Genomic DNA, 144,179 nt, shown 5'->3' with positions numbered 1-144,179 from the left:
GACCAGCTCCTCCTGGAAACTCTCCAGTATTTAAATTTGACAGTGAAAGACAGGTGATGTTAGGATACAGTTTTGTCAGAACATGAAACATACCAGATTGAAATTATTTTCATAATCCTGTACAATTCATATCATATAAGAAGATGGTTTAGTTCAAATATTGTCAAATAAATCTTTTTGTAATTAAGTATTTGTTTTATTCTGCTCTTCACAAATGACAGTGAAATGAGGTGTTGGTTTTAGACTTGTCCCCTAGCATGTAAGGCAGCCCCTCAGTACAATATCTGAGTATTTTTAATCTCGGATTTATTTCTCTTTGATAAAAGTTTCTGTGATAACCATAAATTAGTGCCCAGTCATAGAACTGAGATATAAATAATAGAGCTATGGCAAGTCTTATTCTCCACTTCTAATTTAAAATCTACACATATTAGCAGACCTACCATTTCTAACAAAAGTATGCATGACAGGCTTGTAGCTCCATGTACCAATTGCAGTTCAGTGTTTCTGATGAGATCTGTGAAATAAAAACTCACATATCCTCTTAGCTGAATGTCTAACAGCAGTGAACCACAGGATATATGTGATTTTCCATTCTTTATTTTGAAAATTGTCTCTTCTGGTTCTCCCTTTTTCTCACCCTTCCCTTTATCTTTCATGGTGTTTTCTTGGAGATGGAAACATCGGAATGCAAACCACTTTGATGTCATTCATGAAATTATTGTATTCTGCTACAGCTCCAGAATAATGTTACAATATTGTATCTTGGGAGACTCAGGCAAGCAAAAAAATCTTCAAAGTTCCGATCACCAGAAATGGCTGTAACCATTATCTTACAAAAAATATTTGTAAAATACCTTTCTATTTATTCTATTTATTCCTCAGTGGATTGTACATCTCCATAACTGTTTAAGTCCTTTGCTTTGATATCACAAATTCATCCATAAGGGGTTAACTGAGCAGTGGGTGCCTTACTTCTGATGTCACAGCTGTACCATTGGACACAAAGCTTTACCTAAAGCAGCAGCAGAAGGAATGGAGCCAGCAGTGGTGGAGGAGAGGAAAAGAAATTCACTTCTGTGCCAAAGTTCCACCATATGTCTATGCTTCCTAGCCAAAGTTTGTTTAAATTGTTACCAAATCGTTTTTGTTTGATTGGAATATCAAATACCACATTTTCCAGCATGTCTTAAGGATAAAGAAAGCTAAAATATTAGCTGGGAAATCAGTTTTGCTCACTGTACAAAATAATACTCACTGTACATTACTGGAGTAGAAAAGGCTTGGTAATTCATGGCCATCAGATTGATGAGGAGAATTTTATTGAATTACTGAAGCTTCACAGCAATGACAATGAGACCCTGGGAAGCTAGCTGAAGAGAAAACAAGATTACACAAGTCCAACAATTCAGAATGAAATCATCAGTCTAATGAGCCGTGAAGTTATCCCCACTATTGTAAAGGAAATTAATTGTGGTTGACAATACCATTCTGTCATAGCTGATAGAACTCAGGATTACATAGATATAGTATGCAGAAGAAAAGTGTCCATCTTCACCACACTGACCCTAGCAGGCAAACCAACAAAAAACTTGGTTATAATTTCCTATACACCAAACAATTCCATGGACTTAATTGGAAAAATTGCTTACTGACATTGTGTACTCGTTTGTAATGTGCAACACTCATGAATAAATCAAAAACATTCTTGGGAAAATGTCCAGAAGTGCACAGACTTTCAAGTGAAGATATATTTTGAAGTAGAGATAGGTTTCATAGATCATCTAGCCTTCTTCTCCTCTGTAAAAGAAGAGATTCAAAACAATCTACTATCCAGCCTTATGAGATATTCAGAGGAAGTCAGGAGTGGACATATAAAAACTGAGGCCAGCAGGGTCTCAATGAGAGGATGACACTGTAAATGTGCTTGCTTTAATGTCCCACACTCATAAAACCCGTGATGAGTCTGAAATAAAAGTTTATAAGAGGGACAAAGCACAACACTAAGCAGAATATGTCAAGTAAATTTTGTCAAAGGAAGGTTAATGAGGCAAAGAACTGATTCAACTGTGTCTATTACTAAATAAGCAGAAGAAATTGTCCAAACATCAGACTTGGTTCCAACAGCACCTCCACAGCCCAAAGCTTCCTCTGCTATTTAGCTGTGAGAGGAGACAATTTTATGTAACCAAAGGAAAAGAATTTTTCAGACTGTAGTACTTCAAAGAAATTTAAGTGTGTTTTTTCCAGCTGAAGACCACATTTCTGTAGGCTGATCTGAATGAATATCCACCATGGGAAGGCATGTTTCATGTCAACGTGAATGAGGAATTTGCTGGCTGTGAACTTGAGGGGGGAAGAAAACATGATTAAGAAATATCCCCCACTCAGAATCTGACCATAGGAAATACAACTAGAGACATTTCACAGACTAGAACAACTCCTGTAGGGAGCTTGCAGTCTGGTAAGTGTCTCAGCACAGCTGCAGTCCCTTCAGTGTGACAACTTCACCATCAGCTGCCACAGAGAGGCTGTGCCTGCAGAGCTCCACAGCTGAGCCACCTCCAGACAAGGCTGAGGACAGATTAATTTATTTTCCTATTCTACCAACTTTGCCTGCAGTGTTTGTTATTATACTTACCAGCCCAAAGATTCACAGCACATGCTGTTTCCTCAAATGTCTGCTTTGTTCAGAACTGTCTACTCTGAATGCTCTGCAAGCATCATGTCATCATTTCAGGTCACTCCAGGCTTTACTGGAGCCTTACCCTTTAGACAAAGCTGTGCCTTTACCCAAAAGAAAACACATGTTTAGGCAAAAGGCCTAACACAGACAGCTTTGGAAAAGGAGCAAAGGAAGGATCTCAGGTGACCCCTGCTAAAATTTCCCTATTGCACTGAAAAGGTTCTTTGGCTGTTACTGCTTATGCCCACTCTCACTACTAGTGAAGCATCCTTTCTGGGTGACACTCCTGTAGCTCTTAAAAACAGACCTAAAGACAAATTTAGTGACTTTGAGAACATGTTGGGCAGCAATTTAATCATTCCTTTTCACCCAAAAAATTCAAGGCAAAGAGGGGATGAAATGTCTGGACCACAAGCTACCACGAGATCAGAGGAAGTAATTCAGAGGTAGAAACAGTTATCAAGTACACAGAGAAGCTGCTGACAAAATCCCTCATTTTTTAAGCAGGTGATGTATTTGATAGACATCCTAAGTACAGCTACGAGTTGGAAACCTGAATTTTCAAGGTAAGTGTAAAAGTGGTTAAAGAGGGTAGAATAGTATAAGAAACCATCAGTTCACCTGAAAACTAAAGTATTTGGGCCTACTACAAGGATTTTTGTTTTGGAGAGTCTTTATTTGGGAGAAAATATTTGAAACTGTGAGAATATTCTGACCTTCGTGTATCAGCCAAAGGTTGTATTTAATGAGGGGAATCAGACAATTGCCAATTAGAGGTGCTTCTCTCCATGTCACATTATAAAATATACGTGGAGATATTAAGAATTTCAGAATAATTTTATGAATAATTTGCCTATTCTGATTTCTTTGGCTCTAAAAAGCATTACTTTAAAAACTTATTTTATTCAGTGAAGAGACTTTAGAGTATTTTGTCTCTAAGTCGTGTACAGAGATATCCACGCATCTCACTGCATCACAGTTTATCCATTATGAAGGGAAACAGGACATTTTGATTTTTTAAAATGATTTTTGAAAAACTGATGTTGCACAGTAGGAAGTGTAGTGAATCAGGTCCAGAATCCTGATTCTAAAACCAAAAGATGATAAATGTTTTGAAGGAAAAGCTATAATAGCTATGATCATATACCATTGTAGACTTTAGAGCAAAATTCCAGCATCCTGAGGATGCTTCCTTTACCTGCTTTTGTTCTACTAAATAAAAGCCCAGTGCATGCATGATTAATCTCTGCATTCAACTGCAATAACTTGACTAATTTTGAAGTGAGGTTCCTCAGTGCAGTCTGTCCACCTGCTCATTACTCTTCTTTTTCATTTTCATGCCTGACTAGTTCCTTACAAATATTCATGCTGCCAATTTCTTTACTAGTCTCATCTTGCTATCTGTGGCTGCTCTTGAACAATCCTGGTCCCCACTGAGTGCATGGGAAGGGTACCTGAAGGTGTAAAACACTTCATGGCAGCAAGAGTGAGTGTGCACCTCTCAGCACTGCGCTCAGCCAAAGTTGGGCATAAACCAATGCGGAAAGCCAAACCAAACTGGTCATGAGCATGAATTGCTTGCACAGTACACACATAGATATTCTTCCACACCCACCACTGAGGAGACCTGGGTTGTTTGTGTAGGTTGGTGCTTCCTGCTACCCAGTAACCAAATACATTTGTTAAGTAAGGTCACTTTAAAGTTAAGAGCTCCACAAAATAGCAAACTACTCAGCTGCAGGTCAGTGCACAATCCTCTCTTGTCCTGTGGGTCAGAGTCATGTTCTGGCTTGCAACAAGCAATAGCAATATCTCCTAGTTTGAAAATGCAGATATTCCTTATAATTTCAAAATTATAGGGACAAGGAAAGAAGGCAGACCTGGAGGCATTTCCAAGAACACCCAGTGATGGAGGGAATTCCAAAGGCACTGACTTAGAGAACAGCTCATCAGTGATAGCAGTTGTGTGGTGAGTAACTGTCAGCAGAGCTGCATCACTTTTAAAATAATCAAATTTTCCCTCTCAAGAAAATCCAAGGACAGAGAAACTCCTTGAGTAAAATTCAGCTACCATGGCTGGAGTTTACACCCCATAAAAGGGCAAGAAGTTCTGTTCTCTCCAGCCATACTCCATGAAATGGACCCTCTCCTTGGATTCTGTTACCTCTCTTACAGCCCATATATCCCCACTCACATCCTGGCCACAGCAGCCATAACTCCACCCATAAGTGTAACACACCAAAGCACTTTGGCAAGTTCCAATTCTGTAACTTCCTCATAAAAAAATAACAAAGTGTAGAAAAAAATCAGTTAATCACAGATCAGCTACGGAGACATTTTCATGAATATTGGAGAAATACAACTTGCAGCTACCTTTTTTCACTGTATCTCACTTTCTTCAACATCCCAACAGAAAACCACACACAGAATTGCTTAAAGTGTAATTCATGAAAGCTACACCAACCCTAGAGTAATCATTGTAATGTAGGAACTTACAACCTATAAATGTTGTTTAAAGTACAAGGCTGCATGGTGGTGGCTCTGAGCTGAGGTGGGCGTGTGGGGCTTGTGGGTGACAGAAGGGAAGTAGTTGGGGTTGACAATTAAAAATGATCAGTGACTGTAAATGGGGTGAGGAATGATTTAACTGCTAGTTTGATCTCATTTGTGGCCTGTGAAATTAGGAGCCTTCTCTCACACTTTATGAAGATCTGGTGCACTTGTCTGTAGCATGAGTGTGGGTGTCAAGTAAAATTAAATATATATTGCCTTTTATCAGCTTTCTTGTAGAGGAAATTGAAGAGATTATTGTGCACCAAAGCAAAACCAGTGTCATTCAGTGGAGAAGTTATGAGATGACACTGGTAGGAACTCAGTAAGAATGAGTCAAAAGCCAGAAGTACATGACTCATGGCCAGTGTTTTACACAGAGGTTATAGAGCAGCAGTTAAAGAACAGACACAACATCATCTAAACGCCCCCTCTTGTGTTTGTTCTGAAAACGGCACATTTTGCTCGGCAGTGGGAGAGGAGAAATCTGCTTTTTAGTTGACAAGTCCCTTACAGCAATGCTTAGTGACACTTTAAAGACTTTAAGACATATCCCAATTCTAAATGTAAAGACAGACTCAAATACCATGTAAAGATTTTTGTAAAAAATCAACTTTCAATGTGCAAAAATGTTTTGCTGTTATAAAGTCATCTCACCTACCACAAAGGTAGAAGGAATCCTGAGGTTCTAAAACTGCTTTTCCTTGCAGAGAAAAATCAGCTGCTCTTTGGAGACACAAAACCCTTGCATTTTCAAGTGTATTCTATATTTTACAAAAAGTTATTGTAGAAGCCCAAAGTAGACAAATGTGAAAGGATATTTTGTTGGACAGCAAGCATAGATTACAGGATTTAAGAGTAGCGTTCATAGAAAATCACATGGGCTAGTGAAGTTTCACTAAAGAAAAGGAGTATATGTAGCAGGTTCTGTAGCTGTTTCAACCTCAGCCTAGAAATTTCGTATGAATAGTGTCAACTTTACATTTTGCCTGGAAATCTGACTACTCAGAAAGTGCAGTATATTCTGTTAAAGGTTTACTGCCTGTGGCTTGAAAGCATTAATATTAAGTACAAGAATTTTAAAGCAAAAGTAAGAGGTGCTTTGGCACAGGTTTTTATAGCTTGCATATTTGAGGTCTATTTAAAATCTGACCCACAAACTACTCTGATGCAAACTTGCCCATTTAGATGCTGGTGGCACTATTGGTCATACACTAGTCTCATTTGACAAAGTGGGTGCAACTGTTTTTTGCAATAAAAAAACATTTTCTGTCACAGAAGTTACTCAATCCTTTACTTCATCATGGAAGTACCTGACAGAAATAGGAGATTGGTTGGAACAAATAAGGGACAACCACATATTGGGAGACTCATTACTGGACAGACAAATCTAAACTTAAACCAACAAACTGCTCCATGTTATCTGTTGCAAGATGTCATTTCATTTTTCAGCTTCTAACTTCTACATCTGCTTGTGATGAAATTCTGAGAAAATGAATACAAGGGCAGACATATTTTAGGCAATTCTATCAGGCCTTGGCAGTTTTTTCATTAATTCTCCATTCATTTCAATGACTATTTCAAGAAAGGACAAATAAGACATATTTCTGCCTTTTGTCAAGATTCTCAGACCAGTATTAGTTCTTAGAAATCCTCACTCATATGAATTCCTCTGCAAATGTGGTCTGTCCCACTGTATTAATAGAAAAAAAAAAAAAAAAAGGAGGGGGGAAGCCCTACTACTAATAGTGGAGTTTTGAAGGACTTGGACCTGAGTTTTCCCTGTTGAGGTACATGGTCACTTATGTGATTCTTCTTATCCAGAATATTGGTAACAGTTTTAATGCAACTTGAAAGCTCCAGCATCATTTTGCTATTTATACTGTTGTAGGAAATGACCCCTCTCTGTCTCTACATGAAATCCCCTTCCTGCATCATTCCTAACACTCATGGAAGAGTTCATGGCTCTGAATAGAGAACCACCAGCCATTTTATTACTGTCTTCCTTAAAACTTACTTTAAGAAAATTCTTTGAGAAGTTCCAGCAAGAGTGAAGGCAATCATTTCTCTGTGAATTCATTCCAGAGCTAAAGATGGGAGAAATCACATGAAATAACCTAGAATCTGTGTGCTATTATCCCTCAGCTCTGTGGACCCAAGAATGTCTGGCGGATTTTCTCCTACCTCATGTAGCCAAATCCATATTTCTGCCTTTGATGGTGATTCATATTACGAGCAATTAGGTCTTACTCAATATTATCTTTCCACGTTCTTCATTGGCTTGAGGATTGAAACTCCTAATGATGGCTATCCAAAATAAGCCTCTCTGTCTTCCATCATCCTAACCACATACTCTGCCCACTCAGGTCACTGGGATTTCACTCCATTCACTGCATTTGGCTCTTCTCAGACCTCCCACAGTTCCTTGTTCAATAGTTCTCTCAACACATCTCTCTCTCTCTCTAACTGCTCCAAACATTTATCACAGGGATTTCTTCTCAAAGATCTGTGATTTTTTTTTCTTTTTTAGTAGATTGCCTCGTTTTCTGTCCACATCTCCCAGCAGTTCCATGCATTGGCAGCCTGGTCCTTCTCCACAATCGCCTCAAGCTAAACATTATCTTCAGAGAAAAGCAACAACTGTTTAACTCTGTACTGACTGAACATTTTCCATCATCAAAATGTTGCTGAGTATTCTTGGAATTTGTAGGTGAAATGCTTGATTTGGTAACTCTCTTTAGAAATTATGAGTTCAGTGGTTTTTATTAAACCACTGTATTTATGAGATTTTGCTAATGTCTCATTAATATCTATTAAATGTTTTTATGACTGTTTTATTTTTCTCTGTCACCTAAACAATAAAGTTTCAAAATGTAATTTCTGACTTTGTTCCAAGTATCTAGCATGAATTACATATGCATTACCATGTGTACTTATCTTCCCACAGCTATTGTTGTTTTTCCTGTTGCTGACCACCAAGTTACACAATTCTAATATTGCATATTTATTGCAGATTAGCATGGAGTTTTCCCATACAAACAATAATTTTATTACATTTTACCCATATTTACATTTTTTGAAAATCAAATCCTCTAGTATTTGATTCCATGGCAGAGAGGGAACATAATATGCTATAAAATTAGCCTTAAATCATGTAAATATCCCCTAATTCCTTTACCTCCAGGCAAAAGATGGTATCTCTGAGAGAAGAGATTTTTAAAGCTTAAGGACTCCTATTTTGCATCCAAGCAATAAAAGCCCCTGAAGTATTGCTGTTACCTTTGTATCACTATTTGTAAAGAACAAAGGCCTTTTTAAGCAGTGAAAAGCATATTGGTGCAATTAAAGTCTGCTAATAACAACTGAAATTATTTTCATAAGTCAGTGCAAACTGGGGTTTTAATCTTCGGTGAAAAGTTTAAATCAGGAATTTCTATAACACTGTAATTACTGTAAAAACTGCCAACTGGTAAGGAGTTAGAAAGAGATTTTATCTTGTGTTCCTCTGTTCATATTTTTTCCATTTTATATTGCCTTGTAAGCTCCCTCTTTATCCATAGCTTTAATTTCATTCTCACACTGCTTTTAGTCTTTGGCAGAATGGAGTACGAGCACAACTTCTGTCAAGTTTTAAAACTAATTGGGCTATAAGGAAATGCTGTTTGGGAGTGCATTGCATTTTAAATGAAAGTGCAAAACAAAAGCATGAATCCAGAAAGAAACAAAATGAGATACAGAGTATAACACAATGAGAGCGCAGGGAGGCTGGATATCACTTCAGCAGGGTTTTGTGGAAGCTGACTGGGGAGGAAGTTATTCTCTCTGCTATACATTTTGCCAATGGAACAGTCCCTGGCATTTGGGAAAGAGCCAGCAGCATGCAATAATGCCAACAGACTCAGTTAAAATAATTTATAAATACTGGTATTAAGGAACTGCTTTTCTTGCAGATGTTTGAATGGCTGCAAAGCCCTCATATTGCAGCTTGCTGGGGAGGTATCACACAGACTTCTTTCTTTACATAGGCAGCCAGAGGCTTGCCCACAGAAAGCTTGGTCTTGCAGAAAGTGCTTCCCGTGCCATTCTGGCCTAGTTTAATGTTGCTAAACTGCCCTTCACACCAGCAGCCATGCTGAATTCATATAGGCCATGAAGCCAAAGGACACTGGGAAGCACTGGGGCAGGGGAATCCTGGAGGCTTCCCTGCATGAAGGGCTGATGGGAATTGAAATAAATAGGGCAAGAGATCTTTCTCCTTTTTAATGCCTTTATTAAAAATCAGCTCAGGTGGGAAGAACCAACGGGTCGTGCTCATGCCACCACTGCTGCCGGGAGTGGCTCAGAGGAGGAGGAAGGGTGAAGCTTTGTCCACTGGTCTGTGAGCAGAACTGGGGGTTCTGTCATCAGGAGAGCATCAGGAGATCCCCAGTTTATCAGTTTGACATTCGGGGTCCTCTGTCCACCCGACATGTTTTAGGTTAGGGTGAGGGGTAAAAAGGGTCTTAGTGGATACTGGATCCTGTTCCTCATGTCTAGACATCACTTTGATCCCTTAATCCATGTTGGCTTGTTGTTTTTAGGGGTTTTTGCTAGGTTTGGTGAGGGGTTTCCTTGTTGTCCCCTTCTCTTCACCGTGTGGGTGCCATCCTCCAGGAAGCAGCAGGGTGTTACTCGACAAAAAGGGGAATTTCTAACCATCAACAACAGGTAGTTAAGGAAAAACTATTAACAACAGGTGATTACAACAACAAACAGTTAGAACTCCACCCTGGCAGCAGCCAGCCCGTGAACTCTTCAATCTTTTAAAAAATGGGCAACTTTTCTACTCATAACAGGAATCCTCCCTTTACCGTGCATTTTTTTAGTTATTCTGTGTAGAACATATGACCTCTAGACAAGGGAGTGTCTCTGCTCACAGGCCTAGCCTAGAGTCCTGAAGCAGGCAGAGACATTTTGGTGATCCTCAGCTCCCTGCATTCCCCCTGTGTGTGTCCATGTGCAGGAGCTCGGGCAGGCTGGTGCTGTTTCCCCTGCAGAGGAGTTACCTGTGCCTCTGCCACAAGGGCTCGGTTACTGTGAGCACAAAGCAGAGAGTGGATTATCCAGCAAATCCACCCTGTACTTACAGAACAATTCTGGAGCACAGGGTCAGACTTTTTAAGTCTCCTGGTGAATCCATTTTCTTAATTTAGACGTAATTTGTTTAAAACTGGTTGGTCCTACGAGAAATTTAGTATCGGTGTCAGTGTTTTCTTTGAGTCTGGTTACACATAATGGTAATCCAAACATATTAAGATTAGGGCAGTCTGGCACCTAACTTTAACTCTGCCCTTCCCTGATACCACAAGTAGTAAAAACATAGGATTGGAGAATCTCATCTCCTTTTAAAAATTAATTATAAATATTAAACACTTTCATTATATTAATGTAATTACCACAGAGTTAAAAATGTGTGAGAGCCTTAATCTCTGTCGAGCACCTTAATGAGTGTATATCTTTTAAGTTTAATCATGCTTTCCAACTTTGAATTTGATGCAATTGAAACAAATCTGAAAAATATTTTTCCTTGAATTAATTGTTTTCTTGGGTCTAATGCCATCTTAATTTAGTTTTTTATGAGGGTATACCAAGTAATTAATTTATAAAATTAGTAGCTATCAGCCTACATCAATGGAAAAACTCATTTATCAAGAGATTTATACAGCATGTCGAAAAATACTTTGCTTTAATTGAATTTAATACACTGGCAGTAGGAAACACAAGGAAATTTATTAACTTTATAGCTCAGTAGTTATATCTTCATGTATTATATGAATATTTGCTTTTAAATAAAAATCTCAACAGTTTTTCACATTATTTAATTTTTGTACACGTCTCCTAGTATTGCAATGTTATTGGAATTTGATACCAGGGTGTATTTCACTAGGCACAGTTCTTAAAGCAGAACACAAAAATGTTATAGCAGAACACAAAAAGTAAGTTCTAGCAGGCAACATTGCACTTTATATGTCTTTATCTTGGAATTACCTTGTCTCTGGTGTAAATAGGTTCGTTTTCCATATGTTGCTACAAATTGGTCTGTCAATAAATGCCTTTGATCAATATCTAGGGAGAAGCACCACCCTTTGATTGTGATATCTATTTCTTCAAGCCACTCAGTAGTAAATGCTGATAAGAACAGAGATAAAAGGTTACCAACAGCCTGAGGTTTGGAATGTGGTTGAAAGCTAAGATACCCACAAATCAGTGGGGTCCTGTTTAAAGAATGGGATCACCCACAAGAAACACTGAGTGTTTTGCATGTTACAATCATGAAAGCTATCCTTGCTTGCTATTGATGCTGAATGACCAAGCACTGCACTTTGAAAAGGCAGAAATTAAAGCTGGAAATTTTAGGACAAATCATTTATGCATAAAACTGTTGTAGAAAAACTTTTGTCTTTGTACCAAAACCTGGCAATCTAGACATGTTGGGCAGTGGCAATACCTGCATTTGTGGGGTCACAGTTAATGCAGGAAAATATGAAAACCTAAGGTTTAACTCGCTCAGTGCCCCAGGTCATGCTGCAGCCAAGAGGGGTGATGGCAGCCCTGCAGTCAGACCTGCAAGGTGAGCTGTGGTAGCAGTTGATACAACAGAACACTGCCTCCCTTTGAAGAAAATGAAGATGAAAATGACAGCCACTAGCAAGAACATTTATACAGATCTCCTTTTTGTCATAATCTCTTTCAATGCAGTTGGCAATGCAGTATGGTTCAGTCTGTGCCACCAGGTGACAATGGCACCTTACTCTCTGTGCTCCCATTGCTTGGAAAGGTGAAATTCAACCTCAATCCATTGAAATTTAGACAAATGGCACCATCTACATCCTGATATGAAGTTGATTGTGATGCCTGCTTTAATGCTTTGCTGAATGAGGACTAAACAAAAAAGAAAGCCAAGCAGGATCTCAACATTATAGGGGGGATGGGAAAAATCAGTCAAGCTCTAAATAAGGAAACACAGTTCACTGCACTATATAGGAAATGCCTAATTTTGGCAGAAGCATGTTACAAGCAATTGCATAATATGAAGAGCAATGACTATATGAATAACAATCTGCTCTGTTCGTGGTGCTCATTTTCTCTTCCCTTCAGCTCTTTTTGACAAATAAAAAATATTTGAAACCTTTCTTTTCTGATTATGTAAACATAGTTTACATAAACTAGGATATGATCTACACCTAAAGTTTCTGCGAGAGTCTTCCATGATGTGTTTATTGCTTCCTCTGACAGGACACTGGGCATCAGTTTTTGGGGCATTTTTTATTGAATGCCCACAGAGGCACACAATATGGTTGAAAAAGTGATTATACCCAAAACCTGAGCCTACTCAATACTCTATGCTGCAACAAAGCCCTGTCTGAGACCAAGATTGGCCCTGCCTTCTGGCAGTTTCTAGTCCATTCAGGATAATTATTCAGACATTCACAAAAGAGTACTAAAATTAATACTTTGTTTATAAATACATATTTTCCATGAAGCTCACAATTACTTCTAGTCACTGGGAAAGCTCTCAGAGTGACAGTAAAGCTTAAAATATATCCCTAGAAGGCAAGAATATGCATATTAAAGTTAAGCTAAGAAGCAGACAGTAATACAATAACTTTTCTGAAGTGGTGGCTGAGCTTGTTTTACTTACTAGCTACATAGTTCTTAGCTATTTTACACATATAACTATCATTTAGTTACTATGCAGTACAGACTGGAGTAGTCATTGAATAATTATGTTTGTTTTATTTAGTTGAAGCTCATGGACTCAGCAGCTTTTCTTCTCACTTCAAAAGGGCTGAGTTTACCCCCAGCTTAGCAACCTCACTCAGCTCCCTGGAGGAAGTGAGGAACTGCAGATGGGATTTATCTTACCTAAATATAGCTGCCTTAAGGTGAGGAGTCTAGTCTGCCCCAATTACCCAGACTTCCTGCATGGCCAGAGAAAAACTACAGTCATTTTATGCAATACATTCCATCTGCCTTGGATGCTTTATTACAGTTCCAGCTGCACCACTGTGAATCCATAGCTATGCTCTCCTAACACACCATGGAGGATGGGCAGTTCCTTCCAGCTTCTCTCAGCCTGCAGAACACTTCACTCCAGGGCGCTCCTGTGTCTGTGAGGTCAGCTCTGCATGGCCTGTCCTACCTGGCTTTTCTTTTCAACAAATGCTCTGGCTTCAAAGCAACCCTGTTGATGTTCTTTGCTACCAGATGCAGGCTATGAGATGATTAAGCTAGAGACACAGAAAATGCTGAGGTGGGCAAGGACAGGCTGCAGGCAGAATGCTGATCTCATGAGGCTGCAGCAGCTCCAGTAGCAGTGGAGCAGAGCCATGGCCCAGGCATTTGGGAGCTGAGATTTTGTGTAAGACCAAACTGCTGAGAGGTCACACACAAGAGTTTCCTACTTCATCTCTCCACTGTAGCTAAGACTGTATGGATAATTTATCCTATTTCAAATAACAAATGGGTAAGTTTAAAGCTTCCTCCTTAGCAGAGACTTCAACTGGCCTCTTGATTTGATTTTGTCTTAAACAGCCTGGTAGACACCACAGAACATGCTAAATTTCTCAGCTGAGCAGCTACTATCTGAAAATTGGCATCTCTTAAACCATTTTTTGTATGAAGATTGTGTTTTCAAAGCCAAGTCAAACTTGACAGGTTAAATTACTCTTAGAACTTAAGGTAATATCAGGTTAAGCAACTACTTTAAGAATATATTCCTTTCTGCTTTCAGTAGTGAATTACCACTTCTCAGATAAGACTGACCAACCAATACATATGTATATGAGGACTTACCTGGTGAACACCAAATGGGAAAATCAATGTGACAGATTAGCATAATCCAGTTTGGGGATTAGAATATAGTTGATTTTTTTAATACTAATTAAAACCTTTCTCTTTATAAAGACATTATCCGTGATTGACTGAAGCTCTTCTGCAGAAAAATTCTTCCACAGAAAACTTTTCTTCCCCAAAGCATGCTGTTTTCATCTTCTGTTCCTTGTAGATTAGTAAATGGTTTTGTAGTCTCTCTACCTCATGTAATGAGGACTCACAGCTTTTGCAAACATGTTTTGAGAAGAAGAAAAGACTTGAAAGACTGCAATCTTAAGGGACCATATAATCTGCTGTTTTACTCAATCTTATCTTCATGGTAAACTCCATAAACTGCCTACTCATGCAGCATCTAGCCTGTTTTCTTGATTGGAGTTTCCAATTGCTGTTGTAAAGAAAAGAAATCAGGAATTCTCAGTGGTAACAACTCTCATATTTAACAGTAATTACTGCAATATAAACCTAGGGATGGGTGGTAGAATCATCAGGGATTTATTTGAATGTGTTCTACTATTTCAACATTATCTAGAAGAAATAATTTGAGTAAGATGTTTGTCTAAATTGGCAGGAAGCAACTACATAAGGCTGAAATTAAAGGACATGTACTTATTCACTGTGAGTTGAAAGAGAGTTTGATTATTCTTGTGTAGTTTGAAGTTACATCTAATGTCATGAAATTGCACTTACAACCCTCAAATGGGGTTGGTTGTTCTAATCTTGCAGTGGTTCATTCATATGCTCCCTGCTGTGCCACTTGCTTGGACCTAACAACCAAGTGACCTATGTGTGAGTTAGCAGAGTGTTAGTTAAAATGCTGTTCCAGTGGAGAAGTAACCCACCAAAAGAAAAAAAAAAATTCTCTTGTGTCAGTTCACTGGACCATTTTGTGCTCTGCTAGAGCTGTCACAAAGAAGGGGAAAAAAGCAAACATTCAGGAAGGCAGTGTAACCAGTCATTCCAGAGGATGCAGAGCTTTGAGTACAACAAACCTCAGATCTCAGTCTTGTAAATGCTTTCATTTCATCTGATAGGAGATGCTGCCAAAAAGCCCAGTAGCAATCTCCACGCTGCTGATAATATGTTCTCACATGGTCCCCTGTGCTGACATTGCATTTAAGTATACCTGGGCCAGGCATCTCATGTACAGCAAAAGGGCTTTGCAGCACCAGCAAAGCCAGCCACTGGACTACACCACTTCACTTTTTGGAATTCTTATAAGTAAATTGAAATTCAGGTGTGTCAGTTCCCTGGTCTAGATCATTGGGTAGTTATCTAATTGCTGGACCTGGCACAGGAGGAAATGTCAAGTTCTGAGCAGAAAAAGTTCCCTTTGGTAGTTTATTCCTACATCTTCTCAAAGCAAACATGAGATGTGAGACTACACCCAGGCCACAATGGATATCAGGTGTGTTTCTGAAACACAAAGGATGAAACACCATCTGTACATGCAATACCGTCTGCTGTAATTTTGTTACATCTTTTTGGGAATGTTGCCTGTTTTATGCTTTTAGGGTTCATCCTCTCTGCAGCAGCTGCTGTGGCTGCCCCATCCCTGGCAGTGTTCAAATCCAGGCTGGATGGGGCTCTGAGCAACCTGGGAAAGTGGGAACTCTCCCTGCCCATGGCAGAAGGTTGGAACTATTTGATATTAAAGTCTTTTCCAACCCAAACGATTTTACAATTCTAGGATTCTGTTTTTCTAAGACCATTTTCAGCAAATGTTTTCTATACTGCTATAGTCATTATTCTGAATATCAATAAATATTACACAACATTCTGAATATGATTTCTGGTTTTGATCTGTTGATTCAAATAAAATGTGTCTTTAATTAACTTCTGAAAGGAAATATTATATGTGTTGGGTAAAAAAAATGCCATTTTTATCAGCCTAGACAGACTCTGCTCTGCTAAAAAAATGCTGTGCATAAATCTAAGTATAACATAAATACTCAAGGGACTCAGCTGTACACAAAATATGGATTACAGGCCAACAGCTCCATTATATATTTTTGTGTTTATTTTGTATAATTGATTTTTACACCATGTATTTCTTCCTTCTTTCGTGAGGCATCGGTATGGGAGCCCCTTAGTGTAAAAGTTTTATTTTTTCTTATTTTGCGCCTTCTCAGGACTTTCCTGCTAGTCATCTATGTCATATCTTGCAACTTCCACCTCTCCAGGGGACAGAGAGACTTCACCTTCCAGTCTGTTGCACCTTCCTCACTTCTGGTTGTTGCTTGCAGATAAAACAGATCTCTAATTTCCAGCCAAATATCTGCCTTCCACAACCTGAAAATTAAGTCCATCTAGTAAATATAATAATCATCATTTGGCATTTAAAAGGGGATCCTTGCACACAGTTCTCTTAATACTTCTTTCTTTTTGCTTCCTGTGACAACCTGTTGTGAAAAAAAGCATATGGCAGTACTGAAAAAAACCTGCATTTTTTAAAAATATGAAAATGCTTTCCAAGGGTGAAGATAACAAGTACAGTAGTTGTTTCATTATATAATTGTTCAGAAAATAGAGCAGGAAATCATTAAATGTTGTGAACCAAAAAATAAGATAAAGAAATGTCTTAGTGGAAAAAAAAGTCTAAGATGAAATCCTGACTCCTAAAGCATGTGTTTCCCATTGATTCCTACAAGGTGAGGATTTTATCACTAGCATTTTTACTAATTGTGCTTACTATTAACTCCTTCATCTTCCCCATGAGACAGAAAATTCTGATTTTCTTTTTTCTGTCTTAGAGCAACCTGGGATGTGCAGTGTTCACTCTCACAGCTTTCAGCAGAATCCAGGCCAGGGGTCAGCATCATGTGAGTGATGTGGTCACATTCTAAAAAATGCTTGGTCTCAAGTTATTCTGTCTATTTTCTACAGCAGCTGGAGAGAAGGGTAAGATACAACACTTGGAGTTTGCCTGCAGATTCTCTACTGCATAAGCCATGGAAAGTTACTTTTAGCTTCAAGTAGCTGAGCTTCCCATTTTTTACAAATGAAACAACAATGTTGAGGGTCTTTCATCTTCATGAGCTTTCATGGTTTTCATTGTGAAACAGTTCTTGTGAAAACATGGAGCTTGAAAGTGGTTAACGAGGTTGCCCTGGTGCCATTAATTTAACAGAGAAGCACAGAAGATGACTGTCCATAGTAACCACAGAAAAGATGCAAGATACTACTCAGCCTCTTTCATCTTCTGAGAAAACACCCTAAAATAGCTCTCAAATACAAAATGTGGAGAAAAATTAGGAGCAACTTGGGTATTCATACCTCTTCATCTGCAGTGCAATGTAACACCCAGAGAATTAACATTATATTTCTTAATTTTTACATAGTTATATTACTACTCTCCATTGACTCTGCTGAGTCCTCAGAGCACAGAAGATTGACAAATATTTGAGTATCCATTCTTTTTACAACGAAAACTACAGAATTATAGCTGTGTTGGTGAACCAAACACAAGCCCAGGCTGCAGATCTATGTGATCATCCATGATGTTAAACTTTTAGCACAATCCCTAGGACAATTTTAGTCTGTGCCAAAAAAAAACCCTAATCTCCCAAACTGCATCTGGGGCAATGAAAATTATCAACACAGAGCCTGGATTTGGCTTCCTGATACCAAGAAACTTCAACTATGAAGATGTGAGCTGTGTTGCAACACTTAATTATGGGGCCTGTTTTATTTATTGCTATAGATATAATCTAAGTGTGTCAAAGAAGAGGAACTATATTTTCTGATGCAGCTAAAGAAACCAAGAAGACTGATACTACCACATTCTTACACGTTGCAGCTACAATTACACACCATTCCATAAAAATTGTCATGTAAAAATACACTTTAATATATCTTAATGTCATGTTGACATGTTTTATTATTTTCATTGTTAAAATCTCATCATAATATCATTGTTTTTGATAAAAATATATGCTGGATGTAGCTTTAAGAGCTAAAAATTTCATCTTCTGACTTGCATAATCAATAGAATCTTGTCTAGTATGTTCATCACACTCATCAAAAATTTAAATGTAGTTTATTTAAAAATGTTTGTGATCAGCAAATTCTTGCCCTTGAGCATTAGCAGCATCCTACCTCAATAGAAATAAGAAGTCTGTGTAGATGTTCAGAAGGAGAACAAACCAGAGGATTCTGGTATTCACATCACTTGTCATTTGGTATGATGTAAAAGCTACAGGTTATTCCAACACCAAAGTGGGAAGAAAATAAATCAAAAGTTATAAATTAGCCAAGATTTAATAGCACTATAGAGAAATCAATGCAGTTACCAGACACTGTGTGTTTTACATGAATTCCAGCATGTTAAAACTAATGTAATTTGCTTTTTTTAAATAAATAATAACATCCAAGCATGCATGTTTATCTCTTTTGAAAAGATAAGTGTTCCATCTGCCAGTAGTCTCTGCCTACAAGGCTGGGGTTTATCTTAATGTATATTTTCCATATCTAATGATCAAAAGTGATCTCTGCCATGTGGAACTGCTTTGGCATTTGATCATTTTAATCTTATTTTCATTTAGCACTTTAACATATGATTCATAAAAAGCAAAATTACGTTGCCAGTGCCTGGGTCTTAACCATCATTTTTGTTATGTCTGCTTTCCTGCTTTCTAATAGTGCATATAAATCACTGGAATTTAATACCAGTAATTGCCTGAGCATTTCCCTCTTTTTACCCTTCAGCTCTCATGATGGTGAGAATTATGCTGCATTCTTCATTGCAGAAGGTGAGAGAAATCTGGCAGTAAGTTTATGCAGTTATAATGCTGCTCAGACTGGAAGCACCAATGCATGATGTGCATATGTGATAACCCTTCTGAGAAGAAATATGATCAGAAAAATCATTATACAAGCTGTGGTTTCATTTAACCTTTTTAGTCCATGAACATGTTTGATGTTTTCTTAGAGCAAATTTAATTATTTCAAACATCCTTAGACTTTCTGGCCACCACTGTCCTTTGCTGGCATGTAGATCTCTGAAACTTGAATAGCTGGAGGTAACTTACACAGTCTGTTCATGCTACCTTTGCTACTTACACTTTAATCCAGTATAAAGCAAATAAACTTTCATCTTCTAAGCACTTAAGCTAATTACATTTAGACAGAATCTCAAGTACTGGAATCAGTTCTATATACAGCCATTAAAAAGACAAACATCATAAAATCCAGATGCAAAAAACATGGCAACTTAGTCTAACAAATTTTCTTTGGCGTGAAATATAAACAAAATTGTATCAGCCACTGTGGGTCTTCAGATGTTCAACTGTTAATCAGTGTTTTCAAATAAAAACTTCTTTTACTATGATGGTTATACACATGTACATTATTACTAAAATGTACTTTGATTCAAATACCAGTGGATGTTAACTTAATTTGTAGAATCTTTGAAAGTATTTTTGAAGAATAGTAATCCTGAGTTAAATTTAATTTTAATTTGATACTGTCCATTATTTTTTCCATTTAAGCCCCAATTATTCTATGAAATTTATAGGTTCTATAGTGTACCATTTAAGATAGCTTGGGAATTTTATATTTTATTAATTCACAGAAGCTTGTTTACCACTGGGTTAATTTAGTAGAAGGTACACTGTGAATGAGTGTGAAGTCCAGCTCCTTTTATGTTACAAAAGTAATTAAAAAAATTATCATCTGGCAACATCCTGAAGGCAGCCTATGAGCTAGTCTGCTTTTGAGTCATGAATCCTCAGTGCCTCTGAAGTAAAGGTGACAACTACAGTTCATCAGGGATTTCCTGTCATGTAATTTTCATCAATGTCAATCAAAATGAAAACTTCTCAGTGGGATATTCACACCAGTTCTAATGAAGGTGTGATTCTTGTCCACAATAAGGAGGAGAGTAACCCACATCAGATTAGTCAGTATCAGGGATATGAGAGAAAAAAGTTCAGGATTTATATCTAGTAACTTTATTTTTAAAAGCAGCTCCTATAAAAAGGCTGAGAAGATGTACCTCAAAAGAAGCAGATGGAGCCATTCATGTGGGATTCAGGAGCCTGAGGCAGGCACAGTTACAGCAGGACACCCTGAACTCTTACTACTTCTTTTTGGCTGGAAATTACTTCCGCAGAGCTCTGCTGGAGGAAAGAATCATGTTCCTTTTACTTCAGAAAGAGTTAAGTTAAATTAAACTGTGAGTGTGGGTGTTTTGGTGTAGTTTGGTACAGGCTAAAGAGTGCTTTTGTTATTCTTCCCCCATCTTGCTGCTGGCAAAGAGAGATGAGATAATGCACAGTAGGTGTGGCTTGAGCTGGAGGAACCATCTCCACTGCCTCAGATTCCAGTCCTCTGCCTCTCACACAGTCCATGATGAAGGTTTCTCCTAACACAGGTTTAGATCCTAACTGCTGTTTGTCTCATTTTCTTCTGCTGTGAGATAGGAAATGTTGTTCCTTATTGCTCTTCCTGGGAACCATTACATCCCAGAAGCTGGCAGTGAAAGGCTTGAAGAGCAGAAAGGTGCAATATTCCAGGCTTCAATCCTTCCCATGGCTGCTGCACTGCAAAATGCTTAAAATTTGACTAAAATCTGCCTAAGTAAAACTTCTAAGTATATTCCATTATTTGGGCACCAAATACCAAACTAAGTGACAAGCCTAACTTGGTCAATCCTCTAAGCTCAATAAATTTCTGGAGCTCATTAAACTAACTAACTTTCACTGTAACACATTTGTTTACACCTTTAAAAAGGGACTGATCAGGATTTGTCATTGTTGCTGTTGTTATGTTACTGCTGGCATCCCCAGCAGTAAAAAACTGAAACATGATCATTTCAAAGGACAAAACCCTTTAAAAACAGAACAATAATTCTTGTGCTTTGAAAGGGCCAGTACTACACAGGTCACACTCCAACTTCTTCACAGGGGACTGCCAAATTTTTTTTTAGTGCTTAGGGGCACTCCTTCCTTCACCTAAATAAGCAATAAACCAGCAATACAATGTTTATAACTCCGTTCTAACAACTCATGTTATTCCTTTTCCCCAGGAATGCTACAGCCCCTGAGCTTCCTCACAACCTTCCTGTGAGATCAACTTAAGGCATTTTGCACAGGGAAATGCTAAATATGCTTCATTTACACTGCCTTGTTAGCACATCTCACACATTAGTATACATTAAATCAAAATATTTTATTTTTTGACTCTCCTTATGCTCTAATTCATACACTGTGCCTCCACAGGGGTTATACTTACAGGGAAGCTGTCCATATTATCCACATCAGAGTAAGCATGATTTATAAGCTTCTTCAGATATACCACCTATTTGTGTCTGACGAAATCCCAATTTAAGTGGATTTGAGTAAGGTTAATGCCTTACCTATATCAGAAATTAACTAAATATTTTTTAATTAATTACAATATTTAAACATTTATGTAGTTGCATTGGTGCAAACCTTTACTAGAATAAGCTTATTTATCATAAATAATTTAGGAGAGCAGGTCTGACATTTCTCAGGTCAATACAGACTTTTGCACAGTGAGGGTTAGAATTAGATTAAGTATGTAGGGCAATCTCAGAGCAAATTTTAATAACTGATGACACCATAGATCTTCAAATGCATGGGTAGTGGGTAGCACTGGATTACTTTCCACCAAAAGCCAACATCAGTTGGATGAATAGTTTCCATGGAGTTCTCTTCCTGTGCAATTTATTTCTCATAGCCATTGTATTTACAAATACATTTTAAAGCAAAATAAAAGTCATTTTTCTTTCGCACACTGCTCATAGACTTACAGCTTGATTTCCCCCATGGAGAAAAGTGGTCTACACAGAAAGATAAGGCCAGTGACCAGTGTGCAATCACTGTAGAATTAAGAATCTGGTCTAATCTAAGTATTTGATCATATCTGAAGTACAATGAGCCATTCAATGTTTTTATACAAAATGCTATTGGAGCAATATACAGACACCTAGAAGGCTCTTTCTAGCCCTATATTTTATTTTGGGATCAATTTGATGCTAGCATACATTTGCCATAATGCTTCAGTAGGGTTAAAATTCAGAGGCCTTTTTCTCCTGTGAAGTTGGATCCCTGATGTAGCAAGGTCACATCTCCTTTCTGGCTGCTGTGCAAGAGGGACTGTCTGACACAGGGCATTCAAGGACATTTATAATGGATGTTCAGCCAGTGAAGGAGTACCAGGCTTCAGTCACTCAAGCTACAATTCCCATGAGGCAGCTGAAGGACTCCTAGGGCAGCATGCCAAGGCTGGGCACTTGGGCTTGTGTCTGTAAAAATGCCTCAGCTTTAATTTTCTTGGCATTAGTGACATTGCATTCCAAAGAAAGACCTATTTCTTCAGATGCCTGCCCTAATAAATGTGTTACTTGCAAATACATTTTCCAATACAAAGCTAAAGAGCAAAATTCTTAATGTACTAATGAGCCAGCCATGTGCTTTGCTTCTTTAACCAGAATGACAGGAAAAGTAACTGTCAGCATTTTCTTAGACACTCACACATTCAGCTTTTCCAAATGACATGGATATCCCATTGCAATATTTGAACTCTGGTAAGAACAGCAGTTTCTTCTAAGGATGGGGGTGAACTTTCGTAACTACTTTTCCTTTTCTTTGTTTTTCCCCCCAAAATACATAGTTTTAGTGAGGGTCCAGTGGGCCGTTAAGGACTGTCTTTATTTTGGCTTTCCTTTTGACTGAGCCCTTTATAAGAGATGTTGTGTGGTTTCCCTTTAGAAGAAGAGGAGTTTTGTGAGTAGTTAAGGGCAAAAAATTGAATTTGTTAGTGGTGCATTCCACACTTTTATGACTAAGCCCATAGCACATGTCTGTGTAACTGGTACATAACATGATACTAAATCAGCCTGCATAACTAAATTGCAACATACCATTGATTTTAGTCACTAATAAAACACATACATGTGTTTCAAGTGGTTTTAATTATCTGTTTATTATTAAAGCATGTTTGCTTTGCTGTGCTTTTATAAAGTTTTGATGTAAGAAAGAATTTTTCTTCCAAATTTAAGCTCGACTATAATACTTGATACATTTTTGGACCAGGCAAACAGTGTCAAATGGCCGTTTACCAAACTATTGTTCTTTAACTTTGACCTCCTAAGGGTGGCACAGAAATCATGCCTGGGACTTGGTGTTCAGGGAAAGATAATTAAAGGTCTGATGGATTGCATTGATAGGACTTTGTCATTAGCTGCACAGAAATAAACCATTTCTTGAGCTGAGGCCAGAACAATTTGTAAACCTGATTAGCAAACTCACAGCTCCCTGCTCACAGTTTGATCCCTTCTCTCTCTGATCTGATAACTCCTGCCTCTGTTATTCCCTGTCTTCCACTCTTCATTTTGTTTTTATCCCTTCCCTGACAGCAGAGCTCTAACTCACTCTCACTGCTCTTTCCCTCTCTTCCTGATCTTGCACAGCCCAGTGTGACTTGGGGCTTTGGAAGCTTTCCTGTGTCATAGATGTGTTTTCTCTCCCAGTTTTGCCTTTTTCCTAAGTAACACTGTTCAGAGCAAATCTACTTAATTACAGCAATTTTTCCACATCTCTGACTTACTCCTTAAGCTCCCCATCTTCCTGTATCCACTTATCTCTCCACTCAGGTGGCATCTCATTAAAATCTTTGGAGAGGAAATCAGCAAAGGCTTCTGCTTTGTCTTGCTTTCTCTTCTCCACAACTTCCCTTTACTTTGAGGCAGAGATGCTGTAGCACTTCTCAGAGCTCTGCTTTCCTCAGCAGTCCCACCCCTTCATTTCACTCTTCCATTTTATCCTTTACTCTTCTTATGGCTTTTGGCACTTTCCCCTTTCTGTACAATCCTGCTTCACTTTATCCCACAGTCACCTCCCTGCCCTTGTCTCTGCAGCCAGTGCCCTATTTACCTCCTGCTTTACAGGTTCACTGAATGAAAAATTGAGCTTCTCTCCTCTGGTTCCAGCCAAGGCCAAATTCTACCAAAACATTGATCGGCAAGGTATTTTTAAACTTTTGGATGATATATCCTCATCCTGCTTAGTATGTCTCCCTCAGTTTCCATTATTGGCTCACAAATATTAACAGAAACATAATGGTGCTCTCAGCAGCTTATACTCACCAATTCTAAAACAAGGATCTACATTCCTCTTCCAGCTTTGTTTGTTGTGTTTGGGAGGAGCTATTGACAAACATTGACAGGATGTTGTTTCTTTACAGTCAGAATCCTCTTTCCTTGATCTCTGGGGATGATTAGGCAAATGCTAAATTACTGGCCTGCAGAGACCTTTATCACCACTTTTGATAAAATAATTTGATATTGCCTAGTTTCCCTGAACTCATTTGTCTGTATCTGCTCCTTTGTCTTATCCTTAGATGATTTTTGAGGCAGGACTGTGGGGTTTATCCAAAATTCACAGAACTCTTCCCACAGTGGAGTTTGAGTCCATGACTAAGGCACCACTTGATTTTGTTAGTAACAGCCATCCTTTAAAGGCTTAACTGAATTTCAGCTGTACCTAAAAGCACATAATTGTCAATAAACCAGCTCTTATTTTTATTGGAATTGTTTAAATTTAAGGCCTTTTTCAGTAATTTAGTCTTCTTTGTAATTAGCAATAGTGAGAAACATATGGTTACTCTTTTTGATCTGAGCAACTAACTATATTTTGAGATCTCATAGGTTAGTCCCAGGGGATTGAGAAATTGATGGGGTAAATATTCTTTGATGTTTATTTTTCTTTATTTCTGAAAAGGTTTATTTCTGAGAAATAAATTACTTTTTTCTTGAAAATATCAGGATTTAAGCTGCTAGAAATAATGCATTTCCAAGTCAGTACCCAAGCAATAATACACTCTGTGGACTTTTCCTAAGGCATACATGAGCATTAATTCTTTTTATGTCTTCAGTTATTACTGAGCTTTGCTCCACTTCTTAATTTGAAGTCTCTTCTATATCCACATATTTTCATGCATGTTCCAAGCTAGGCAAAACTGCTTCACTATTTTTATTTGGATTTCTGTTTTGAATCTGGAAACTCCTGCTTGCCTGCATGGAGGGCTTGAATAACCTCTTACAAATATTATAAATAAGCAGCAAGTTCATCTCTGTGAAAATAATGCATCAATTAAACTGAGGTTTCTTTCAATAATTACATGCAGATGCTTTTACGATGGATTTTTGCTTCATGGTCTGCAAAATCCCAACATATAATAAAACTAGGTTTGTATTTTGGCTTTGTAAATATCTGGAAAAACTGTTTCACTCAAAAACATAAAGGATTTTTCACAGATGACTCGAAATGCAACATTTACACTGAGACATTGAGCTATCTTCATTTTAAAGCTGTAAGAGAAATATTTTTTATGTAGTAAGAGAAGCAAAAGTAGTAGAAGTCTTTTACTAGCACTCACTGAGCTCCATTTCAGAACCTGTCAGGAACCCAGGCAGAACCTTTGCATGTAGCTTTAGGCTTTGCTGTTTGTGTGCATTTGGAAGAATCACTTGTGGCTATCTGGTTATGTCATGTGATTTTGTGGTGTTGTGAATAAAAGGCACGCCACAGAATTTATTATAAACTGTGAATAATGTAGCACAGCCCTTGCCAAACCATGTGTAAGAGCTCTGTTAGTTTCACTCACACATCCCATAATAGTATTTTGCTGTCACTTTTTTATTAGCACATTTTAACTAAAAGCTATCTTGTAAAGTCTAATATATTGTGATATGCTAAAGAATGCATAATGTATTTCTGTCAGGAAGAATCCTCTTCCATTGCCTTAGTTATTCCTTTGTCCTTTCAATTCTAAATTTGTTTGTATAATCTTCTGTACATACCCTGCATGCAATTACTGTCTCCCAGTAGCTGTGGGGTAAAAAAGCTAATTTGGGATTTGTATCAATACTTTGTGTAATTTCCTTAGATCTTAGTTCATGTTGAGACACCCTTTGCTGCGTTAAGAACCCTAATTAGTGCTGTAATTTTGGCTTTTTTATTCATCTATAAGTTTTACACCTCTGCTAGCTCTGACAAATAAGGGTCAGTTCTACCAATGCTGAGTTCCTCTGGTACAGGAAGATAGGAATTTGCCTTCACAGACCCAACAGACAGGAGTGTGCCCTGCCCTGCTTCAGGGATGGGCTCCTCCAGGCCTGCTCTAGTCAGAGATGGTTTGTGTCAGTGCCTCGTGGTGTCTCAGCAGTCACAAGAGAGTTTTGGAGCAGGGCTCCCTAATGCAGTGGTGTGGCTCCCACTGGATTGTGCCCACCAAGCTCATGGCAGCTTGTCTAGGCAGAATCACAGTTAACATGTTGTGGTTTTTATTCTGTGTTCCTCACCTGGCAGTGTTCAGATCACTGGGGCATTGTCTCCATCCAGCCTTACACAGGGGCAAATACAGAAAGTTGGGTGACACCTGCTACAGCTCTATATATGCGTCCTCAAATTATATGTGCAAGCTTCTGCAGGCCCATGAAAAAGTTCTTTTTCAGCCTTATTTATAGTATAACAAAGTAGTTGTTATAAACTGTAACCTTTCAACACTGATCTTGATGAGTATGCAACAAAAAGATAAGGGTTTTGAGAAAAGCAATTGCAATGATCTAACTCTAATAATACCTAGCTCTTGTACTGTCCTTTTCATCAACTGATCTCAGAGCACATTAGAAAGGAGATCAGTATCATTATCCCCATTTTACTCATTGGCTTCATTTTCTTACAGTGCATTGTCCTGATTTGCAAAATGTATACAAAACTCTTTATATCCATCTTTCAGATCCAATGTGAAGTGGGAGTTATACTCACTCTGGCATGAGAGGGTGCTTTTTGCCTTTCACATCCTCCAACCCCTACGCACAGAGACCCTTCTATTTTTTCCTGAGCGGTTTTGCAGAGCAGAGATCAAAAGGAAATTTATCAGTATCTGTCTCCCTTCAGGCCATTGAAGCCAGACTTCTGACAACGGTGTAGCAGCCTTAAAGCTGAAAGAAGCATCAAGAACAGGGAAAGAAAAGAAAGAAAAAGTCCCATGGCTACACTGTCATTGTCAGATTATGGAGGAGGAAATTGCAGTGTGAGAGCACCACAGATGCTTTGAAGGTAGGGAGGCAGGGAATGGGGGACTCTGGCCTCCCTAGATTGTTGGCTCGTCCAACCCAAAAAACTCCAGACCCCCCAGTCCCCAAAGACTCCTGAGCCCTGAAGTTGAAACAGCATCCTTGTGCATTATACAGTTGTGGTTAAAGGTGATCTAAACTGCTTCAAACACATAAAGTTCATCAGAAAGTACCAAGTGTGTCATTTAAACATAGTCCTTCCTTCATCTAGCTCCTAAAACTGGAGCAATAGGATTCAGAATTTCCTTTGCTAGAAAAACTCTTGTGTATAAATGCTGAAGCCTGGGGGAAAAACTTACTAGCCTGAACTTTTCAAGACTCCAAGGGATTCAGACTAGGGATTGTCTGAAGCTCCTTGCCTAAATACTTGGCCAAGACTGCTGAAGTGATATTAGACAGCACACATTGTTCAGCTAAACCAGAGGAAAAGCCAGTGGCTCCTTTTATGTCAGATGTGCTCAGAACCCCTTTAACAGTATCCTCTATCCACTGTATTCCAAGTGACTTCACTGAAGCACTGGGGAGTGTTCTGCTTCTGCATAGCTTGAAATAATCATGTTAGTTATGTGATTCACTGATGAAAGAGGAGCAGATAAATCCCTGAGCTCTGAACTTGGATAGCAGAAAGAAATGATGGATGAACCTTCTGCATTGGCAATTCAATTGGGTTCAGATAATGAATCAAATGTTTAGCTGCTTACCCAGACCGTATCCCCCCCAAACTCTCCAAACAGCTCTATCTGACACTGGGATTTGGTCCAGCTCCCTTTGAAATCAATTAGCAGACTCTCATGACTTCAGCTGGGAGGCCACCAGGCCCTGGGGCTCAAACAGGTTTGCTCTCTCTCGCGTGACTTACAGATTGTTTGGCATTGTGGCTGAGATGGGGACAGGGTTGACAGAACACTAGTCAAAAGACAAATCTCCAGTCAGGGAGAAATGGGACAAGTGAAAATTCAAAGGACTTTAAAAGTCCTCTAAGAAAACCTCTGGTGGCAAACCATTATCATGTATTTACTTTCTTTAGAAAATAGTTGATTCAGTTTGGCTTTGTGGAAAAAGAAAACCAAAATCTACACCAGACATTCTTATTTGGACTATTCTGGTTCACCCACATCAGTAAAATGCATTACATTTTATTGTTAATAGATAATTATTTGGAACTTTATGACTGAGAGATGCAATTTAGTAATGAGTAGGACCTGAAAGAACCTTTTCAAAAAATATTCAGAATTACATTTGAATTAAATAACAGGAGCATATCTAGCAAATTCTCCACTCATGGTCAGGCAAGAGTTTAGATGTTCCATACAGCAACCTGCACCCAACAAAGGGAACCTGGCCAAAGAGGTAAAATAATTGGGACACATTGTCTCAAAGTTTTGCACAGTGTCATTACTACCCAGAGATACTGAACAGGATGTGGTTGCATTTCATCTTCTTGGCATTTTAAAAATGTGTCAGAGCCTGCATTGTTGAACTCTTTTCAGATTTAAGAGCTCTCAGTCCCAATACTTTTGTGTGACAGTGTAAATAAGAGAAGGATAAATGTTTATAGGGAGGTTGTCAACACAGTATTCATGTATTTACAGAGGAGAAAAATCTATACATTACTAGGCACTAGCAACAGAATTGTTTTTTCAAGAAATAACACTGGGTTTAATTTTTTTTTCCTAAAGAATATGGAAAACATTTCTAATTGAAATATAAAAAACTTTAAATCAACTATTTTCTCATTAAAAAATACCAGACTGATCAAAAAATGTCACTTTCTGATAAGAAGAAACTTTGTGGTAAGAAAATGAGCCAGTTCTATTAATAAATCCTTGTATCTTCATAACTATTTGACACATATTTCTAGACTCCATGGTTTTCCTTCCAAATTAACCTTCTTAATTTGGAGGGGAAAACACAGATGTGTTTTGTCTCTGTGCAGCCGTTGGGTCACAGTTGCAGATCCTTTTTATCAATCTCTTTGTCTGTAGACACCCAAAAAGGAGTTTGAAAGGCCTCAAAGAATTGAGGTTCCAGGTGTAAATGTGCTGGTACCATTTTAGGCCACCTCTGTGAGAGCACTGAGCTCACAGGAGCAGCTGTAGGGACAACCTTCACCCAGTGTGGCCATGCACACTAACATGGAAAGATTCTAATGTAAAAGACTCTAATATAAAACATGTAGAAGACTCTAATATAAAAAGGTTACATAGATCTGAGACAAACAGACCATACACACCCTAAAGTGAATATTTCTGACCCTAGTCTGCTGCCTGAGAATTGTTTCATGAGCTTCTGTAGGGCGACTGTGGTCCGTGAAGATTTTGAGGAAGCTACAATTTAGTGTATGCCTGTACAAGGAGCCCAAATGCCAAAAGTGAGACCAAAATGTTTTTTAATCCAATTTTCTTATTATTATCTTCCACTTGAGTTAAAGGAAAGTAGAAAACAGACACATCCACATTACTTTTTTTTATAGCTGTTCTCTGGCTGGTTCATAGTCTGGTTCTCAGGAACTCACAGAGGGTTAGCTGGGCTCACAGCACTGAAAGAGAATGTTCAAATGCAAAACATTTCCCTTTATAGTGAGCAGAGGTCATGGCAATATTTCTATTCCTATTGTCTTTCAAAAACCAACTTCATGAAATGTAATTTGAGGCCTCAAACTGCTTGACATAGTCCTGATAGAGGTAAAAAAATAATCTAAAAAAAAAAAAAAAGCTGTTTTGCCTACATGTTACTATTTCTGAAAGTTATCCCATATTTTTAATTTCCATTCAGTTGTGGATAATGAAAGCTCTTTTCTTGAAGAAAAAGACCTTACACTGGTTCTGATAAGCTGGCTTCACTGCAACTGATGCAGGAAAAAAAAATTAATCAGGACTTGAAATATGTTTCTTGTGACTCTTCTTCTGTCTTCTCTGAAAGTAATTTAATACTGGTCTTATCAGTAGCAGGTTACCTCTCCTGTCTGGATCTGTCACTTGTGGTACAATGTACACAGGGCTGTAGAAGACAAATCATGCCTGATGCATCACAACAAGACCACAGGAATGTCATAAGATTTCCTCCTTAGTCTACCTCTGTCTGAAGGAATTGCCCATGAATCCCAGTGCCCTGAGTGTGCTCATCCAAACATGGGCACTGTGAGGTGCAGGCTGGCAGATTCTGTATCACACTGGTGTCCAAAGGCTGTTCCAGAAACATCTCCCAAAAGTGGGCACAAAGATTAAATGTTTTCTTCAGGGAGATAAACAGTGAGAATCTGAGGAAAGGAATCCTGATTCACAGGAAAGACTGAGTTGTTTGCACTGTCAGTAACATAACACAAGGCAAAGATGATAGTCTGTTTAGAACAGTATATTATGAATGTCCAGATTCAAAAATCACCAAAAAATTCTTCATTCTCTAGTGGTGTTTGTTGCAACATAATGAAAGTCTCTTTAAAACTGTTTTGGGCAAGATGTGCTCGTAGAAAACCCTTTTGTGTTGTGGGTAAACTCACAACAGAATATGTTCTTCCACTGAAAGTATTGGAAAAGTAACTTCAGATATACATCATCCTGCTGGAGATCAGGTTATTTGGGAAGACTGTGTGGACATTGTACTTTCAAACCTGAAGTCACCAATTCTCAGAAACATTTACTTTTTTTTTGTCTAATATATGTATATGAACAAATGACAGTGCAATTTTGCTGATGGAGATTGCTTTCTGAACTTCTCACACATGTATTTCAGAAGAAATTCAAATGTAGCATAGAAACTCTGTTCTTTAGAGCAATTAATTAATTTGATATAGAAAAATGTTGTTTTACAAGACAGTAACTAGAACCACTGGGACATTTCTTTGTCCTGAATGTCTCAAGTGATATAATTCCTAATAGGTCAAATCACACATTTGTAAGTTTAACTGCTACCTGAAAATGCATCCATGACTGAGTAGCAATTGAATTGAAAACTGGAAAAGCAAAACTGGATAGAAGAATGGCAAAATTATGTATAAGGCTCTTCTATGTACTGCCTTTAGCAAGCCAAATGCTGAAGTCCTTACTCAATCCTTACTATCTAGCTAAGCAAAAATGTCATTCAAGTCAAAAAGTAATAATTAAATGATTAACCAGCAAAGGAGGTGGATTTGGGGATGGAGGGAATAAATAGTAAGATTGATATTTTCACTATTGCATGCATTAGAACTGCCACATTTTTAAGGACATGACAAAGCAGACCAAATTTTTGAAAACTGGAATCCACACAGGAAATCATCTTTTCTCAGTTGGAAAAATTCTTTTTTCTTTTCTCTTATTGTCTCCAGAACTCTTCTCTCTTCTCCTTTCTTCTTTGGCATTCTTTGCTTATTACTATATTCATCATGATTGTGGTGCATTTGAAGAAAGAGTATGTGTTGATAAACCTCCTCATTCATTATGGACCCAAAATACAATTACAGCAATTACATATAATAGTGGCAATATATTTTTTAAAAGCCGTGCTGAGACTGCTTTGAGACAATAATGAACACCCGTGATTTAAATCACTTGTGCCTGAGATTAGCTCTTTTGCCTTTCTTATTTCCTAGAAATGTTATGGAAAGTACTTAAAACAGAGCAGAGTTGTCATTAAAGTTTTGTGGTAAAACATGCAAAAAGAATACCTAAAAACAGAGATGACAGTCACTGACTGCATTGCTCTAATTTCTTAAGAGCTATTCCCTTATGCAGAATTGAGGCTCTTAGGAAGTGTTCTAGGAAGACATGAATTCTTTCTGTGCCAAAATAAGTGCTTGATCTTCAAGAATTCAGCACCACTTAACAGAAAATCCCTCCCCATAAGCTCTACTCTGGGATCTGCTGTGTGCCAAGAACATTTGAAATGTAAGTCTCACCTACCTGGTAGGTAAACATTCCTTCTAGGTGGGTGCTGAGTTTATCTGAAATGCTGGGTCACTGCTATTCCAGTGATGAACTCCAGGAAAATGAAAAAGTTACAAATGTCTGTTTCCTGTGGTTTAGACTACAGCATACTTTCAGGAAAAAATCCTGGTGCTTATCTCCTAAAAACACATTTAACTCTTACTTGGGCTAAAGAACTATCTGCTCACTCCTTACTGTCCATCAGTCAAATATGTTTTCATCTTCATTTATGTCAATTGATGGACATTTTATCAGACAGATTTTTCTGCAGAGAGGGAGTATACAATCAGCATAGAGACATAGTCTCTGCATTTCTGTGGGCTCATATTGCCTGACTCACTATATTTTTAGTGATCATCACCTTATATTTTTAGAAATTTTATAATTAGCACTTTACAATGCCTGGAGAAGTCTGGAAAACTTGGATGATACTAGGCTATCACAATCTGACAAAGTTTGCACATCCTTTACTCTGCCCAACCCAGTGTCATGGCAGAAGGCATGTGCTCTAGGTATGTATTGATTTGTGGATTGATTTGTGGATTGATTTGTGTACAGTTACAATGACTGCAGCATATGCTGATGGGGAGGTTTTCTCCATAAATAGGGAATTTTACTCCATAAGTGGCACTCAGGTAGAATTAGCAACATTCTATCTCACCCATTCTTAACGTGTAATCACCAGATAATAAACTGCATCTTTCTTCCCCTCTCATTGTGTTTTTCTCTTTTAAACCCCATTTTAAGTTATTTAACTTCTGCATTGCACTGGAAGCTTTGCAGTATTAAGTTCTCCAGGTTATTTCAGAAGACAGATAACAAAATGTTAGCAGTACTTAGCATTATGACTACAGTTCTTGCGAGACACAGCTCCTGAAGTTTGGTAGGGGAAGCTTTCAGAGGAAGAGCAGGTAAAGCCAGATAAAAGAACACAGTTGAACAGTAGTGTTTAAACCACAAAATTTTAGTCATGAAAAATACATTAGCATGTAACAGGTGATTTATATTCCCATGTAATTCAAATGCATTTGCACATGAGGAGGAGGGCATTGGAGATCAAGCTGGGATCAGTAAGTATCTTGCAAGATTAGACTCATGTGATGTTTTCCTTAGGATTACTTTTTTACTCACCACTAATCACATCTACTGCCTTTTCTTTCCTAGTCACTTTATTTGTTTCAAGGGGACTGGTAAGGCCCTTAAGGCAGTCCCATAATGATACTAATTAATTAATAATTGGTAGCAATTTGGGTGTGTTGAAGAGCTGACCTCAGATAATTCATGCATTGTGACATGATGTACTTGACAGTGCCAGCAGCAGAAACAGCAGGAGTGCCATCCTCCAGCTGCCAGAACTAATTATAAGCAGTTTGTCTTTTCCCTTAATGGCAGATTCTGTTTGTTTCACAACAGCCAATTTAAAAGTCACTTTTAATATCATCATCAACAAAAGAATACCTGGAAAAAAATGTGTTCACTTTTGACCGAGAAACTGCAGAATGAGTTGGATTTCTATGGTCACTTTTGCTAATTCAAACACTGAACAGAAGATAAAAAGCAGATGGAAAGTTTCTCACAGGAAAACATAAGAAGTGCTCTTTCTTTTGCGTAGTTGATGTGGTGTTGATGAGTTAATACAGCAACTTAAACAACATGGAGCCGCCTCCTGAAGCTCTTATATTATGTGATCAAGCTTATGACAAAGGACCAATGGTTACATTTTCCATGAAAACTAATTCTGTGCAAGTCTTAGCAGGGATAAGGTGCTGAGAAAGTCATGTAGTCTTATAGATCTATCCCACTGTCAGCTGAAGGTAATTCACTGTTATGAATTCTCATCCTTCCTATTACTTTGTAGGCTCACACCATTAAAATCCTGTCTTAAAATTTCATCCTTCTTCTATAGTAAGGTGAAAAGGTTAATTCCCAAGGGACTAATCCTGTGAGGTGCTGGGCTCTCTCAGCTCCCACTGACTTCAAAGCTAAATATTTGCTTCACATGAAAGCCTCTTTAATTCCCCATTACTGTAAGGTATACTTGTATACAACAGTGGGAGCAGTTGTCATTATAAATCAGACAGTTTATCAGGGGAGCTATTCTCCAGGGCAGAGCAGATTCTAACACACCACGACATACTTTATTTGTTAGCCTTAGTTCCACAGGAATTTTATTCAGGCAGACACCTCAAGGCATGCATCTTTTCAAAGTGTTTAGGCAGGAAGCGAGATTCAAATTAGATACACTTACGATGCAAATGCATTATTATTTAGCTCAAAACGACTGAGGCTGGGGGTTGTAAATCCTGCCATAAAGAGATCTTTCAATTACCTTCTGTTCAGTGAATCAGAGAAGAGGAACCCTTTCCCTGGCTTTTTCATGCAGAACAAATTTGACTCCCAAACAAATATCAATCACCATAATACTCTATATTTTAGCCTATATAGAGATCTAACTCCTAGCTGTTTTATATGGGCTTTTCTTTTAAGATGATATCAAACCAAAACCTTGTATCTTTAGTGTGACTGAATCTGAATCCAGTCTTTAATGGCTCCGCCCTTTGTAAGCTCAGCAAAACTCCAGAGGATGTGTGAAACCTGGAGCCAGATCTAGATCTGATTTAGGAATTTTTTCTTTCCTTTGGAATTTCATTTCTTCCTCAGCTCATCCCTGTCCTTTGTTCCAAAATTCCAAACTACAGATAAGATATATTACTGCTTGCCCTGTAATATTTCCACAGTGTGACTTTTTCTGATGGCTCAGATTTCCTTTCACCTCCTCCTTATGTTTGACTTTTCTAACTTTCAGTTGATTCTCTTTCTCTTCCTTTCCTGTCCTCATCTTTTAAACCTGCCTGTTTTAAACATGGCTGTTATAGTCTTTACCTTACATGGAATTTATTTATTAGATTCTCTCATTCCACTGCACCACATTCACACCTTATTCCCCTCAGAATACCTTAAACTTTTCCTTGCCTCTCTGCTTTTGTGTTATATTGATATAACACAATTTATTGATATAACACAATTTGTCTGCTGCTCCCCAGCAGCCAAATTTCACCTTTCCATCCTTGAGTTTTGTGGCACAAAACATTGGGAAAGTTTTACTTTTGCTTCTGCTTTGATCTTCTGAGGAGGCAAAAGAGCAGACAAGCACAACATCACTTTTCATGGATCTTTAAATACCGTGTGAACACCTGTGTCCACACACAGTGCCTTGCCACAGACTGTTCACTGGCAGGCAGCATAAGGCTTCAATAGTTCTAGGCATGTATACCCTCTCTTTAGATTGTCTGTAGGTAAATTCAGCTTTCTCATTGCACAGTGATAATTGCAGAAGTGGTGGTTTAAAGCTTCTGTATGACACAAACTAAAGGAAAGAAACAATTCCTCAGATACACAAAGCCATCCCAATAAAACTTTACAAAAAGCCTATTTCTCTGATGTGAAGAACCTGCAGGCTCAAGTTTGAAGTTGCTCATATTTTTCAAAAAAAAATCCTTAGATCCATATTTAAATATCATTTGAGGACATATTTATAACAAAACTATATTCCAGCAACACTTTTTGCAAATACATATTGTATATATGTTAGAACAACATTCAAATACATCTTAGCAAAACCTGCTAGTGAAGTTCATATTCAGCAAACTAAATATTTGTTTCTTTCATCTAGTTAAATATTTGGTTGTATTCTAACTGTATATATGTATTGTCTCACAGAATAAATGAATAATTACAGTTTTCAATGTATTTTAAATGAGACCATGGTTTCCCAAAGCAAGACTGTATGACTGCAGTGCTGGCGAAAAGTGCCAAAGAAATGTCTGCAGAGCCTGCAGTTTTCTGTGGGTTTCATCTGGAGACTATTGCTTGCCATGACAATTGCAGAAGGTACAGGTCCTGTGCTTAGGGCATAGAGGCTGTGTCAGGAGGTCAGGGCTCCATTGCCCACCCTGCAGGACCTGCTGCTTCACCTCAGGCCACTCACTTGAGCTCTTTGGAACTCAGTTTGCCCATCCATGAGGGGAGTTTAATCTTTCCTGCCTACTCCACAGGGCAGTTATGAAGCTTATTTTGCTAATGTTCATGAAGTGCTTTGAAATATTTGATTCGAAAGAAAGTAAAGCTTTTTTCCTATGGTGTTGTTTTTTTTCCATAGAATTGCTACTACATTTATAGTCATAGCACCAGGTTTCCAACACCACTAATAAAACTGAGTCCCAATGAGAAGAGTGGTTTTTATACTGTAACGTTTTGGGGGATTTTTTCTTTCTGTTTCCTCTTGTCCTGTCAGTTTAGGTGACGATTTCTATGGTTCTTTGGGGGGGGCAAGGGGGCCAGGCATTGGTCCTTTTGCTTTGCTTTTTCCAAACTAAAGCCACAAAGACTCAAAAGCAAATAATAAATCTTTTTCTCTCTACCAAAAGAAAAAGTTTGGACTGTGTACCTTTCCAATTATTTTTAAATTAGCCTTCATGAGCAAGTAAGTGCAACCACAGTGCCACAGCTTCAAAGATAATATCACTGCTTCTTGAGTTTATGCAGGCCTGCTTAGGTCTTTATCTGTGATCCCACTATCTAAACAAAAGCTTAGCTTTCTTTTTCTGTCCTTATCTTGTTCGTCAGTTGATTGTTTGCTAAGTATCTCAGTGAACAAGACCCGAATGAAAATGACTGTTCGTGTATAATTTGTTTGGATCAGATTAAATTGGAAAGAAGGTAAAAGTGAGAGAGAAAGTAGAACGCACTAACAAATGAGTAGTGAAGGTCAAAATGAATTGCCAAACATCGTGCTTGAAGCTTTCTCTTCCTCTTGTCTGATTTTTCTGTGCACTTTGTGGAAAAGGGTAGCTAAAACAGCATGTCCAAAGGAAATTCCTTAGATTATGTGAATTTGAAATGTCTCAGTATTGTAATAAGAAAATATCTTGTGAAGAATAAAATAATCTAACACAATTAAAGCTAACATAGTCAGTTCCTTTGTCACACTGTTGCCTGCTGACAATTCTTCTGCCTGCTATTACTTTCAGTTCTACTCTGCATTTCTCAGCTGATTAATTTTAATTGCTGTAGCAGTGCAAGTCTTTCAAATTGATCCTAAATTTTTTGCAAGAAGACTCAGAAACGTGACTGGCATGTGATTTGGAAGTGAGACACTAACCACGTTAAAGTTCTCTGGATTTGTTCTCTTTTTGTATTGCAATAAAACCTGCTTGTGAGAGTTCAAATGTTTTTTTCAGAAGCAGCACTCTTACGACTTCATTTCAAGTAGATAAGATAATCACAGGATGCCTGGGGAATTAAAATCCTTGCAAGACATCATGACTTGCCAAAGGCACAGCAGGCCAGCAGCATCAGGGCCAGGATTCCAGAGATCTGTCGTGCTTCAGCAGAATCTGCAAGCTGCTATAAATGCATCTTTCCACTTCTCCCTCCCTCCTCAGCTCCTCTTTACTTCATTCACATAAAAAATAAATGCTGAGGGGAAAACACAGTTATCTAGTCAATGTCCCTTCATCATCCTACAAGCTGGATAATTTTATAGTGGCACCCTTCTACCATTCCCTCTGGCCTATTTCTTAATTATTACAGACTTGTTGATTTAAAACCAAAACCCAAGACACATCACCCCTATGTAACCTTGCACTCTTGTGCAATGTCTTTCAATGGTACATTTTTTAAAATGTATGATTTTTTTTTTCTGGATTTGGACGCTTTCAGTTTCCAGATGTTGATTCTTGTTAAGTATTTGTCTGAGATATTAAAATATCTCAACTAAATTGATGACTTTGAATGGTATTAAGCTTCTTTTAGATAAATAATTAGGATTTTTTGTCATTCACACATCTTTATAGTTGTTTTGTATAGCTGGCTACCAGCTATTTTCCTTTGGCAAAGTGAGAATCCAAACTTAGTACAATATTCTCTTTCTGCAGCAGTTTCAGAAAGACCATGTACAGTTGCAATATTTTGCTTGTGTTTGCCTAATCCTCTGCTGACACATCTAGAGATTTTCCAGCCATACCATATTCAGCTCATTATTTACCATGATGACAAAAAGTAGATAACCTGTACATGCCTCTGTCCACACAGATTGCTTGTCTCCCACTGCCACAAGTTACAGATGGTGCTGGAAGATTTGACCACCCCATTTAACTGAATCCTCCATCAAGTTACCTTGCCTCCCATGCCCAACCTCCCTATGTCCTAATCCTTTCCTTGCCTGGGCCTTCCCTGAACCCTACAAACTCCACAGATATTTTTTCTTCCCTGTTGTGAGCATGTCCAACTAGATGTGATCAGTGCTATCTTTTGGGAAATCATTCACATCAGACACAGCCCAAATGACAAGCCCTGGCTATCATTGCTATGTGTCCCCAAAGCCTTACTCTGTAGAAAGGAAAGGTCAATGGGAAGTTAACAGAAGACAAGAGGAAAGAAAAACATGTAGCAGTGTTCTTTCAACAAGCTACTTCATCTTCATTTATACGCTGTATATGCATATACCTTTTAAAATCTGCAGGGCTGTCATGTTTCCTTTTTTTTGCCCATCTCATGGAGACATTCTTAGGCTTATTTAGTCTGACATATCCTTTGTGGTTCTCAGTTGACAAAAAACCATAAAGCATTACTTATGCATTGACAATTTATACAGTATTAAAACAGAAGTCCCCATACTCGCAGGGTGATGAAATCACAAGTAATATTGCATAGCCTTCAGTCCAAAAATTGCCACCCTAAAGACTGAAAGGATCTACTCTGGCATTTCCAACACCATGATCGTCTCTTTAGGACTTCAATACCTACCACAGGGCTCGTTTCAGTAATTGCTCTCTCCTTAACACCTCCAGGCGGAAAACGACAGAGTATATCCTTTTCCAAAACAATATGGGTCAAACTCAAACATAAATTGGACATTTTCTTCCTTGTTTACTGTGATCCTCATGCAGAAGATTTCAAAATGATGCCAGAACATTGCATGGTGGGAGAGTGAATTCATGGAGAATAGTTTATTGTGTTGCACCAGAGGACCAATGATTCAGACACTAGATTGCCTTGGTGGTAATCAACAGAAGGCTTGTTCTGACAGGTTTGTGCCACTGTGTAAACAGGACTGTTTATAACTGTGCTGGAAAAGTGAAGAGTTTGTTAGTGGGACAACATGACACATGAATGCCAGCCAGGGTGAATCAAGTTTTGCCAATACAATTCTTCATGCAGTCCAGGCTCTGGCCCTTTTGTGCCAGTCTGACTTTCCCAGCAGTGGTTTCGTTAATCTGATTTATGTCCCACAGCCCCAGCAGCACTGAGCCCAGCCCCGGCCCCAGTTCCATCCCCAGCCCCATCCCCAGCTCCATCCCCAGCCCCGGCCCCAGTTCCATCCCCAGCCCCATCCCCAGCTCCATCCCCAGCTCCATCCCCAGCTCCAGCCCCAGCTCCAGCCCCATCCCCAGCTCCATCCCCAGTTCCATCCCCAGCTCCAGCCCCAGCTCCAGCCCCATCCCCAGCTCCATCCCCAGCTCCAGCCCCATCCCCAGCCCCATCCCCAGTTCCATCCCCAGCCCCATCCCCAGCCCCATCCCCAGCCCCATCCCCAGCTCCATCCCCAGCTCCATCCCCAGCTCCATCCCCAGCTCCAGCCCCAGCTCCAGCCCCAGCCCCAGCTCCAGCCCCTCCTCAGCCCCAGCTCCATCCCCAGCTCCAGCCCCAGCTCCATCCCCAGCTCCATCCCCAGCTCCATCCCCAGTTCCATCCCCAGCTCCATCCCCAGCTCCAGCCCCTCCTCAGCCCCAGCTCCATCCCCAGCTCCAGCCCCAGCTCCATCCCCAGCTCCATCCCCAGTTCCATCCCCAGCTCCATCCCCAGCTCCAGCCCCAGCTCCAGCCCCAGCTCCAGCCCCAGCTCCATCCCCAGCCCCAGCTCCAGCCCCTCCTCAGCCCCAGCTCCATCCCCAGCTCCATCCCCAGCTCCAGCCCCAGTTCCAGCCCCAGCTCCAGCCCCAGCTCCATCCCCAGCTCAGTCCCAGCTCCACCTCCAGCCCCAGCCCCGCGCACTGGCCCCGGGAACCTGGAGATCCAAAACGGCAAAGCTTCCCCTGACCCCTAAACCGATCATTATTCACTTGAAAGGCAGGCTTGCACAAACAAATATTTTGTGTAGCTGTTATGATTATTGTCAGTATCTGTCCCCATTGTTCGGGCGCAGGAATTCCTTTGGTCTCATAAATACTGAGCCCGGCCCTCCCCTCCCCCCTTTAACTGTCAGATAATTACACAGTTGGCTTTAGAGTTTAACTTGTCAAAGGAGTTTCATTACTTTGTTCCTTTTGGGCAGCTTCCACTATTGTGCTTTCTGAACACTAAACAGAACCTATATTAACTGTCAGTTAATTACACACCGTTTTTCTTCAGTATTTACCAGTCAAAGGGGCAGGTAGGCTGCAATCCTATCATCTCAATCACTGTCTCTGCTCACAAAAGAATCAATAAAGATGAGTCACTTAGTGTCACCCAGTGTCTGATACTCAAAGCCACCCATTCCTAATTGCCTTTAGAGATGGATGATAATACAAACTTTGAAGTGATAATCAGCCTAATGAGTGGCCTTGCTGAGAGGGTAGATCATGTGTCAGAACAGTTTGCAGATGCTTACAGGCAAACAAAGCCAGCTTTCCTTTTAGACCTGAGAGGACCATGGCGAGTCTGGTACCCAGAGCCCCGCACAATGGCAGAGACTGGAGCACAGCAGGACGCTGCAGCCTGCTGATCACAACTGACTCCATCCATCTTGCTCTTTGCCTTTAATCAGCGCAGTCAGAACAAGTCCTCCAGATCTCTGCATGTTTATGCTGGATGTTTAGGCAATAACTGTGTAAAAGATAAATTCTCTGATTCTGAGTCATTGGATTTAAATAATAGCGATTGGACTTGATAGGTAATGGCCGGGGATCCCGGCTAAAACTACTGAGTAAATGTAATTAAATACAATCGGGTGCAGTCAGCCAGGCAGAGCCAGAGACCATAAAAGGCTCATTCAGACAGCAATGAAAACAAACAACGTCAGCAACAAAAACAAAACCAGTGTTTGGTTTGCTAATAAGAGCATGATCTGAGGCCTGATCTACAGCATTTTTTGCACCCAACAATTTGACCAAATCAATAATTTGTAAAAGGCCAGCAACAAACAAATAAACAAACAAAAAGACAAATTAAATTGCTATAATCCCTTAATCTGGATGCCGTTATGTTATCATAAAGACATTTTCTTTTTAAAATAGTTCAGCTGTCATAAATTCAGTCAAGTGTTAACAAACAGTCTATGGCCATGTTTGTGCTAATATGACTGTCTCGATGTTAAAGGGTTGCGTTGATTTGACAATCCTTTAGGAATTTAGCTAAATTTTGACAAGAGCTGACCAATGACATTGCTTCAAAATCAACTCACAAAGACTGGGAATCTGCAGGATTACACCAATTTGGCTTCTAAGTATAAAGGAAATATATGTGAAAACACATGTATGAATGGGTTAGCATGCTTAACAATTTGGATGTGACAATCTAAAATTCTCTTGGGGGCAAATCTGTAGTCACTTGGGGAAAGGTGGTGAAAAAGCTGAACAAGTGGGTTCAAGATTTACACTGTTTTAATTAGAAGCTGTCGAGTTTTAATATTTTGTAGTCAACAATTTCACTTGTAAAACCTGTCATGCAAATAAGGAAGTAAGGCAGTAAAGCAAATGAGAAACAGAAATTTTCATAAAAGTAAACGTACCCTTTGAAACTAAGAGCAAGATTATTGCTGTCATTTCAAAAACTACAGGACGAGGCATCTTTCAGATAAAACCAATCATATTTTTGTATTTTTTCTAGGTTTGTATCTGCCTGGCACCCTTTCTTCAAGTCAGTGAGAAAAGTGCAATCTTTTGGATCTGAAAGTACAGAAAAAAACAGTATTTTATTTTGTGTAGTTTGTGTATGAATATAATACACGTGCCTGTGGAAAGGCTTTAGAGTTTTCTGATTTGAAGTTTTGTTTAGAGACAGCATTCTCCAGTAAGTGATGTCTGGTAATACTTGCTGCATGCTGACATGAAAACCTATGCCTTTAAGCTCTCTGCTATAACTAATATCAGCAATTAGCCCAACCTAACACTATTTGAAACTGAATGCACCTGAAGAATTTAATTTCTTTTACTAGAGAGCATGAGAAAGAAAATACTTCATGGAATTAGTAAGTGGGCTTTAGAGGCATGTGTCCATCAGCACTCACAAGTTGCCCATGTTCACACAGGTTATCTAAAGTTCCTGAATTCACAAAGCTGGAAACACACATGAGTGTCTGCCAGTGCCCTGCTCTCACTCCTGGGGCAGTAAAACAAACTCAGCTCTGCTCAGCTTCCTCAGCGGCAGCTGTGAATAACACAAGAGTTTTCCATGCATTGAAGCTGCGGGCTCGTTCCCTACAGCCCCTTCATCTCTGCTCACAAAGCACCACAGAGAACCAGACTTCTCTAACAATGCTACATCAGAACTTTGGGGAAGTGGTTTTGAGGTTCTGTGTGAGGAACTTCATGTTCCTTCTCACCTGGTGAATCAGCCAGGAAAGACCAACCTGTCCATGCTTAAGTAATATCCTTCTCCACAGTTATATTTCTCCTACAGGAAATACTCCTTTTAAATTCTCTTCACTTACATATTTATAGTTCATATGATTCAAGTTAATAGTTAAGCAATAAATTTGCTAAAAATGTTTTTTAAAATCACTGTACAATTACATAGTCATATGCATTGGACTATATGTACACCATATATGGTTTCATAGTAATTTAGTTCTCCACAAATGCATTCACAAGCATGGAAGGCTAAAAATACCCTTTCCAGCACAAAATATTGCTATCATTACATATCTTATCACTTGTAACCACATTCAAAATCTCAATTTGAGCTCTAAAGTGTGTTGGACTAAAAGAAAACTTACCAGTAGTCAGACCTATAGAACTGAAGCTGATAATTTGTGATTAGTTAATGGAAATGTGTTGACAAATGAATTACAGTTGCAAGTTTAAACATGTATGTTGGAAGCAATTATGAATTGGAAAGGAGACAATGAATTGAATAAATGGGTTTGGTGATGCGTGATGGCTGATACCCACTCAACCTCGATTCGAAATTTGGATTATAGACAGAGATGTTGAAATTCACATGACATGGTACACTGCAAGGTATATCTTTCTAAATATTCTTCTCTAACTTTTCTTTTAAAACTTTTCTAACTTTTAGAAAAGTTTCTAAATTTTTTTTTTTTGGGACAAAACAAATGGGACTTTTAATGTATCTTTAAAATCCACTCATTTGATACTAACCTTAGCATATGAATTTAGTGTTATTTTGTTATCTCATATTTGTATTATAGCATCACATAGTCATAAAGAAGAGGGTTTTGATGCTCAGCTCCATACAGGTAACAACCAAATAATCCATGTCTGAAAGATTTCCCGAGAGATAAAGCCCTAAGAAAAATAATTGTAACCAAGATTTTGAGAAATTGTGTGTGTATGTATGTGAGCTAAATTTGAGAACCATAAAGGTATCTGATTATCAGAGGGTTTTTAACTTCACATGCTCTAAACATATTTTAAATTAGACACCCAGAAACAAGGGCAGCCATAATCAGCAGTCATTCCACAGGTTTGGTTTCTCGGTTCCCTTGCATGGGGTCACTGCTGGAAAAGGGAGTCCCAACCTCCCGGTCGCCTCTGGTTATGCACCCTCGCTGCATTAAATATGCTGGCACTCGTGAGCAAGCCAATCCGATGGAAACATGAACCTCCAGGAGATGCAAGGCGATCCGCCCTGGGTCTGGGCAGCCTCACAGAGGCAATGGGAGCCCGGGGCACCGGCGGCGGGGCCGGCTCTGTCCGCGCCCGCCCCGGAGCCGACGGAACCGCATCCCGCGCCCCGCTCCTCCCGCCCTGTCAGCAATCTGCTGGGGCTCTGCCAAAGAAATAGAAACAGCACGATAAATAGTAATGTAATAAAGCAGAGTGAGGGCAAATGTGAAAAAAGAAACTGTGTTTTTGCTCTAATCTTTTGATTTACATATTGGGATTTCCAGTGATTATGAATTTAAACTAGCATCTCCAAGGTCTTTTTCAAACATGCAGCTCTAAGTGTTTCACAGATACGTACAAAATTCCAGAAATCTTTCCATGAGGCAGCAAAACATACCAGGAGCCAGTCACCTGTTAGTGGAAGGCAAGTACATTTTGAGGAAAATGCAGTACATAGTAAAATCTAGCACCACTATAAATAATGGAAACCACAGGATGAAATGAAGGTAGTTAAACAGCTACTGGAGATGAAGTTTAGCCAAGACTTGATGGTCTACAATCCTTTTCCCAGTCTCAATCCTGTTAAAAACAGCCATGAAACTGGTAATGACAAAAAGGAATGGCGCACTTCTTTTGTCTCATCGGAGATGTATCTCTGGAGTAAGAAGCTTGCTTTTAAAATTGTTTGCTTTGTATTTATTCCCTCTGAGCCAGTGTCAGCTTTACCCATTATTTTAATTGGACCAGATTCTTAACGTGTTACCGAATAAATTACCAAACCCACTTCCTACTTTTCTTGGAAATGTCTCCATACCCCATATTCATTCAGTTCAGCTCTTCCCTGAGCTGCAACTCTGTCCAATCTTACAAACTACTAGGACAGAAAAGAACTGTAACTCTGGAACTCTGCAACACATTTTGAACATTTTTATTGAACACATGCTGCATGGCAGTATGGCAGGATTTTGAGCCGATAAACTCTATAGCAAAAGTCATGCACAGAAAACCAAACGCGGCTTTTGCAAAGTATTTTCTTATTTTCTAAAAACCCCACTATATGATTGCTGTTATGCTAAAATGCAGCCTGATTCAGCACTGGGCTGTATTGCCCTCCCTCCCATTGACTTCAAAATGAATAAGCTCAGCCTGGGTATTTGAGAATTCATTGCTGTGAAGACATATTCTGGCAGGTCAACACAAGCATTATTCATAGGCCTCAATTCAGTCTGTCATCTGAAATGAAAGAGAGCCTTTCTTTAAAAAGCTAAAATCCATCTTTAATTTGTTATCCTAGGAACTGTATCAAAAACTGTTATAAAACAAATATTAAAAATGAGACCAAGCTGATGAGCAATTGAAACACAGTAAAATAGATCTGGAAGTGCTACAGAGCCGCCAAATCCTTGCTCCAGCTATTTCAGACAACCACTTTATATAACTTTTTTCATTAATATATCAAGATCTCTCTTAAAACCAGCTAGTTTTATTTCTTAATTTACTGCTATGGTACAGTTATTTGTAGTTCTTACAGTTTGAGTTACAGATTCATAGATTATATGCCAGAGTGGACCACTGTGATCATCATATTTGACCTCCATAATTTGCAAGATTGCCCTGAATTCATTTAGGAAGCCAGTGATTTTGTAACCAGGAGTCTATTAGGGAAAGGGCACAAGAGCCGTGGTATCAGTGTTGACTGATGGGATTAATCAGCTCATGTTAACACACTGATTATCATATAGTAAAGGGAAATGTTTCAAAAGAATACTCCAGTCTGAAACATAAAGCAAAATCATTTGGACTTCCAGAGAGGTCATGGTTGAAATATCACAAAACTCTCTTTACTCAAAGCAGATGTTTAATAAGATTAATTTAGTGTGAAAAATGAACCAGAATGCATATAAAAGACAATGCCTCCTCAATTATGTAATAGGACACCTCCTCATTATATTGTGTTCACTGAAGATGATGGTATTTTCCTAGGGGATGTATAACTACAGTCTGCCAAAGTCGCTCTCCCTCATTTTAGATTAAAACTCAGACTGCAGAGCATGAAGCCAAGTGAACAGAAACAAGAGAACTCAAATAAACATAATTTAAATGAAAAAGAAAAGGTCTCTTAAGCATGTTTTCTGAGTAAATGTGTTCAAAATAGAAAGTTACAATGATGCCAGGGTACAAATACAGAGAAAAATCACCAGAATTTAATATAAACAAAAATACCTCTTTCCTACATTTGTACATGTATTGAAATGAAATGCAGTCTGTAAGTGTAAATATTGACTGAACTTTTCACAGAACTGAAACAACTTCTCTTTCTTGCCACCTTTTCTCTTTTTCTTTCCTGTCTCTTTCTGTGAGCTCCCTCCAGTGTTCTCAAGGAAGTATTGAATCATTTCATTTTGGTATGTTATATTTTTATCACAGGAATCATCATTACACGAAAAATTATACTAATCTAATCTCCAAGGATGCCCAGTCTGGGCTAAAGGTCTGATCTAAATCTGTTTGTGAAAACAGGCACTGGAAGAATACGATTCCTCTCACCCACCACAGATGTCCCTTAGAATGAATGGCACATGTACCAAAAGGGCTGCTGGCTGCAGAGGTCACTAGACAATGAGCTGAGACTGTGTACCAACTCTGAGATTGTTTAGAGTTAAGGAATATAAATTACTTCCTTACTTTCCTCTAGGGACTAGCAAAAATTATTTCTCCTCTAAACAGAAGGTTCATCAGCTGGAAAAGACAAAATGACCAGGAAAACCAGGTCACTGACTCAGTCATCAACATGAAAAGACCCTGTCAGGTAAGGTACATTCCATATTGCAATAATAATGCCTTTGTATAAATCTAAGCTGAAAAGGGATATGATTACACTTTGGCAGAAGCCAGCCAGGGCACTGAATCCAGTATGCTGTGGACATGCCAGTCTGCTTGGAGCCAGCTCAGGATCTCTATACAGAGCTGTTATGCAGGCTACAAACCTGCCAAAAGTGCTCTAACACATATTTACATCCAGTTCAACTCCTGCTTCTACCAAGATAAACAAAAATAGAGTCAAACACTTTATATCTATGCCTCTTCCACTGGCTTTGTGGAGTTACTAAACAAACGAGAATAAAATTATTCTCTGTAAGGCTACTGTGCCTGGTCTATTTTTGCTGGTTTGTGTTTTAATGTTTGTTCACTGACAGAATAAACCAGTCTGAGCTGAAGCTGTTGCAGAGCCTTCCTACACTTTCTTCCACAAGCTATTTGTTCCCATCCCTTCCCTTGTACTACCCACAGCAGTGCTTTGGGCAACTGAGCCATGAAAAGGGTCAGGGAGCTTTGTTGTAACAAAACCAGGGAAATATCTGGAGAACATACAGAAGCTTAAAATTATAAGTAATAGAACTAAGGATAACTTAATTCTGAGTACTGCAATGTCAATTAATTTGGTGTCTTTACTGGTGTAAAGTGGTGCTGCCTTCAGCTACTCTAAAGGTGACTGTGACAAGCCACTCCTGCTAATCTGCACGATATCCAGCAGATAGTGAGCCATTGCCTAACCTCAGAAATGTCCAAATGGAGCTATGGAATCACTCCAGTCCTTTGTGGGTTTGGCAAAGACCTTGTAGGATTTCTAGTGACGTATGCTGGGCCTGACTCAAATCCCAGCACTGGAAATTTCTTTGATTTGGCTTATTGTTATTTCTGACCCTGTAAATGTGGGAAGCACTCAGGCATTAAGGCATTGTTTCCCTGACATATCAGTTGGTCACTGCTGTTTACATCAATTGAAACAGAATTAAAATTCCGATTTGATTTTTCCTCTTTCAAAGCACATAAAATAACATCAATTCAATGCCCATCCAACCATCATGTTGGATGGTTTGTTATGTACACAGCAGGATTTGAGTTTCTTATGAGAAAATTGAAAAAAAAATGGTCCAGATCTCATAACATCCTTTCCCCTATCATTGTCTGTAAATAACTTCAGAGAAGCTTTCCATTTTCTCCCCTGTTCTCCTTTAAAAGAATTCTTTAAATAGGTTCTTTCTACATTTTAATTTTTCTACCCTTTTTGCATTTTTGTTTTACCCATCCTTTGGTAAGGGCCACCCTACCTCACTTTTGCATGTTGTTAACATGGAATCAATGGAAGATCACTCTCCTGCCAGTTGAACTGGTTTCTAGCAGCCAATATTTGTGGCCACAGACAGCACAAGTTGCAGCCCATATCCATTCTTTCCACAAAATTTTGTTTCAATGAAGTGATCATACTTCCCTTGTACATGTTGTACTGTCTTCCAGCCCCACTTTTAAACACTGAAGAAGATTTCTCTGCACATCCACAAAGTTGTATTTACTTTGAGTGTAAGCCAGTAAGTATGCACACTACTGGCTCAAAAGTTCAGACTGTCATCAAATGGAGTTTCTCCCTTTCTGATTTGTTTGGTTACAAATGTGCACTGTGAACAAATTGCCTTCCTCTTGATATTCTCTTCAGTTTGCAACACTGCCATCTAAAAAAGAAAGTTACTGGGTTTATGCCAGAAAAAAAAATAAATAAAATGGACCACATGTAGTTTTCTATTGCCTGTGCCAAATTAGGACCTTTGTAACATTGGGAGGAAGTTCAGGAGCTTTTGTCTGTTTTTCACACCAAAGGAAATTACAATTTGATGGAGTTACCCATCTCTGAGACAACCCCACCAGCCCCTCTTTAATGGGCACATTGATTGATAATCACAGGGAAACATGAACTCCTTTTCACTGGCAGATTTTCCTAGGACTGCCTATTAAGCAGGCAGGTACACCAAGACCTGATAATCAGTTTGCTGTCCTCACACTGAACACCAAACTGTTGTAGTTTGCAATGTCCTCATTTCTTCTCTTCCAGACATGCTCCTGCTGGGGCACAACAGAGTGCACAGTGCATGTGGTCTCACCAATTTACCTGCATTGCTCCAGGTGGGACTGTAGTGCTTTGTGAGTGTTTCTGGAATTTTACTCCAACCTTAAAATCTTAAATTTCAAGGTGAGTGTTTTTAGCAATTACAGGAAGCTCCAGCATGTACTATTGAAACATATCTGCTCCAAAGTAAGCTCTAAGCTTTTCAAAGAAGGTGGCTGTGGAAGTGCAGATGACTAGTGAGGAGATGCAGTTACTGTATACAGGAAGCTGGGATCAAGTTCAAATGAAAGCTCTGGGCACCAGTTCTTACCAGCTGATTTTAAAGCAGTTGTAATCTCCAAACCTATCTATCTCTACAGCAGAGGCCCTGGGTATTATATACCTAATGAGTTAGACCATTTGAGCAACCTTCTTTCACATTAAAAAGGCACTTAAAGTTTTTCTTTTGCCAGATTAACTGTTCAGTCTATTTCTGACAGATGAGATCAGCTATATGGAATTTTAATACTGTGTTTCTTCTAAAATGTGTCTCTGTTTCTTTCCTTGGGCTGGAATGGAAGTTTGAAGACTGTTGAGGTTCAAAATTAGTTGTGTAATATTACTCTTACTGTTTTGGGGTGTTTTTCAGTAACTACTGGTCGCATGCATAAAGCATAAATAAATAAGTAAAAGTAGAAATAAAGACATGATTTTGTTCCCAAAGAATTTCCAGCTAGGGTCCTGATCTAGTAAAAGAGTTATGTGTGTGCTTTGTGAGGTTCCACTGACCTCAGTGGAAGTATTCAAAGTAGTTTAATATGTGTATAAACCTTTGCAAAATTAGGAGGTAAAATATAGTATGTCTGTTAAAATTTACTCTGCTTTAATGAACTGTAGATTCTTTTTTTTGGTAAAAAATATCTATAGAGTATTCCAGTTATTTTAAAGAATCTAAATCTCATTAGAAAATAATTAAATTATTGCTTGACACGGGCACCAACACATTGGTTTTTTTCTAAAAGCAGGAAAGGAACGTGAAGTTCAAAATTTCAAAATAGCTTTCATATTTCTACAGTTTAAATGTAATAAAAACAGCACTCTAATAGAAAAACTCTGCAGATTCTTATCCAATGGCCACTTCAATAAGAATACCTTAAGGGAGTATAATGAATCTTTGCTTCATTAAATATTGGAACAAACCATATAGTTGAATGTGCACAAAACCACTGGTTAATGTTATCACCTACACTTTCAGCAGCATACTACCATGGGCCCTTCTTATTTCTACTGACAAAACCTGACCTGTGCAAGTGTCTGTAAAAGAATGTGCACGTGGAATGAGTTATTAATTATGATAAGGATGGCAGAACCACAGCACATGAAAATTACTTTAACAGGTAGCTTTCACGAACATGTCTCAGAAGTGTTTTCAAGAAGTTGAAGACTGAGGATGTCAGCATGATCAAGTCATTCCTGAAAGTTTATTAAATGTGACTGCTCAGGTTTTGGCAATGCAAGGAAAAGAAAATCCAACAATATTGGGAACATACCTGAAAGGATCTGATTTACTACGTGTGTGTTTCACATAGCTTTATTAAACATATCCTTTGCTGAAGTATCATTATACTGAATTTCTTAATCTTAAAAGAGAAAGCATTTGGCTCAGGGTTCAATCAAGTACTGCTGGCATTCCTGGAATGACAACTTTAATCTCCTTCATTGTCCACTTATTTAATGCTTTAAATATATTCTCATGGTAAATCCAGCACCGAGGACAGAGACTGAAAACATTTATTCCTTTAATTAGAAATATGTATCCATACCACAATAAAAACACAATTGAAAATAGAACAATAATAACAAAGTATGCATGAATGCTAATTACAATATAACTGTGAGGGAGCCACTAATATGCAGCTAAGGCTGAATTGATGGGAACTGAACTGAAAGCAGAGTAGTAATCAACATGAGAAGAAAGCCTGATACCCTGGAGTAGATGGGAAAAATAGTTCTGGTTGATTAAGTTTCAGTCTGATGGGGTGAGGCAGGATTTTGAAATTCTGCTCTTTGGAGACTGTGTCAGGGAATAAATGTGCTTCTGGTCAGTGAAACGACAGTTAAAAACTACATGGTGTCTGCTGGATCCCAGAGCATTGGGTGGCACATATGTATGCAGAAGCACATTTATGTAAACACCAGCACTAGTTATTTGATCAAAAGCTTTCCCCATGGTGCCACGTAGCTAGGGCATGTACAGAACAATATAATAAGTTATAGCATCTATAACAAAGCTTATTTCACAAAGTTTATTCTGGAATCAGATCGTCAACATTGTGCTACATCTTGCAGGTACTGATGTGACACTGTCCCAGTGCAGGATGGCAGCAGATCGGGGCACCTGGGAAGTCAGCTTTCTCTTCTGCAGAAGGGTGTCTGATCACACCGATGGCATTGCCTAGGGGAGTCTCACACCAGCGCCTACCCCAGATCGCAGTGCAGATCTCGTTAATATGTATTAATCAGCTCTAATTAACCTGCCTTGCACCAGCACTGCTCGGCTACACCTGGCAGGGCGTCCTGGAGGGGAGTCGTTACACAGTACATGTTCCATTTTCCGTACAGCGCTGGTTACACGTGCAGGCTGTGTCGGGACACGGCTCCGGTCCCATCCCGTTCTCTCCCGTCCCTCACAGGGCGCTGTTATCCCGGGCGGACCCCGGCCTGGCGCGGCCGGAGCCGCTCCCGCGCCGCCGCGGCCTCCCCGCCCCTCAGCCGGAACGCGCCGCGCGGGGCCGCGTTGCGCGGGGAAGGGCGCGCGGCGGCACCGGCGGCCGCCATGGCGGTGGACATCACCCTGCTCTTCAAGGCCAGCGTGAAGACCGTGAAGACCCGCAACAAGGCGCTGGGGGTGGCGGCGGCGGGGGACAGCGCCAGGGACGAGCTGCTCAAGCGGGGCACCGCCCGCTCCAAAAGCGACTTCACCAGCAGGGCGCGGGAGGTGGTGAGTACGGCCCCGGGGGGAGGGCGAGGGGCGGCCGGGGCCGCCGGCAGCGGCTCCTCCCGGGCGGGCAGCCCGGCCCTCACCGCCGCCTCGGAGCGTCCAGCGCTCCCCGGGGACAGTGAGCGGGCCCCGGAGTCGCCCGCAAAGAGCCGCGGGGCGGCACTTTCCCACACGGGTGTGGGCTGGGAGCGCGGCGTGAGAGCGGGGGCCCGGCGCTGCCGGGGCCGGCTCCGAGCCCGCCTGTCGCCCGCGTTCCCCGCGGCGCGGCCCCTCCCGGGGCCTCCTGCCGGGGCTGCGGCTGTGTCCGTGCGGATCCGCCGCCCCTCCGGCCCGTGCCTACGGGCTGAGCACGGCTGATTCCTCCTGCCTGCTGCCACGTAACAGCGCGCTGCCATGGCACACGCGTTCGTCTGCGTCTGCAGGGCTGCTCCCTTTACTGCCTTTGGCGTGCTGGCTTCCGCTGTCACCCAGTGAGGCACTTAAGTGCCAGCCCTAGGCAGATTACATGTACAAAGGTCATCGGAAAGTTTTAAGACTTGCAAAGACAAACACTGAAAAGTTAGGGAGTAAAAGAGGTGAAAGATGATCGGCATTAACAGCAGTCCTCAGTCCATAGTCTTTCTGTAAAAACAGTTTTGTTGCATATTGTTTTCCTCCATTCTGAGTCAAAGGCAGGGTTTGAATAACATGTCTTTGATAAAGCACTGGACTGTATTTTGGAAAACTAAGGAACTCTGAGGAGACAGACTTACAGAATGGATTTGCAAGTTTGGGACTAAATGAGAAATGCACAAGTGGTTTATGGTAGCAGAGGAAGCACAAAGAAATATGAGGTTTTTAGGTTTCCATTCTAGACACTTATAGCCACAGATTTGTTTGTTACCTCTATTGAACAAGCCTTTTGTCCCATTGCCACTAGTATTTTTTTTCTGTCTGCATTTTGATTCTTCCTGCTCAGTTTCTGTGTCTGTATTTCAAAGTATTTACAGTCTCAGACTAGGTTCATGCCAACCTCTTCCTCCCCTCTAGTCTTTGCTCCCCCTTACCTTCCTGCTACCAGGGCTTCTTTGCTTTTGCCTATTCCCAAGTTTGGTTTTGTTTTTTAAAGTTCTATTCATACTTAAGCCTACCTTCACCTCCGTCTTCTCCTTCCCCTGCTGTGGTCCTGTGCAGTGATAGCATGCTATAGCCATGGCCTTTTTTTCTGCCCTGGTTCTTTGGCTTACCCCTGTTCACAGCTGCTGTTTCCTGATGATCCCAGTTTTTTCTCTGAACTCCTCACCCTTTCTGAGTTTCCTCAGTGCACTGTCCAGACAACAGAAAGAAGGACAAAGGCATGGAGAAGAATGTCTTGTTTAATTTGTAAGAGCATCAGATGAAGTAAACAGCTAGTGCCAAGGGGGATGAGCTGAACTGTCTGAGGGAGGCAATGGTTTTAATTAATGGTATTTATATAAACATGACTTTGGAGGAGAAGCAAAAGCTGCAGTGTGTTGCTGTGTGAACATGTGGTGCCTCTTGACAGCTGGTCAGTGAGAAGGAGCAAGGTGGGCTGGCCTTGCTCTCTAAGTCCTGTACCTTTGTGGCAGTGAGCCAACAGCCCACCAGACCACAGAACGTCATTTTAATGTGTGAATAAAACATTGAAATGTAACTTGAAATTAAGATTTATAGTAAAATAAATGATGATTTCATCTTTTTATTTCAGCCAAATACAGTTCAGTTTGATCATGTATGTGTCAAATTCTCTAACAGTAAAGACCCTGAATAAGCTACACTTAGTCACCAGTTTCTTTATGCCTTACTTGGTTGCAGAATAGAATATTTCAGTTGGAAAGGACCTACAACCATCATCTACTCCAACTCCCTGACCCCTTCAGGGATGAGCAAAAGTTAAAGCAAGTTATTAAGGGAATTGTCCAAATGCTCCTTGAACACTGACAGGCTTTGGGCACCAACCACCTCCCTGGGAAGCCTCTTCTGATGTTTAACCACCTGCTCATTATAAAATGCTTCCTAATGTCCAGTCTAGGCCTCCCCTGGCACAGCTTTGAACCATTCCCAGTCATCCTGACTCTGGATACCAGAGGGAAAAGATTGGCACTTCCTTCTTCATGTCCTCTCCTCAGGAAAATGTAGCAATGAGGTTTCCACTCAGCCTCCTTTCTTCCAAACTAGCGAAGCCCAAAGTCCTTAGTGCAAGTTTTCCATCTGACATGCAAATGTGGAAGTAGTGAAATAATAGAGTCTACACAAGGAACTACTCCTTTCAACATTCTATTCTGTGTGGGTTTGCATAGCATCTTGCAGGTAGAGCTCTGCTGATGCTGCTTGTGCTCCAAGCTCCAGGAGGAGCAGCCAGTTGCTCACAGCTGCAACACAGCTGGAGTGTGGCATTCAGCTGTAGGATCAGAGATCTCTCTAGCCCATCCCACAGAGCTTTTGTATCACGTAATTAAGGTGTTTGAGCACTTTGCTGAGCTGTATTGAGTGATATAACTCTCATACATTGAATGTTCTTTCTCCTTTCTGCCCCTGAAGGACTGTGACTTTTGCTGTAGGATCCAAGGACTGTGGAAACTGCTTTGGGTTTTAACTTCTTTTTATAGAGTCTCTAAGTGATGTTTAGGAGGGAAGATTGAAGGTGCTTAGTGTTTGGAGGAGAAGCTGTAACAAATTGTAACCAGTAATTGTAACTAGTAATCCTACAATATTGTAACCAGTAATCCTTCACAGCTTCTGTGTGTGTGATAAAGGTTCATTGCACCTGGGAGATAAAGTTACAGATTCCTATTTTACGTTCTCAAACTTAACGTGATTTTTTTAGGTGGATTGAAGGAGGCACAGAGAATGTAGAATATAAGAGTTTTGACTTGAATTGATATTGTGTGGGGAAACTGGTTTAGAGACGTGTGCTCTTGGTGTTTTGTGTTGCTCACAAGAAAATATTTCAGCATTCTGTATTAATTAGTATTTTTTTGAAGCTGGCTATTTTATGCTCAGGTATACTGTATTGCTGCAGTCTCTGGGGAGCTGATGAAGGTTTTTGTATTTGAGACTTAAGTTCTTAACACAAGGATATTACGAGCTCATCTATAACCATGGTAAAGTTAGTTGCAGAGACTGGTGTTGTTGGTGATGTTATTAAATTGTGGTAAAATAGTTCCATTCATATAAATCAAAGATGACTGTTATGGCTCTGAGATGTTGAAAGGATTTTCTTTGCCCTGGCATTGACCTGTCACTGTTTATTTGGTTTGGGTTTTTTTTGGTCTGTCAGCTGCCATTGTACAACCATTGGGCTGTCTGATATGTAATGTGACTTATGTTTTTTGTGGTGAAAATTTTTGACGCCTCCCAATCTCTTCACCATAATGTCTAGGACCATTAGGTAAGAAATTATTGTTAAGGATCAACAGGATCCTGTAGCTACAGGAAAGCTACAGTTCCAGTGACAGACTTTCCATTACTTGCAATTTATAAAAGACTTATAATTCGTTATGTGTATGTTAGTGCTTTTTAGTGAATGAAAACAAAACATTTTCTTTCTCTTAGACTTTATGGTGACATGGCTGTTTAAAATGCAGTATCCAGGGTTACTAAAGTTTGCATTTCTTCATACTTTTATATAGGCTTATGTAGTTGTTTGATCCTGACTGGATGCCAGGTACCCACAAGAGCTGCTCTATCACTGCCCTCCTCATCTGGGCAGGAGAGAGGAAATAGAATGAAAGGCTCATGGGTCGAGGTAAGGACAGGGAGTGATCTCTCAGCAACTGGGTCATGGGCAAGACCAGCTTCAGTTGGGGAAAATGAGTTTAATTTATTACTAGTCAAATCAGAGGAGGATAATAAGAAATAAACCAAAATCTTAATAACATTTTTCCCCCACTCCTCCCATCTTCCCAGGCTGAGCTTCATTCCCAGTCCTCTACTTTGTTCCCACCAGTGGCACAGGGGGACAGGGAGTGGAGGCTGAGGTCAGTTCCTCACACATTGTCTCTGCTGCTCCTTCCTGTGCAAGGGAGGACTGCTCACACTGTTCCCCTGACCCAGAGAAGGGTCTCTTCCACAGGAGACAGTCCCCCATGAGCTGCCCCAGTGTGGGTCCCCCCTGGGGTCCTGCCAGCAAAACTGCTCCAGTGTGGGCTCCTCCCTCCACAGGTCCTGCCAGGAGGCTGTGCAAGCTTCCCATGGGGTCCCAGCTGCCTGTGGGCATCCACCTGCTCCACTGTGGAGTCTCCATGGGCTGCAGGGACACAGCTGCCTTTGCCATGGTTTGCACCAGGGGCTGCAGGGGAGCCTCTGCTCTGGCACCTGAAGCACCTCCTGCCCCTTCTTCTGCACTGACCTTGGTGTGTGCAGAGCTGTTCCTCTCACATGTTCTCTTTCCTCTCTCCTGCTGCAGCTCCTGATGTGCAGTAGCACTTCCTCACCCCTTTGTTAACTCTGTTATCCCAGAGGCACAGCCACTGTTGCTGCTGGGCCCATCCTTGCCCAGTCTGTCCTGGAGCCAGCTGGCATTGCCTCTACTGGACCTGGGGGAAGATTCTGGCAGCTTCTCACAGAAACCACCCCTGTAGCCCCCCACTACCAAAACTTTGCCACACGAATCCAATACATTTTTTCCTTGGTATGGTGTCAGGTTTGGGATTAAGCTAAGTGATAGAAGAATTTTAAAGATTCAAGCAGAAATATTTTAGTTAAAAAAATGGGCTCACAGTAAGTGCTCAGTGACAAACATAAGCAGTTCACAGCCCAGTTTATGTGACATTGGTTCACAGCTTTACAATGCCTTAAATCTGTTGTTTTGTATGTTTTAAAAGATTGTCAGTTTTGCAAAATATTTGTCATTTGAGCTGCTGTTTTAAGACAGTATTAGGAAATGTGACTCCTAAAGGCCTTCCCTTTTACTTTTTTATGGCACATGAGAGCAATTGGGAATATCCTCTGTCAAATATACTTAGATATTTGAAAACATAGAAGGAACAAGAACTTCTTATGATTGGTGACTGTTCAATTTGTGTTGGAGAAATGGAATCAAGGCTGATACAGCCAATAAACAGAAATAAATATAAATGAACAATCAAGCAGGATTTCATGGTGGATTTAATTGCAGTCTTGAATAAAATCTGTTTTGCTTTGGGAAATCATCTTATTTAAGGTTTTGTGAAAAGCTAAAAACTGCAGAGTTGGAACACTAATTATTCAAAAACAATATCAGGCATATGTGAATAAATATCCTTGAGAATGGAAAATTTGAACGGTTAAATGCTTCTAAATCTTTAAGTGCAAAATTTCAAAATGATCAAATATCCATGTTTGAAGCTGTTGAACACATAAGGATGCCAGATTCATGAGGCTTCAACATCTGTTATTCATATAAGTTCTGTGTATGGATTCTGTAGGATGATTAACCGATTCTTCAAAAAAAGCATGGTACAATAGGCCAATACTCACACAAAAATTATGTTCAGCTGCTCTGTACAAATGTGTAATGAGGGGGAAAAATCCCCACATAAAACTTGTCTCCAAAACTAGTTCTTGTGAAAGTCAGAACAAATGACATTGAATATAAATTTTGAGCAAACCTTTTAATTCCAAGGCCTTGACTTCTGTAATACATTGCTTTGGCTACACATAGGGCAGTGGTGACTTGATAATTTTATTTTTTTATTTTTTATTTTTATATGTAAAACAGCTATTCATGTGTACCTGTGAAAGTCCAACTTATTTCATTGTTTGGAGTGCAACCTATGGGATAATTTAAAATAGCAGTGCAATTAGAAGAAATGGAGAGCTGGTTTTTTGTCCTTGGTGCTAGATTTGAGATATTCCTGCAGATCTTTGTACAGACTGGTATTTAGAGCATTCTCCTAGGACAGAAAAAGGTAGGAGTGTTTGTGTATGAAGTTCCAGTTTATTCTTTGCCACTGTCACTGCATTAAATAAAGCCTAAAAAAGGCAAGGGGAATGCCCAAACCAGGAGCTGGTCCCTCAGACTGACTATAGAGGAGCACCTTGAATAGCATGATGTCATTGCTGACATAGGACAACTAAAAGGGAGTGGTTTTAAACATATATACTTTCTGATCCCTTTCAGAGTGTTCAGGATTGTTTGAAGAGGTACCTAGAATAAAATTGAGCCACTGAAATAGTTTAATGTACACAGTGCTAGTAGGGAAAGACAAGACACTCACTGGAAAATTTCTAGGTGTTTACAAATAGAAAGTTTGAAAAATATTAGTAGATCAAATCTAGAGATCTAGATTTCAGAGGATTCCTTGTGCTTAATACAATTCTAATATGATAAGGAAAAAGTTGACTTTCAGACTGGGAGGTCCACAGGCTTTTCCACTGCCTACTGGTTTCAGAAATATCATGACTTCAGTGAGTGGCAGGTACCAATGTACTGATGCTGGAAGTAACACCATCCCTGTTCTAAAAATGAAAGGTATAGAAAAATAAAAAAGCCAAATATTAAATGTTTTATTGGCATATACTGTAATTATTATGATGCTGGTTCTGAGTCAAGTTCAGGTTGGTGACTCCAGAACAAGTGAGGTTATATGTGAGCTTTAAAAAAAACTGGGGAATATCCAAAATAATGAAATAGTCAGTTTGCTGTAACTTTTACGAGATGGGACATGTATTCTCCAGGTCTAAAACAGAACTGAAAGGGACTTAATCCTTAAAACTTCCATATCCAAGAGTGAATTTAGCATTGTGGGCTAACACAGGCAGAGCACCAAAGACTGCATGGTCATGTACTGAACTGCTTCTATTGTAATTGGATAGCTGATACTTACCAGTGCTATGAAGGAAATGGCCAAAAATGGCTGAAGTTGTGTGCTTTAATGGTTTTGGTTTTATACTCCAACTAAAAAATTATAACCTGATTTAATAAGGCTGTTTAATAAGATTTTTTTAAACTCTGCTGATTGCATAAGAATAACTCCCATGAGAGAATATTTGAATGCAGGGGAAATATATACTGTTTGTGGTGTAGCCAAATTAGAGTCTTTATTAGAAATGAATGACTGTGCCAAATTTTGGACAGTGAGTGATTTCAGTTCACTTGACTTTTAATGAGAGTTAAGTTCTATTAAATTTGGCCCATTGCTGAGGTCATTAGGATTAATTCCTCCTTCTCTCATGAACAGTTAATGAACAGTTGCTCTTTCCCCCAAAGTTCACCGATGATGTTGCATTTTGTACTTATTTACGTGCACATGGGTTTCCCTCCCCCATGTTGTAGGCAGAAAATATATTTTGAAATTGTACTTTTTCAAATAGGGAGTTACAGCATACTGCTGCCTAGTATCTCAGATTTATCTCTTCCCCTGTGCAAATTACAGTTAATGTTAGTTTTTTATTATGAGCATTTATTGGTTTTACTTCTCATTTCCTTCATCCTTGTTAGAGAAGTTTAGTCTGAGAGACGGAAGGGAAAGACGATAATTTTAATTAGTAGATGAGAAACATATAAAAAGCTGGTTAAGGAAATAGCAAAATAAAGATTGGGAAAAAACCCAACAAACTGGGAGAAGGATGAAATGCTGACCTTGTTCAGTACATTAGGACTAAATGCCAAATCACTAATGTTCCCCATGTGATGCTTCTGGTTTTAGCAAAAGTCACTTCAAAAACAGTGAGGAGGGTATTGGCTGGCCTTGGGGAAAAGTTACGAACTCCTGCATTTTGGGAAATGTCTGTGCAAATGTCTGTCATTGTTTCCCCCTGCTTTGTTTGTTTGTTTTAAAGTACATTCTCAACTCCATGGGAATTATTTTTTGAATTTAACAGAACAGCAGGATTGAAAGTTGGCTCAGGAAACAACTTTCCTTAGTTGCCTGTCAATTTTGTTTTGACTAACTGGACCTCATGTGGTGCTGAGGAGTCCAAAAGCATCTAACACTGCAGTTTCCATTTTGAGGATGTTGCCTTTGTCCTCACCTCACCTCCTTCCAGGCTGCTTGTGGGAGGTTCTTTTCTGGCTTCCAGTTGGAGGAATTGTATCCTGCAGCTGGTAACTATGAACTCTTTCCTGATTGTGGTGTTCTGTTAAGCTGACACCTTTTGCAAGTTCTTGCTTTTTCATCCTCCCACAAATAAGGATAACATTTGTGGAAGTGGAAGAAAGCTGAGGTTTATCATGGGTAGCCTCCTTCTTTTCTTAAACATAATTTACATTAGCATAACCTCTGCAAGAGAAAGATGGGCTAGGGGCAAGGTGGTGGGCCTTGAGGTGTCTGAAAAGCTGGAGAGGAAAAGAGAGACAACAGAAAATGTGCAGGCATAGCTGGAAGAAAATGGAATAGTCAAGGTTGTAGAAGATACAGTCTAATATTAGAGGTAGAAATATGAGGAAAAAAAAGAATGAATATCAGGAAGTTATATGTGGTTGTGATATAGTTCATCTAAACAGGGAAGAGAGGAAGGGAAGAAGGGAGAAAAAAGCTGAAACTTAATATTTTCAGGTTACTGAATTTAACTGACTCATTTATACATTTTGTTGTTTCACTGAGTTCTTTATCAAAGATTTTGGAGCAAGAACAGCTCATTATTTTGAGTACTTTGATGCACTGCCATTGCTACAAGCCTTGGGCTCTATATTTATGTATGTTGAAATATAATCTCTTGTTTGGGACAGAAATGAACATAAAATAAGCAAACACAAAAGAATATCAGCGTGATTTGTTAAGTGATGCCACTGTGGGGTTTATTTTTCCAGCTATTAATACTGAGGCCAAAATAAAGCTAATTTCCTTGTAAGTTGGTAACTTTAAGGTGTCTGATTATTCTCCTCCTCTTCTTTTTTGAGAATAGTTTGGTGGATAGCAGTCCAGAGAAGGTCTTAGCTGTGACACTTCCAGCATCCTGCAGTTCTTTCTGTGCATGCTGCATCCTGCTTCTTCACTTAGGTAGAGAAGATGTTCTTGGACACTGGAAAAGTAACTTCTTTTGTTATCTTCTGCTAAACCGAGGCTAAGGAGTTTTCTCATCTGTGACAATTATCAAACAGAATTTCTGAGTCATCACATATGTTAATTGGTTTAAACTCTGAAATACTAATAAAATGGGGAGATACTGTTATTTAGGATGCAAATTACGCTTCACAAAAGAAGTTTAATCTCAGAGAACAGCTATTTCAAAACATAAGGGTGTTTGAACTTCTCACAAAAATTGGTTACATATCATTGCTTTCAATGAGTAGTACTCAGATTTGTGTTTTTGCTAATTGAGACTCATTTTGGTCATCAGGTTTAGTTATTGCTGTAATGCTGAGCTGATAGCTTGTGATTTTTTGGTAATGAGTCGATTAAGTTTTTGTGTGTTTCACCACAGATAAAAGGATACAATTTTTCAGTGAAAGGTTATGTAATTATATTCTCTGTCTTTGAAACTTCAGTCCATTGTACTTGAAAATATTTTTCAGACTGGCAGATATTAAAACCTGGCATGATAGTTTCAGCAGTGAGAGCAATTAAGGGGTGAAAATTGGAGGTATGAATAATTTCCAGTAATTCGAGGAAAATGTTCTTTAGTGTTAAAATATTACACCGTGGTATAATTGCATAGAATGTTAAATGATGGATACTTTTTTGAAAATGCAAGTTTCCTGGCTTCAGGGTGGTTTGTCAAAACTTTCTGTCTGGCAAAAAATTACATTTTATAGTGATCAGGTGTTTGCTGTCCCTTTTTACCCTTTCATTCTGACTCTGCCTTCTCTTTTGATGGAGGTTGGTGGGACCTGTAGAAAAGTGCATGTGCTGCATCGACTCAAATTTGCATCTATTCAATTTCTGCAGGTATTGTCCAGCATTTGAAAAGCAAACAAAACAAAAAACAGATACAATTTATTGTAATCCAGCTTTCTTTCACTCTTTGATTTTCCACTATTAATGGATTGCTTGTCATTTCACACCAGATATTTTTTTTGTGGACTTTTAAGCAGTTTTGAATATGGAGGTAATCTCACCAGTTCTAAATTGAATATTTCATTTCTGAATAGAAATTTCTGTAGATGCAACTGACTGGTGTTACCCACCTCTCCAATTTTTCATCTGTGTAGGAAGAGTGAAGTGGGTTTCAACTGAATGTTGATGGAGGTTCTGTGGGGATATCCATAAACTCTCAAATGTTATGTTGATTAATGATGGAAAATAAGAGAAGGGGTCTTGGTTTTACTCCTAAATTTATTTGACCTCTAATATGAAGAATTATTTTAATATTCTAACTAGAATAACTATAATTTTAATAAGGTAATTTTGTAATTTTTAAAATTTTTCATATAAAAAAAACCTAAGGCCTCCAGTGTTTAGTCAAGGTGAAAATAAAATATCACCTTATTTAGAAGACCAGAAATAATCTTGCTGCAGGACTTGTGGGGATTCCTGGAATAAAATACACACCTGAGGCATGTCAGGTAGAAGAGGAGGTGTGAAGGGAGCCTCAGGTTGTAGGGGAGCCCCCCATGGGTGCCCTGGGGGCTCCTCCCTGTCTCTGTGGCAGCAGCGTGCCTGTGAGTGCCAGAGTCACCAGCCTCCAGAAAAGGGGTGAGTTGATTGATGGGTAGGAAAACAGGAGTTTGTCAGTTATGGGTTGAAACCAAGATGTTTGGTGTTTTGGGGAGGGGAACAGACTCTTGGAGTTTTGAGTTGTAAAAGTCTTGTCTCATCTGCTGGTTTTCAGACTGATGCGTAAAATCTGGACGTAATTGCATGATGGAATTTTTTTCTTGACTATTTTCAGATGATTTGGATGTTTTGAAAAACAAATTTGAATTCCCAGGACTTCTGAGATTTCGCTCTCTTAAAAATTTCTAGCCTTCCTTTGAGAGTTTTTGGGTGAGGTAGTGGTCTCACTTTTCCCCCATCTCCAATTTAACAAGTTTTGTTTCCTGCTTTTACTCTAGTTCTTTCCTGGAAAAGAAGGAAAACATTGTGTGAGCTGTAGAAGAACATTCTGCCCTTAGGACACTTTGTGTGTAACATGCAGCATGTTATACATGGTATCTGCCTTTTTTTATGACTTGTTCACTTACATTAAAATAAACACTGATAGCAAGCAGGCGTGAAAGACAAACATGTAGTGGTGATGAAAACCATTTAATGATTAGTAGAGAAACATATTTATTGAAAATAAAAACCATGTCTAATGGTGACTTCTTGAAACACTACCATATTGTGGTATTTGCAGTGCTGTATGTCCTGTACAATAGATATTGTTTAAAATTGCTTGGGAACTGGAGCTTGCAATAGTGAGCTTGGAATGTCCTGCAGATAATTAAGTTGTGGTCAGGCCTTACAAAAATAAAAAGTTCTCGAACTATGATTTTATAAACATGCTACAATAACATTTCTTTATATTTAACAGTTTCTTATAGAAAGCTGATACTCTCACAAGGCATTGACTAAAGGTAAAACATCAAGAAAGAAAAAATATTAAATTAAAACTTCAGTTAGGATGTTGACAGTTGGCTTGTAATATTAAACAGATGTGTGTGTTCTTGGGATATTCTTCTTTCAGAACCTTGTTGCATCCTAGTTTTCAAGTGACAGCTACAAATTTTTGATTAATTCAAAATTCTTCTTTCTTCAGTTATCTTTGTTTATGTTATTTTCTTTGGGTCTGTTCAGCTGGACAGTGGTGCCAGCTGCAGTTTCTGCTGTGATATTCAAGGGAAAGTGTTCCTTTATCTAGGCTTAAATTGAGGCATTCCTCAATCAACTATATAGAAAAATTAATACATATATGCAAATGTATTATACATCTATGTATTTCTTGGGCATGATACTACCTTTGCATGTGTAAGGCTGGCAATTATTGGTTCTGGTTGTGGCTGTGGTAGGGCAGAATTTGGCAGTTTTGGCTCTAGTAAATATTGCACATAGAAGCCAATATCAAAATAATGGAACTTAAGTTTTTATAAGATGTAAGTTTAATGAAACATAGTGGGAATGGTCACTTAAAGGGAAAGCGTATAGCGCTATTAAAATGGCAACATGTTGTGTCCAGTTCTGATGTCAACCTTTTTCAGAAGTGTGGTAGTGGTGGGATGTTGCTTTGTTGTGTTTTGGGCTTTTCTTTCAACAGAAAGAGCCACAAGAATGATATAAAGTCTGAAAAATCTACCTTGTAGTGAGAAATCCTTTAACCTTATTTTGTTAAGACACATCATCACAAGTTAAAAAGTCTGATTTCTTCATGGATCCTCTGAGCAGCAAAATAAGATACAGTGCTGCAAGTAGGATGCATTATTTGAGGTGTGATTCAGCTGATCCTTGATTTGGTAAGTTCTGCATCACTTGAAATCTCTTAAGTCCAGTGCATGTATTTCAAAATACACGTGGTACTCTACAAGTGATGCAGCAGTTAATGCACAGAGATGGCTCTGGAATTCCTTATGGGACACTGCCTCATACCAAAGCAAGGAATTAGATACTGGTTTTCCAGATCCCAGACTGCTGCTCCAGTGACCTGTGACTCTGATAAGTCTAACCTTGGACTGTGCAACTGTATGAATGTTCTCTCTTCATTTTTAATAATTAATGAACTTAGAGGAAACAAATTGTGCTAGAGTATTTCTAAAATAGAACAGCTGTATTTGACTTCACAGGGTGCTTAATCTACCACAGAAATTTGTTGCTGTGAAGTAAACAATCACTTTTTAATGCTTGGGGTTTTTTTATGGTCAGATTTCTTCCCCACAGATTTCAGGAGATGAGTGATGTACAAAGATGGTTAAATTATATAGCTATAGATATAGATATGTAGATATATATATAGATATATAGATGTAGATATAATTTTTTTTTAGGACTGAAGGAATCAATATGAGGTGATTGTTGATTAAATAGTGCCACATTGCTGTAGTCTGCATACTGACTGTTTAATATGCATGAATAGGATATCTTTTTTTTTTTAAGGATTGTCTAAAGACACAATTATACAACATAATGTGAGTTGAGACTAGCTTGTAAGAATACACTTTATTTTTCTTGATGATGTTGCTTTCAGTTCACAAAATTTTTAGCTCATTGTGGAATCTGTTTAAGTATAGATGGGAAATGCTTATGAGAGCTCAGATACAGTTTCTTATGGGTTTTAATATGATGTAAAGGACTGTACAGCAAATACTTTCTACAGATAGTGAAAATGTGAAGGAGAAGAAAAAGAAAAAAAATATCAGAGCTAATTAGTTGGTCTAAAATGTGACCCGGTGTAACTTCTTATATTCGATTTATTTTCTGACATGTTACAGCTTACAGAATGTGTGGTGCTATGGCATGGCCATTTCACTTACTTGACCATTTCTTCACAATTTATTGTCTAAAAAATTACAGTAGTTTCAGGAATAGTATGTAGATTTCCACAATACACTTGAAATACTTACAGGGGTTTTTTTTAGGGGAATTAAGGCATGTGTATTTTTTGAAGGAAACTTTGTTGCTTACAAGGAAGGAGAAGAAGCCTTTTCTATATAGCTCTTAAGATTGAGACTTAACTGAATTATGCACCTCGTGCAAATTCTATATATGAGTATTATTTAAATTTTAAAGAAATACTTTCAAAACATCCATTAGAGATGTTGAGGAAGAAGATAATACAAATATTAATGGATTTTACCTTTTGAGTGAAATTGCATGCTCATTTCAAGGACTGCTTTTATTTGCTTATAACATGGTTGCTACTGATGCTCTTACATTTAAAAAAGAGCTACCACTGCAGAAACCCATAGTCTGCTTGCAGGCATTTTATAGATTGAAATGTTTTGAACAAACTGACTTGTGTCAATCAGTTCTTAAAATGCAGCAGAACAAGTTTCTTTTTTCGGTGAGACTTGTAAGTTGTGGTGGGAATTCTGTGCAGCCTGATGATGATGGACAGGATCTTCTGTCTGAGCAGGCACACAGATAATTCAGCTATTAGAATGTGTCTTTCTGCTGGGGCTTTGTGGTGGTTGGGTCTGCCTTCAGGTTTTGTCCCTCTTGTGGACGATTTTGAAATAATAGGAATAAAATATTAATAATGGAAATTACATGAGATAACATATTTTTTCATTAGCCCACTCAGAGACAAAGGATATTATATTAACATAGCTCCAATTATCCTTATTGCCAGTGCTTGAATACTAAGGCTCTGGCAGAACAACTCTATAGATATATGCCTTTATATAGATCCTACAAAGATAACTTGTTTGACTCAGACTGTTGTCAGTGAGATATTGTTGTTTTAAACACAAATGTATGTTTTAACAAAAAATATTTTCTTATTGGAATTTTATAAGGAAGAAGATTGTTGTAATACAAAGAAACTGAAACTCTTGAATAGTAAGTTTGGAATTAAGTTTCCTACCTCTTTTAAGACTATGAACTGAACTATTATGTTGCCTTCTGATTGCATGGTGTGTTTTCTGCTTTAAATTGCTATTACAGTAGCTCTGAGAGTCCCTAACTGAGAGCAGAGCTAGATTCTCTTTGCAGAGCGTTTGAACTGTTAACTGAGCAAGACATTGAATGATGCAAGATGAAATCCTGGTTGTACTGGAACAGGCTGCAGAGTTATGGTTGATTTAATTGAAGAAAATACTGCAAAAAATTCTTAGCTGAGTGAAAGTTCAATGCTTACATATTGTTTGTTCCACATTTTATCTTGACTAAGAATGAGGATGAAGGCTCAAATAAGAGATTGTGGAAAAAGAAGTCTTCTCAAGTGTTTTTAAGTATTTTTTATTAAGATATATTTATCTTTTTTTTTATTTTTTTGCAATAAATGCACTCATTTAGTTGAGACTATTCAAATATTGCTCACTTTGGTCCTAAGAGAGCATTCCCCAAATGGGGAGGCATTATGAGTACGGACATTTCTAATTTGTGTCACTTATTTGTATTTTCAAAGATATGCTGTATCCTAAATCAAAATAATTCTGAAAATATTTATTCATAACAGTTGTTGGGTGAAACTAGCAATTTTCTGAAAAAATGTAGTTTTGAAACTCTCTCTGAGTTGTAGCAATTAACCTACATGCACATTTATAATTCTAGAAAATGGACAGCGTATTACATTCAAAGACTGGATCTGATAGACTCAAATTGCTTAAAACATCAGTTATTGAAGATGTCCCCCTGGGACTTTGAGAAACTATTTAACAGATGAAAGTACATTTTGAAAAGTCTGACCTTACAGGCAATCATAAAATGAATCAAAACAGTTCTTTCCTCCCCTGAAATGTACAGAGCCCATCTGTATCTAATCCAGTAATTATAGACTGAGTTCAATTACCTTTTCAAACTTGGAGCAGACTGGAGACTAGGCAGTGAACAAACATAGGGTTTTGTCTAGACCTCAATTGACCACAGTCTAAAACTTGAATTTATATCTAATTTTATTTTTAGTGTAGCTTGATAGTTTTTAAAGGATTTATTTTGCTACCTAGTTGCTAGATCATGAAGGTTTTTATTGTTGACTTAGTGTTTATGGTGACATTTTTTGTTCCAGTGAAGTTAATAAAATGGCACGAAGTCCTAAAAGTTTACTGTATAAATAATTTTAAATTTTAAAAAAGTAGATTTAACAGCTCTTTTGAGTCTTTAATATTGCCACAATCAAATTATGAAAGAATCTGAACAAAATAATGTAATTTAATGTCTGTACTCATATGCATGTATTTAATATTCAGATTGAAACATCCGCCTGTGATGTTTTTGGCTCTTTTAGAAATATGGACCCCAACTACCTGACTGCAATATTACCAGTAGTTGACACAGATTAGAAACGGTGCTGAAAATAAATTTTCAACTATTTTTTAAAACTTATTTCAGTTAAAGCAAGTAAACTATCTGTTCAGCCGCAGGCATTGTTAGAGAATACATACACAGCTACAAGTTGTAGCAGTTAATGTAAGTTATCACTTTGAGCCCCAAGTTGAAGCCTAGGCATCTTTTGATATTATCCCACAAGCAGAACAAACCACACAATATATAATATAATATACATCTTCATGAGAGGAATCTGATGCTGCATTCACTGTCTGACATAATGTTTACAACATGGTGTTGTTACTCCACATAGGGCATCTCTGAGCAGCCTTCTCTTGGCAGGCATTCTTCACAACAAAGCTGTGTAGTTCCCAGAACCCAGTGCAGTGCACAGGACTGGGGTGGTTACAGGAGAACGTTTCCTATCTCTGGGGTAGCAGTGGAGAGCAATGATTAAGGACAGAATAAATGCTTTATTTTTAACTTTTAATTGTGCAGTGTGCTTTTGACAGAATGGTGTTTCTTGGCAAGTGAAGCCTATGATAATTAGTGCATTTAGTTTAACTTACTTATTCTTAATAATAATCAGTATTTGTAGCAGTTGCTGTAATTAGTTAAGAATGTGGCTCATGGTGACTTCCAAGTCAACACGTATTTGATGAATAAGGCACTCTGTTCCAGTAAGTAGTAAATTTGACATGACAAGCCGGAGTCTTTTGATGTTTAATTGGCTTTCCTTGTAACACTTGAGGAAAAAAATGATCTAATGAATGTTGCATTGACCATAAAGCTGAAGCCCAAGAGATTGCATGGAATGTATTTTGTCTCCATATTTTGTAAGCATGGGAAAAGCTTTCTAATATTTCTGTTTTGGCATGGTTTTTTGGGTGGGAGGTGTTTGGTTGGTTTGTTTGGTTGGTTTGGTTTTTTACTGTATAGTAGTTTTCTGGATGAACAATACTGTTCTGAAGAGGTAATATGGAAATATATAAAATTATATTCATAATCATAATCTTAAAGCAAAATTTGAAGTAGTATATTATTAGGAAATGTAATAGTATATAACATCAGTCTGGTTTGTTGTTTTAGTTTTTTCCCCTCTCAAAAAGGAAGGACTGTCATGCACTCAGAAGTCACGAAATCCAATTTAAAATTTCAGTCCTTCATCAAAATCCGATTTACAAAACCATGGGAAGTTATTTATTTCTCTCTGCCTTAACTCCACATCAGGAGCCAAGAAGGCCTTTCAGCTGTTGCTAGTAGCAAATGTCATCATCTGTTGCACAATCATATTTGTATTACTAGATTTATCATAGAAGATATGACCATAATCTGCTTCCAGTAAGTTCCCTAGCACTCTCTTTTCTTCCTCCTTACCATTATGACCATAAGAAATAAAATTCACCTAGAAATTCTATTTAAGTTTATGCTGCCATAGAATGTGCCACCAGCCTGCAATGCAAAGTAGGGATGGTTGATGTAAGTTTCTGAATTTTTAATAATTCCGTGTTACAGCTTCATAGGAAAAATCTGCTATGACCAGGATGCTATAGCCTGTAGCCTGCAGGTTACCTGAAATGAGAAGTCTAGATTTAGCACTGTGTTTATTTGGATCTGGATAATTTTAATTCTAAGGGGTAGTGATACTACTGACCCCAAATTCTAAGGCTGCTAACAGTAACTTAAGAATTAGGCTGGCTGCAATAGACAGAATTTGTGTTACAGGAAAAAAGACTATTTCGTAGTCTCAAGATATTTCATGACCACATCAAGTGTTTTTCCCAAGTAATGGTTGGTTGGTTCAGTTGCATCTCTTTGCTCATTAGAAAAGGGACTTTGTTTTGTGACTGTTGCAAGAGACTGCTGTTGATTTTCAGTTGCATTCTGAAGACTGCCTGGTAGATTTTCTGTTGTATGTATTGCATACATTATACTTGCAGTGTAAGATTAAAACAGTGTTAAAAAAACAGTTGTGTTTTTAGTTTAATGGAAAGAGAAATTTGAAAAGTGAAAGCATTTCTCCTTTGTGCTTCAGTGGCTATTTGTATGTTGGCTGTTTTCAAACTGGATCGCTTGAGTCAGCTCCTGTAATTGTGCAGCAACCTCGGAGCAGGCACCCCGAACCCGCAGAGAGCACGCATCTCTTAGCTGCCTCTGTTCAAGGAAATGCATTGAATTTGCCTTGTAAGATCATTTTTAAATCTGAAGGGAATATTAACTTTATTTTAATCCCTGGTATTGACTTTGAAGAAAAATTGAGGTTCTTCAGGAGTCACCCTATTTTCTCCTGTTTCGCTTATTTAAAAGAAGTAACTTTCTTTTGCCATCATTTGTTCCTTCCAACTCTTTCATTTTTGATGTGTGTTTTTCTTTCTGGTTCTCTGGATTGTATTTTGTTAGGTTTCTGTTGAAATCTCTCACAATTTTAGTGTCATTGTTTTCTTATTGTTGGTATTCTTAATTTGCACTCCATTTTATTCCTTTGTTACTATATTTATTTTCTGATTTTTTGGTTGATTTTCTATACATTACAGAATTAGTAGATGCTTGTTTATTTAAGTGGCAAGGAACTGTTGTTAACTACAAGAAGGAAAATTTGGTTGCCCACGAATACCTAGTCAGTTGTTTCACTTTCTGCAGTAGAAGGGAGGCTTTTTCCTCTTGTTGCTATCTGATTTGTTGTATAAGACAAAGGAATTCAAAGTGCCTTCCACGTGAAGCTTAATCTTTATAAGTAATTTTTCCTTTGTCTTTTTTTTCCTGTCTTGTCCAGCAATTGCTTTTTGGACTTTTTTCTTTTCTTGACTCCATTTGTCACATTAATTAGTATTAATAATGGCTACTGATGAAGCAATAAAAAGATGCTTGCAGTCATTAAAGTTATGCTTTTAAAAAAATTTCTGAAGTGGAAAGTACTCAAATCATTTTAAATAAAAGAAAAATTATGTTGTGTTACTTAAGCTATGTAAGAAGTCACAGTACAGCTAATTTGATACAGTGCAATGAGATAGAACGAAACAAAGTTGTGTGAGTAAAACTTTCTACTTCAACGTGGGTTTATTTTCCTTCTCTTTATTTTTCTATCCTTACTCATTTTGGTCTCTTCCATGCTTATTGATGCTATAGTCAGACAGACACTTGAGTTGCCTATGCAGGAACCACATTTGAATTGCTCTGTAGGGGACTGAAGAATATTCAGGACAAAAAAGAAGAAATATCTTCAAACTAGTTTAGATATCCTGACTTTAGGTATACACTGCTGCTATACACTGTGTTCAACAAAATGCTTTTCCATTGGTATGACATTAGACCTACAGGCATTTGAAATTGTTTTGTGTTTCTGTGGGGAAAATTGTAGTTTTGGAATGCTCTGGTTCTAATGCTAATGTGCCAAGGAGTAGAACATGTTATTAAAATATGAGGTCAGGTTAACTCTCTCCTTGCTAGCACATATGTAGCATAAAGTGTTTTGTCTAGGCTATTTTGAACACTTTCAAGAACAATATTTACATCCTAGGAGATTTAATAATTGATTTGGGAGTTTGTTTCTTTCCCCTTTAAGTGTGGAGTTTGGGATTTTTTGCTTTTGTTTTGGTTTATTATCCTAAATAAATGTCCTGATCTTCTATTCTAATACGTGCTAGGCTCCTGTGCTCTGATATCCATCTCTCATTTGCATTGTAATTATATTTACTGCTTTAGCGTGGGTGTACCTTACTTCTCATGTTTTTTCACTCTTTACTTCAAACCATGACCTTCTGCTTCTGTTTCTTTTCCCCCTTCTGTCTGCAATTCTTCCCTTCCTTCACTTCTCAGTGTTTCTCTTATTTTTCCACATTTGTGCCACAATGAGCTTTACCAGCTCCTGTTGCATTTATTCATACAGTCAGATATCTGCTTGACATTTACCACTTACTCTTGACCAATCTCTGTATGATAAATTCTCTTTCTAGTATTAAGTTCTCCTGTTCTAATTGTGATTCATAGCCATAACATTTTCATCTTAAACTTTTTAGTGAGATGGGTCCTCAGCAGGGAGGTACTTCATGTTTACCTTTCTCTCTTCCTAAGATCATGCCAGTGCATGAGCAGACTACTGAAATACTGATGAAACGTATTTCAGTAATACTGACTCATCTGTAATGCAGAGCAGAGCTGTGGAGCAGTGGCATGACATTAGTTAAATCAGATGTTCATAACCCAAATAGAAATGAAAATGTAGGATCATTTCTGTCCTTGACCTGAGAGACTGTTCACTAATTCATGTAAGAGCTGTGAAATATTTTGGCAAATTGCAGTAGCATTTTAGCCTAACCTTGAGTGAAAACTGTACACAAACCAGTATCCATCTTACAAGAGATACTCCAATTTCTCCCTATGCTTGTCTGCTGAAATACAAGTATTTTTCATCCAGTTGTTCTGTTATTTGCCCACACAATGCAATAGCATTTAGCTACTGCAACCCAACCTGGGAAATCTGTTTATTATGGCAAAAGACAGAGGTAACACTGATTTTTTCACTATGTATGGGTTGTGAGATACAGTGAAACTGTTTGATAGACACTGAATATTAACAAAGCATCTTAGAAAGTTTTACAGCTTGGTCTGTAAGCTCCTGGACACTTTGTGTGTGTTTACTTCTTGACATGGTGGTGGTTTAGTTACCTGATGGTTCCTTCCTGCTCTAGATGCTACAGCAATGGCCTTATGAATATCAGCAGAAGGTTGTGAAAGGAAGGTCTCTATGAAAATGGTATCATCACTGAAATGTGTGTGTCCCACACTGTTGAAAAACAATGATGTTGCCTATGAAATAAAAAGTCAGACAAGGGAAAGTGGTCCCTGTTTTAGTCTCTCTAATGGAGTGTTTCAAGTAAAATAAGAACTCAAATTCATTTTGCAGAGTAAATATTTTAATAGATTTTTGTCTTCTGAAGCTCTTCTGATTCATCAGAGTTTACAAAGTAAGCACCATCTTTTTCATTGCACTGGTGGTTTCTGTGATCTTATCTCAGTGTACTTCTCAGTGCTGGATAGCCAATGCAGCTCTCACTGCAAAGTCCTTGTGAACAGGAATCTGTCAATAAATACATGTCAGTGTCTCTGCCACCATCTTGTTTCCTAAGATTGTCTCACAGCTGGCTGGGCACTTAGGAATTTCAGAATGGAGATCGTGTTCCTTTCCTGAGCAGCCATGGGGATAATGTTTACAGCTTTCTCTTCTTGGAGACCCTTTGGAGTTGACTTCTGGTTGGAACCTCAGACTTAATGCAGCAGTATACAGTGGTGGTATGTCTCAGTACAGAGGCTATTTCACTTTATTTCAGCCAGCCCTTTTGTTTCCTTTTCTTGTGTGTCTTGGTTTTGCCTTAGTTTTTGTTTGTTTGTTTCTGTTTCTCTCCCTACTTATGTACTCTGTGTTTTCTTTTCTGTGGATGTGTACTATCAAAAATCTGCCTGTTATGTGAAGTTATGGGTTCCTATGAATTTGAGACTTTCTAGAGATAGATAAAACGCTTTCAGAAATTAGTAAAATGTTGCAGGGAATGGTAGCCAGTTACAGGATACAGGTCAGTTAACTCAGAGACAGGAACAGATTGTTGTATTTTGAGGTGTCTTGCATGATCTTGCAAAGTTCACTTCAGTGAGTCTCTTCTGGCATTTATATTACAAGCCAAGCTTTTTTATACCCACGTGAGCCTTGGTTTGGCTGAGTCTCCAAAATCAGTCTCTCCTACAGACTGAATTAAGAGAAGGAGACCAGAAGCTCATATCTCTTAAGGTTTTCGGAGTTTGTACTCTGGCTTATGAATAGTTACTAGACACTTTATGAATAGTTACTAGAAACTCTCTCAGTGTTTAAGCAGCCTAATTTTCTTTCTCTTGTTTGGTTAAGTGTTTGTCATTGTATAACAGATAGAATAATTGAGTTCACAGTTTAGTTGTAAATAAGGCTGAACTTTATTCGTTTTTTCATTACTTTCCTGATATGATCTGATTATTTCCAATTGATATGGTCAAGGAGGGCTTACGTGGTGACTTACATACAGGTTATATAACCACCACAAGTGCCATAGAATAGTATACTGTAAAACATACAGGAATTAGAGAAATTACCTGTTAAATTGTTTTTTTTTTTGATAGTTTTCTTCTACTTGTACTTCAATATTTTTCACAACTTTACATGGCTATGACAGATGTTCCCACAGGAAACTATTTCAATCTATTGTGATGTGAAATTTTTTCTAGATTTTGGGCTATGTTTTTGTTTTGATTTTACATTGTAAAGTACATCAGTGTTTCCTCATGTGAACTTCAAGTTCTTTTCCTTGCTTTTTGAACATACAAAACATGCTGTTGCTCTTTTAACTCATACTTAACTGACCTATAAATCCTGAATTAGTTTAACCTTGAATTTCTTTATGTAGCACAATTGTTGTTGAGGGTCAGCATGCTGGAACGTTTCAGACAAACTTCTAAATACTTAGTCTGTAGGAACCACTATTTTTAAACATTTTTTTAGCTATGCTGATATATGAAAAGCTTTCCAGTTTATGCATTTTTATTCTTCTCTGCTACTCCCAAACTTTTTATATGAGAAATGCATAAAAAATTTTGTGCTGTGTTCCTGTTGGCCTTGCAATGTCAAAGCAGTTTCTCGTGATTGCTCTCATCATTGAAGATGTTTAATATATTTATTTTAGCTTTTTAAATCTGCAAATCCTTAGCTTCTTTTTTTTTAGTGATTGGCATTTATATCAAGTGAAATTAAAACTCAGATATCTGAATGCTTTGTTCAAATTGGTTAAATGGGTATGATTAAGTTGTAAGAAGTAGGCCATCAAGTAAAATCTTACAGTTGCACACAAAGCTGTCTGTTGAATTAAAAAAAACAGAAACCCAACTTTCATTTGCAATAGCACTGTTCTGATTTTCATTAAATAAATTATGTTTTACTCTATTTTGTTTAAACTCTAGATTAATTTCTATGGTTACAGCGGATATAAATCTCTAGATTGCCTTTAAAAGGGATTGTTTATTCAAAACAGGACTGACAGTCTCTCTTCAAGAGAAGATATTACTTAATTTTATTTTTCTAAGTTTAAATGCTTAAAAAATATTTGTAATGATACCCCAAAGGCATCATAAAAATGTAAAAATAATTATACTCTAAAATTACCAAAATTACAGGAAGTGGACATTTAAAAAATCTTACTGAGATTCATGGCTGAGAAAAAGTGAGGCAGGAAAAGTGCCTTACTTCATAACTTGAAATCTTGTCAGGGATTTCACTTTTGGTGATTAAAAATAAATGTTTGAATTGTCAGTATTACTGAGATGTGAGAGAGTAGCATTGATTTCCCTTTTAATTACAGCTAAAACTTTCTCATCAGCAAATTCTGCAAGTGCTTTCTAGAGAGAAAATTTTATGTGACTATTTTTTTTAGGTAGAAATTATTTTCCCCATGGTGGGGGCATCTTTTTTATAGGCAAAACAGCTGGCAAATACCCATAGGCAGATGAAAACCAGCATAAAAAGCATTTTGCAATGAGCAAATCCTGGGGTTCAGAGATGCTTCTTTTGGACACTTCATGTCTTATCTTGGGAGTGTAATGGTCATTTGGTACTTAATGGAAATATGGAAGGGCAACATGCTCTAAACGAAGAGGTTCTTTCTTCTCTTGGACTTTGGTCATGTCAGAAGATTCTCGAGTGGGACCAAGATAAGATGTCTTTCTTCTGTGATGCTTTTATTCCCACTTGAGCTCTGATAAACTTCTAGCCCTTGCTGCAGAGTTGAGAATCTGTCATGGTTTGCCTTGATAACAATTTATAAGACATTCAGAAAGGGACGGGATGAAGGGAATTGGATAATTGGATTTCAGATTGACTGTTAGTATTCTTCTCTTTCCTCTCTGGTCCAAGAGTTATTAAAAGGATGATCCTTTTTTTTTTAAGGCTATATTTTTACTCACCTCATTTTGCTGTTATAAGGACTAGTGGAGAAGAGTTGTTTTCCCCAAGGATGGAGGAGGGTTTTTTTTTGTATGGTTCTACTTCCTAGGTGCTGTAACAAAGGAGTAGTGGCTTGCTCAGAAAAGGCAGTGAAGCAGAGCATTTGAAGTGGGGCAGAGGAGGAGATGTGTGTGCCCGATGGAGAAGCTCTGTCTGGGTTTCCTGAGGATGTGAATGCCTCTCTCAGTGCATCACTCACTCTGCATCAACCATGGAAGGACTTATGGCTACCAGGGCCCAGAAAGTTCTGCCATGTAGGGCAGAGGATCCAGCTCTTAGGGTTTCCTGTTGCATGAGAAAAGGGGGCAGAAAGGGACCTTTGTATTCATTTTTACGCTGATACCATAAAGCACTTGGATTAAAATCTTAACGTGCACTGAATTGGCTTATTCCAGTATATTTATTTATTGGTTTTGTGCCTGATCTATAAATGGTCTTTACATAAGGATTCATAAACATCTAATTTCTGACTGGGTGTTTTCCTTGATGTTTTAGTGGGGGAGAAACTTACTTGGTACAAATGCTAGAGCAACCACTGAAGTAATGTTCAGTCTGTATAATACAAATGAAGGTGTTGAAACATAGAAGTATTTTTGTACTAAGAACGTTATTGTACAAAAAATGAAAATCCAGGAAAATACTTGCCCCTCTGAATAATATTTGACAAGAGTTGTAGGATTTTGAGACAGAATGGATGTGTCGGTTCGTGCTCTATATCACTATGGGCTTATGAGTGTAAGTACACCGAAAATGCGGAGCTCTGAGTGGGAAGGGCCTGGCAGAGGGGCTGCGGAGCCTGAGCAAGGCTCGGCTCTGGCCGCGGCTTCAGGGAGCGCGGCCGCCGCGGCGGCTCGGCCCTGGGTTCGGCGCCAGCCCTGGGCTAGGCCCCTGTCCCGGCCCCTGTCCCGAGCTCGGCCCCGGCTTCGGCCCCTGTCGTGGACTCAGCCCCGGCCCCTGTCCTGAGCTCGGCCCCGGCCCCGGGTTCGGCCCCGGCCCCTGTCCCGAGCTCGGCCTCGGCACTGGCCCCTGTCCCGGTCCCGGCCCCGGCCCCAGCCCCTGTCCCGGCCCCGGCTCCTGTCCCGAGCTCGGCCCCTGTCCCCGGGTTCAGCCCCTGCCCCGGGTTCAGCTCCTGCGGTGCCCTGCAGTGTATTACAGTGAAGCAGATTTCAGTCCCAAAGTGAAGCACATGCACATGGAACTCTCTGAATTTCACTGCAAAATCCTTTCAGAAAATCAAAAGATTTCATAATAATGGTCGGAAAGAGTAACCATTTATTGCTGAGTATCTGCTAAATGAGACTGGACTTCGCTCTTTATATCGTAAAACATCTTTCAGTCAAGAAAACGTAGTACTAAAATGAGCTCAGACTGAGAACAAGAGGCAAGGAAAATATCTCTTACAGAAAGACTCAAGCAACGTGAATGCAGTTACTGAAAGGTTATAAAAGGAGCATTTTCAACAGCAGTGGTAAACGCCAATTATTGCAAATACGTATTTTGACCAATTTCCTTGTATCTCTCAACCAAAACATTCCCCACAATTGTTGTGGGATATGTATTTTAGTCAATGAGGTTTTGGATGATTGTGTAAAAATACAAGTTAAAGAAAGTTAAGATTAGAGTTTGACAATAAACAAGAAAAAGGGAAATAGTAAGTTTTATTAAAATCAGATGTTGTGCTCTTTCTTTTTTTGTTGCTGCTGATAATAAATGAAAACTAGTTACTAAAACCATTTAGCATGATGATACATTGTAGGAAGCCTACTGGTAATTTTTTTCAGGTCATTTCATGTTCCTTTTGACTGTCGACAGACCATTTTCAGAATATCTAGATGTGCTTCTATATGTGATGGTGTCAAACCAGTGTGTTCCACAAGAGCTAAGGAAACAGTGGCAAAATTAACGCAGACCTCTATCTTAAAGTCTATGTGTGTTGCATTTCTCTGGTTTAGAGCTGAAATTCAGTATTTGTAAGTAATTACCCTAAAAAATAGAACTTTTTTTTCCCCTTCTGTTTACAAATGTCCAAAGCACAAAGCATTAAAAACAGTTTTAAGGATATACAACATATTCATGGATAATTTCCTTAAAAAACAAAAATTTAAAAAAAATCAGTGACTTCAAAGTAATTTTTCTACACAGGTGGAGTTTGCTGTCAATACCATACACATTTTTAAAATACTTATCAGCCTTATGCCCGGATAGCACTCCAGTGAAACCTTCATGCAGTGATTGTACTGGGTATTGTGGTCAGTGGGGAACAGGAGTTTTTGAGCTCTTGGATCTTAATTTTGTTTGACTCTTATTAGAAGAGTCTTGAATAACAGAAGTTAGCAGTTGTGTCACAAAATTGCAAGAATAGTTTTTTCTTGATATATTTGACTGAATCTTACACCAACTCTGGATTATTTTTATGAAAGGCATAGTAGGATGAAATGTGAGACTTTTAGGCTGATAGTGAGTTATTGACTACCAAATCTACCATTGCAGGTAATTAACAATGAATAAAAAATAAAAATAATGAAATACAGATCTAAAGTGCACTTTAGAGGTAAAGTAATTAAATGTAAACTGACAGTAGTATAAATCAATGAGACAGTTTTTGAACCACAAATAGTATATATAAAAATATGTTAAGCAAGAACTAAAAAACCCCAAAATTTAAAAAAATTATTTAGAGCTAACTGGATTTTGTTTGTTTGTTTTAATGTACAAGACAGTGCTTTTTTACTTTTTCCTTTTTGATGGTTTGATATTAAACAAAATGAAGTGTTTTCTACTCCAGACCAGGTGTCAGGAAATTGGCTTTGCTTCTTACAGCAGTTTAAAGATTTCTTAATCGCTTTGTTAATGTGCACCAAATACTGCCTGTGGTATTCTGCAAACAGGTTTTAACTTCCAATATTCCACAATGACTAATGAAATCTCCTGCAATGATTCCTACAATTTTGCTTTCATTTTATATTAAAAAATGTGTTGTTTTAAATTAGAAAAATACTAATAATATTTAACATTAAAAAAAAATTTTTAAAATTTTGTTCCATCTTTACCTTGAAGTTTCCCTCTTCCTTTTCATGGCTTTTAATTCAATTAATTCAGTTTTGAATGTTCTTACCATATATATTATACATTTTGTTAACATGACCCCCCCATTCTTGGTTAATTCCTTTGCTTCAAATGCAAGGCTGCTAATAAAATGCAATGAGAAATGTTTCTGTGCCCGTTGCTGTTGCTGTAACATGTATGCTGATGTAAAGCAGAAACTGAACAAAGTCACAATTTTCCTGAGATTAGAGGTAGCCAGGCTGGCTGTCTCCCCGCTTCCAGCTCCGGGCCACCCCCTCGCCACAGTTTAGATATTATTTGCTCTTTTGGGTCTCAGATTACGAGAGCAATTGATCTGCGTGACCTATTTTAGAAACTTTCACGTTTGCTGGGGAAACCTAAACCAAATGTATCCCCTCAAGAGACAAATCAGCTGCCCAGCGGCCGGGCTGACGCGTGGAGGCAGCCGGCGAGTCCCGGCGTCAATCCTGGGGGCACAGCTCCACCTCACGGCGCGCTGCGAACTCGCACCAAGTCCCTTAAAGAACAATCCTCACACGAGTGAATATCATTTCATTGGTTTTAGCTCTGTTACAGTTATTGCACTCTACCAGCGAATTATTTAATTTCCTCTTTCGAAGATTCCAGTTCTGAAATGTAGAATACCAGTAACAGTACTTTAAAAACAAAAATCTTGTCAGTTCTTAGCAACATCCATCTAGAGTCTGTGTTGATTCAATGGGCTGACAGTGCTTAAAATATAACTTAGGTAAAATATAACCAGTGTGGAATCTAGCCCATCTGTGTTGGGTTTTAAAAAGTTCATCTGTCTAGCCAAAGGTCGTTTGTACTGAAAAAGTTCTCTACAGGAGTAATTTCTGCATCAAAACATTTCTAGCTAGTTTTCAACTGTAATGGTTTAGATAAGAGCTGAAGCTCTTATTTTAAAAATTATTCAATATAAATTTTGCTTCCATTTATAGTATCTATTCTGTTTGGGTTTTCACTCCAGACTTCTGAAAACACTTACCTTCATTACATGCACTAACCATGGAAAATTTCCTTTCTCTCTCTCTCTCGCTCTTTTTTTTTTTATATGACTTAGACATTGGAAAAACAAGTGTATGTTCTTACTCCAATTACTTATCTCCTCCTAGTACTGAAACTGTGTTTCTTTTGGTCAGAAACATGCAGTTCCTGTTCATAAGCTGATGCTTTACTGAAATTCAGAATTTCTCTTGAAATAGGCAATGGGTTTGTTTGGCTTAACTGTATGTCTGGAATTGAAAACAGGATAGGTGCCTAGATACTAATATTATACCAATCTTAAATTTTACACTTCTTACACAAGCCAAGGGGCTTGTAGGATATAGTCACCTTTTTATGAATCTGTAAACGGAATCTATTTAGGTAAGACACTGGAGATAATGTTTTTCAAACATATCAGAAAATGAAATGTAAAATTTTCTTTAAAGTTTTTGTCCCCCCCTGTTTTAAGGGATAGTAGGGCACTATAGTCAGCAGTGCTTGTTAGTGCTGCTGAATCAACAGTAAATACCACTCTCACAACTTCTGCAAAAGCCTTTCTATTATGTTTTGGTTTTAAGTAATTTTTAAAGTTTCTTTTAACAAAGTACACCTTTTAAAAAATTCAGAATGGCAATACAGCGCGAAGTGTAACCGTCAATTTTATATGGTAGGAAATAGTTGGGCATTGTTCTGCTGGAAGAGTAAATTTGATAAAGCGCTATATTTGTTCAATGAAAATGACCATTCAGCATGCTTGAATTCTCTCTACAATATGTCACGGGAACCTACTCCAATCATTTTAATCGTAAACAATGCTGCTGCTTCTTGCAGTGGGTTAAACGCATGCAAATTGGACCCTACTGTTTCATGAGTGATCAATTCTTTGTTGGGAGTGGAAAGCAATGCTGTATGTATTGCTAAGAGACTGAAGGAAGTGTAGTCAGCGTCTTGTTCTAAAGCCTCTGCCTCTCATCAAGATGCTGTTTTGGAGGCAATGCTTTCCTGTTTCTTATAGTTTTAAATAACTTAGCCTGCTCTGAAGTCATTAGAAAAATCTCTAAACAGAGGAACATCTACCATTTCTAGTGCAGGCCCCAAGTATAAATAGAGCTATGCATGCCACCTGTGGTAGCAGATGGCAGCCATTCACAGCTTCCTTTTGTGTCAGACCTACATTAGATGCAATAATTGCTTTTATGCTTTAATAAGAATTGTTTAAAAAATCTGTATTGCAAACAAAACACAGATATATATGTTAAAGATATAGTTTACTGTGGGGATCAAGTGCAAACTGGAACCTAAAGGAACTTTTAAAAAGTTATGTTACAGGCTTTAATGAGAATTTATAGTGTTTTCCACTTGCATGATGTTGATGCTTTTGTTTGTCACATAGTGGCAAACTGCTGCTGCTTCACTGTAGAGAATCAATTGGGTTTTCATGATTAGAACTACAGTTTGGAGTTTTTAAATAACACCTGGAGTCTCCAGATTCAGTAACTGAGCTTAGGAGGTTATCATGTTTTTTAGGTTGTAATTATATATACCTTATCCATTCATGGCAGATGTATCTTGTAGGAAGTTCCCTACTGGTACTCTTCAGCTCCTGCCCTCCCTTGTGCTGGTACAGGTATTTGTGGAACTGAAATGATAAAAAACAGTTCTTTCCAGAAGAGTAATTTAAAAAAAAAGTAATTCCAATGTTTTGGGGTGTGATATTGACCCTCAAGGGAGTGTCAGTGGGAATGGGAAGAGAAGAGGGAGAGCCTGGAGTTCTGGAGTTTCCTAAGTAGTCTTCATTGTTTGAAGGAACATAACCCACCAGATTCTGGCAGTGCACAGAAGCTCAAGAAGATGTTGTTGCTCTAATGATATAACTGGTGCTCACAATATTGTGAGGAAAGGTATTTTATTCCCTGATTCCCTTAGAAATGTCAGTTATCTGGAAATTCAGCAATGTTCTTCCCTATAAGATACATTTAGTTGTTATGTAGTGCAAGAGTGCTACAACTATGAAGGGCTTTTTTCTAAGCCCTCCTCTCTCTGTGGGGTGGGAGGAAAGGAAGGAAATAATTTCTTTATTTTGGGGTTGAAGGAAAGGCTTATTTCTTTGCTCCAGACTTTGGGAGAAAAAGGAAGTAAATTTCCAGATGCAAAGAATGAGAACCATGACGAGAGGCCAATACTCAGATGTGTTTGTGCTTCTTCAAATTGCTCTCATCTATCCTTTTGACACCTGTGTCAAGTGGTGGTAAAAATGTTTTGAAAACAGGCATGTAGAGCAAATTGGAAGTTGCAGTTATGATGGATGGGTAAATGGAGTGGAAAAATGGGTGTGCTGAAATGCAAGTGGGATTTAAAATTCTACTACATCTACTTGAAAGATTAATTAAGAGAAGATATAAAAATTTATGCCAGAAGGAGTGGAAAGCAGGGTGAAAAAGACTGGCCAAGAAAACTGTTGCAAATAGGGAAGACTTTTTTTACAGAGATAAAGATAGGTTTGGCCAAGTTCACAATGAGTTGCTACTGGTATTAAAACCCTCCTGAAGTTAAAATATTCTCAGCTGTTTCAATAAAAAGAAAATTAGCAAAAAGTGTGGATTTGTCATGCAATTGGAGTATAAATGAGGAATGGTTTAGTCATGGACTCTAGGCTAAATTAATAAGGAAAAAGCCATAGACCAATGGAGCAAAAGCAAGATACATACTGAGATATAGAAAAATCAGTAGAAAAAAAAGGTGTTTCCAGCAGAAATAGTTAGAAAATAACCAACACCAGTGAATTCCTTTCTAGTCATTTGCATTGGAAATGGATGGATACAAACTGGAACAAATGCAGAGGGAAGCTGTGGGTTCTACAACTTCAGAACTGTTTTGTGAGAAGGAAATAAAAGCTTGGGGTTATTTTTCTGGGTTACAAAAGCTAGGGATAGATAGATAGATAGATAGATAGATAGATAGATAGATAGATAGATAGATAGATAGATAGATAGATAGATAGAATTACTGACAGTAAAATCAAACACACATGCAGGGAAAGAGAACTTTTAAGGGAAAGGACCATTCTGAAGCAACAAGAGATGTATAGAAATTGGTAATCAGTAAACCTGGAAATTAGACAATAATTTGACAGTAATAAGAGCAATAGGATTCTAATAAAGCCATTCAGTTGTAATAGGGAGAAGCTTTAGTTCCTTTAGGCTGAAGCTTGCCAACTTTGTAAAGAGTGTATGGTGGGCCTCTGATTACACCAGAATAATTGCAAGTTGATGACCCTGGAGATATCTTCAGGATTTCTCTTTGTACAATGTGGGATATTTTGTATCTACAAAAATTTGAGCATCAGACAGAAAACCAATCAATTTTGTAAAATAAAATTAGCATTCTCTCCCTTTAATACTAGTGAGACCTTGTTTTTAATAAAAAAAGTTAATTTTGTTCCTATGGTTATGACAAATTGAATTCAAAGCTATGCCAGTAGTACATGGTAACAAAAGGAGAAATAAATATCTGCAGTGCAGGATTGCAGAAGATGCTGTTAGAATTTGAGGGAAACTAAAACAAGAAGTCTCACTTCTGATGCAAATCTTGGGAACTAAGAGCTTGATGTGAGTATGGGCATAATGGTGTCATTCTAAATTCATGAAAATAGCTTTACAAATGAAGGAGAGGCAAAGTGGGGTCAGTGCAATTCAAACACATGATGACAATTTTAGCCTAAATAGAATGCTCTTTGTGACTAGATGAATTAATTACTGTAAGACAGTGCTCTTGCTTGTCATTCTGATTCTTTCTGCTTGTTAATCACTCCTAAATTGTAACTATTGCAGTAATATGAAGATTTATTGCTTACAAAATTTTGCTTATCTGTATTCTAGTTTAGTGTTTTCTTGTGCGTTAATGTAAATGTTTTGGAGCGTTTCTTATTTTACATTTGTTTTGTCCTCTGTAGTACTTTCTTTCTGCCTATTAAGTATTATTGTTCCACTAGAACACTGTATAACTGTTTTAGATGTTTTGCTTTCATAGTCAAGCTTGATTTATCCATTCAGCAAATTTGATCACATACCAAGTCTGAACTGAGAAAGAGATCACTGTACAAATAATAAGTTCAAGTGGTGATGAGAAGGAATATCTGTACAATGGTTTATTTTATTCTTTGTGCCTCATTGGTCTTGTAGCAATTGCAGTATTTCCCTTCTTGCTGTGTATAATAGTGCTAACACACTTTGGGAAACTCCTGAAGGTACTGACAGAACTCAGTTTGCTATGAATGGGATGAAATTTCCTGTGATAATCAAACAAAAAACTTGAGACATGAAAACTAGGAAAATCCTTTTCCATTATGATGAATTATAGTAAAACTGAAACAGAGCAAATAATAATAATAGGGAAATGGAGGTTTATTTATTTGCACAAGGAAACACTTATCTTGAGTTGTACAAATTACTGTGGTTTTACTAAGTATATTTTTGCCTTGCACTTTGTTTCAAAGAGATGCTTTTGAAAAAAAAAATAATTGGGGGAATTAATCTTCTATTTATCAAACTATTCTGTGTTCTTTCTCTGTGGTTTTTCTGTTTGTTTAATTGCAAAGATCATTTGCATGAAAATGGGATTTTAAGACTAGACCAGTTTCTGACACTTTTTCCCAGATACATGGAGTACACTGTATTTATTGTAAATGAAAAAAACTTTTGTTTTGTAAAATGCCTTGCATGCTTTGTTTACACTGAATTATTAATTAATATTTGAGAATATAGTTTTAAAAGTTGCCTCAGAAAGGATATACTGCTAATGTATAGAATTCTCTTCCCTTTTCCCACTCCCCATCATGTCTTCTCATTTCTCTGGTGAATTAAGCTACACTTCTGTAGTTCCTTCATTCTCTAAAATAAGCAGCATCTTATGCTGCACCAAATTTTTTAAATTAGACTGAAGTTTTCAAAAGTTGTTACAGATGTTTTTTTGGCTTTCCAAAAGATCTTTGTAAAGATTTCTTAAAAAAGAAAATGAAGTGATTTATAGTAAAAGTTATCCAGAGTGAGGGTGGAAATTCAGAAATGGAAATTAGATTGGTATGTATGATCTGGCAAAGCATACTAATGATTGTCAGATAGTAGAGACAATACTTTAGTTTGGGCACAAACTGGTCACTGTATTTGGGCAAAAGTAGAAGGGGAGGGTCAGTACCTTGCCATACAAGTTCTGATAGCTGGACTTGAATATGTATATCTGATCAGTAAAAACTTGAAAAATTTCCTGTGTGGTCTCCAGAATGAATTTATTTCCAAAGTGTACATTAAATTCTGGAATCATTAAATTCTGGATTGAAAATTTAGATGATGTTTTGTGTTACCATGTTTAATATTTTTAATGTTTAGTATTGTAGTTATATTTACTGTTTAGTTTATGTTCTTTGGGGAGAAGACATGTATTTTTACTGCTGGTCTCCAATCTAGACCTTCATACAACAGATTCTTTTTAGATTATTTTTGTGTATTGACAGCTTGGAAAATGTGAAAATTCTAGTAAAAAAGAGTAAATTTTATTATTCTATTTTGTTATAGAATAAGAAATTTATGAATTCATGTCTGAAGTGTGGAATACTGAACTTCAAACATAAAATAATCTGAAATTTAATTATGATTTCTGTTCATTTAGATTTCTCATATTGGAAAGCTGAAAGATTTTCTTCTACAACACAGAAAGGATTACATTAATGCTTATAGGTAAGTGTGCACTGTGCTTAAATGGGTTTATCTAATATTTATTTATTTATCTTAATTCTTACAAAGTGAACAGATTTGAAACCTATAGGCATAATGACTAAAACCAAACCAGAGATTGTTATTAATTGGCTTGCTGTACTACAAGATGGAAGAATAGTGCTGTCACAAGAAAACAGGGCACCTGAATAAAATGAGGCTCAGAATTTGAAGATTATTCAAAACTGCTATATCTGTTTACTTATTGGTAACTTTAGCAGTAGGATTTTTAGAAAATTAAAATACAAATTTACAAGTTTGTAAGAAAAACATAGTATCTTCTGGTCTGCAGATGCTAAGTCAAATTATCATAAGATCTAAATATTAGTGCAGCCTGTATTTTGGTTAACTGAGCACAAATCATTGTAGCATTTGAGAAATGTACAATTTGCTTTGTAGTGATACTTTGTTACATGCAAACTGGGTGAATCAGCCCTGAGTGTATTCCAGTTCGGACTAAAGCTGAGCTGTTGCTTCAATCAAGGTAGATAAAATGCAGCCTAAAATCATTTTGGGTTAAAAGCTTCCAAGATACCAAGTAGAATTGCTATCTATTCCAGACAGATATCCTTTCCCAGGAAAAGACAATAAGAATAGATGAGCCATCTGCTATTCCTTAGGCTCAGTCCATACAGGAGGGACAGTTTTTCTGAGAAACAACTCTAGTCCTGAAAGGGTCTGTCACAGTAACAGCCATACTGCCTCATCAGTGGAGTCAAAGTGTGTTCTGAGTGAGTTATCAGAAGACTTCTGGCGCCCTTTTTTGTCTCCACAAGAGTTTAAAAGCTGTATTTTGTTATTTTAAGAACAAAACAAAAAAGGAAGATCCTGTCTTTTATAAGTGAGAGGCTGTGGGAGCTGTTCAGTCAGTGCTGGTGAAAATGCTGCTCAGGGTGTGCACAGTTCTGTGTGTGAGGTGGGTCAGGGATGCTCTTTCCAAGGAGCAAGCAGAAGTAGTGCTCAGCTCCATGTTATGACTGGCTCTCTGCTTTTCAATGCCTATAGGAATAGGGCATGAGCAACACTAGGTGGAGCCAGTAATTTAATACTGACAAAACTGAATGTGCATGCAGTGGTTGAGAAACTGCAAATAATTCCAGTAAGAGCAGTCAGTAGTGGTTAAATTTTGGGTTGTGTTTGTATTTTATTAACAATAGTGTGCATAAAATGGAAGTAGTTAGAGTAAAAATGTGTCCAGGTTATTTTGATTTCCAGAAGTTTTTAATGTTCTTTTTGTAAACAAGTTGCAACAAGTTATCATGGTAATTCTCAGTGCTTTCCACGCTCCTCTCCCCCCACCCAAGTCTTCATTAAGGAGAGGAAAGAAGTGTCATTTACTTTATTAAACCATAAAATAATACTGCAGATCTCATCTGTGATTGCAGTTGATTCTGCTCTTAATGGTCAAACTTAGATCTGCTTGTGTTTAATTTGACATAAAGATGTCAAATTCCACACTAGATTACTTGTGCTGTTCTACTTCATGGATACAAAGGGCATCATAGCATCCATGCTGTCAGTCTTGCAGTCTTAGCAAATGCCTCACTCAGTCAAGACAGCAGTTTTAACAGCTCTTCAATACTCAAGTAGTGGGGACAGTTTTGGAACAATTTAATACTGAAAGGCTGTGCTGAAATTTATGTAGGAGATGTCAAATTTCAAGAAGAAAATTATTACTTTGTAATTTGTCAGTCCTGCTGTTTGTTTTCCCAACTATAGCACAATGTGTTGGTGAAATTGAGCTTTTGAGTTACCAAGTTGTATTATTGTGTGCCTTTTAAAACTTCATTAGTGTTACAATCAGGTTCTTGATTGCTTCTTTGACCTTACTTTTGAAGACTATGAATTCTTCAATAATGGAGTTTTTATTTTTGGCGTGCATGAAATATTCTGTTACAGAGGGTATGTCTTTAATTCATTTTTAGAGGAAAATTTTTAGCAATGAGAAAGTTAGTTGGAAGAGTGGTTATTTGAAACTAAGGCCCTGGCCTATTTTATCAAACTTTAACTACTTAACAGAAATACCTAAAGTGACTTAGTAATTGCTTTTTCATTTTCTTTCTTCTTGATTTGGCTATTACCTACAAAATATCTAAGTGGCAAAATACAAGAAATTCTTGATGTAGTGATCTAAGCTTGCTGGCTTACAGGCCACTGCACCTTCATCCTCTCCTATTTATTAGGATTTATTTCCTTTCTCTTGCATGTAGGGTTTTTGCCTTCTGTGATAAGGAATTTTTTGTCATTTTAACCCCAGCTGGCAGCTCAGCCCTACAGAGCCACTTGCTCAGTGCCACCATAGTGGGACTGGGGAGAGAATGAGAAGAGTAAAAGTGAGAAAACTCATGAGTTGAGATAAAGGCAGTTTAATAGTGAAAGAAAAAGCCACTTACCCAAGCAAAGCAAGGAATTTATTCACCATGGGCAGGCAGGTGTTCAGCCATCCCCAGGAAAGCAGGGCTCCATCACACGTAACAGTGACTTGGGAAGACAAATGCCATCACTCCCAATGTCAACCCCCCCTTCCTCTTTTCTTTCCCCAGCTGTATGTGCTGAGCATGAAGCCATATGATCTGGAATCCCATATGATCTGGAATACCATATGATCTGGAATCCCATATGATCTGGAATATCCCTGTGGTCAGTTGGGCTCAGCTGCCCTGGCTGTGTCCCCTCCCAGTTCCTTGTGCACCCACAGCCTCCTCACTGGGGGGATGGGATGCAGAGCAGGAAAGGCCTTGGCTCTGTGTAAGCACTGCCCAGCAATAACAAAAACATCCCTGAGTTATCAGCACTGTTTCCATCACAATTCCAAGACACAAACCCTGTACTTGTTGCTGGGAAGAAAATTAATTCTATCCCAAGCAAAACCAGTGCACACAAGTTGATCACTCTTCCTGGAAAGGAGAAGACAGGGGCTCTTGAGTCCTGAAGCTGTTAACAAGATGTGGGCACTTTTTCATTTTTTCTTGTTAAGCAATAACTCCTTTCAGATGAGGCTTTCAGATGAGGTCCCATTTTTAGTATATTGACTGCTGTACATTCTGCATTGTTCCTCTCAGTCCATTTGCTATAATGCTTTCCTACATTGCTTTTTGCACTGTGCTAGCAGAGATCCCATCTTCAGTCTTTGGTAACTTGTCTGATGTCTCATCTGTGAACATCTTGTGCCTTTGCTTTTCATCATGAGCTCCTTCATGTTTTCAATCACTGAACCACCAAGACAATTCATATGTTTGTGTTAAATATACTTCAAGGAACTAGCTGTAATGCCCTAACACCTGGAAATTTGAAATAATCCTCTTGGGATTCCTTCACAGCCTTCAGTTTTTCTGAAGCATCTTTCAAGGTTTAGGCAGTTTAAGGACCAGTCATTATTCCTAGTGTTTTAATGAGACACTGGAAAGGAATTGAGAGAATTCTAGATTTACTTTTTTTTTTTTCCACAGAGCACCTCATACTTAAAAGAAAAATACTTGAGAGAAGAGCTTTCCATCTGGGATTATTAGGCATCTAATTAATTGTGTTTTGCAACTGCAGAGATACTTATGTAGTTGATCAGTGTAGTGTAGATGACTTCTGAATAGAAATGTCATTTTTTCCACCAGAAAGGCTGCATAGGTGGCTTTTGATGTACCTTCATTACAGGCTTCTGTAGTCCTTCTGTGCAGTTAAGTGTTTGAACATTTCTTAATTGCAAATAATACACCTGGAAAAATTATTAACAAATTATCTTTCTGTCTTAAAAAATAATGTTAGTGTCCAGTAATTATGCCTCCTGCCCTAGCATTTATCTGTCTTAAGCATTTCTGTGGCTTAAGGCAATAAATCAGTTACATCATTTGCCACTTAATAGAAAATCATTGAATGCTTACACAGTTTTGTGGGGAGTATTTCCTTGTATTTAACAATAAAAGAAGCAGCCATCAAAGGACTCTAAAAATAGTGTTTTACTGACTCCTGTACAATGCCAGGCTGCATTCTTTTCTTGACTTAGTCACATTTTTACAAGAAGTAAGGCTTGTTTTGTTGTATTGAGGTAGTAAAACATGTAGATGATCTGTAAATACTTTATTCCTGGAGGAGCATATTTTTATGCTCTGTGGGTATTATTTTCAAATTATTTATCTTTTTTTTTATTACACTAAATTCATATATCACATTTCAGAAATAGTAATTTTTCATAGTAGCACGCTGGAATATCCCAGCAATATTTTACAAAATGGAAGGTGCTAATTCAGGCATGTCTGTATTGCCTATTCTGGTAGCTGAGGCTTCCACACAGAATTAATAAACCTATGTAAAAAATGTTGTGGAATGTTTTGTCATTTGAATCAAGGACCTTTTAGCTTGGATTTATGTCAAACAGCATTTGGATGGAAAAAGGCAGTAAATGAAAATGCATAAAACTTAATTAAGTAAGAAATCAAACAATTTAAAATATACTAGATGCCCAAAGGGAAGAATGTGACTGCTGCATTTGCAGCTAAGCTTATCCATACTCGTATGGGCACTTACCATCTGCAGATCCTGGCTAGCAAATCCATACAGAAATGCCAGCCATGTGCTAAGTTGGGCAAATCTCTACTATTTTACAACTGATTTGTTTCTGCTTGTTGCTTCTCTCTTTTTTGTCATACACTGTTGGAGGGAAATCAAATTTTTCTTCTTGATATGTTACCTTTATTGGATTAGCAAGCAGAAGATATTTTATGTAGCAGTAGAATTACTAATTCCAAAAGCTGATGTAACATCAGCTTTGCTTCCTTGTGCTTTGCCAGCGAAATAGAATCACAGAATTGTCAGGCTGGAAGTACTATAGCTGAAACATCTAAAAAGAGAATGACTAGTGTTTTGCTTGCTTTGAAATACTTATTGCAGTGAAGATTTCATATTCTCATTCTGCTTTTTCCTGTTTCCATATCCATGTTACTAGAATAATGTGTCCCATTGTAATGATGACTTTTTATGCAACAGTATGTTGTTGTTGTGTTTGGTTTATGATCCAGTATGATCCCAGATGACTTTCTGAAGAACTGTTCCCTAATCAGTTGTTCCCCATTCTCTGTGGGTTCAGGTAATTGTTCTTGCTGCAGCAAAGAGCTTCTGACCATTCCTTATTCAAATTCTTTGTGTCATTTCTTTGGGCAATATTGTTTTGAATTGAAGTCTTGTCCTCTTGACACAGTTTTAATTTGCTTAACTTCATGCCTCTGAAAGTTTACTAAATATATATTCCATTCTGCTGAGTTACTAATGAAAGTATTAAATAGCATCAGATTTAGGACAAAATCCTGTGAAACACAACTCAGTGTTTCCTTCTGTTTTGGTGTATAACTACCCCCAAGTTCAACTTTGCAGTTTCATATTCATATGGTGCTTATTTCTTCTAACTCATCTATTCTTCTAACTCATTTGTTTCACTGGTGAGAATGTTATGTGACATGATAACAAGAGCCACACCAAAATATACCAGTGATTGCTTTTCATCCATCCCTAAGACCTGTTACTGCATCCCAGCAGTAAATTACACTGCTTATGACGTACTACTGATACATCTTGGGTACTGGTAATCTTTTTGTTCTTTCCTAAGTGCCTAAATATTACTTATTTATTCCTGTACTTTTCTAGACTGAGTGCTCTACAAGTCTTCTGTACGTCTTTTTTGTCCCTTTAACCCTATTTTCAAAGATAGTTGCTGACCTTTGTCTTTTTATCAATGTGTCATTTGCTCATTCTCTCCTAGTTCTTGGCAGTGAGGATCCATCTTGTCATTTGATGCATTTCCCGTTTTGTTCCAGGGCTGGCTGTCCTGTCTCTGCACACTGCATGAATGTGCACACACCCTGGGCTTTTTTGGAAGTTGGTTAGTTTGTTGCAGAGCACAGCTTTGTCACACAGATAGGATGGATATGCACTTCACCAGGAACCACTGCACCTTCAGGTACACTTTTGCTATGACCTGGTTCATGTAGCTGTCTCTCACACAGTTCACTCAGCAGCCTGTTCACTAATGCATTATCTGACACTTGCTATTGCTGATGATAATATCAGCAAAGAATTAGGATCTTTTTAAAATGACAGAGGTACTAAATTTGGCTCAGATACAGTAAGGTAAAAGGAGTAGTAACTACAGCTTTCAAGTGACATTCATGATGAAAGTTAGTGCCAAAAAAACCCCAAAACAAAGCAATAAACATCTAGAATTAATTCATACTCTGCATATAATTTTATTTCTCTATTGAGTAACAAGCCAAGACCACATTCTTAAGTGTTTCTCATAGTAATGTTTGCAGAGTAATCTCTTGTTATCACTGGCATCCCTCCCCAGTTGTGTCTCATCCTGCAGTTGATCCTTTTCTCTGTGTGTGCCTGCATGCTGTGTTCCCTTAGAGTTGTCAATAGAAATCAGAACTAATTTGCACTTTGTATTCTGATCTTTCTGTTTGAGCTCAAGAAAGCTCAGTTGATCTCTCACTGATTTGCCTACTCTTCCTTTTCATCAAGGACAGAATTGCAAATTATAATGTAATTTCTATATGAAAACTACATCTGAATTCTTTTCTTTGCCTTTTTAAGTTTGCATTTTCTCTGCAATTTGACCTACTCATTTTTCTAGACGGATGAAATCTGCCTACTTGCTGGTCGCTGTCTTCATTGTACTCTTCACCCACTGTTAAAAATCACAAATAAACCGAGTTGCCTTCTAGCCCAAGTTTCTTATGAAGTTTTCTCATGTTGACAAGGATGAAAATCCATAGGAACTTCTTTTCCTCCTTTATCTGTTCATTTTCTGTGCATGTCTTGCTAATTATTCTGATTGCCTCTAAAAAACCTGATTTGCTTGGCCCTTCTTGATTTAGTGATGGAGCTGTGATACTGCCAGTGCACTTCTGAGCATGCATTTGTGTCTTTGACCTACAAGACACAGCTGGATTTTTTTTCTGTTCTGTTGGTTTTTGTTTGATGTTTTTCTGTGGTTTTGGTTTTCTTTGGCCTGTTTTATTTTAATGAGCGGTTCCTCTTCCAGTAGAAGATGGTGATTAAATGGATTTTCAGTATAATCTCTGTGTGCAGATTTACTGGGGAGTGCAGTGGGGACTTCAGGACCCTGTTATAGTACTAGTGGATGCCATATGTGTTCTGACATAATGGGATGTGATTGTATGACTCCATTCTTGCCTTCCCAAGGAGGTTGTGTTTCAGGTATCCTTCTCTCTGAGTGCCTTGACCAGCTCATATTCAAAAGCACTGGTACCAGACACTATGTAAGCTGTAAGCAGTTATAAAAGGAAAAGTATTCTGTTTCTTGTTTACTGGATTAAGCTGCATTTTACTAGCTTTGAAGCTGTGAAACTACTATTTAAGGATTTAATCTGCCCTGTTTTTCTGTCAGCAACTAGGGAAAGTAACTTCACAACTTCCCAAAGTTGAAAAGCTGTTGCAATTATATTATCCTCAGTGTATCACCACACTACCATTAGTTAAACTGTTAGTAAAAAATGAAGTGTGCCTAAGTCAAGTTTTTTCTTATTTAGTTCTAAGTCTGATTTAAAATAAAATTCTGGTTTGCGTTTTGTAATCTTTATTTTACCTTCTTATGTTAAAAAGTGCATGGGAAATGTGAGCTCTACAAAGACTACAAGGCTGGGAGGGGCACAAGAAGCTATATATATATATATATTCCTAAACATAGGAACTTTATATCCTGTTCAATAGCAGACCAGCCAGAATTTATTATTGTAATCTAAAATAGAAGAGTGGCATTTTTTTGTCAAGAAGCTGTCATACAGCTGTTACTCCATCCTTATTTCCCACCAAAGTCTGTGTGCCCTAAAATAATACTGTGCTCAAGTAACTCTCTAGGCTGAGCTCACTGAATGATATTATGAATTATGCCACACCAGATGGTTTTAATGGTCCCTTTCTGTCTTGGCCTTTGTGGAGATGGATGTAGGAATGGATTTCCTGGCTTTACACATGCTTAGAATTACAAATGGAAACACTACTAAGGAATAAAGAATAATTTTATGACATAGAATAGTTTTAAACAGGGGGAGGGAAAAAAGCCCTGATATTTAGATGTCAAATACATGGCAATTTTGGAAACAAACACATAAAATATCGAATATTACTTCTAATTAGTTTGTTTTACTGTTTGCTTGCTAATCTATGCTTCTGTACTAGCTGACCAATAAGCAGATACTAATTTTCAAGTCAGGTGAACAATATGCTGATTTTTTATGTAAAACCAGTAATATGGGATGGGAACGAGGAGATTGTGATGTAATACTCAAAGAGTATTATAGACTATTATTATTTAGAGTATACTTAAAGCTTTGTGGAGGGGATCTGGACCCATGCTTGCAGTAATTGATGATGCAAGAGGGAGCTGTGGGTTTGTATGGGATGAGCTGATGAGACAGGGTTGTGTGAACTGGCTGTGGGCTTCCCTGTGCCTGGGATTGCAGCAGACACAGGGGAGCTTTGCCATTATTGCAGTGAAGTGTGTAAGAGATCTCTAAGGATATCAGGCTAAATATTGAAGATCTTGTCTTTTTACTTGTATACTGTAGTAATGTAGTTGCATTACACATGAGGAAATTTTCACATATTAAAAAAATAATTTCCAATGCAGGTATGAGTTAAGGTTTTCTTTCCTTTTTTAAAGAGCAGATATAAAAGGCTGTGATCACTACATCACCAGGAAAAACAAGATGAACTTTTTTTTGCTGTAGCAGAGTTTTATCCTGTCACCTATGGCTGTGGAAACACTGTTAAATACCTTCATACCATATGCTTTTCTGCTGGTTACCTACAGTGAGTTAATATTTTAAGAACAGGCCTCCATTTTTATTAATTTAGGAACAAAAAGATATATTAATAGCATTAGAAAACACTAAATGCATAATGTATAATCTAAAATTGAAATAAAAAATAGGATCAGGTTTTAATAAATACTGTAATCAATTTGATATTATAATTGTGCATTATTTTCCAGTATTCTTCCTCTGGTTTGAATTCACAATTTCATAGAACAGCTTCTTTAAAAATGAAGTACTGTATTTAGGATAATGAAAATTCCTTTTTTTTTTTGTACTTCTTTCAGTATTTGAGCTATTCCTTTATCTGAATTGGTTTTGTGGTTTTAGGACACTTTATTGGAATAAGTACCAAGGGCAATGGTATATTTTCCAGCTGTATTTTCTCCTTATCTGGTCTGTGTTTGGTTATGTACAAGATGATAGGAGATACTCTTTTTTCTATATACTTTACTAGTAAAAGTGTTCTTAAAAAAAGCCTCCCAACTTTATAGGAGTAGCATTTTTATCAGTGGTAGTTACTGTACTTCTTATTCTTTTTTCTGTGAAAATCAGTGTTGCAGAAAAGTTCTCGCCAAGATGGTGGGTCACAAGAAGGTGTAAGGTGTGTGCTTGTGGATTTTATGTTGGGGATTTTTTAGGTGACCAGTTTGTCTTGTTTCTCAGCCATATTATGTCCGAGTATGTGAGGATGACGGATACAGAGCGTGACCAGATAGATCAAGATGCCCAGGTGTTTATGAGAACGTGTGCTGATGCCATTCATCAGCTCAGGACAGAAGGTAAACTAAGCAGCTCTTACATGGGTTTTTTTGATAAAGGCTAAGGTAATGCTGAATATTGGTGCATATTGGTGAATCTTAAATGCTTTAGGAAAAAGATGGGGGAAGTCTCATTGCCTTTTTATTTGAATTGGTGTAATCCCATTGGCTGGTTAGTACTGTAATTCCATTTTCTTTAATGATAGTGGAAAAAGAAGCCACAGCATATAATTTTGTTTATGTGTTCAAATACACCAGTATTTGAACTTCAAACTTTGAGTAAAAGCACAGAAACACTCAAGGTTAACAAGTATAAAAAAGAGTCTTAAATATTTGCTACTTGAGTAGTAATTCAGCCCTGTGGCACAGAGGCCTAAACCAAAGCTCTCTAAATTTGATGGTTGTCTTTTACTAGCTTGTCTACCTGTAAGGTATTACAGGTATAGTACTTCCAAGTTTGAGATAATTAAATAACTTTAACAGATTAAAAGATTTTGACAACTTTAATAGATTAAAAGTGTTTTTGACAACTTGAATATGGGAGTCATACCTTTGCTACACTGTCTTGTGAAAGTCATAGAGAGTTTCTGTGTTACTATTTTCAAGTTGACTTGCTGCATCTCTGTATTTTATTGATACACAAAAGATTTTCATCAGATTTAAAAGGCCATCTAAACATAGTTGGAGCATTATTCAGAATCATTGAATGTCAGTCATGCATGGGAACTGCATAGTATAAAAATGAAAAATATCTATATATGTGAATTAAAAAGATTTGACACAATAAATCCCAAAAAATTCCACATAGTCTATACACCAGAAAATTCAGGTTCAATAGTTTAAGTTAAATCTCTAGATTTATTCTGCTGTTCTTAGCTAGATATCACTTATTCCTGTTTAGAGTTTATTTGACATAATAGAACTCTGTGGCATATATAAAAATACTATAGGACACTAGTTATTTTCACTTTTTGGTTTGTTGTAATGACTTGCTCTTTTAGAGAATCTATATTTAAATATAGCTATATTTAAAAGAAATATTAATATATAACATATGTAAAATGTGACTAGGCTTTTGAATATAACTTGCATATCAACTGAAAGTGCAAACTGTTGTGGAATTGTTGTAAAAAGTTAAAAGATTGTTTTATATTTTCTTTTGTATTTCAGCACACAAGGGTGTCCAGTCTGCTCAGGTGAAGGAGCACAGAACAGCTGTCTTGGACTTCATTGAAGATTACTTAAAAAGTACTTAGTATTTACTAATAGTTACAAATGGAAGATTGCATTTTCCAAGAAAGGAATCTTGCTCTTTTAACCTGAAATTTTGTTTACTGCTGTCTTGAACAGGAGTGTGCAAGCTGTATTCTGAACAAAGAGCCATCCGAGTTAAGCGAGTGATAGATAAGAAGAGACTGTGAGTAGTGTCAAAAATAGTTTAACTGTGCCTTTCACTTGTAGGACATTCAGCAAAACTATTGTTCATGTTTAGATGCTAAGGAGATTGTTTTAATGCAAGTTTGTGGTTGGATGAGCAACTTCTGCAGTCAACAGGTGCTTTCCAGGGCTCTTTACACTTCAGGCATGTGAAGTCAAGTCTGAGAGTGGCAGAATGCCATTATAGTGTTGTAGTTCTCATTTTGGTAAAGGATAAAAGCACCAAATCAGTAAAATGTGAGTTAATAAACCTGTTTGACTTCTACAAATTCACCAATTTTTTTTTTTGCTTTTTTTTAAAGGTCCTGTCTTTCTGCTAAACAAGTGACTGTGTTGTTAATAAATACTACTTGAGATGGCAGGTGTTCATGGCAAGCAGAAACATGATGAAAATAAAAAACTAGAATGTAACTTCTGAACTGAAACAAGAGCTTCCACTGCTTATAGTGGCACTTGTTAAGGCTACTCATGTAGAGCTGAACATGTCTAGGAGACATTAAAGGTGTTTGCTTGCTGCCTTTTTGGTCTGGTGGGATTTTTTTTTCAGTCAAGTTTCAAACCCTGTACTTCTTCACTTTCTTTTTCTGCATACTCCCAATTGTGAGAATGATAGGGAAAGTGAGCAGGTTTGCAATTTATTCAATACCTGAGAGGCTTTCCCTGTCTTCTCACTCTGCATTATTTGGATTATAACCTCAAGGTCCATTATCTATATTTTAATTTAAAAAAATATAGTTCTAGAATGTGCACATAAATAAATTCTTGAGCATTTTTCCAAGACTTGATGCTGGTTTATCAGTTTGGTGTTTGGGTTGATCTGCTACAGTTACATTGAACCCAGAGAGATTTTTTTCAAAAGTTCATAAGTGTATTTTATTCAGAATGATTCAGCCTGATTAGGCACAATTAGATTCACTCAAATGTATCCTTATGAGACATAAATGGTAGTACATGTGGAGGATCAGACCAAAACCAGGAAAACAAAATATCCCAAACCACTTTTGAAATTTGGTAAGAAGTAATGAGAGAAAAGTAAAGCATTGGTGTAGCTCCCATAACTTTTCAGAAAAAAAGCTATGCAGAAATAAACTGTGTGATATTTTTAATGTGTAAAAATACAGAATCTTATCAGTATTCTTCATGTGAAAGAGCTTCAAAGAAAGAGAGCATTGTTCCTGCAGTTGAAGCAGTAGCTAATGAGTCTCAGCTCTTCTGTTAGTTAATACTCTTACATTACTCTTCCCATGTGAAATCCCAGGTTCAGGATTTCTCAGATGAATAAACAGAGAAAAAACCTCATTTTGATGCATTATTTCAGAAGTTAGAATACCACTTAACTGAAGAGCAATAAGGCATTAAGAATTAACCCAAAAGATACATTTTTTTTATTGGAGGGTCCCTCTATGTCTCTCTTTGTGGATGTAAGAATTAGAAAACAGATGTTGACCAGGTGGAGTCTATGCATTGCAGATGTGATGTAATGGCTAAATTGTCATTTAAATTAAAATTCAATTCAAATACATCACAGGGCATAACCCAATCTTTATTATGACTTAAAGAAAAATACTGTAATTGATTTGTAACTTCCCTGAGGATTTCAGCAGGTGCTTTATGTGATAAGAATGTGTACCTTAAAAGAACCAGCATCTCTTAAACAGTGCATCCCAGACACTTTGTTCATTTTAAATTGAAGGTTTCCTGTATTCCTATACTGTGCACAATAAGGACAACAAACAATAAAGGAATATGTTTCTTTAGAAATAAATTAATCCTAGTGCAGCTATTCTTTCCTGCAGTTTAGTCAATTTAAAATATGTGCATATCAGACAATACTGAAAAGTTTGCCATAGAAATATATTTCATCATGTTTCCTTTTATATTGATAACTATCCAAAGCTCTTCAACAAATGTCTGAGTGTTATAATTTCCTTACAGAGGTTGCCTTTATGTATTCACTCACATATTTTGATTTAAAAGTTCTGCTGGCTGGGACTAGTTTCACAGAAAGAAAATATGAGAAATAGAAACATAAGCATTTCTTTCTGTAAAGGTACTTGGTTGTGATTGTGATTTTCAATTTTAGTGTTTATTGATATTCAAGATTATATTTAATTTCAATTTTAAACTTCTTTTCCATTAGAAGATTTTGTGAATTATGTATGGAGTTATTCAAATCAAGCTGATATTTTTGTTACCCAGGGAACTGGTGTTTTAGTAGTATTAAAAATATTATTTGAGCTGCGCAGATATGTAGATAAGTTTGTTTTTTTATTATTATTAGGTAAATTTGAGAGGGAAGAGATGAGAGGAGAATTCTTCTCTGTAAAATTACCAAAAGCCCAGTACTTGCAGAGGTTTCATCACTAAAAAAGGTTCCCTGCTACTGTTAAATAGCAATCACTCAGTGATGACAATTGCATTATATTCTGGTTTTCACAGAATTTTCTAATTATGGGTTAGAATTTAGGCACAATGCAAAGAAGGAACACAAAAACCTTCTGTTAGGCACAGGGAAGAATTGCAAATCATAATGACATTAACTGCTGATTATATCTGAGGGGGTAGGAAGTGATAAAGGGTAGGGTGGAATCACCTGGCACAGCAGGTGATTCCACCCATTGGTTTTTGGTTCTTTACCTTCTCCAACAGCATTACTAAACATTTAACTGCTTGCTATTTAGCAGTTTCAGAATTCATTGTAGACAACAATAAACCACAGAAATTCACTGGAAAAAATACTTTACCACTAATTTCAACGGTTTTTGATGCCACACTGGAACATACTTAATATATAATTACTGAATAAGCTTCTCATGTTTTGCACTGGCTTTGTATTAAAATTACCTAATAGGGACTTAGAAGTAGTATAGAAAAGCTAATTCTATTGTACTTCCTTTATGACAATTGATAATATAAAGTAAAATTGTCATTATTTTTTGAAAAAAATCAAGAAGTAGTGCTTGGCCGTTGCTACTAAAAATTTTTCATATAACCTAAATGTTGGCTTAAAAAAAAGTAAAATTAATACATTGGATGTTTGAAAGGAAGTTTAATAAAGTGTCAGTATTTTTATGCTGTAGCCTTCAATATTCTCAGCTCTGAGCATGTGGTGCATTTTGTCCAGGAATAATATTCACACTTTCTTTGCCTTTGTAGCAATATTTCAGTGACAGTTGCTAAGTACATTTTGTATCTTGACTGGAAAATCTTTAATATGAAGTTCACAAGAGTTGAAGTATTGAATTTAGTAATCTGTGTTTTTTCTCATTTTAGAGAAATACATCTGTGTAGTATTAGTTAAATAATTGGCTCTTGTACTTCTAGGTCCAAACTTGAACCTGAGCAGAGCAATGTGTCCAAATCACCTCTTTCTGCTGAAAAATCTTCACAGAGTCCTTTAGAGGATTCTGAAGAAAAACTTTCTGCTGAGGAAAGCAAAGGTAGGAATAAAATGTAGTTACATTTTACTTTTTGTGGCAAGACCTGTCCAGTTGATAGTACCTCACTTTAGAAGGGCCAGTTCCTATGACTGGCAGGTTTTCCATTTTCATCTTGCTTGAGCTGATCAGGCTTCTGTGAAGCATACTGTGAGACTGAGGAAGCAAAATCTTAAACTTTTTGAGATGGCAGCTAAAGAAGTCATATGATTTGCTGAATTCTTCATCCTCTTAATAGCCTCTTTCCTTTTCATTTATTTTTATCAATATCGTATCTTCTGAAATTTGTCTGATTTTTCCATATTCCTTTCACTGAATGCAAGGAATTAGCAATTAGGTCAATGACTCTCTTGAAACATTCTGTAGTTTTTAAGCACAGAGGCCTTCAGTTGGAGACTCCTGCAGTAGGAACTCGAAGGTGGAACATGCTCACAGAGGAGGTTATTGGCTGCTCAGGTCCAATAGTTTTGGAGCTTTCTTCTTGACAGCTTTGAGTTGCCCTGCTGGGAGAATTTCATTTCATCTTTCAGGGGGCAGGAGATAGGCAGAAGTCCAAAGCAGTATCTCTGACCTTGGAGTCATTTCAGATGGTACAGGTCTTGATGGGGTTTGTGAGCATTGGTGCTCATTCCTGGTTGCCTGCTTCTCAGGCTGAGGGATAGAAGCCATTTCAATTCTCTTTGCCATTTCAGCCTGTCCTGGGATGTGGATGCTGGCAGAGCTTTGGAGCTAAGTGCCTTTTGGAGTACTATGCAGATAATTTCAGGTTTCATGCCTAAAGAGATCTTTCTGTGATTCTGAAATTGCTTTTCCTGGCTTGTGGTCTCCCACTCTAAAGGAGACCAAGGTACTCTGTGATTTACAGCAGGATTTTTTTCCTTCTAATTGCATTACATTGTGATAATACTTTGTCAGGATAGAATAAATGCAGTGGTTGGCCATATTATTCTGATAAATAGTTGTTGTTTCTTCAGAGATTTTATTAAGAGTAAAGTTCCTCTGTTAGGTGACTCCAGGGCCATACAGAGCATGGATTCATGTGAAGTGGGTGCTCCACTTCTGGATGAAGTCCCTTAACACTGAATTACCTCACAATGTCTGAACAACTTCATTTTCTGATAATGGCTTTGCTTATCTTCCTAACCAGTTTGTACTTCTGCAGCCCTATCAGTGTGCCTTTTTTTCCCCTCTAACACTGAATTTCTTGTAAGACGTACAGGTTTTGATTATGTCCCGTTTCTAGTGCTTACCTTTTTATAGCGTGTCATAAGTGATGCAGCACACAGGCACACAGATGAGTTTCACCTTAACCTGTTATCAGTGTTTTGCAGCTGTGAGCTGGTGCCACTGGAGAAGCAGCAGCATAGTAGCATCTTCATTGCCCTGTGCTCTTTCCTTGTTACCAAATGTCCCTGCATTCTCCCACCACATAGTGTCATTGCAATTTTTAGCTCCAAAAATCTGTGCCACACCATGGAAAATACTGTTCCTTGGTTGCCTTGGACACAGCAAACCACTGCAGTAAATAGAAATGCAGCTATTTTATTGCACATTAATTTTGATTACTCCAGTTCTCACTTGCATGAGTTTTTGCTTTAATTTTTATGAGAAAGTAGGGGTCCTGCCACACAAGTGGTGGTGCTACAGTAGTTATGAGGGGTTGCTGACTAGACTTTGAGAAAACTATGGGACTTGTATATCAAAATAAATCTGTCTGGAACAGTATGCAAATGCACACAGCCTGTGATTCCTCACATAAGGGTAAGTGCTGGTTGCTGCTGCTTATAGGAATCAGCCTTGTGACTTTGCTGGTAGGTGGCTGTCAAAGTGTGAAAATAACATGAACAAGATGACTAGGAAACAAGAAGCTCAGTTTAAATTTTACAGCCTTTGATTTATACTTTTTTTTTCAAGCAACTTTTCAAATTTTTAGGAAGCCAGAGAAATGCTTGCATTTTGAAATCAGCTCTTTCATCTTCAGGATGTTGGTGGTTTAGAGAATGGTGATCATTTGTTTTTATGAATTAGCCATCAGCACCATGCCTGAGTCCCTTGGGTTAAATCTCATCTGTAGAGATACTTTTGAGAGCAGCTTGTGGTTCTGTCCTTAATTTGAGCACTGTGATGAACAGCTGAATGTGCTATTTAATGTGCTGAAGCACAACTTGGGTTTTGTCTGGTTTTTTGGCAGAAACCAAAGCAAAATGTGATTACCTTTGTTTTGAGGCAAAGCACTTGTTTACATTAGAATTATAGTGGACATGCCTCATGGTAGGAAAATAGTCTCTCTGGAGAGTGCTTTTATATACTGGCAGTATTTATTTGCATATTACAAATTTGACATTTAGTTCATGGAAATAAATATAAATAATGAGTAGCTTTTGAACTAGTCCACAAGCTTAGCAGCTGTCTCCTTTCAGCATGGAAAAAGGTTTAGAGGATTCGATCATTATTTTATATCTCCATCACAAGTTAACTACTTCTCTTTCTGAAATAAAAATGTAGTTTGGCTCTTGCTGGCTGAATTGTAGGAGAGCATTAATGTCAGCTCCATGAAAGCTGCAGAAAGCCCAAAACATCCCACAGTGACAGGAGGAACCCTGGGGAGATACATCTTGCTTACCTCTTACCATAAGTATATTTGCTTATTAGCCATCACATTGGATACAGGTGCTGTTTTTTAACAGTGCTGGCAGGGCCTGAAACTAATTGATTCCTCTGGGTTTTCTCATTTTTTTCTCCATAAACTAATTATCTTATTTTGTTTGAATATGGTAAATAATTTATTGTAATTTTGATATAATGTAAATATATTGATTACCTAAACAAGTAAGTTTTGCAATTCTGTGAAATAGATTTGAAATACTGATAATACCCCATGGAAAAAAAATACTTGGATGCTTTCTAAACAATCTTTTAAGAGATTCTTGGGTTTATACTTTACTACTCTAAGAAAGAGCTGATCTATTTTTTGGTTTGGAGTTGTTTTTAAAATAAATTTATTATATTCCTTATCTGCATCCCCCATTTGTAACATTGTCATTGTTTATGCATCCTGGTTAGGTTGTTGGGAGGCAAAAAAAAGTTTATAAAGGAGACATACACAATACTCTTTTACAGTATTGATATTTTCAAGAGTTGCATAAATACTATCACGGAGAATAAAAAAGGAAAACTTCTCCTTTTATCTCTTTTCATGTATGTGCTTATAAATAAGACTGCTCCTTTCAGAGGCTTCTCAAGACAAGTCAGCCTCTGAATGATGATGCATTAGTGCTGCTTAAGCAATTAAAAAAAATATGTCTAGGAAGTTATAACAAAACAAATTGAAATACATATAAATGCTTAAAAGATTAACTGGAATAAATAGGGAGCCTGAAATGTATGAAAAACTAAAACCTAAATCTTTCTGTGTTTTAATTTGCAACATGCATCTGATGCCTCAAAGCAGGTTGAGGGTTGATCCATTGTGGGGTGGTACAGTTCTCTCTTGGGTTTTTAAGATTGTTACAGCCAGTGGGGAGAAGAGAGGCTCTCTCAAGGCTGCAGTCTTACAAGGTTTTTAAACACTCATGCTAGAACAGCTTCAGAAACAGTAGATTCCTGTAGCACAGTTTCTTTTCTCTCTTCTAACTTCTTCCTCTATAACCAGAAGTATATAATTAAGCCTAAAATTAAATCTTACAGAAGGGAATATCCCAGAAATAGCCCTTCAAGATCTTTTATGCCAGACTTATACAAAGATTTATGCAGATGAATAGCTTTAATCAAAGGGAAAATACTTCTGAAATGACTGAAGCAGCTTTGATGTGTTATGGTTAATTTGTGGGGTTGGAGCTGATTCCTGTTATATGCTGGAAGACCCCTTGCACAGCGTGGTGTGGGATTTGCACTGTAATAGGAAGTTTAAAGAGCATGACAAAATCGACTTCATCTGTGAGCTTTGCTCAAAACATCTTTGAGATTCTGTCTTTAGTTTCTGAAAGGAGGAGCTGCTGGTTCTGTCAAATCTTACTGGGAGATAATACTTTGCATATAGGCTGTCATTTTGAAAATTGTGTGGTTTTATCTGTTTTATCTTATAAAAGACAACTGCTACAGTATTTTGTGCCCTAAAAGCTCTTTTAGTGCATTATGTGTTATTTTACATCCCTCTCAGCCAGTATGTTAATGGAACTCCCTTTAGTTTACAAAATTAAACTTACATGAAGACTTTTGGCCTAGTTTGGAAATTAAAGGTTATTGGCGCAATTTTATGCTGTAAATACAGGGTGAATCTCAGTAACTGACTAAGGAGATACAACAATTTCATGATCAGTCTAACATGGATGAAAACTTATTTTTACTTTACCATTCAGTGCCCTGTGCTATATCTCAAGTGTTTGATTGTTCTTTTACAGACCGGAATCTTCCCGATGCCCAAAGTAACCTTGGATTATGGGGGGATGGCAGAGGTGAAGATGAGCTGTCACCTGAAGAAATACAAATGGTATGTTTATCCTGTGTCTAATTGTCCATTTTATTGTATTTTCTGTTGTATTCACGTGTGATTAAAAAAAAGAAGTACAGATTCACCTAAATTAACTTTTAACATTTTATGCAGAATAATGCTGTAAAAGGATACATTTTTTGCTTGTGACTTCCTGTTTCTTCTGGTAGCAGCTAGTATTTAAAATGCTACAAAATTTACATGAAGACATTAAATTAATAAAAACTATCTTTCAACAATCAAAATTAAAATTGTTTTCTACCATTACAATCATAAATTGCTTTGTTTAGTCAGTAAACAATAGAAGTCAAGGCAACATCAGAAGAATCATTATGAAACTTCTGAAAGAATAAATTGTTTGCACTTTGTTCTTGGGCAGTTTCTAGAACACAAATAGTTGTACTATTTAACTATTACTGTGAAGTTATTCTTAATTTTATTTCTTTTTATTTTTTAATTATCAAAATCAGATTGGTTTTCTAGAAAGAATAGCCACAAGGTGTCTGTCACAACAGAATCTCATTAGTTTTAACATTTTTGCATTTCTCTGCTATCAGCATGTTTATAGATTGATCCAATTCTGCTTACATTTGAATAGGAAATTTCTGACATAGGTATGTTTGCTGACAGCCTGTCAGATTTTTTGATACTCCTAAAATTTATCATTTTGAGCATAGTTCAAATTTCTTAGAAAACCTCTCTACATTAACACACACTGCCTTGGGTTTATATAAAGAAAGAAAAACTGATTTAAATCAGTAGCTGGGCAGTTATCAGAAGAGTGAGCTTTATAGGGCAAAGGGCTGCAGCAGTATGACTTTGTGAAGCTTCCTTGGCAGTGATTCGAGGTGTTCCCAGACACAGTGCACATCATTCTTCCAGTCAGAGATGAGTAAGTGGCACACAATTATGGTATGGCTTGTTAAAGAGAAAATGTTCTTCAAAGGCTGCTCTCTATGCTCTCATGTTGTTCTTGAGTGCCAGTCTAAAATCTAGAGGCTTACTCCTGCTTTGTGTTTTCTTTTAAAAGATATTTCTTCACATATTTTCATTCTCCTTTCTTTAGGCACAATACTCTTAGGCCCCTTGCTGTCAGCTTCCAGTGAAACAGGGAAATGAGAGTTGGGCTCTGACAGGGCCTTCTGACTGAAAGCTAATGCAGGTTGTGTTTTGTAGGCCTGGGATCGTAGGAGAAACCTCCTCTCTGGAAGGGTTTTTGAGCTTTGGAACAGACTGCCCAGGGAAGTGGTGGAGCCACCATCCCTGGTGGTGTTTAAAAGACATGTAGACGTGGCACTTAGGGACATGGTGTAGTGGTGGCCTTGGGATTGTTATCTTGATCTGTAAGATCTTTTCTATCCTAAACAATTCTATGAAGAGGATAGCTTGCAATCCGTAAACTGCTGTGTTGGCTTTAAATTGGGATGGTTTGTGTCATATCATACTTAGCAAATCCTCAGTCATGGTTCCATGATCCTTCATGTAGATAAAATAATGAATTAAAGCTCTGTCATTGCTAAAGCACCAATTCCTATCACTAGTTTACCCTCAGGAGAGAGCTTGATGATGTTCAAAATATTTGCAGGCCTACTGCATGATTTACACAATAAATTTCAGTTTATAACTATGATTACAGGTATATTCATGTTTTTTACAGTTATTTGTGAGCAGATGTCTTGTGATTGCATTGAGTGGGAAAAATCTCTCTGCTGTTTGGAGTCATGAAAATATCTACTTTTCTCTGACTTCATCTTTTTTTTGGTTGGTTGGTTTTGTCTTAAATTCAGGGACAGCACATCTAATGACTTCTCTTGTGGAATAACTAAAAGGAGTGGTGATTATTTCCTTTATATCTTGAATTTTTTAGCCATACATTAAGCAGTTTGTCACTTTATGCCATACTTTGGTAACAGAATATTTCACTGTCATAAAATAGGCTCCTTCAATAAGCCATAAATCACTGAGCTATACTGGTTGCTAGAGCTTGGTTTTATGTTCCCATCATGTAAATCCCTTTGTGACGCACTGGTGTATGATGTGTTCAGAGCTCAAACCCTTTGTTCAATTGCCTGTTTTAGCATATCTTAACAGCTGTCTGTGCAAGTGCTCCATCAGCCATGATTTCAAGTTGCAAAGATCATTTAGCAGTTTAAAAGGCAATCTGTGCCAGTGGAAGGTTTTAAATATCAAAGAGATTTTTTCAAGAATACTTTCTCAAGTGGATTTGTGCTATTTGTAAAGGATTAAAGTCATTCACTGTTTCTTTACTGAAAATTTATCTTCTCAATTAGTTACCATCTGTTTATTAAGGCAGTAAAATAGGGGATTTCTAATGTTGAATATTTGTACAGATATCCTTAGAGAAGCCAGAAAAAACAATTGCAGCATGGTGGCCCCACTTAGTCACTCAAGGACCAGTCACAGCACTAAATCTCGTGGCTCTATTTCATTGCCCCATGCCTTGGCTTTGCTGTGAGGTGTCTCCACCAGAACCAGACATACAATAGTTATGAATGTAGAGCAGTGCAGTGATGAAGCACAGCATCTGCTGTTGTGAATTTAATATAAAATAAATATATTTTAGGTGATTATAATTTCAAAAATGCTCTGCTCTGTAGGTTGTGTCACTACATACAGCAGTGACAATGACACTTTAATGTATTGCAACACTGGTATTATTTCATTTGACAAAACCATTAGACCTTTAGAGTGGAAATCAATGGAACTGTGCAGTATGTTGCTCTCTGTTCCCCTTCAATTCATAGAGCTGGGCACCTTCCCTGAGACTTCTACCCCACTGTGAAGGTGGCAGTGCCCATTAACCTTCCACTTAGACTCTGTGGAATCCTTTAACCCAGGAGAGAAGGCTGTTCTTTACCAATGAGGTAGGCAGTGAGCCTCTAGTACAAAAAGAAATCTGGATGTTCAAAGAAAAAAATTTTTTCTTCATTCTTTATGATAGAAATTGCCCATGTCAGAAGACTAAACCTTTCTCTGCGAGAAACACTATTACCCTTCTTCAAACACATACCTGTCATTTCAGACTCACTTCTGGGAAGTTCAACCTATAAATTTCATGTATCATTTCCTTCTCCCCTTTTTCCAGTTTGAACAGGAGAACCAGAGACTTGTTGGTGAGATGAACAATCTCTTCGATGAAGTCAGGTACAGTTTTCTGTCACTTGACAGACAGTGGCCCGTGCTGGTCCCATGCCCCAGTCAGTCCCCATGTGCAGGGCATTGGCTGCAGGACACCTGCACTGGACACCAGTGCCCAGGAAAGGGACCATGTGCTGTCCCACAGTGTAAAGAATGGTAGCACTGGTTACATTTGCAAGGCATTCTTACATTCTCCCTTATCCACATTTTAAAGTACTAAATTTTCCATTTCTGTCCTGTTGTCTGCTAGATATCCAGATGGCAGCAGGGGAGGTGCCACTGCTGACCACATGCAGAGGCAGGCAGTGGTGCCATCACTCTCCCCAGATGTGCAGAACACCCAAACAGCTGCTTGAGCTAGAAATTGACTTTTGGGTATCAGTCCTAGGCAAGGTGAACTGCACACACCAGAGCAGCATATGAAAAGGGTGTGTCAAAGTCAATTGCTTAAAGGCCAGCGTGGATGTTATTATATGAAATGAAAGAAGGGAGACAGGTGAAATACCTGGCAGTGAAAGCTGCTCACTGAGCATTTCTGGGGGTGCCTTTCCCAGGGCCTCACTGTGGGCTGGTTGTTTTCCAACCAGGCACTGTCCAAGCCCTAGTCCCTGCCTCACAGACAACTGACAGAACAGTGACCTCCTGAGCAGCCACTTACTGGGCTGGAGGGACTGAATCTGCAGCAGCAAGACATGTTTGCACTAGTTTGTAATGGAGTGTTTCTGTTCTTTGCCAAGACAAATTGAAGGAAAAGTGGTGGAAATCTCCAGATTGCAAGAGATATTCACTGAGAAAGTCTTGCAACAGGTTAGTATAATTTAATACTACAGCAGCAAATACAACTTGAAGATTTTCTTGGGGGCATTTTGGTCTTGATTGCCAACTTGTGAATATGTAGTTAATGAATCTTTAATACAAATGTGAAGGAAAATACTTTTGTTTTTCAAATTCAAAATCAAGATATTTACTGTTGTTACTTACTAGAATGTACCAGGAATGGAAAATGAGAGATATGTGTTAGAAGGATCCCTCTGCCTCAGAACTGGTGTCCTGTTAAACATGTTATGTAACAGCATCCTTTCTGGAAATGTTGGCACCTCTTCCAAAAGAGCTGGGAAAAATCAGACAGGTTAGATTTGACTGTAGATAAATGGGAGACTTCCTGCAGGTCTTGGTGGTTTCCATTCAGGTTCGTAAAATCACCGATAAAGAAATTACAACTGTAATGTAATACTCTCTGCCTTTGCATCAATGAAACAAAGATGTTAGTAATACCAGATTTTATTTTGAGTTCTGCTTGTTCCCCAAGTCCTTGAAAGTGGTTTTTATTTTTTTTGTAACATTCATTACTATTTCTCAATTTTATTTCTTTTTTAAACAGGAGACTGATATTGACAATATCCATCAATTAGTTGTGGGTGCAACAGAGAATATAAAAGAAGGCAATGAAGACATAAGAGAGGTAATATCTTGAAGTTGTGTTTTAGACTCATTTCTCTTAACTTTCAGGTTTTTCCAGGTGTTGCTTTAAAACAGCATGGGCAAGCTCACCCATGGGACTGGTGCAGTGGGTGTTGGGTGTCAGGACAGGGCTTTGGGAAAACTGTTCAAGGTAGCTGAGCTTCTCAATAGTTCACACTTGCTAAGCATGATCTGAATAGCTACACAGGACTGCAGAAATCTACTTGGCCTCAGCAGTTTTTAAACATGAAGGTCACCTGGCTTGCATTTAAGCACCTGTGAAGTTTTTTTAAAACAAAGAAGTGGGGCGCAGAAATTGCAGCCTACCACTATAAGACAGTGTTGAAACAGTTGAAACAGAATGCTGAGTGTTAGCAGAAGAGACTCTGAACACCTCTTGCATGCTCTTCCACTTTTACTAAGTAGAAGGAAAGGATGTTTTATTTTGGGAACTGAGATTTCAATAAAAATGGAGTTCCTAAATTAGGCTACTGAGTAAATGCTTCACTTCTTCCTCTCTCCTGAGAGCACACAGAAAAGGTATCTCAAGGATGAGTTGTCCACTGCTCTGCTCTTCTGAAAAGTGCACCAAACTGAAGCTATATTTTATTTCACTTTTCACATTTTTAGGTAGAACTAAGTTTCCTAAACCATCCTGAGAAACAGTCATGAAAGGTGGTAAAATAAACTTTGTTACTCACATTAGTATTTGTATCATATAAAAAAAATTCCTTATGTAAATCTAAAAAATGAGAACAAAAAACAAGTCCCCTGCTGGTCTCAATTTTGGAAGGAGAAGCCAAGAAAAATACTGGCTCTGAGACTGAAATAAGTGACTGAGTTATATCCAGAGGTGTCAGGGATTTTTTATTTGTTTGTTTGTTGTTTGGTTTTGTTGTTTTTCATTTGTTTCAAGTCAGATCTTTATTAGAAAGATGAAGGCCTGATTCCTTTTAATCAAGGAATTTCACTTTTGAAACTTAGAACTAACTTTGAAGCATGTACTTTGCAATATAGCTCCTGGAGTTTGATTTGTGCAATTTTAAGATTTTAAGTGTGACTTCAGTGTGATAAATCTAAAGAGGTACCAGCCAATCTGATTTGTATTCTCCTGAAATTAAGGTCAAATTTTGTTGTTTCTCTTGTGGGAGGGAAGGGTGATGCCACAAACAGGCATTCTGAGTTGCCACTGTTGAAATTGTATTTACTGGTAATGGTAACAGGGATAACCTTTCCCTCACAGGCCATCAAAAACAATGCTGGATTTAGAGTATGGATCCTCTTCTTCCTTGTGATGTGTTCATTCTCCTTGCTTTTCCTGGACTGGTATGATAATTAATTAAACATATACTGGCTCCATGCTCTGTTTGTAAATGCTCTGACATTTTTTTAGTGGAGCAGAGTATAAGAGCACACCTATGTATTTTGTGCATTTTCTCATACCTCTATGATGGAAATGTTTTCCAGTAAATAAATTGTGCATATATCCATTAGTACATTCATTTTAAATCCCTGTATCAAACATAAAACCACGCTTATCCTCTGGAGAGCATAAAAGTCTTTGAAAGAACTGTGAAGAAAGCTACAAGCTGGAGCAGATCTAACAGAAGAAAAAGCAACAATACTGGTTTTGTCACAGTCACCCACCTATGCTGTGGAAAGTCCAGCTCCCATCCCAGAGCAAGAGAAAACTGTTAGTGTGCAGAAGCATCTACGCTGTCTCAGGCGTTTATTTCATCACACCACTTCAGTACACAGTGAGCACTTTGCACATAAATGACCTTTACTTCTCATCCTTTGAAACTACTTGTCTCAGAAATCAGCTTGATCTAATGGTACTAATAATGATAAGGAGTCAAGGAAGAGCTTTACTTCTAAGTGAAAAGAGAGAATACAACACAAACAGATTGTGCAATGAAACAGATGTTCTGGGATGCTGGAATAAAGCCAAAGGATAGACAATCAAACTCCTCAAAGTACTGAACCTGGGAGCAATTTGTTAACTACAAGAAGTCTCAAAACCAAGTGTAGATAAGACTCAATAAACTCCCTCCTGATAAATCAGACGGAAAATGTTTTTGACTTCGAGAAGCATAAACAATCTGTTTCTCCTAGATCGTACGGCTTACTAATTTTTATTGTTCCGAGGAGAAAAAGAAGTTGTTTCTCATCAGTATTTACTTTTGCATTAAAGTTTTTATTGTCCTAAATTTAAGGGGAGGAGATGTATCGTGAATCATTTCTATTTAGAACAGTCTTGGGAAACAGACCTTTCCATCCTGTAAAATCTGAATGTTCTCTATAAGTATGCTGATATGAAATGTGTGTGTTTGCCTATCTCTCTTCTGAAATGTATATGTCTATACATTTTATGCAACAGGTAGCATCATTCTTAATTCTTTACTATGCACAGAGTGAAAATGTCAAAAGTTACATGTGAATCAATTATATTCAATAAAGCAGATACCTGTTAGAAAATGCAAACATGGTATGTTTTAAAGATCTTCACATAAGCTTGGTATTTTTAATTGCAAAGAAAAATTTGGCACATAGTTTATTGCTTCTTAGGCATTCCACATACCATGATGACTTAATAAAAAGCCTTTCACAACTGCACTGCGTAATGCACATTTCCTATCAAATTTAGAGCACTGAGTCATAATGGTTATTTTCACTGTATTGGGATGACAGGCTTCTGCTGGAGAAAAACAGACGTAGATCTGACCACATTTGTTCTACTACAAATCTTGAGAAACAGCTTTTACTGATGTTTTCCCCTTAAAACAAAAGGAACTTTTGACATGTCCACTCTACCTTGTCCCATTCAAGTTACATGAATAAAAAGGCAACTTGCTTGCCCAGATGCTTCACACATTTTTGTATGTTAAATTAATAAGATGTCTTTTTATAATGTATATTTAAGATTTATAATAAAAATGAAAACATTATTTCACACAAAGAATAGGTAAGTTTGTAATTACAATGGAACTTTAACGTGCATCCACAATACTATGTTCTTCTACATCTTTTCCCCTCCCAAGCCATACACAAACAGTTCTGCTCTTCACTCTCTTTCACATGGAGCTTTAACAGCCAGTTGTGGTATCTAACATGCTACTGTTTCACTTGTGATGCTCCATGTTTTAAAAAGTATCAAACTGCAAACCATACATAAACAGAATGCTCTTTCTAACTAATAAAAAGGGAAAATGTGATGTAATACATGAGAAAATTTAGACATGCTACTCCTTCAGCTGTATCCAACAAATGACATGGTGGACTACATGTACTGTGAATAGGCTTTCTGCCTCTTTAGTATGATCAAAAGATGTCATTTCTCATTAGAACATCCTGAACTGTATATTTTTTACACTATCCTCAACACCCACCACTAAAACTGCCTGTGTTTTTCCATAAGTCTATCTAGTTTGTGTTTCAGTGCACATCCTTACCAAGATGCTAAAGCCACAGTGGAAATGCAGTTAAATCCTGCTGACAGCAATAAGAAAACATTGAGCATGCCTTGTTGCAGAGAACTTCATTATCACTTACAAAAACAGGAAAGGAAGTGTAAGGAAAAATGCGACCTGACAGTTTCTTTCTCCATACAAGTCATTACATTATGCCCCGATGGTAGTGCTGACTATCATTCTTGCTTGAGCCCAAACTACACATTACTTACAGCTTTCAGCTAAACAAGAGATCACTCTAGTTATGGCTGGGGTGTTTCAGTTTGCAAAATGACAAAGAATTCAAAAACTTAATAAATTAAGTATCTGTTCAGACAACAGAACACATGATTTATCTAAGGTCCAAGCCCTGAAAATCCAGTGACAAAATCTATCAGTATCCAATAAACTGCAAGAACATATCTAACATTGGATTTTTTTTAACATTGAAAATGGTGTCAAAGCTCTACAGCAATGCTGATATGCACCTGGGGTTATGCCCATGAATGTTCTGCAGCAAGTTTTTGTTTTCACTTTTTTCTTTTTTTTTTTTTTTGCAAAGCAGTATCAGCAAACAGAAGCAGTTACACCATAAACATGAGTAACCTCTAAATTATCCATAATTATATTTAATGAAAAGTTCCTTGAAGTCCCTTAGTTACCTTCAAATGACATAGTTTTAATAATTAGCTTATCATACTAAGCTGATTTCTCAGCAGCTTCAGTCTCCTGTTCAGAGAGTTTCTCTTCCGACAGTACTGTCATCCAGGGGGACACGGAGCGCGTGATGGTTTGTTTGGCCAGGTTGTAGTGGTTTATGACCGTGTAAAATTTCCCTCGAGCGCTGGAGTCTTGTTCAGAGTAGTAGTTTTCCAACCCAGCTGGAATGCACTGATTATTCTGAAAAGAAAATCCATTGCTTAGGTTTCAGATACAGCCCCCCACACACATGAAGTTGATTAGGGTTTTTTTTCTCCTTTTCCTTTTAGTCTAAGCCAAGAGTCACTCTCTGTGAGTCAAGATGCAACACACATCAATTAACTACAGTATTGTCCTACTGTGCTCAAAATGTTCTTCCCTGCAATCCTTAAATTACTCATGCATTTGCCAGGAAGACCAATCTGGGTTTATATATCATAATAACTAACATACAAGAAATATGCTTGCTGAAAATCATTTTGAAAAAGTATTCAGTCTCAAGTCCCAGCCACATTTTGCTGTTTATTCCTGCCCACCAAATTCCAACTGCTTGGTTTACAATTACAGCTGTCTGTATTGCACTGTTAGATTAACTTCAGGCAATTTGCCCTGGTGTTTGCATTCTGAGGGACAGAAATTAATACAGATATATTGCTGACAATGTATGAACAGTTTTACAGCCCAGTAGCTCACACATTATAGGGAAAACTCTGTGGGTGGCCACGCATATGTGGAAGTGTGTACACACATACAAAATACTTCACTCCTTATTGTCAGAAGATGTAGTCAACAGCAGGCTTTTAAAAAGCTCTCTGGAGCTGTGAGACTACATTATTTCATTTCCCAACACTGTAGGAGCACTAAATAGAACCTGCTAGATGCTCAGAGCTTTGGAAAGTGAAATAGATAATTTAGAGAGTAAAATAAAAGTCAAATCCACTTTGCTGTCATCTTAAAAGCCAAAGTGAATGTGGCTGTGCAGTGTGTTTGTCACAGGGATCATCCAGGAACTCTTCCAGTCACTGCAGGAAGAGCCTACAGAGCAGCTCGTTGCACTGGAGAAAAAAGTTATTTAGGCATATACTGTGACCCCCAGGGTCTGCCCCAGAAGGTCCTGGGGTCTCTCTGCAGCAGGTCCTCTTGCCACACTGGCCGGTCCAGGCAGTCTTGCCTGATACTTCAACATGTTAGGGCAGTCACCTGAGCAATTGAATTGACTCTTGTCAGCTAGAAGTAGCTGCAGCTTGAGGAAAAAATCATTGAGTAATTTCTACTCTGGCTGTTTTGAAAGAAATAGGGTATTCAGTCTTCTTGCTTCCAGCACCAGAGGACTAAAATTTATAATACTACAGCACAGCAGCTTTGAACTGCTACTGTTCTCCTACTCAGCAAACAAAATTTTATTCTGGGAATTTCTCAGCAGAAAAACACAGGCAAAAATTCCATGGGTTTCAGGACCAGATTCTACCTTAAAAGTGTCCACATTTACTTCTGAGTTGACTGTTGTCCATGTCAAAAAAAAAAAAAAAAAAAAGGCATAAATAAGCACGAGTAACAACTCTTTCAAATGGTTTTAAATCGTAAAGCAAAAGATGGGTGAAGACCCAGCAGACAGTCTTGGCTTAATACAAATTTTGCCTCCTAAAAAGGAAAAAAATCATCAAAAGGTATGAAAGAAGAAAGGAATACTTGTCAAAATAAGAGGCCCACAGGTAGTCTTAGAACCTGTCTGCCCCTGACAAACTCATCACGTGACACATGGGATGGCTCAGAGGTGCTTGGCTGTCACAGGACTGGCAGCCTCCCACAGGCAGCACCTCACTGGCTCGAACAGAAGCCTCAAAGCCTGTCAGACTCACAGGAGTGCCCAGAGTTTCCACAGCCACTCTGGTTCCCTTTATCTGTAACCTTCTGTCAAGGCAGCAGCTGGGACAAGTCTCCCTCCCAGTTTTGTTGAAGTAGCACCACAAAGCAGATGGGATTTAACCCTGGCTAAACAGCACCTGTGGCAGTTCAGCACTGTAACTCAACAGAGGCTTTCCTGTGCTCATAGTCAATGTCTGTGCCAGCTGCAAGACTGAGACCTAGATTTATAAAAACATAATCCAGGAATATGGACTAGAGCTATTTGAGATGCATATTCATATACATCAACCATGTCATCTTCTGGAAGTATTATCCATGTTTTATCTGGGATAACTGACACTACTTCTGATGTGATAAAATGACTAAGAAGCACATAGACACAGACATATGTGTAGTGATTATTTCACTTAAGTCATGGGATGTAATCACAATTCTAAATATTTAAAGTGGGGAAAGGAACACAATCTATTGAACTAATGAAATCTGCCAAGGAAATTCAAGCAAATATAATTATTAGAGCTGAAGACAAGCCAAGATTAATGACAGTCTGAAAAAAAGCTACAGAATCTTCTGTTGATTTCAGAAGCAATTTGCTTTGTAGCAGGCAAAAATGACTCAGTGATGTTTTTTGGTTTCTTTTTTTTGGGGTGGAGGAGGGGGGGGGTTGTAGTTACAAACATGCAAGACATCTGACAGAAGTGCCTTAAGAAACAGACATCAGTTTCCCTCTTGACTGCATTTTTGCTCCTGGGATTTCATGCTTCTAGAAGAGATGGGAAAACAACCTCTCCTTTCACTCACTCCCCTTGTGTACTGCCTAAGGACAGCCCCTTGGATTAGTTCCCAGTCAAACCAAGCCATGCAGCACTCAGTGACTGAGTGATGGCAAGATGGGAACTGCTGCTGATTCTTACCCTGCCACTTCCAGCTATGTAGAACATTCATTTCCATCCTTTTTATTTGTTGCCATGGTTCCCAGGTGAGAGAAGAAGGAAGGCCACGAGGAGAAACTGGGATGCTCCAGAGTGACTTGCCAGTCTTTTTTCTTTTTTTCCCAACCCTTCTATTTTGGAAATTACTTACAGGTTATGGCCTTTGATGCCAGAGAAAACCCTGGTTGCCAGTCTATATCTGGCTGAATTAAGATGATTCCTTTTGTTCCTTTGACATGAAGACCCCAGTGGACTTCACTTATAAATAGTATCTTCAGTCACATTAACTTTGCTGGGTCAATAATTTCCCAGTTTAACAGATGATGGTGTGGTCCTCAATGCACTGAAGTGACTTTGTTGTACTGCCCACAAGTCTGTGAGAATGCAGGGGCTTTGGCAGCAAACACTGAAGGGTAACAGACACAGTACAGAACATACTGAAACCCTGGGGAAATTCTTCTGGATGTAAGTGCACTCAGGTTTTTGTGGTGAGTCTCACCAGGAGGTTCTGATGAGTGCTCCAGAGAAGCAATCTGCACAGCAGCAGTACTGAGGCTGTCTCAGGAAGCTTAAGCAAGCACAGAAATAAGACTGCTGTACAAAGGAAAATGAGCACCTTTTTAAGCACACCTTCATGCCCTGGAGGCGTAGTACAGCAGAAAGCTTTGGAACTGCTCCATGTATGAGAGCATCAAAGCAGAGAAGAGAGGCTGACTCAGAGCTGTGGTTAGCTCAGCCTTTATGCAGAGATTCCTGCAGCACCAGGCTTCCTGAGGCAGGTACACCTTTGCCCTCAACCAGGAAATCACATCAGCATCTAAAGCCTGGGAACATCCAGGCCAGGTAATGTTGAGTCCACCTGAAACATGAAACCAGTCCACAGAGACATTGGTCACAAGGTGACAGACTTCATGTGTCCTAGGACAGCTATGCCATCACATATCATGGACTCTCCCCAAAAAAAGACACAAATAAATACAAAGTCATCTTAACAGTGGTAGTTTTCAGGCCTCGTGTCATTTACAAACATCCTTATCCTGTAGATCTCTTTCTTAAAAGAGGTACGTGACCAAAGATGCTCTGTCTCCTGACATTATGCCATCAAGCAGCTGGAAACAAAACACCAGCTCCAAGAAAACCACCAGGAAAGTAACCATGATGCAGCCCTGTGCATGTGCTGCACCTTATGAACAGAGTGTGAGCTATGGGACATTCTGCCTAACTTCTGTCCCAAACACAGGACCCAAAAGAGAGAAACACAACCAGACTCTGGTCACTGGGTAGCTGAAATGTAGCTGAGAAAGTGTTCTTTCCTTAAATATTTATGACACTGGCAAGACAAACCACAAGAAGCCAGAAAGCTGCAACTCAAAGGAGAGGACAACTTGGTGTGAAAGGAGGCAGAAGCAGGAGGCTGTTGCTGGACTCACACAGGAACACACAACTGGCTGTTCCTGTCGAGTCAGGATCACATCAAGACAGGCTTGAAAGGAACATAACAGTCCATATTCCAGACTGTGCAATGCCAAAAGAAAGCTTAGGGAAAAAAAAGGTCTATTGTTCCCTGACATGAACACAGAGGGGTTTCAGTGTCTGAGGCAACACCAAAAGCCAACAGCAGAACCAAAAGCTGGATCTCCTGAGTTACAGCCAAGTATTCTAACCACAGTATCTTTTGCCCTTGAACAAAGGGGAAGCAGTAACCAACTGAATGCTTGAACCTAAATTAATCCAGAAGGGCATCACTGATTCTAATTTTGAACTAGATTCTTGTAAGATATTTATGTGCTTGAAGTGACAGATAAAATCCTGAACATGATTGTTGAGGAGTGCTGAGGCAGCCATCTCTTCTTGAATCCTTTTGAAGTTTGTACGGGGCACCCTTTTAATTTATTATGTGACTAAATATTATTTAAAAAATAAGGGGAATAATGCCATTATCACTGCCACTTTTCTTACCTAATTACAGCCAAGTTCAACTCTGTTAAATTTACAACTGGGAAGTCAGTGTTACTTTCCTGACTTTCAGCCCAGGTCATAGCAAAGGAGCCAGCACCATCATCTCACACAAATAAAGTGAGCCCAGCCTCCTTTTGGTTAGAACCAGTATTTTTTAGAATAAATGTGTTTTCCCTTTTTTGGCACCACTTTTGGCAGTAGGGCTCAGAGGTCACTGTTCTAGAACAAGAAGTTCTTAGTACAAAAATAACCCTGAAGTAACTCTACTACTCTTAATGAGAACATCACTCTACTTTTTCTTTGACACATATTCCAGATTTTTTTTCTCCACATTTTATCATTTTCTCATTTCCTAACACACAGTAATTTGGAGGAACGTGCATCATTAAACCATATGACCCATAAATGAGGGCTTTGTCCAGACAGCTGCAGTTTGAGAGACACCAAGTGTTTAGACTTTTGCTATATTTTCAATGTTTAAAGCGTTAGCAAAATAACATTGTGCAATAGTACAACTTCAACTATAAATTACAAAGCAAAAGCATAGCAGGAAGCACACTAACCTGTGTAAAGAAACACCAAACCTATGCAATACAGCATGCCTTAATCAAGGTTATGCCTAAAACAACACAGAATATTCCATACTCTACTGTTTTTCTAGAATGGGTATGCAATTTACCTTGAAAACAAATCCTTCTGGACAGGTATGATCATACTTGTAAACCTTGTAGACTACCAGAAATACAACACACGTTAAGAATGCAAGGGCAAAAAGGACCAGCACAGTGACCTGTAAAGAAAAATAAAACACACTTATGTCAGTAATGCACTGCTTGTTCTATTGCTGCTGGTTACTGCAGGCAGCAGAAGTCAGCTGTGAATGCACTGTACAGTACAATCAAGCAAAGGATAAAACCAGCTGCTTAATTATTGAGGGAGAACAGGGAAGCAGCACCTAAGTGCTTTTACCCTGCCCTTCTCAGAAGAAAGAGGATCATCTGGGCAGTACACATTGCCTGTGTACTGCAAGGCTTTTTTTAGTGCATTTTGTTCAAGGCACATGAGGCCAAGACACACCAAGGTAGCTTGTGTCTGCTGTTTTTTCAGTATGTGGATGATGTAAGTCTAAGTCTAGTTTTTGTCAGCTGCTAAGCATGTTTGCTTTCCCTATGCCTGTCCAGGAATGGAGTCAGGTGATAGTAAGTTAGCACAGGTGTCATCCAGAGGTGACTTGCAGGAGATGGACAAAGTAATCTCTGCCCTCCCTTGTTAGGCTTGGAGGTCATTGCACCTGCTCTGAACTTAGGGGTAGTTACACCAGTAGTCTGCATTCTTGGTTGCTCAATACTCCTTAATTTATAGGTTGCAACAGTACTCCTGCATCACACAGAGCCTGTACAGGAGCAGTTGACTGCCAGATCCATGAGGAAATACCCCCTGTTGAACTGGGCTAGACTCCAGGAGTTGTGCTCACAGAGGAGCCTTACACACAGCCTGACATGGCTTTTCTCCGTGTCCTTCAGTACCTCTCTGCCCCTGAGCTTGGGCTGCAGAGAAGTCCAAGACACACCTTAAGACAAAGCTGAAATCAGTGTCAGGATCAAGCTAACCTTTCCCAGGTACAAACTCTGAGCAGCTGGAGACCAGCAGCCTTCTGCTGTGTCACAAGACAGAATTACATCACCCACTGATGAGAGAAAGCACAAAATTTTGTCTAGCAGTTGCAGTACAAAGCTCTCTAAATCAGACCCATTTTTGTGGAAGGTGTAAGTGAGCAAATAGCATTCTTTACCTGGGAAGGTATCCCAGATGTGTGTTTTGATTATTCTAAAACTTCTACTGATAGACAAAATAGTAGGTCATGGAGACTACACAGTAAGAGTGATTGAGATTAATTTTCTTTTGGCAAGTTAGAAAGAAGCAGGCATGTGCTACAGCATAAGAAACAGTAATAAACAGAAACAAGATTATATTATTCATTTTTTTAAACAAATCATAATATGATCTAAATTTGAAGTAAGATGAGTAAACCAGCTATATACACCTCCTGAAAAATGAATTCAGGCATATCAGGGTCAATTAATTGAAACAAGAATAATCTGGTATTTGAAAAAGCCAAAACAAAAAATTGTAGCTTTGCCTCTTGGTAAAAACAACCACCATACACCCCCGTTTTGATAAACCTCTGAACTAACAGTTTGCAACACTGCAAGCTGTGTGTGGCAGTGGTGTTAGGACATTTCAGGACAACAATAAACTTAAGGGACTTCTCATCCTGTGAAAGCAAATCTCATCATGGGCAGACAACTGTATTTCCTGGCTGAATCAAGGTTGAGTACTGTGTGTTGCTGAAGCCAAGGATTTAATAAGGATTTTTGATAGAAAAAAAAAAAAGCAAAAAAAGGGAAGGCTGGAGCAGAGGCAAGGAGAACTGCAGATCAAAAAGTAATTTAGCAGCAGAAGTGTAGATATTAATGTAACAATTGAAATGAGACATGGAGCAACATGTTTAGTTTCTCAGCAGTCACTGGAGTACAAAAAGAAAAAAAAATCTTAATTAACCTCTGAAAACATCACACTGACAACAATTTTCATATCTAATTAGCCTTTCTCCAAGTTTATTACTTGTTTGCATACACAAAAATTAACATGGATAGCTCACTCTGTCTTGTCAACATTGTATGTTCTCCTTACATCTCCCATGCCTCAGTGTGTCCTGCATGAATCCCAGAGACAAAGTACATTTTCACCTTTCTTTCTGGTCATTCTCTGTGGCCCAGTTTAATAACAACCAATGCAGCACTCCCAGCAATCCCCATTCCTGGCTCAGCCCTTCCAATAGGTTTTTTATCAGGGTTTTTTATCAGGCTCCTGGCTCCACAGAGCCTTCAGCAAAGGCTGCTCCCTTCAGGAACACAGGCCTGTGACATGGGACACAGGCATCAGGCACAACTGCTGTGGCACAGATCAGCTCAACTCATGTTTGTCTCCACCACAGATAGGAGCTAAGAGTTTTAAATGTTTTGAAAAATACTCTTGAAAAATATATTTGAAAAATATTCTATAAAAGTATTTTAACCTTGTTTCCTGGCCCTTCTACTAGCAGCCAGTAGTAGAATTGTAATATTATTTCCACACTGTAACCATTCAGTCATACAGATGAGGTCTCAGAAACATAGTGAGGTAACATAGTGACAAGCTGTTTTGTAATTGAGACTAAATGTTAAGATAGTAAGAAAAAACTCTATTTCCACAGTCATTGCAGGATCATTCTTCAAAGCTTCAAAACTGCTCTGAGAAGTCACTGCTTTTTAAAAGAAGATAAAAGCCCAGTGTTGTGTTGATTGCTGGAGGCTGGCAAGTTGCAGAGCCATGGTCTCAGGTGATTTGCTGAGCCCTGTTTTCAGTGGCAGTGTGGAGCCTGCAAAAATTCTTCTCACTGCTTGTACAAATTCTTCCATTGCCACACAGTCAGCCATGGGAAGAGTTCTCAGGGGTCCTGCTTCAAAAATATCACAGAATTTTCTCTCTCACTTACTGTATTTCCTAATGTTACTAATTTTGGTATTAACATGTAAATTTTTACTCTCATTATCTCCAGTGATTTGCAATCACACTCCATTTGCAAATCCCTAATCAAGTAAGCTCTTGTCTCCATCCTATTAGGAGAGAAGCTCCCTTCTCTTACCACCCTTCAGGATACAAGGAACTTCTATTTAAAGACAGTTGCAGATGAAAATGGCACAGATGGAATCCAGCAATGGATTTCTTTCCAAGGTGATTGCCATCACCTTTTAAACCCAATCCACTTCTCCCTTTTAAATTGAAAATCCTTTTCTTTCTTCTAATAGCCATTTTTCTTCATTCTCATAATAACCCATCCTAGTGGCCCACATGGACCACTTCTGAACCTGAGGCACTCAGCTTCTCTCCCTGCACTAACACAGTGCAATCCTACCTCTGTGCCTCACCTTCTGAGGCCTCTCTTTCCAGATGCTTTTCAGAGATAAAAGCATAAAAAAGAGAAGGCAACAAGCAGCTCTTCAGAGCACAAGCAATCCCAAAGCTGTCATAGTATTGCTTTCTTCCACAGCAAGTTTGCACCCTCACTATAAACTAAAGTTATTTTCTTCTTCTTACCCACACTACTCACAACTTGCCCTCCTCCTCAGGCAGGAGCAGCTGCCATGCATGCACAAGCACCACCTCCCTTATTCTGGAAGGAAATCTTAAATCTCCTTTTTTGTGGTAGCCAGCTGGCAATGCAGGACCCCACACAGTACATTCACAAGCAGAACTCTTGTGAATTACTCTGATCATTCACTGCATGTACATCCTGCAGAACTAACTCCAAGGTGACTGTCACACCTCCAGAGTGATGGGCTTTTAAAATACTTTTCTTGAAGTAACTATAAGATAGGACAAACAACCATTTCTTTTAACTAGGAATTCAAAGTGTGATTTTGCTTTCATCTTGAGTGTGACATTTAAAGTTAGTTTTAAGGGGATCTGGCAGCAAAACGAAGCAAACAGAGAAGATGACAAGATATTATGTATGTGGCAGATTTTTGAATAGATTGTGAGTGAAGAGCAGAAGAAGGACAACGTCTAGCCAGAAGCCATTAGAGTAATCAAAATGAGAGATGACTAATGAATGAACTAAGCATACCCAGAGCAAAAAACCTGTCTTCAGACTCTGTAAGCAGTTAGCTGAACAAATGAAACTCACCATATCTGACAACTACACTATCATGTAAACAGCTTGTGATAAGGCCTTTACCATAAGATCTAGCAGATCTTCCCCATCAGTCCACGCTACTTTGCCTCAAGACTACAAGACTACAGACTACAAACCATATTTTCTCTGCCTGGCTACTGCAGTCTCTTTCTTCCTCACTCCACTAATGTTTATTTGGACTCCCTTTTCAGCCAAGCTGGAACACTACAGCAAAACTGTACCAACAATGTACCAACAATGTCTGCTTCTCTTCACGCCCTTTCCTGGTTGTATTTCAAGTCATGCACAATTCTACCCATTTTACTCCTCTCACCTCCATCCTTTTGCTGTTTATTTTATGCCACTGTCCCATTAAAGCCTGGGTACAATTCATTTCTCCCCTGCCTTCACTTCTACTTGTCTAATCCTTCCTCCTGCCTGAGATTCTTTCATTAAGCCACTCATATTGTGCTGTTCTGCACCACGCCTTCCTTCATGCTTTTTCTTCTGTCAGCACACAAACTCATGTAGCAGCATTCCTATTATTAGAAGAACTAACAAGATATGCAATGATTTTCACTGCTCAATCACTGGCTCTTGGTCACATCTCCTCTCTGCTCCACATCTATGCATTATCTATTTCAACTCCAGCCTCCTGGGAACACAACTTTCATTTCTGATAGGTTTGTGAAGTGCAAGGCACAGACTTGCTGCCAGCCCTGAACAAGAAGAGTGAAAACATACACAGCACCTTTCATGGGAAATGATTTAGAGCCAATTAATGCTTTGCTCACCAGTAAAATGCAGAGACCTTTGGGGTAAAATACAGCAACTCTGTACAACTACTTAGGACAGGAAATTAAGATTATTTCTATCCAATTTAAACTACAAGAGAATTTTAGGCAGACAGCCTGTAATTACAATAGATTGTGTCTGGCTACATCCTACAGACAAAAATTCGTAAAACATTGCATTGACTTTCTTGCTAATGGCCATGACCTCCATTTCACCTCTCTTCACTAAAATCCTGCATCTCCAGCTACACAATGCCCTCTACCAGCACATTAGAGAACACAAAAATCAGCTTTCCACTTATCACTGCTTCTGCAAAATTATGTCCTTGTTTGCTATTACCTCAGCCTGTCCCTTTTAACTGAAAAACATGTCTGAAACAACACACTCAAGGATTAAGAAATGTTAAGAAATGGGAAATGGCAATGTGAAAGAAAAAAGGAATGTTTATATCTATACATGCAACATTTGACTCATATTCATTTACAGAGCAATGAAAATTAAATAGAACACCCTGGTGCAGTGCCCTGTACTTGCTGTGGGAATATACAGGATGACCTGTGATTCCAGAAGACAACCAGGTGCCTTGTTTCAGAAGAGTATTTCTAACATTGCACGTCATGTTTAGCTCTATGATTGGTATCCATCCATTGAACTCAACTGATTCCCCACAACATTCCCATCAAAACTTTGTGCTCAAAGAGGATGATGGTTTGGGGGCAGATTGTACAGAAAAAACAGCAGAAATCAAAACACTGTCCCTCTCAAACAGAAACAACAAAGAGGAGAGAACTGTCTTGGATGCTTACCTGGAGATAACTGGGAGTTAGCAGCAAAAAATGTAAAAAAGGCAGGCAGATTCATGAGGACAGGAAGAAAAAAGAAGCTACAGAACCAGAGCTTATTAACAGCAACAGTGCAAGACAACAGGACCAGTCTGCAAGGGAATTGATTAATGAAACCTGAGGGACACACTGTTACACAAAAACAGGTTAACAAGGCACTGGCCTCGAGATCCTAGAACTGCAGCTTAACTCTGCTGTTCATGGCAATGTTCCTGTCATCTTCTATCACACAGCACCACATCTTGTATTTCTTAACAGGGATCTGAGGAAGCAGTTCAAGAAAGCCTGTGGCACCAAGATAAGAATCTTACTACCTTCTCATACAAGCCCAGAAGATACTATTGAGGCCAGGAAAAAGGCTGCATAATGATATTACAGCACAGCAAAGGTTATTTAAGTGATGCATCTGGAGACATCCAAAACATCATCTGTGTCACCTGTGTGACTGGTTCTGTTCCAGTAAATGGATTTCTAATGGAAACAGTGGCACAGGACACCTGACTTATAGCAGGGGAGCTGTGTTAAGCATCCACTCTACTTAAATCTTCCAGCTCTGACTATAAAATTCCTTTCAACCAAAAATTTAGCAGGAGGATTGTCAATGTCATATCAAAGAATATCAAACATTAAAAAAAGGAAAAGTGACAGTTGACATGCAGTGCCTTTACTTGCATCAATGATTTTAAAGTAATTGTTACATTGAAAGAACTACCTCCTTTATTTTTCTTATTTGAAGTAGTAATGAAAAAATGTAAAGCCTGCCAAGCACTTATACTTGTGAGAAACTTTAATCCTGTGAGCAGTTCCACTGGAGAAACAGAACTACTAATGACAGTAAGTACCTGTCACTCTTCCAGCACTAAGTGACAGACACAGAATCTACTTAAGGAAGTGATACCTGTACAGGAATCAGTTGACATCTCCTGCTCTTAAAAGACTTTTAAAGTGGAAGCAAAGAGCTACTCAACACACAAAGTAATTGCACAGCAGCAAAGAGAGAACTGTTTTCCTTGCTTCTGATTATTTTTGCAGCAATAGTAATCACTGGCATTGCTAAGAAGAGGTAAAAAATTGTTGAGGCAGAAACATGTTTGAAGGATGCCCCTTTTAAGACAGAAAAAAGCCATGAACAATTCAATATATGGCGCTTGCATTTTTGCAGTCTTGAAGCGACCAGGTAAAACTGCAAGAACTTATCTTGAAGTTTCAATTCCTCTACCGTAACTTCATGCAGACATTTCATCAGCTGACTGCTACTTGATAGTACACACTTTGCATGGTCTTAGCACAGAGATAAGCTTGAGGCTTTGGCTCTGCAGTTAGATGTATGTAGAGATGTCAAAGATAAATCAGAAGAACTGAACTGCCTTTGAACAGAAACCAAAGGCTGAAGGCATATCACAGCTTGGGTGGATTTAAGGGCTTGAAATTTATTATGAAAAATCAGTGTTTGTTTTCAAAATACCTCTAAATGTTCTTTATTGATGTTTTCTCAAAGACAGAAAAAAAAGTCATGCTTTGCTACAACAGATTTTTTAAAATTGTTGTGTTTGTACACAACTGCCAGCTGTAGCCCAATCAGTGGGTGCCAGAGTAGACATCCCACTACAAAATCCAACTGGAGGTTGTAAAAACACTGTTCTGTCAATGGGGGAGGCAAAGGTTTGGCTTTGGGTAACTCAGACCATCAATTTTCTTCTGCCCTAACTTCCTCCTATGTCCTGGTTCACAAGGATCCTCTGTTACTCTGTAGAGTGGACAATTTACAAGAGGAAAAAATCTGCCTTGTTCAAAGTCACTTTCCAGATGTTTTCCAGAACCAACTCCCTACATCAGCCTACACTGTTCAAAGAACAAAAGCAAGACATCTGTTTCTCAATGGGAAATAATCTTAAGTGAAAAAAATCACATCTTCCTTGGTGTGGTTACTGCCATAAAAATAAATTAAGACAACAGGGTTCTCAGAGTCAGGAAATCTTCACATTCTTTTGAGAGATTCCGATCTGAATTCAGAATGTGGCTTCATAGAGGAAAATGATACTTGCAGTTTTCTTTGAAAACATTCTCAGCTCTGTTATAACTGTGGTAATGTGAATTGAATGCAGAAAAATACATTTTATAATTGATTATTCACCAGGTGCTAAAACAGCTAAAACACCAAATGATCTACATGACATGCAATGCTGGAGTTACTTCATTTGTTATAATGTGTAACTTCTCAAGAAGAACAGCTTTAGATGATCTGCACTGCTGAATCCCAAAAATGCAATCTGCTTTGTCATTATTTAAGGAGTACATCCTAGAATACACATGTGAATTATTTGTAAATATGACTGACTCACTTGCTTTATTTTTAGCACAACACTTGGGCTGTGTCTTGTGGCAAGCTTGTGCATTGGTGATGTACCATACTGAAGCCATTAAAATGGCATCTGAAAGTTTTTTCATGAACACAAGCCAAAGTCAATATCTCACCAGTTAAATAATGCATTTCATAATTACAACAAATATTTAATTTTCAAACAAATATCTTTTTGCTCTCTCAGAATCAACAGCAGAAGTTAACATGATGGTTCACAATTAATAAGGACCCAGGAGAAAACCTCACACAATCAGTACTTTTCATCTACATATTTATGAAATGTTATCAACTATTCATGTAATATTTATTAGTGGGAGTGGTGAATACGACAGTCATCCCCACTGGAGAGATAGTCAGTTTTCTTGAAAATGTTGCAACCAGCATAATTCAATTCTAAAATTGTTATATAGAGATTAAGGGACATTTTTAGGACCCGAATGTTCTGCATGAACATTGTTTTCAATTAACTGAACCAAAATTTTCCTAACTGATCCATTCCCACACTCTTCTCTGGAAACCTAGACTTACAGCCACAATGTGAATCACCCTGCAATTCCCAAGAGATAGCAAATCCTACAGAAACCTCTCTGATGCAGCAGTTACCTAGCAGCAAAACCTAGCAACCCTGTAGTATGAGATTAATCCCAGAGCGATCATCATAAAGTAACATCTAAAGGACATTTTATTTAAGTATGCCATCCAAAGGTATATAAAAATGCAATGCAAAAATCATCAGGCTTTTAGCTGTTCAGCTCCACAAATTAGAAGAGACTACCCAACAGCACAACAAGCTATTTATTTGTTTTCAGCAAGGTCTCATTTGCTCAGCTCTCCCAACAAAGACAGAGAAACCCCCCCCAGTTTTACAAAAGGATGCACAAGCCTTTTAAATGTGACTAAGATATTCAAAACCTTTCCTTAGCTACAATTTAATGTTCCAGCAATTAAATCCCTTAGGCCCTGCTGCTAAACCATAAGTGCAAAGTTCTTCAGGTATAGGCTCTGCTCAGCTGCTTGGAACCAAAGTCCTGTCAGGGCATTCAAACAAAAAACTGCCTCTCCTTTCTCTTCTACAACACTGTAAGCATTTTCCAATCACCTCAGTGTGACCAGGACACACACAGAGACAGCCAGACATAAGCTCTCCTTGTTCTGAGCTGCCCATTTGCATTTACCCTACTCTCCTCACCTGAGAGGAAGGGGATTGCTCTCAAGGACTGGTACCATGGTGCCAGGAGGACAAAGAGAGAATGGGAGTCAGAATGTAGCATTTTCCCTGAGGAATGGGATGTCTTTGCCCCAAAGCAAGGAACAGGAAAAGCTGGAACTAGGATTCCTACTTCCTTGGTAAAACCCTACCACACCCCATCACATCTCTTCTTGGCTGTCTGGGGTTCCCCACACAGCTAACTGGAACCCACATGCTTCACTCTGTGGCTGGAGACCACCACGTGAATGGCACTTAAAACATTTGTCGCAGCAACACTCTGCAAAGTTCCTTTCCAAATATAGTCTAATCCCTCCTTGAGCCTTCACTTTGTTTGTTTAGCATGCTCTGATTCCACTGAGAGCTGCATATACACTTCTGAAGGTCAGCTTGGGCCTGGGCAGCTTTTAGAGCACAACAGTACCAAAATCTCTGTGTGTGCTCTCCTATCATGCAGACAAAGTTTAGAACTGTGCAGTAGAAAGAGAATCCACACCTTTACTGAAACTCTGTATTTTCCCCTCATACTAAATATTAGACTTTCCTAAGGTATTTGCACTTGTGCACTGCAGAATGTGGATGCCTACTGCTTAAAAATGCTTTGGTATTCTTGGGTAAGATGCCAAATTAGAAGCACTGGAAACCTGCAGACTTATTGTTAAAAGGACAGGGGAGCACGAGCTGAAGTGCCAGCTTTCCTGCTTTGCCTTAATTATCCAGAACAAGAAAAACTATCCTCTAGTGGGAAGGGGAAAGGATATTCAAGCCTTGCATCAGATAAGCCCTCAGGTTCCCTGTGGGACTGATGAAGGGAGTAGTAAGGGTGTAGACACAATCTGAGTCAGATTCTTTCTGAACTGCCATGTGACAGTAACAGGCATCACCAAACCATAAGATTATATGGGACCAGGAAAACTGATAGGAAAGAGCTCTGATCTATATCCCTGTGTTGCCAAGTCATACATTTAACTATAAAAAATACATAATGGACTATGACAGTGCTTTTAAGAGAATGGTTTGGCCACAGTGATAAATAAGAAGCCAAAAAGAAAAGAAATGTTCTGGTGGTTCTTGTCCTTCAACAGAAACAGGAGCTTTGCCCATGCCATGAGTACTCCCCTGTGCAGCCCACACACACCCTGGCAAGGCAATTCTGGAGCCCACACACACTGACAGAAATGCCTTTGGAATTCATCTGCCAGTGAGGATTACAAGCAATAAAGCTGCAAGATTTGATTTTGTTTCTAATTGTTCAATTTTGAACTATTATAACATTGAATTAATTTTTCTCATGTCCAGCTATATCCACAACAGGCACTCTGTTATAGCCAGTTCTGACTACAACCAGCAATTGATTTTAAGCACTTCTGCAAACACAACTGAGACATTAACATCTTCATATGGCACAGCTTACCTTAAATCTTTCTGAAACCCCTTCAGTGATGCTGATTGTGAATTCAGCTATCTTAGGCGTACGGAACTTTCCCTTCTTGCGGTCAGGTTCATATTCTGTTTTTGTTTTGACCACAACCTTTAAGAAGAAGAATCAATCACAAAACTGTCAACTAAAGCTGGCCACAAAAACCTTAATTGTTCTTTAACTCTTCTTTTATCTGCTTACAAGCACATCTAGCACCGTATCTTTCCCCTCCCCACTTTGTGTAATTCTTCTTTGAAAGTGCTAAATTATTAATTATTTTTTCCAGTATATCAATCATCAACTAACTTACCTCTCAAAGTGGTTCTGATGGACCTACAGCAAGACTTGTTATGCAACAGTTTGACAAAGGTTCAATTTTTTCATCTGTGGTGATACTGTGTTCTTATATTAGGCAAGGATAGGTCAAATCCAAATCATGGACCTTCCCACTATGGATGGTTTGGAAATGGCTACTTCCATTTGCTTCAGGAAATCCCATTAATGGGATTTCAAATTGGACACCAACAGAAGATTATTGAAGAGTACCCATAAAAATCTTGCAGATGATGATGCCATGTTCTTTGATGGCAGGATTTTAAGTTTAAACCAAAGTGAAATAACCCATGTAGTCTAGTTGCTATTCACCATATGATAGACCATGGCCCTTGGCACTCTTATTTTTAACATCTAATTTCTGAATTATCAGCTGCAAGCAGCAAGATGCACACGAACCCTTGTGTTAATGAGATTTCTTCAAACACCCAAGGCTCTTCAGTTTATTCCTTGCTATGAACTACTGCCCCAAGCTACACAATTTAGCACCTTACCCCTATTCCCAAAATACTCACTACGTCAGTCGTATCTCTAGTGTTCTCCTCGGCATTCTAATCATACAGAGTTTTCACATACCTAACCTATTTGCCTCATTTTTGTCTTCTGCATTTTTCAGGAACTTTTTCCAAGTATTATTCTCAAGCTAGGGTACAGTTTATGGTAGTGATGGTGCTATTACAATTTGCTCAGTTACCTCTCTTTTTCCAAGGAATAAGTATCTACTCTTTTAGATTTCTGAAAATCAAATTCTATCTTTATCCCAGCCCACGGTATTAATAGCAAATACATTAATCACAGAAAGGCCTGGGTTGGAAGGGATTGTGAAGATTATCTTGTTCCAACCCCATGGCCCAAGGTAGAGACCCCTCCCACTAGACCAGGCTGCTCAGAGCTCCATCCAGCCTGGCCTTGAACACCTGCAGGGATGGGGCATCCTCAGCTTCTGTGGGCCCTGTGCCAGGGCCTCAGCACCCTCACACTAAACCTTCTCTCTGTCTAAAGCCATCTCCCCTCATCCTGTCACTACAGCCCCTTGTAAACAGGCTCTCCCCATCTTTCTGAAATTAAGATGGTGACACTTCAGGCAGCCAGACACTGAAATGACAAACCTTGGGCTCCCTTCTTCTCACTGCCCTGAGTGGTACCTGGAATGTGTAACTGTACCTAGACTCGGTACTAAAAGTTTATTAGACACTTTCACAGTATTACACATACTTGTTCAGGACATAAGTTTAAAACCTACTTACCTATTTTCAGTTATAATTAGTAAGATACTAGTTATTACCTATTTTATTTTATAGCTGCCCAACAGCATCATGGAAGCTAACCACCTGATGATTTCTGGAATGCTTTTTAACATCTTAGTTCCCTTCCTCCCCCCTTTATGTTACATAATCTCAGGCAACTCAAATCACATTCAGCTGACACTGAATGTACAGTTCTAACTGCTTGGTTATGTAATGTCTTCTTTTGTTTAACATATCTAAATATGAATTTAAATCACTTCATCCCTTTAATTTAGAAACTGTCAAAATCATCAAATCCTTAGCACTGTAGTCTCTACTGTTCAAGAAGTTATGCTTCACTGCCATGCTGGAGCCTTGCAAGTGGATAATAACCATAGGCATATGAAGAATGTACTTCTGTTCATTATACATGAGGGTCTGCATACTTCAGAATTTGATCTGTGTGTCAATCTTTTCTTAATACAGTTTCTTTTTTTCATGTCAGTTGCTCTGCTCCTGCCTTTGAGTCTCTAACAACCAGTAAAGAGACACTGACATGACTAACCAGTTACAGAAGGACACCAGCAGGACCAATAAATTTAATTTTCCCCCTCTATATTTGCCAAAGGAAAAGAAAGCTAATATACAATTGGACAGTGGCAAGTAGAAGAGCCAATCAAATATTCCTTTATTTAAGTTTCCAGCTTAGCTGGACATTTGCTTTCATTCAAGGCAAATGCCAAACAGGTGGGAGGAGTTCTGCCCATTTTAGTAGGAGCAAACGGGCTGGCACAGAGCCCCCTGGGCTCACAACAGAGGCTCTGCTCAGGTTAAAGCTGTTACCATGCAGATCCCTCATTCAGACTTCTGTTTAGCAGTGCAGGAACAGAACAAATCCCTTTGGTCACTGGTCCCTGGTAATCGGTTCTATCCAGTCACCAGTTGGCAGATGTATCAGACACGGTAAGACTTAGCTTGTCCTAAAGCCTCAGGGTGTGATTTTGTCCTCAGTTACAAGATTTACACCCATGTAACTGAGGGCATAAAATGGACCCTCAGGCTCCTGAACAGCTGTTATGGCTTATTGCATTTATGCCTGCCAACTGGTCACCACACACAACACAGAGTGGTGTTGATAGCAATTAAAATGGAGGTCACACATTTATTTGTATTGCCTACAAGCAACACTCCACCGAGAAAAATTTTACAAGCTAAAACTCTTTACCCTAAGTTCAGATTATGTGAATTTTTTGAGGTTTGAGGCATGTATAGCTATCAGTTTATCTACAAGTAGAATTCAGCTTGTGGAAGACACAAGGCCAAAAATAAAAACTGTATGAAGACCACAAAGCTTTTTATTAGCAGATGCATGTGGGAAATTACAAGTAAGAATCCTATTAAAACAGGATACTGAAAACCCTGAAAAAATCCTACTCCTATGTGCCTCACATGTAGTAGCACTTACTGAATTCATTATTGTGAGGACAATAAACATATTTACAGGCCATCACATCACCTTTCTAAATCTTTAAAATTACATCCCTAATAATCACGGGATTTAATGAGGAATACAGGAGGCACACTCCCCCCTCCAGCCTGTAAGCAGCTCACTGGACTGGCCCCTTCCAGCTACAGAGGATATCTGAATCACCTATTCGGAGGTTTTTGAACAAAATAAATTGCCAAGGAGAAAACTCAGTGGCCTGTTCTCATCTCATTATTTCAGCCTGTCTGGGGTTAGCATTAGTTTCTTACTGAAGCACAGAAGGAAAATGGAAGTGCTCTCTGTTGCTAGTATGCCCAAGCCCATCTTACAGAGAAATAAGGCAGGGCTCTATTCCCTCATCAGGGGGGCATTTTCTAGACAGAGAAAATTCGTATTATCCACAGAGAATACACAGGACCTTCCAGATGGAAGAAAGAAAGACATAGAATAGGAAAGACTATCACAATACAGTCTAGAGAAGCTTCCATTTGTATAGTATATGTTTCATATAGCAGCACTAAAATCTCGACATGCTTATTGCTAACATTTCACGCTGATTTTTAATGAAAATCACCATTAGTGGACTTTCACGAGCTTAGCTGTTGGGGTTTTTCCCTAGAGGTAACTGGCATGCCTTGAAACACCCCGTATTTCTTGTCGTTCCTAAGCTGCTCTCTACCCATAACCTATTCTTTTGTTGTTTGCCAGAGATTTGGGTGTGATTCTCCAGGGTGGAAACTAAAGCCTACTGTACCTTATCAGGAGGTGGGAACTGGAGCTGATTGACATCCAGGGGTGTGATCAGGGGGATGGTGTCAAATCCATCCTCCAAAAGGGGCTGCTTTGTGCTCTTCTCGCTGAAATTATTCCCCAGTTTCACCATTCTTCCAGGATAGAGGGATTTTTCTGCTGGCACACACAGGCACACACGCAAAGAAATACAAAATATCAGAAACCAGACCTTTTCCCAGCCCTCGGGGGGACCCGAAATACCTTCAGGAAAAAAAAATTAAAATAAATTTAAAAAAAAAAATCCGTGTTGGTCGCTATGACTCGGTTAGCTACTGGCGTTCTGGGAAGTACGAACGGCGACCAGAGCATCTACTATCAAAATTAACAAAACCCCAGCGCTGCACGCACACAAAGCAGCACCCACATCCCCGACGCGTCAGCGCGGTGCGAGCGATGCCGCCGGCGCGGCCCGGTGCGGCACCGCCCGCAGCCCGCGGAGGGCTCGGAGCCCCATGCCCATCCCCGGCGCTGCCCTCGCCCACCCCCGGCACTCACCGCCGCGGCTGCCGGCCCTGGCTCGGGGCGCAGCGATGGCGGAGCGGGGGGCGAGGCGCGGCTCTCGCTCCGCGGGTGGCTCGGGGCGGCCGCAGCGCCGGGGCCGTGACGCAGCCGCCGCCTGGCTGAGGCAGCTCCGGAGCAGCAGCAGCAGCAGCAGCAGCACAAAGGGGCCCGCGGGGACGAGCGGGCGGCGGCTCCCCCAGCCGGCGATGGCGCAGCGGCAGCAGGTGGAGGGGGCGGCGCGTCCCGCCCGGCCCCCCGCGCCCCTCCCCGGGCGGGGCCGCGCCGGGGCCTGCGCCAGCCGGGCTGGGAACCGGGAGCCGGGAGCCGCCGCCCTGCCCCGCTCGGTGCTGCTGGGGCCCGGCACGGAGAGCCCCGGCCGGGGCAGCGGCGGTGCTTGGGGCGGGGAAGCCGCGCTACATGAGGAGGAGGCGGCGGCGAGGGGCCCCGGCCCCGGCCGCTGAGGGGGGCGAGCTCCGCTCCGCCGGCTCCGCTCCCTCGGCCGTTCCTGCGGGGAAGGGAAGGGAAGGGAAGGGACGGGACGGGACGGTGTGCGGTCAGCACGGGGGGAGCCCGGCCCGGGTCCGCTCTGCCAAGCGGGGGATGCGAGCCCTGGGGCCGGGCTCGCGTCACTCCCGGGCAAAGGCACTGCGGAGCCTTGCAGCCAGCAGACAGAGGACATCTTACAGGCTCGGGGCGGAAAAAACCCAGTGATTCGTATTCAGTGCGCTGTCTCCTGTAAGCCAAGGCAGCCAGCATGCTCCTCTTGGCGTCTTGCAGGTGCATTGCTGCCCAGCCGGCGCAGGGAAAGCGCTGTGGGCGATGCAACAAGTGCCTGGCATGGTAGGCAGCTCTGAGAGAGGAGAGGCAGACAGGTGCTCAGCCTAGAGCCAGTTTCATGCTTCAAAACCAACCAACCTCTTCTCGCAGATGCCAGCATGAGCAGCCTCTCCGCGTGGTTTGTTCCAGTTGCTCAATCCAACACGCATCCCGTTTCCCTGAGATCAATGGTCTGTAATGCTAAAGGCCCTTTCTGGCTGTGGCACAAAGCAAGTCGTGTCTCCAGCTATGGATCATCCTGTCTATCTCATTTATTTCTCCCATCAGTGTTCTGTCCTGAGTAAATAAAGTGTAAAATAAGCTTGTCTTACCCGAGTAACGTTTCATAAATCATGCTTGCATGTGTTAAGTACAAGAAAAGGGGTTTCATTTTATATAGAAAATTGCACCTGTGAGTGGAAATGAAGCGGTTTCTCAGAAAACAAGAAACACTTGAATTATTTAATTTTGTCAAAGCCCTTGTCTTACAAGTGTTCTTGAACAAAACAGATTAATAACCCGCAGAAGGATGAGTGCAATCCATTCATTTGTCTGTGAAGCAAAGTCATTCAGAACCCAAATGACATCAAAAGTCCAAGTGATAATCTGAAGTGTATTTGACAGTATACTACAGGGAGCCCAAATAACACAGCAAATGGTTTAACAAATTGACTGACTAGGTTCTTTCATCTCTAGCTTTTGTGATTTTATATTTGAGCCCTATTGGCTGAAGATTGTCAAAAGCTTAGGGCAATTGTGTATTAAGTGTGTGCCTGAGGCAGTATTGGATTAAGATGAATGGATTTAAATTCCCCAGTTGGCTGGTGAGGTATTTTTTTTCGTTATGTGAGCATGTGCACAGGTTACTCTGTTTAATGTCTGTTGCAGAGAAAAGGAGAAATTTGGATAGCCTGTTTGCACAGAGTTATTCTCTTTGCTACTGTGCATTTCTTTAATGGTATCTGCTTTTGGTCTTACCTGGTTTTCTAGTCTTTCAGAAAAAAACCTTTTTGTTAAGCAACTGAACACTCCACTTGTTGTCACTCATGCTTGCACTCAGTGGCTTACATCGTTTTCATTTAAGTGCATGTCACCCCATTACTATGAGGTAAAAGAAGAAAAGCTCTGTGTTTTTCGTGCATGTGCATGCACACAAAAAATATCTGTGACTAATAAAGACTAACTGTATTTGCCAGCTGTGTAAAATGAGCCATTAAAAGGCTTTAATTTCTGATATCAAATAGCCAACTCTAGCTTGCTACTGATGGTTTTAGAAGAAAAAATGAAGTAACTTAGTTATAAAAGCTTCCTAGTCAGAAGTTGCTGCCTTAACAAGGCAAAAAGGTGTATATTAGTATAAACATTATTTGAAAATAAATTGATTTGTTGAAACTAGCACACCTCTTTTCTCCAGGGCTCCTGTTGTAGGTCATTTTGCTGCGGTTATTCAGGGAATTTTAAATTTGGGGAAGAAACTGTCCTCTATCTTCTACAAAGTAACTCAGATTTCAGGTGCTTAACAAACAAGCCACATCCTTGCTGAGCCACGGAAGTGTCATGGCCAGCAGTCCTTATCTCATGTTAGTTATCTCTGAGGAAACATTGCAGCTCCTTGTGGATATGTGGGCAACAGGAAAAGCAGCGCACTCACAGAATTGATGACCTGGGGGCTACTCTCATTAGGTGAGATTGTACCCTGATTTACTTACTCTGAAACCTTAATGGTCTCAGTGAGTTTAGAATTCCCCCTGTGTGCCATCAGCCTGACTATGAAAGCTGAAAATTTGCACTTCACCATCAAGCAGGTGTAGCACTTCCCAATGAAATAACTACCAGAGGAAATAGAAAAAAGGAAGTAATGTGGAGCTTGTGTTTGCTGGCACTTGGTTAGGAAAAGATACAGAAGTCTTTTTCAAATAAGATTAGGCCCATGTCTCACAAAAGCTGGAGAAAGAGCAATTGCAGGGACAGCCTACATTTTCACCGCTTACCAAGCCCTCGTTTTGAAGCACAAACATGAAGAATAAAGTCACACAGTGTCTACATATGGAAATTAAGGAAATGTTGTAAATTGTTACATTCCATAAGGCTGGACTTCTGATTCATCATGGGCAAAACATCTAGAAATTACAGGATTTTTTTTCCTGCAGAATAGTTTTTTCTAAAAATGAGGCTGAAATTGTGACAATCTATTATTTGTGATTTGATGATGCTTTATTCAGGTTGGGCACATGTCTTTTTTTTTGTGGGTTGTAGTTTACTGACACAATCAATTGAAATGGCTCTTCTGGAGCCATCACAATTTGTTGTGTGAGTGCAGCTGAAAACACTTCAACGTGCCATGTGTCACGCTTTGTCAAGCTAACAGTTGATGTTTCCAAATCAGGATTAGGAACAGTGCTGATGCAGTGAAATGCTGCAATTGCTTGTGCAACATAAGCATTCATGAAAGGGAACAAACTCTGCTGAAGGAGAGCAGCAATACCTATTGCTGTTTGTCAGGTGTCCCAGCAGTTTTTCCCCCTAAAGCATCCAGTCCCTTTGGTATCTGAGCTACTTACAAATACCAAAGATGAAGAGCATTCCCACCAATCTATTTTAGGAAGCTAATAAACTTCAGAAATTATATTAAACTCTTGGGCAGCAATAGGGAAACTTGGATGAAGTGATGTATCAAAGGAGGTGCAGGAAATGCAGCCAGGTAGAGGCAGCTGCATGGCTGCCAGCACATGATGCAGCCAAGAGTTCACCTCAGCAGGCAGGGCTCAGGTTATACAGCCCCTTTAGTCCCTCCCTCTGCCCAGCAAATCCACACTGGGAGAGCAGGGAACCTAAAACTTAACTTTTTCTTTAGGATTTTATGCTTGGATTTCTATATGTGAGAGGCTTATGTGTGAACAACTCTAGAATTGTGGCATTCATACTGAAATGGGTAATGGATAAATGAATAGTGAACCTGTGCATGAACAGAAGTGATACCTTTGTGACAGAAAATAGCAGTATGAAAAATAGTGGTTTTCACTTATTGTCAGATTTGTAGAACTGTCAGATGAAAATGAAAGTATTGTTACTGAAGAATGCACATCTGTTATTTCCAAAATTATTGAAAAGGATGGGTTTGAATTCTTCTTTGGGGAAAACTGAGAAATGGTCACTGGAAAGCTGTGAAATTCTTTAAAACACTGAACCTTTTTCCAAGTCTGACATCCTTAGACTAATCATACTGAATTCATACACATCTATCTAAATGAGATTTTTCAGAAAAAATGTAGTCCACACATTGGAATAATGCTGAGACAGAACAAGTTCTAAGCACTCAGATTCTCAAGAGCAGTATTTCTCAAATGGTGACAAAACCACCAGTGATACACCCACATAAAATACAGGGCAGTAAAAGGCAGAAGGGTTGCTCTGAGAATCAGTGCTCTGAGCTTGCAGGTGCAGCAGAAGGGATAAATTGTGCTGCAAGGCAGATTATGTCCTGTGCCTCCTCACACCATCTGTAGGCCTGCAGGTTCATCTCCTGGTGAGGAGAAGGTGCCAAAATCCAGCAGGGAGATGACAGCTCTGGGTCTGGGCAGAAAGGGAGGGGAGAATCAGTACAGGCAGATGCTTTGTTCTCCAGGCCTCCTGATATTCCCAAATATCAGCCCCACCCCCTGGCTAAGCTGGGGCACAGAAGGGACAGTCCTGTGACAAGGAGGCAGAGCTCTGTCTGGCACAGGGATCTGGGGAGACAGCAGTGATGGGATATACTCAAACACAAGGAAGCACAGCTTTAGGGGTAAAGTGAGGTTGATCTTTTACTGATCTCTTCCCAGGTTAATCCTGCTTATGATTTAAACAGTCATTTAAATGGCTAAAGTTACCTGATTTAGAGAGGCAAAATAACGTTTTGGCTATTATACAAATGGATTTCAAACAGCATCTAAGTAACACAAGGTCATGTAGCTCAAAACAATCCTCTATTAATTTAGAGTATTACATGAATTTAAAGGATAAGATCAATTCCAACAGAAGCTGGACTTAACCACTAAACCATTTATTTTTTTTTTTTAAAGGTGCATAAACAAACCTTTCACCAGGAATGCTAAAATGTGATCCTAAACTTCTCTTTGGCCTTGAACCACTTCAAATTAATTGGTTTGCAGCCAAAGGAGGTGCATAATATAACATCACAATTTATATTTAGGAAACCTCATTAGAAATGAAAAAGTTATGTAACTCCTCAGAGAAAGCAAAAGAAATATAGGACAAATTATACTCAAACACTGCAGTTAAATTATTTTAACAGCAGGGTAGCTTTTAAAAAAACCTGTTAGGAAAAAATCCTACATAGCATGAGGAAAAAAGCTCTTATATCTTACTGTAATTAGAAACTCATCAGGTTAATGGGACAATTTTTCAAAAGCTGTCATTTAAGTTTTTGCACGTGGCATTGATCTTGCTTTATTTCAGCTTGCAAATAGAACTTGGCCAGAGGGGGGAAAAAAAGCAATCAGACATTTTCTAATGTATATGTAAATTCAAAGCTCTGTATCTTTTGTGTCTGTGCTCTTTCATTCAGTTTGTACTTGTGATGGAGTTCTAGGATCTCACTTTCACTTCAATATTCCCTGACTGAAATTGCTCAAAGCACCAAGGGATTTTGTGGTATCTCAGTCTTTAGCAGGGAATCTAACAGGCTTCAAGGGAAAAAAGCCAGCTCATCGAGATTCACTCTTTATTTGGGCACTTAAAAGCTGAGGCATAGGAAATTAAAGATCACTTTTGATAATTAAGGTCAGCATTTTAAAAAGATGTTTGATATTTAAAGATATGATAAGAAGAAATGCTGGAAAGAATGGAAAGGGGTGTAGGATTATGGGAAAAGTTGTCCAAAACAGCCAAATGACAGAGGAGCCCAAATTTGTAGGGAATTCTGTTACTGACTATGGCAGGTTTTGGGGATTCCTAAATATGCTATTCTATTATATATTATATATCTATTATTTAGATAGCATATTTAGATAATATGCTATCTAAATAATCTAGCATATTTAGATAAGCAAACTAAATATGCTTATTTACACAGATATCTAAATGTCAAAAGAGGGGGATGTACAAAACATCTGTTCACTCCAGATGACTAACAAGTGAAAAATAAGAGGGAGTCTGCAAAGCAGCTCATGAATGAGCCAGCCACCTTTACTGAAAGGATGAATTATTCCTTTTAGAAAGTAATGAATTATTAGAATTGGGTGCCCAGAATGCAGCAGCTGTCCACTGATGTATTTTTTTTTAGAAAGCTTTCAATATGGTACATTGAAAAACAAATCTGCAAACAGTGATGTTACTAACAAACGAGGTACAGTGCTTACTATTATATTCATATTTTTCAGGGTGGGTAGAGCAAGGTAATTATGGGAATGGAATAATGGTATAGGACAATATGGAATAGAGTATTTCAGCTGGAATGGACCTAAACTGATATTCTAGTTTAACTGGCTGACCTATTCAGAGCTGAGCAAAAGTTAAAGCAAGTTATTAAGGGCAGTGTCCAAATGCCTCTTAAACACTGACTAGCTTGGGGCATCAACCATCTCCCTGGGAAGCCTCTTCTGGTGTTTGACCACACTCTTGGCAGGGAAATGCCTCCTAACATCCAGTTGGAACCTTTCCTGGTGCACCTTTCAACTATTCCCATGTGAAATAAAGTAACTCAATGAATGAAGCAGAACTGTGAAGCTAGTTAACTAATATCAGAAGGGTACTCTTGGATTAAAAATGTACTGGTATTTACATATAATATCCTTAGGTTTATATTCTAAATGGAAAGGGTTTTACACTTGCCTGTTATTAAGAACTGTAAAAGTGAAAATCTGTGATGTGCAGTGCAGCTTATTTGCACACCCATCTGTAAGATTAGAGCTTTAAAACAGCAGAGTTTTTCCTATCCTGGTAACCCATTTTGCATTCCTTTAAACTGACAATCCATGCAACAAGAGATACTTTGAAAAACAATGACAAAAGGATGTAGCAAGCAATTTCAGTAGTAGCTTCAAAGAAATTGTATTAACCCTGCAGGATCTGGTTGCCACAGGAATAATTCTTTCCCTGCTGGCTGAAAAAAATTAAACCCAAGACCAACTACATCCAGACAGCACAGATGTTGACTATGACAGGATTACTGGTACTTCACAGCAAGAGATCTAAGAACTTAAACCTCCCTATTTGTATTCTGTAAAATGCACAACATTTTGTACTTGAATTACTTATGTTACTTTAGGAAACTGCAGCTGAGGGCATTAAGCACCCTACATGCTAAGAAATCTAAATCCAGTACTCACGAATTTTAAATCAATCAAATCTCTGAACATGGTGCATATTTGAAAAAGAATTAGTTGAAATGAAAAAACACTGTGAAAAATAGAAAATAAGAATGACAAATGAGGAATAGTTCCAGAAAGACAGAATTCCCACTAAATGTTAAAGTACATCAGCTGGAGAAATCCACCAAACACATTCAAGACTCCCCATAAATTGGGTTCTTGAATCAGTGACTTCAATCAGAGCTGGCAGTAAAGACATCAGTTGCCTTCTGTGGACACAAGGGAAGAGAGATCTCCTTGAATGCACCACTAAGGGCTGTGGAGAGCAAATGTTGTTTTAGTTTCCCCGAGGAGAATCTGGGCAATTGTACCAAGCAGCTCCCAAAAAATATTTTACATTTTCAAAGCACTGGACAAAGATGAAATAACAATTCCCCGTTCAATTTCCCATTTCAGACAAAGATAAATTCCAAAAGAAAAGCAAATCAGGCCTCAGGCTTGAGAGACAGAAAAGGACAATTCTTCAAGAGTGTTGGGATGGCCAAGCTAGCTAATAGTAGTAGTTCAGTGAGACTCTCCAGGTGATAATTCCTATAGAAAAGTCCAAAATGGTATATTTTTTAATACACTCCCAGCTGCCTAACTGCATTTTGCTTGGCTGAACTCAATCCAACTGGCCCATACCAGCAAAAGAACCTGCAGATAGTCATAGGATCATAAAGCAACAGCTCAGTGGACATAGAGAGGAGCAGGTGGATGATTTTGGTTTTTTCCAGTAGTCTGGTCTTCTTTTCACCATTCTCCAGTTATCATATGTAAATGCCGACTCCTAGAAAATCAAAAAGGAGTGTAAGGAAATATTTGGCAATGACAAGGAAGAGTCTATCACCTCTCCTAAGGAGGACATCAGCCATTCAAGAGCTATCCTGTCTGTTCTGCCAGTCTAGTCCTACTGGGCAGCTCAGGATGTCAGAGAGCATTCTAGAAGGAGCAGCAGCAAGGGCTGAGTGCCTTCTTCCCACTGCAAGGGAAGAACTTTTAACCCATATAGACATTTTTTCTTAAACTAGATCGCATTGAGCTTCAGTAAGTCTAAGTCTCCAATATTTTCTTCTGGTGAAAACTTGTGATCTTAATGCATAGAGGCTTTTAATTACTTTCTTAAGACATTTTTCTGGAGGATCAGCATATTAACTCATGGAATTTCAGCAAAATTAGCCTGTTCAATACTTGATTTTTGCTAAGGCTACAGCTATATGAGTTTGGGACATGGTTTAGTTGTTAAAAAAGTTTTAATTAAAAAAAGGTTTTAACTAAAAAAAGTTTTAATTAAAAAAAAGAGTGTCATACAGAACACAACACACAATGGCAGTTCCATTTCTGTAGAGGCATTTCATCCTCATTGAGCTTATTCTTCCTCTCTTTTGGGAAAAAATTACATTTCTGTATGTCAAGCATAAATAATGTGACTAAATAACAGTGACTACAAATAGACAACAAATATGGACCCTACATTCATCCAGTAGTGTAACTAACCCATTATGCATTGTATACACAAACTCTAAAGAAAACCAGTGACCAGCTCTGCTGGAAACTCAAAGCCAACTTTTAGAGACATTTTTACATATTTCCATGGTTATAGGTAGGTACAGGAAGGTGTATTTTTGAGACACCTCAGTGCTTTCACAAGTCTAACAAAGAGCCTGAATATTCTTTACATCCAATGTACATAACTCATTTAGATTACTTAAAGAAAACCCAGTATTTTAAAATATTTAAAATATTTGGAAAGTAATTGTTTTCTTGAAAATAATTGTTCGAAGTTGTTTTAGAAGGGTTTTATGGAAGAGTATTTGAAGAGATCTGTATTACAAAACAGCCAACTAACAGAGCAATTGACAGTTCTGGTAGAGCTGGGTACTTACAAAATGTTAAACGAGCAGTGGCTTTCATAACTTGTGGTTATCAGCTGCTGTGCACTCTGAAAACTTTTGAAAATTGTTACTCTGTGAAAGCACAGTGCTTTCAAAGAGTAATAATGTACAAATAAAAACAGTGACATTTACTCAAGATTTCCTTGGAAAAATTCAACTGATCAGAGCTGAAAGTGTTGCAGCAGTCAAATCCCTGTTGGAGCAAGAGGAGGGGCACATCCTGCATCACTTTTGGCAATCTGCTGTGGCACAGGTACTAACAACAGGGCAGTCCAGTTACAGCCAGCACCCACCACAAGTGCTACAGCAATGAAATGTAGCTGGGCTGTCAAGCTATTGCATTGACAAAGTCATTCTGTTTGACTCACAACACCTTATAAATAGCTTTTTTGCTTCCAGATGTGTAAATAGATTTAAAACTAATTATAGTGTTTGATCTGTATCTATTACCAAGATGTACAGCCAAAATCACAAAGCCTAATATTGAAACTCCACATCAGGACATCCTTGGAAATTACATGTAGGGAACAAAATCCATATTTTTCACTTTACTATTAGAGTTTAGTTTTTGTAAATTTGAAAAGAGATTTTATGCTTACTCTTACAGGAAATACTTTCAGATTTATTATTATTATTATTATTATTATTATTATTATTATTATTATTATTATTATTGTCCTACTCTCCTCTTGTTTTGGAGAAGACATTGCTGAACAATTTCAGTTTTGCATTTTCCACTCATACTGCAATTATTCTGAACACAGACTTCTCACTGTTTATGCTTTGTCTGGCTTCTGTGATCTCTGCCCTTTCAGCCTGAAGACATGCAGCTGGGCAATATTTTCATATCCTTGCCAGAAGGAGAAGCCAAAACACTTTTCTATAGGGGGATTTAGTGGGGAGTGACTTCCCAAGTTGGCAGGTGGGCATCCTGCAGTCGAAGAATGGCAGGGGTGGCTACCAGTAAGATCAAAATAGAGCTGTGTTGCTGTGCTGAGCACTTTCACTTCATGTGAAGGAAATGGTTAATGGTTTGTGTAAAACATAGTATCAGGAAATGTAAGAGGTCCAGAGAGCCCCAGAGCTCTGCCAGGGGGTCAGTGTTTCCCAGGGGGCCTCTGCAGGAATGCCAGGGAGCTGGCTTACCTTGCGTGGCAACCTGCAGAGAGAGAAACAGCTGGGAAGGGCTCAGGCGTAGGGCGGGAGGGCGCAAAGCGCAGAGACAAACCCACCCCACAATTAAAGGCTTTTAAATAAAACCCCCCAGAACCAACGGTGTTCAGATAAAACCCATCCCAGAACTGACCGTGTTTGTGTCACACACCCCAGAACTGACCGTGTTTGTGTCACACACCCCAGAACTGACCGTGTTGGTGTCACACACCCCAGAACTGACGGTGTTTGTGTCACACATCACAATATCCAGGAGACCGAGGCACAGCCGCGCTCTGCTGTCGCCGGCAGTGCAATCTCCCCAGCTCTGCTCGGCAGGAACGCCCAAGGGCAAGAAATTA

The 144,179-nt window shown here is 38.7% G+C and overlaps 2 protein-coding genes across 4 annotated transcripts; one reads left to right on the top strand and one right to left on the bottom strand.

Moving 5' to 3' along the window:
- The first annotated feature begins 51,596 nt into the window (after positions 1-51,596).
- Positions 51,597-111,980, top strand: STX18 (syntaxin 18). 2 transcript variants are annotated; one of them, XM_054633068.2, is made up of 11 exons: positions 51,597-51,829; positions 85,349-85,416; positions 94,941-95,056; positions 96,206-96,283; positions 96,386-96,452; positions 99,797-99,912; positions 104,310-104,398; positions 107,505-107,563; positions 108,295-108,364; positions 108,939-109,019; positions 110,262-111,980. In XM_054633068.2, the coding sequence occupies exons 1-11, from the start codon at positions 51,665-51,667 to the stop codon at positions 110,355-110,357; spliced, it is 1,005 nt and encodes a 334-aa protein (XP_054489043.2). In that variant the 5' UTR covers positions 51,597-51,664; the 3' UTR covers positions 110,358-111,980. The 2 variants fall into 2 exon arrangements, with proteins under 2 accessions (XP_054489043.2, XP_077033819.1); XM_077177704.1 differs by lacking the exons at positions 51,597-51,829; positions 85,349-85,416 and adding an exon at positions 91,261-91,396.
- Positions 108,823-133,732, bottom strand: NSG1 (neuronal vesicle trafficking associated 1). 2 transcript variants are annotated; one of them, XM_054633069.2, is made up of 5 exons: positions 133,599-133,732; positions 133,066-133,217; positions 129,261-129,377; positions 118,603-118,713; positions 108,823-113,367 (listed from the first exon to the last, which is right to left on the bottom strand). In XM_054633069.2, the coding sequence occupies exons 2-5, from the start codon at positions 133,192-133,194 to the stop codon at positions 113,167-113,169; spliced, it is 558 nt and encodes a 185-aa protein (XP_054489044.1). In that variant the 5' UTR covers positions 133,195-133,217; positions 133,599-133,732; the 3' UTR covers positions 108,823-113,166. The 2 variants fall into 2 exon arrangements, with proteins under 2 accessions (XP_054489044.1, XP_077033818.1); XM_077177703.1 differs by having other exon boundaries at positions 133,066-133,220; positions 133,599-133,731.
- Positions 133,733-144,179: the final 10,447 nt, after the last annotated feature.

Source organism: Agelaius phoeniceus, chromosome 4, assembly GCF_051311805.1.
Source record: "Agelaius phoeniceus isolate bAgePho1 chromosome 4, bAgePho1.hap1, whole genome shotgun sequence".
Classification (NCBI taxonomy): domain Eukaryota; kingdom Metazoa; phylum Chordata; class Aves; order Passeriformes; family Icteridae; genus Agelaius; species Agelaius phoeniceus.
The sequence above is the reverse complement of the archived record's forward strand: the minus strand, read 5'-3'. Positions and strand labels throughout refer to the sequence as shown.

Excerpts from the sequence above, each read along its gene's own strand:
- STX18 (XM_054633068.2), top strand. The coding sequence starts at position 51,665 with ATGGCGGTGGACATCACCCTGCTCTTCAAGGCCAGCGTGAAGACCGTG. Across the intron at positions 96,284-96,385 it reads CATTGAAGATTACTTAAAAA|GAGTGTGCAAGCTGTATTCT; the intron begins GTACTTAGTATT and ends TGTCTTGAACAG. Across the intron at positions 96,453-99,796 it reads GTGATAGATAAGAAGAGACT|GTCCAAACTTGAACCTGAGC; the intron begins GTGAGTAGTGTC and ends TTGTACTTCTAG.
- NSG1 (XM_054633069.2), bottom strand. The coding sequence starts at position 133,194 with ATGGTGAAACTGGGGAATAATTTCAGCGAGAAGAGCACAAAGCAGCCC. Across the intron at positions 118,714-129,260 it reads GGGTTTCAGAAAGATTTAAG|GTCACTGTGCTGGTCCTTTT; the intron begins GTAAGCTGTGCC and ends TTTTCTTTACAG. Across the intron at positions 113,368-118,602 it reads CAGAAGGATTTGTTTTCAAG|AATAATCAGTGCATTCCAGC; the intron begins GTAAATTGCATA and ends TTTTCTTTTCAG.